At 43.3% G+C, this 116462-nt stretch overlaps 4 protein-coding genes across 5 annotated transcripts; 3 read left to right on the top strand and 1 right to left on the bottom strand.

The window, feature by feature from the left end:
- Window positions 1–26070: 26070 nt before the first annotated feature.
- Window positions 26071–74615, bottom strand: LOC106586269 (ATP-binding cassette sub-family C member 4). The gene is made up of 31 exons (XM_014173388.3): window positions 72257–74615; window positions 71602–71712; window positions 71160–71280; window positions 70762–70986; window positions 70439–70528; window positions 70188–70351; window positions 69206–69331; window positions 67734–67983; window positions 67457–67567; window positions 67038–67127; window positions 66344–66535; window positions 66105–66199; window positions 65782–65868; window positions 65552–65648; window positions 64962–65186; window positions 61824–61955; window positions 61620–61657; window positions 61186–61286; window positions 60572–60718; window positions 52635–52714; window positions 44488–44638; window positions 43643–43762; window positions 43441–43551; window positions 41717–41817; window positions 37939–38130; window positions 36512–36667; window positions 33137–33226; window positions 32478–32650; window positions 32051–32156; window positions 29740–29874; window positions 26071–28239 (listed from the first exon to the last, which is right to left on the bottom strand). Exons 1-31 carry the CDS (start codon window positions 72328–72330, stop codon window positions 28144–28146), a joined length of 3987 nt encoding a protein of 1328 aa, XP_014028863.1. The 5' UTR covers window positions 72331–74615; the 3' UTR covers window positions 26071–28143.
- A 13938-nt stretch (window positions 74616–88553) lies between these two features.
- On the top strand, window positions 88554–93319 carry cldn10b (claudin 10b). Its single transcript, XM_045707821.1, has 5 exons — window positions 88554–88896; window positions 90226–90387; window positions 90474–90555; window positions 92205–92309; window positions 92399–93319. The coding sequence occupies exons 1-5, from the start codon at window positions 88677–88679 to the stop codon at window positions 92541–92543; spliced, it is 714 nt and encodes a 237-aa protein (XP_045563777.1). The 5' UTR covers window positions 88554–88676; the 3' UTR covers window positions 92544–93319.
- A 657-nt stretch (window positions 93320–93976) lies between these two features.
- Window positions 93977–98785, top strand: cldn10l2 (claudin 10-like 2). Its single transcript, XM_014172954.3, has 7 exons — window positions 93977–94376; window positions 94624–94785; window positions 94876–94960; window positions 95073–95183; window positions 95347–96823; window positions 97032–97178; window positions 97746–98785. Exons 1-5 carry the CDS (start codon window positions 94145–94147, stop codon window positions 95543–95545), a joined length of 789 nt encoding a protein of 262 aa, XP_014028429.1. The 5' UTR covers window positions 93977–94144; the 3' UTR covers window positions 95546–96823; window positions 97032–97178; window positions 97746–98785.
- Window positions 98786–100374: 1589 nt separating this feature from the next.
- Window positions 100375–115921, top strand: dnajc3a (DnaJ (Hsp40) homolog, subfamily C, member 3a). 2 transcript variants are annotated; one of them, XM_014172932.3, is made up of 12 exons: window positions 100375–100448; window positions 104412–104519; window positions 104684–104808; window positions 105004–105078; window positions 107049–107201; window positions 107369–107550; window positions 107677–107796; window positions 110041–110146; window positions 110279–110402; window positions 114453–114585; window positions 114700–114848; window positions 115399–115921. In XM_014172932.3, exons 2-12 carry the CDS (start codon window positions 104453–104455, stop codon window positions 115542–115544), a joined length of 1380 nt encoding a protein of 459 aa, XP_014028407.1. In that variant the 5' UTR covers window positions 100375–100448; window positions 104412–104452; the 3' UTR covers window positions 115545–115921. The 2 variants fall into 2 exon arrangements, with proteins under 2 accessions (XP_014028407.1, NP_001134029.1); NM_001140557.1 differs by having other exon boundaries at window positions 100424–100574.
- Window positions 115922–116462: the final 541 nt, after the last annotated feature.

The following is a 116462-nucleotide window of genomic DNA, read 5'->3' as shown; positions in this document are numbered from 1 at the left end:
TATTTTGCATGATGTGTTCTTAAAACATTCACTACGTGCCAAATGACTTCTCCAGTTCTGTAATTATTCTAATCATACAGTCTTTATTGCTCCTCAGGGCAGACTTTAGTGTCTTTGTTCTACTGTGAATTACTGTGGTAAAGAACCAACACATTTACCCCACCAAAACCTAAATATTATGCATATCAAGACGATTTAATGAATAAAAATGATCTTCTCATAAAGCGGAGCATTAATCAAAGCAACAGTAAAGAAAGTAAACCAAGTAAAGGGGCCTCTACCTTGAAGAATGCTGCATTCTACCGTATTGTAGACGCCGTTTGTCTAGCAGTGATACAGCAGTGGTACTGGATGTAATAGCAACTCACCTGCTTCACTCAGCAAGAAGCTGAATTGATGTGGGGTTGTTGGGGGCTGGGGAGGGGGAGGGGGGAGGAGGGGAGGAGGGGTGCTTGTCAATTCAATCTTTTTGGACCTGAGAATTGGCAGGTACAACAAATAATGCCAAAAGTTTGAAAGCACATTATGGAACAAGAAGAGCTGTAGAGGAGGGAGGACAAGGAAATCACAAGGTTGATAAGAACACCAAGTCGTGTCAGTGCATTACATATAATCTTCCATTGAGGGATATCGCCACACCTCGAGGCAAAACTAAATAACAGCGGCGGCTAAACAGACCTCCTGAATCATTATAGAGCGACCTTCAGAGCCTTTTGTCAAAAAGTCAGATTTTCTCAACGCAGATATCCCGGCAACCTCCCACAGGGCACACGTTTAGCTTAAAAAAAACAACATTTTCTCTCTTGCTGAGTCCTATGGTTTAAATCCCAAAGAAGACACTTGTATCCCTGCAGGCATCAAGATGACTTTTGCCATGATACACTATTTCCCACCATTTAGCGGGTGCATTATCGCTGCCCCCTTTTCCTCATTATTCCCTCCTTATCGAGCCCGGCATCGCTACACAGCCCAAATAGAGAGTTGTAATTACCCACCCTGCCACCTGATAGCACCCCCTCCATCAGCTTTATCACCAGGTCCTGCTAACTCATCACAGGCACACAGGGAAGAAAGCAGCTGCGCCATAGATAGATAGCTCATCTCTCAGATACATTTATAGTTCCAGTTGGGATCAGAGGGAAACTGATTCACCCAGGCAATTTTTCATCCACCCTCTCCCTTAGCCCCCACAAAGGCTCTTCTTTCTCAGTCCTCTTTGAGTCTCTCTCCCCTTTTCTGTGGAGGCAGAATTGAGGCCGTTTGGCACACAAAAAGTGATCCTATCTCCTTGAACCTGTAGCAGCGCACTGACATGCTATTTGGTCCTTCATATTGTGCCATCGTCCTTCTGCGAAAGAGAGTGAATGCCTTGTTCATCTGTGACATTGTACGCAAGCTCAAAGGCAAGCAGAGACAACGTTGGCACTTCTATGTAAAGGTTGAAAGTACATCTATCTTGTTCAACCTTTCACTTTTATTAATACTTTTTACTGATGTTACTGTGGGCCTGAAAATAGAGCCTTGAAGGGATGTGAATACCTGTGTCACAATAGCGCCACAGTTAAAGCCTTACTGTTCTGACTTTAGATGTGTGGATGTGACTCAGGGTGTTGGAAGCAATGGGGACCATTACATAAATGGTATACAACTGTACATGCATGGATCACAAGTTTAGGCCTATAAATTCATTATTAATGATTAGTCAAAATACTCAGGGCACATTTCAAGAGCTATTTTACAACATGTATAACTTTACATGTAATGGATTTGCAAATGGGTTATGTCCTGCTAGTGTCACTTGGCAAACGCTGAATGAAATGTGAATGAAAGGAAGAACAAAAACAGCTCCTATGTATGGTCACCTCCATTGTGTGTAAAACAATAACATCACAGAACTAGACCAAGGTCATCTCTTTACAGTCATCCATATGTCTATCAAGATGCACCAGATTGTCCTACATAAAGAGAATTTGCATTTATATGACACCCACAAAACCATATATTTTCCAGGCATGAATTGTGGAGGTATTTCTGCTCTTCTCAACCAGTTCTAACAATGAAGGGGCCTTTGTATGTTCGGCCATCAGTATGTCAAGGGAGCAACCATGGTAGCTGTGACCTCTAGCAAATGAAGGAATTGTGAGACTGCATTGGAACCTTGATTATGGTTCCCATGGCCTGGATCTTTCCAACAGAGCCACTCTAATACTGCTTGAAAAGGGAAATCAATCTTATTTGAGGAGATTAAGTGACCAGGATAATAACCATGTCATTGAAAGAAAGAAAAAAACCTCTCTCTTTTCAATAGACTAAAATAACAGTGTTCCTGCAGATGGCTCATTGTTGCAGCTGAATGTCACATCTCTCAAGGTAAACCTATTATAGCCATGGTATCTGACATGCCAAAGTGACAAAACAAGTGGCCATTCCTGAGCCTGGGATATGTTTTCAAAAGGTTTTGGGTTATAACATGGAGGTCAACACATTTAAAAAAAATGTTTTCATCAACAGCACAGCATCTACGTGCTGCGTTATGAATATATTTCTGATACATATGGACTGTAGGTATTTGTTTGTGATCACACTGTCATTCAAGCTGCCATGCTCTGCTTAAATACACACGCAAGCTCACACACACACACACACACACCTGGGAGTGCACACAGTGTGTGAGCATATGTGTGTGTTTAAGCAGAGCGTGGCAGCTTGAAGGACAGTGTGATCAATGGGAGGGCATGTGTCCTGTCAGCGCGTCCTGTTTGAGGGGGCTGCGACAGGGGCTGTCTCAGGTGATCTCATGATTTGATGGCCACCGCAAGTGGAGAGGCTCCATTCACACAGGGCCCTCACATGTTGCTTATTCAGCCTGTTCTTAATGCAGAGCACATGAGACATTTATGTGGATTATTGATCACATTTTGACAAAGTAGACTCTCCTCTCCATAATCAGCAATACATTACTGCCATGCGGCTGGAGCTGTTACTGTGCAGACAGCAGCACACGCTGCTGCAGTGTTATTCGATGCTACTGCAAAAGGGGATATACTTATCAGTATTCTACGGCAAGTAGTCTGTATTTGGGCGTTGAGATAATGTTTGCTTAATGAGTTAAATAATCTGTTAATCTACGGAGCCCGAGAGGGAGGGGTAGTAATACGGTGGAACAGGGGCCTTCACAAATCAAAGACTTCAAAGCTCTAAACGGTTGCGTCAGGATTAATGCTGGGTCATTATGAACGCTCCTTTTGGTTTCCACCGCCGTTGCTTTTTATGGGAGGCAAAAGTCGATACCCGTGCAGAGCACCACCCCAACCGACTGGCCACACCAAAGGGTAAGGGTTAGCTGCACCCTCGCACAGCACATTGAGTGATCCGGTGGGACGTCCTTAGCTAAAGACGCCGGTGACAGCCACGTCCATAGAGCTCAGCTTCCCTACAGTCCCACAGAGCTGTTATAAGGCATCAGACAGCCCAGAGTGTCTGCCTGAGCACTCCAAATTAAGCGCTCTCTGCCGAGGGTCAAGTCAAATCAATAATGAGATCCATAAATTGTGCCCAGTGATAATTACTACGAGGACAGTAATTACAAGACCATTCATTTACTGCCTAGATTTTGTGCCAGTGGTTGGTTTCACATGCTCCCGATTCAACTGCAGGCAGACAATGTGAAGAGGAAGCTTCTCTTTTTAAGCAGCCAGGTTGATTCTTCGAAGGAACAGTAGGCACACACAGGCTCAGGGTCAAAGCAGATTTGGGTTCGCCCCGGGATCGTAAGCAGGTTTGTGAACCCCTGTGTAGTCCACTCCAGGGTTCTTACATTGATCAGTCACTGGCAATGTAGTGATGACAAAGGTTCCCCATAATACACACTTTTGTTTTGCTTCCGACATTGTGTCCTGGGCATTTGCATCATAAAACCAAAAAGTCCACAGGGACTATTTGGGGCTAAAACCTTGATGTCCTTAGCTCCACTGAAGGCACAAAGGGCCCCCATCCAAATGCCATATTGCTTTAGATGAGAGACAACCTGTATACATCTTGGTCTTTTTCTTCCCAGCCACTTTGAGGCATGGCACAAACGTTGTACAGGCATTCTATTCTAAGCCGCAGGTTGCAGCTGGTCTGCCACTTGCTGTGCACTGCCAAGTGCAAGGAATGGTCTCTTTTATCAGAATGGAGCAAATCTGGGCTAATGTGTCTGCTAGAAAGAGTCCCAGGGAGCCTCAGTCCTCCATTCTTCTGCCATTCTTTCCACTTTTCTCCTCTCTTCCACTTGGGATAATTGCAGTTTAATTGGGTGACAAGAAATAAAAACTGTATCCACATTATCTAGGATTATCTCTTTTTCCTCCAGCCTGCCATCAATTCAAAGAAGCCCATTTATCAGTGCAGGGAGGCTGATGCTTGGTCAGCGACGGGGAAGCTTTGAGCACCAGTTAGCAGAATGAAGTGAGAAGGGGGCCGTGAGCTATGGGAGAGGGGCTGACAGCTAAGAAAAATGCTCTTTGTATCTTATCGTAAATGTACATTCATCTTCAAGATTCATATCTTTTCAAAGCTTCCAAATCAATAGAAATACTGCAATAATATGCTGGAGAAATATCTCCCTCCAAAAAATTGTTATGGAAAAATAGTCTTTCATTGTCAGCCCACAGACAGAATTCAACAGCAATAATGTCTGTGTCTTTCTCAAGTGACAGCAAAGCTTGAACTCTACTCTTGTAATCTTAAAATATTTCACAATTTCTACAACACTGGTGATACATCACTTCCCCTTTGTTCTTCTTCCATCTAAATCTGTCTTTGAATACAGAGTGAGCTACAGGTATTGTGGTTTGGTTACTATACGCGCTGGACCCAGTTTCATTCATTGGTGGAGAGTATTCATCCATTTCTTAGGGGTCTTGAATCTTACATGGTGAGGTTATACACATTGAGTCATTCTCAGGCCAGCGCTAGCCTACCTTCCCCTTTGTCAGAGCTGTACTCAACTTTAAAAGCCCCTTTCAGGCAGGCTGAATGCACTTCATTTTCTCTCAAAGAACTTCGCATTGATAGCTGGAAAAGGGAAGGTTGTTTAGAAAAGGAAGGAGAGACAATGAGAACAAAAATGAAAGCTTTCAGATTCCATTATGAACATTACCATCCATTCTTCTCAGCTGTTATACATTTTCCGTAATGTTTCCCCATCTTTCAGAGGCTTTTCTAAATGGACCTTGCATCAGGGCTAGGGTAATAAATACTTGAGAAATGATGGAGAAATGCTGTTGCTTGGCATTATGGGGGAAGATCAAGGTACAGATGTAGGATCTTAATTTGAGCCAGTATCCTACAGCAGGAAAATAATACTGCAGCAACAGGACATGTGAATTATTATGTGGATTATAATTAATGGACATTTTTGAAGGTGATGTAAAAAAAAAATGTAAGGGAAAATCAAGTCTGAAATTTCAAAGTGGAAATTACAAACTTCAGAAGCCTTTTTGAACATAAAACACACTACAACAGGGTGATCAAATTAAGGTCCTACATCTGCAAAGCTAGCAGATCAGAAAACTGCTTCATTAATACTTCTCTAGGCAGGTGAAAGAAAAGAGACCTTGCCAGGGCACTATATACAGTACCTATTCAGACACGGGGGCATTGTGTAAATATTTAAGACGGCCTGATCGTTGGGTAGAAAGAGGCAGGCTTTGTGTGCCTTTGAAGCACTGAAATCTGCTGTACAATGTCTTTGCAGGAGTGCTTTCTGTTCAGAATGCAGTAAGTGACCTTAGTCCTTTAAGCACAATGCACATGAAGGTTACATGAGATATTGTTTGCTTTGAGATGATGTGTGTGTTTTTGTGTGTATGTGTGTGTGCGTGAAAGTGTGCAAGCGCTTGAAGAGGGCCATCGAGCCTCGGTTTTATGCAATGCAACATTCTATGCGAAATCAGTTGCTTAAATCATAACCTAATTTATTTTGAATACTCATATCATTAATAAGGTCTAGCCTTCGTGTGATGGCAGACATACAGTGAGGGAAAAAAGTATTTGATCCCCTGCTGATTTTGTACGTTTGCCCACTGACAAAGAAATGATCAGTCTATAATTTTAATGGTAGGTTTCTTTGAACAGTGAGAGACAGAATAACAACAAAAAAATCCAGAAAAACCCATGTCAAAAATGTTAGAATTGATTTGCATTTTAATGAGGGAAATAAGTATTTGACCCCCATGCAAAACATGACTTAGTACTTGCTGGCAAAACCCTTGTTGGCAATCACAGAGGTCAGACGTTTCTTGTAGTCGGCCACTAGGTTTGCACACATCTCAGGAGGGATTTTGTCCCACTCCTCTTTGCACATCTTCTCCAAGTCTTTAAGGTTTCGAGGCTGACGTTTGGCAACTCGAACCTTCAGCTCCCTCCACAGATTTTCTATGGGATTAAGGTCTGGAGACTCGCTAGGCCACTCCAGGACCTTAATGTGCTTCTTCTTGAGCCACTCCTTTGTTGCCTTGGCCGTGTGTTTTGGGTCATTGTCATGCTGGAATACCCATCCACGACCCATTTTCAATGCCCTGGCTGAGGGAAGGAGGTTCTCACCCAAGATTTGACAGTACATGGCCCCGTCCATCGTCCCTTTGATGTGGTGAAGTTGTCCTGTCCCCTTAGCAGAAAAACACCCCCAAAGCATAATGTTTCACCCTCCATGCTTGACGGTGGGGATGGTATTCTTGGGGTCATAGGCAGCATTCCTCCTCCTCCAAACACGGCGAGTTGAGTTGATGCCAAAGAGCTCCATTTTGGTCTCATCTGACCACAACACTTTCACCCAGTTGTCCTCTGAATCATTCAGATGTTCATTGGCAAACTTCAGACGGGCATGTATATGTGCTTTCTTGAGCAGGGGGACCTTGCGGGCGCTGCAGGATTTCAGTCCTTCACGGCGTAGTGTGTTACCAATTGTTTTCTTGGTGACTATGGTCCCAGCTGCCTTGAGATCATTGACAAGATCCTCCCGTGTAGTTCTGGGCTGATTCCTCACCGTTTTCATGATCATTGCAACTCCACGAGGTGAGATCTTGCATGGAGCCCCAGGCCAAGGGAGATTGACAGTTCTTTTGTGTTTCTTCCATTTGCGAATAATCGCACCAACTGTTGTCACCTTCTCACCAAGCTGCTTGGCGATGGTCTTGTAGCCCATTCCAGCCTTGTGTAGGTCTACAATCTTGTCCCTGACATCCTTGGAGAGCTCTTTGGTCTTGGCCATGGTGGAGAGTTTGGAATCTGATTGATTGATTGCTTCTGTGGACAGGTGTCTTTTATACAGGTAACATTCTGAGATTAGGAGCACTCCCTTTAAGAGTGTGCTCCTAATCTCAGCTCGTTACCTGTATAAAAGACACCTGGGAGCCAGACATTTTTCTGATTGAGAGGGGGTCAAATACTTATTTCCCTCATTAAAATGCAAATCAATTTATAACATTTTTGACATGCGTTTTTCTGGATTTTTTTGTTGTTATTCTGTCTCTCACTGTTCAAATAAACCTACCATTAAAATTATAGACTGATCATTTCTTTGTCTGTGGGCAAACGTACAAAATCAGCAGGGGATCAAATACTTTTTTCCCTCACTGTACAGTGCCTTCGGAAAGTATTCAGACCCCAACCCTTTTTCCGTATTTTGTTATGTTACAGCCTTATTCTAAAATGGATTATATCAAATGTTTTCCTCATTAATCTACACACAATATCCCATAATGACGAAGTGAAAACAGGTTGTTAGAAATGTTTGCACGTTTATTAAACTTCTAAAACAGAAATACCTTATCTATATAAGAATTCAGACCCTTTGCTATGAGACTTGAAATTGAGCTCAGGTATATCCTGTTTCCATTGATCATCCTTGAGATGTTTCTACAACTTGATTGGAGTCCACCTGTGGGAAATTAAATTAATTGGACATGATTTGGAAAGGCACACACCTGTCTATATCAGCTGACAGTGCATGTCAGAGCAAAAACCAAGCCATGAGGTCGAAGGAATTGTCCGTAGAGCTCCGAGACAGGATTGTGTCGAGGCACAGATCTGGGGAAGGGTACCAAACCAATTCTGCAGCATTGGAGGTCCCCAAAAACACATTGGCCTCCATCATTCTTAAAATGGAAGAAGTTTGGAACCACCAAGACTCTTCCTAGAGTTGGCCACCTGGCCAAACCGAGCAATCGGGGGGGAAAGGCCTTGTCCAGGGAGGTGACCAAGAACCCAACGGTCACTTTGACAGAGCTCCAGAGTTGTGGAGGACAACCATCTCTGCAGCACTCCACCAACCAGACCTTTATGGTAGAGAGGCCAGACGGAAGCCACTCCTCAGTAAAAGGCACATGACAGCCCGCTTGGAGTTTGCCAAAAGGCACCTAAAAAACTCTCAGACCATGAGAAACAAGATTCTCAGGTCTGATGAAACCAAGATTGAACTCTTTGGCCTGAATGCAAAGCGTCACGTCTGGAGGAAACCTGGCATCATCCCTACGGTGAAGCATGGTGGTGACAGCATGGGGTTGTTTTTCAGCGGCAGGGACAAGGAGACTAGCGAGGATCGAGGGAAAGATGAACGTAGCAAAGTACAGAGAGATATTTGATGAAAACCTGCTCCAGAGCACTCAGGACCTCAGACTGGGGTGAAGGTTCACCTTCCAACAGGACAACCACCCTAAGCACACAGACAAGACAAAGCAGGAGCGGCTTCGAGATAAGTCTCTGAGCTTGAGAGGATCTGCAGAAAAGAATAGGAGAAACTCCCCGAATACAGGTGTGCCAAGCTTGTAGAGTCATTCCTAAGAAGACTCAAGGCTGTAATCACTGCCAAATGTCATATCAGTTTTTTTATTTGATACATTTGCCAAGATTTCTAAAAACCTGTTTTTGCTTTGTCATTATGGGGTATTGTGTCTAGATTGATGAGGGAAAAAACTATTTCATCAATTTTTAATAAGGCTGTAACGTAACAATATGTGGAAAAAGTCAAGGGGTATGAATACATTCCGAATGCACTGTACCAACATGAAGGGCAGTTTTCAGTATTCTCACTATGGGCCAGTTATCATAACATGTACTAAATGGAATTCATTCATTTAGGACCCAGAGTTGTTCCTTGTCAGGCCACGTTGTCCGGAAGAACTCCTGCAAAGCAGGTTTGAGTGTTTTTAAACCGGAAAGGCCCACTAAGTTTGCCTTTGTTGGGCCTAGGGAGTGTGATAAGATCAGTGAAAGGGACCAGTGTCCTGCTGACTCAGCCAGTCCCTGTGTGTCATTGTTTCTCTTACACATACAGACTGGGTGGCCCACCCAAAACCTACCATACAGGCCAAACCGTGCCTGCTCAACACTGTAGCCTACTATATCCACAGACTACCACATGAAGACAGTGTTCTGATGAGGGATTAGTTTGCGTGACTCCAAACCACCAATACGCAACAACAACAAAAAAACAAATAGGCCTATAGGTCTAGAAATGTATAATAATACACAGTTATAGCATCAGACGTCTGAATGATGATAAAAATTATCCATGCACTGAAGATGAATTGAGTTATGTTTATCTATACACAGTGTGTCCATAAAAAGTGAATAAATGGTGTGATCAGAGAGAGTGAGGCTGCTCCCAGGACCCAGGCAGTGCTGCTAGGATATTGCTGCGGAGAGGTGAACGACCGGCTGCCACGTTCAGTCAGTCACTGTTAATCATTTTTACCACGGCCAGCCGTATAACATTACTAAAGGGGAATTGCTTCAGTCTGGTCAGTGCAGGGAGCAGTTTGTCTAATCACAGTGCAAATAAGGTTTGATCACTGTCCAGCGTAATCTAGTCCACACGCTGCGTTCACAGCCCTAAATCACGGAGCAGGGAGGCTGCAGGTGCTGCCTCACAGACAGTCCTCCCCCTGGGGGCTGTAGACTGGGGAATAAACAGCAAATAAATGGGAGTGCTAGGGAGAGGGATGAGCTGATTAACTCGCTGCAGGGCAGTTTCTCATTATCCCTGTACCTGCCTCAGACCCACCCAGGCCCTGAGTCTTTAGCCCGTCTGTCTCTCACTCTCACTGGGTGCTGCTGGCTCACTCCAGGCATACCAGTGATACCTGGGCTGTAGCCACCGGTCTAATAGTATTTGTACACTGGGTATGGAGGGGGTAGCTTTGTGTGTGTGTGTGTGTGTGTGTGTGTGTGTGTGTGTGTGTGTGTGTGTGTGTGTGTGTGTGTGTGTGTGTGCTGTAGCCGAGGCCCGTGCCATCCAGTCTTCCCATGCAGTCTCTTGGGAAAGTGCTAATGTGTCAGTTCCATGGCTCATTTCTTTCAATTACACTGGCTGGTCCACGAGAGCCTAACAGAGGGCCACAGACAGCTCCATATGCACACAGCCATCACTGCTTATCACGGGCCACTCAGGGGCTATTCATATAGCCTTCATTGGAGATGACAAATGGGTGCACATCCTGTCTGTAAACAAGAGTTGTTAGTTATATTTATCTCAGGATTAACATTCTATTAATTCAGGTCATGTTTTCTCCGAGGCATTTTAGATAGCAGTCACATATGATCATGTGATAACAGTCAAATCTGTGGTCATTTACCACTATAAGATATTCTGATAAAAGTCCTCTCCTTCTCACATGTTATCACCCAACAATATGTATTTGCAAATAGAATATCCAGTCAAGTTAGACATTGGATTGAATAAATAATACCCATTATAAAACATACACAAAACAAACAAAAGAGTAAGCTGTAAATGTGGGCATATTTCATAAATGTGATAATTATTGGCCTCCAAGTCCAAAGCTCACATTACCAACATAGCAATTATAGACTGAAAAATAGCAACAGCATTTAAATGCTACCTTATTCTGCCACTGGTAGAGTGTTATCTGCGCTCCAGAGAAATAGAGAGAATATTCTATTGTACATTGTTGATTTAGCACATCATCTGAATATAAAGCATTATCCAACATACTTTCAATGAGCTACTCTGTTTTTCATTGTGCTTTTCCCTATGGTTTTTAAGCAAATTAATTAACATGATACAAAAAAAAGGTAGAATGCAAATGTTGGAGGCCTCACTTTAGGCCTGCATATCCTTTTGTTCAACTTTATTGGACCAAATTATTTAATTGGGTCTCTCTGATTGTGTGCAGACACAGGAAGGAACACAGGCCATTGTGAGCATCCATACAAGCCACAATGCAGAATCAAATTCAATTCCCATCAAAACTGCTGGTTGCCACAGAGGCCACAGTGGCCCAGGAGATTAATGAAGATCTGCATTAAGGCAAAGCGCGGGTCTGAGATGGGAGATTTCTCCCAAATAAAAAGGGCCCTTCACCAAGAACAAAGGGGGCCCTGAAAAGCAATGGGACGTTTGGTGAGGATGAAATAAATCAAGATGAAAAGAAAGGAGTTGGGGAGCGAAGGGAAACGGTCTGAAACAAACCAATTTCTTTCCCTGTGGTTCGATGTACTTTTCTAAATCTACAAGTTGAAAGGTATCATTTGGACGCCTGATGTTTTTGATATATGGCACATACTTGTTTTGGGTCAAGAGCTGGGTATCAGTCCAGAAGTAAGAAAAGTGTGATTTTTTGGGGGGGATAAACCTTTTACAAGATAACAGGTTATTTAAAATGTTTAAATACGAGATAAACATGTTAACGATAGCATTATGAACTACAGTATCGATCCACAAAAACCTGTCTCACATGAAGACAAACAAAGAGTTATTCATCTGTTTATAATAGTTGTATTACATGTATCAACGCATTATGAGGATCCGGTATGAAATGTGACATGCTGTACAGAAGGGCACACAATGACTGACAGTGTCTGAATTAAAATCTTTGTCTGCTTTGTTCCTTATTATAACAATTATCTGCAGGGTGACATACAGATGTAAGACCTTAATTTGATCATTCTGTTGCTAAGCTTTCTCCTACACAGCTGGAAATGCAAACTTGTAGTGTATTTGAGTTTTAAAAAGGCTTCTAAAGTTTGGAAATTCCACATTGAAATTTCAGACTTGATTTGCCCTAATAAAAACGTATCGACCCCTACAAAAAATGTCCATTAATTATAATCCACATAAATCACATTTCCTGTTGCTAAAGGATTATTTTCCTGCTGTAGCTCAAATTAAGATCCTACATCTGTACTTCAACTGGATTCAAAAGGTGTGTGAAGTGATTTCGATTCTTCATTTGTTGTGATGTGTTTGGTATAACTTCAGTGATTTGTTCTCTGAATACAGCTTGTGTTGAAAGGTGGCCTGTCAACTTAGAGTTAGAGCAACACCATCTGTTTGGTCTGATACATTTGAATCTCTATGTCCCTTTGATCATGTTGTGAGCGATTAACACTTTCTGACAGAAGCTTCAACATTTCTCAATTTTCTAATTTTAACACTAAGATTGAGGCATTTCAAGTCTAAAGTATTGTATGATATAAAAATTTAAAAAATCATCATTCTCAATCCTAAGTATCGTTTCAAAAGTAGTATTCGGCACAACAATGTCGTTTTTTTCCAGGTTTTGACCTTGATTTCGGGTGAATTATGATAATGGTTCATTGTTAATGCATGGTCTGAATGTCGCTAGTTTCTTCCATTCTGAAAAAAGAGATTAAACCGAGATCACAAAGCAATATTCCATTCCAAACTTTTTGGGCGGATGCCACCCAAAACAGTGCACTCCACTCTTTCACATTCTCTGCATGGTGTGTCCCGGCCCGCCATATTTACTTCATTTCCCCGGATTCATAGATGCTGCTCGCTGGAGCAGAACATTCCAGCTGCCACCTGAACATCTCATTATTTTTTGAAATATCAAGCTTGTATCTTCTTGATAAATAATTCGCAATAGTATAATGTATCAGACTAAAACATATTTGCAGGGGGCCATGGAGGTTAAAGTGCCAATCTCACCTTTTTAATTTTTTTTCGCCCTGAAGACAGTGATTTCCATATATAGAGTGACCAGGGTTTGTGTTGAACATGAGCAATCGGGATGAAGCGTGCGGCGACACATATTGCTGTCAGAGATTGGAAATGAGGCCTGCTAACCTGTAGGCAGCCTCACCGGACCAATCAGCTTTGCGCATTGCCAATGCGTTAGCCGCAACTAAAAAGAATTGTGACTGTGAAGTTTTTATCGGAGTCGTTGACAAACATTACTCTTTAATGCAGTTTTGTAGAAATGCATTCTTATCCCTCTTGGAAGGCATTTATCTACTTGAAACCTGCAAAATGGTTGCCACAGGGAAGGATTTCTTTTAATAGACCACAATAAGCTCAGTATAGGACACATTCTGATTTGGGTGAGAGATAGGGCCCCTGCCTTATATTCATGGAAAATTGTTTATCTTCAAGCAGGAGGAGAGAAAAGGCAATTTTACAATAACATTTTAACTTTCATCTGAAATGATTCTTTTCACTCATAAATTGTTCTTTAGAATTTTGAGGCAGGTGCTTTTCAAAGTGAATATTAATCTGCAAGAGGAGACATCATCGAATATGAATAGCAACCACCCAGGACAAATACAAATAATATATTGCTGCATGAAGGGTAAATATAAACAACATTGTTGCTGCATTTATCAATTCAAGAAATATATGTTTGTATTTTTACTAGAACTCAGCAACATTTTATACAAATAGCTGATGATAGATATCTTTATAGTATCTAGACACATTTTCTTTTTAAGAAATTCCAAAATGATTACATCCACATTTTGGAGGGAGCAATTAAATGAATCCCATCCCCCAAAAAGGAAGTGTTCTGTGGGAAGCAAACGATCCATGGACACTATTCAGATTTGGCTACTTTATGCACGAGCACCTTCTCTTAGGCCTATAGCTTGGGGTCCTTTTTCTTGTGGGGTCCCTGTGATATTTGGGCAGGGCCTATCTCTGAGACAGAGCCCAGTGAGCAGGGGACATGATGCAGGAGTGATGCAGAGCAGGGCCGGGAGACGGATGGCCTTGTGCACTCTTAACACCACTCTCAGGAAGCAGGCACAATAAATCAATAGACTGTCCCTCTCCGGCAGGGGCCAAATGTAAATAAATCGAAAAGAATCCAGAATAAAACAGACTGGTAACTGAAACACGCAGACTCAATAGGGGGACTCCTACAATTGAAATGCCTTTGTGGCGCTTCCCTTACAGCTTGCACCCTGAATCGCTCCACTCACACCAGCATGGCAGGTCATTTTTTTGTTTTGTCTGTGCTTCAAACCTGAAACTTTAGACTACAAACCAACAGGTACGATGCCACACGCTCAGTATCTAAAGTAGTTAGATTGTGCAACAAATGTCAGTCCTGCTATATGATAAACAGACGTGCCACAATACAATAGGATCCAATGCATCACCAGCAGTGTTGAGGCTGTAGATTCTGAGTCCACTGCTGCTTTCCCGATCCTCTTCAGATGAACCACAGCATCCTCCTAACAGTATCAACCTACACTGTATAGAGCCCAAAGGCACAGGCAGAGAGCTCTCTGCATGTCAGTGCTGCACGCCACAAGTTCAATTAATGAATGCATAAAAGGTTTAGGTTTTTTTAATGAGAGAATCTGTTGTAGCTCTTTATCGAAGCACTTCATATTTCAGTGAGGTGGAATGTAGCACATTTGCGAGGCAGAACTAATGCTATATAAATCTCAAGTAATAAGCAGGTCCCGGGGACATCATCTAAACGAAGATTTTGTAGCAATTTGAACCTGCCTGCAATTTGATTCCAGCCTTAAGTGCATTTGTTTAACAGGTGCTTGAGATGCAAGCGTTTCCCCTCCAAAGTGTTGCTATGTCTCCTTTATTAATTTCTGGAATGGTTGTGGGCGGGAGAGTGTGAAGAAAAAGGGGCGTTTACAAACACTAATCAAAGGTTCAGAGGGGGCTGACTCTTACATTCACCTTGTCTACTTTTTGCTTCATTTGCAAACTAATGATTTAAACCCCCACAATCTGTTTGGGGTCAGCTCTTGTGTATTTTGGATACGCTTGGCTATTAGCATCACTGAAAGCTTCAGATATGTCAAGGCTGCTCCCCCTCCAGTGGTAGTCACCTACTTTAATTTCCCTGCAGGCCTCAGAGGGGGATGGATTCAACTAAAATCACAAGCTGTTTTGTTGGCAATCCTTTGTGGCCTATAATGAATCTAATGAATATAAAGAGAGAGAGAGAGAGAGAGAGGAGGGAGGGAGAGAGGGATGGAGGCGAATACATTTTGACCACGCTGTGTGGCTTTTACTCGACGATTTGTGACCCACAACAATGGGACAATGGCGAGTGTTTTTGTACCCTTAATTTCTCTTTGTGTTTCAGCTTCATCACTTTCACAGCACCGCATTCAAAGTCGTCAGTTAGAGAATAACTGCTGACTACACCGTCCGTCGGACAAAAGGAGGCTTTAAGATGAATCCCTGTCATGGAGCCGGTAGAGCAGAAATTGGGAAAAGAAAACAGACAAATCAAAATTAGTATTTACCAGGGGTTCCTTAATAGAGCCCTGAGGCACTCCGCTTCTTGTCTAACTCCACCAAACCGTGTTAGCAGCTCCTCCAGTCACCTTTTAAACCTGCACTACGTTTACTCAGCCACCTCGGAGAGGACTTGTAGCAGGAGTTTGGCACGTTAATTAAAGTGGTACATCTGATAGGAGTGTGACTGTGTGCAGGTGGAACCCCAGTGGAGGAGTCGTGGTGTAGTTGTCAGAGAAGAGCACTGATTTCACAGGCCCCTCAGGTGGCAGGATCGAATTAACAGCTCTATTGTTCACCTCTCAAACCCAAATTCAGGTCAGGTCTTAAACTCCAAAGAAAATAGAAACTTTTAAGAAACTCTCCTAAACACGTGTCTAGTCTACAAATAAAAAGAAAAAAGAATGCACCAAAGTCAGACACGCAAATATCATACCCCCAAGGGTCTGTAACTTTCTCACTCATCATTATTCACGATTCATTCAGCACTATGCGTAATCATGGTAGCATCCACATCAATGTAGAAGTGTTAAGAAACATTCTATTCTCCACGGAAAGAATGACTTTTGGTCCCCTAAAAATGGGGGGACTATGTACAAAAAGTGCTAAACGATTCACCCGATATGAATAAAAATACCCTCAAATTAAAGCTGACAGTCATTGTGTCATTTAAAAAAATGTGTCATTGTCCCAATACTTTTGGAGCTCATAATGGAATCCTGCATATCAAAACGTGTATGCATTGTAACCATAAATATAGCTTTTTTGATACTTTGAGGGTTCTCTTGTGGACGCATATGCACATTTACAGGGTTGTTGATAAAAAAAAAGGTGGTGTGTCACTGCTTTGTGTGAGTATGTTTCCCGGTCCCTATAATCATTTGTATTCATAAGCTACCCTCCACTTAGCAGCTGCCTCTGTGCATTGGAGATTACCATTATGCATCTACAGTGCCAGGGATAAACATCTTTCCCCACTTTTAAAGTTTGCAAGCATGAGGCATATTTAATACCATATGACTTAAGCATCCCTTCAGGTATCACTTGCAATCTTTTTTTAATTCTATATACATTGTTCAACTTTAATGGGTATCTAATTTGTGTTATCAGCTTACAGGGCAGTAAGTAATAATTTGCATGACTGCCCTAAGTAAATATGCTTCCATAAGAAACCCATAGAATAGACTCTGGAATGGATTATACTCCATATTGGCTATGCCCCGATGATCAATGCTTTTAGAAATAGAGAGAACAGATAGTTTGGTCTGCTGGCAAAATCTTTAAGTCGAAATTGCAGCATTTCCCAGGAAACCTCTCTACTTTTAGATGTTCGTGATAAGACCCTTCAGCCCCATGCTAGTTTTGCCTCCTACCAGAGTGTGATCTGATAGGCCTGTTTCCTCCATAAGGTCAATACCAGGTAAAGTACACCAAGCTGAACAAACACATCATATGGATTTGTACTTGAATTATTCCATCCTCTCTGTGGTAATACAACAACAGCGCTAAAATGAAGGAAGTGCTGTCACTATTAGCTTCTCGCGCTCTAAATTGTCCTGCCCTGTTCTGTGGCCCTGTTATGTACACGACTGTGTGTATTCCTATGTGAGTGTGTAGACAGACTACTATACAAACTGTATCTCTGAGTGTATAAGTATTCAGGCAGCAGTCATCTTTTTCATTTTTCCCCATAGAAACCATTCCGGTCTGACCAATGATAACAAGACTGAGCAGACTGAAGGTCAGTGTGATTACTTGAACTGGTTGGCTTTACACATAAGGGGCTAACGCTACTGATAACCTTCTGCCACTCGCAACACAACTAATACTCCTTAAGACACTGAGAAAGCCTCTGGCACCATTTGATTATCTGAAACCACTTTGCCTCTGACAGCTCTGATAGTCTACCCAGTACACTCTACCATATGGAGGAACGCTTTTCCTTTCGATTACTGTAAAGGATTACTGTAAAGGATCAAATCAGGTGTAGTCACTGGCGTACTGCACACCCCCGCAAGGCGGGGGGGCCCTCTCTCTGCCCAAAGGCAATATGTGTAGAATTGCAGGAAATGAGCTTTAAAACGGCACATTTTCGCTTTGCCCCATGGCAAAATGTGTAGAATTGTAGGAAATTAGCTGCCCCCCCCCCCCCCCCCAAAAAAAGAACTAAAAGACTAAATAAATAAACAGACGTATGCCTTGGTGTTAAAAGAGTCTGACATTGGGCGGAAACTGAATATACACTGAAGTTAAAGCCATTACTTAAGGAGTAAGAACATATCCAGTGTAAGTAACAATACAAGTCTTGACATATAGGCCTTGATGGAAAATAGCAGGGTGTTCCATTGTGTGGGGTACATCTCAGAAGAAAACAGGTTGGCATTGTACTGGGTTGCATCAGGCTTGTGGTGTGTTCATGTGTTTTGGTTGTTAGCTTACCAGACAGCTAATCACCATGGTGGTTGGTGGGAGTGCCACTGTAGGAGGCTGATTTTAGGAACATGTCAGAATTATCAATCAGACACGCAAATGCAAATAGCAACAGACAGGCTGTGACGAACATTAGAACACCATCTAAAGACTACCATCGGTTTTTGTTAGCTATTTCCCTCACAGCCCACAGATAGTATTATGGTGTATGTACGTGGTATACCGGTTTGTGCATTATTACTGCCAAGTTGTTTTCAGTATACTATATCCCATTATACCTGCATCAATCAAACCTTCAACCAACTGACTACCGTTGTTAGGCAACCTAAGCTGTAGGTAGTACAGCCTGCATAGCAAAGTGATCACTTGGCCATGCGACCTCATTGCCATGCCTACAATGATTTGCGATTTGCTAAACTATTAGCAAACCCCTGACAGTGTGGTACTGCCTCTTTAAAACCACGCTGGTCAAATATACATACGGCTAAAAGGTCTGCCCACAAAGATTGATTCAAATGCTAAAGATTTTGGATCAAAAGTGACTCTGATTAAAGCTATCGGTTTTAGCGCCATAGAGGTGACGCTATTTTGCATGTGTCTAGTAATTTCTCCCACTTGGTGGAATTGTTGTTAACGTGGATATAATATCAATGCAAACAATATTAATAACCATGACTTGAGGAGCTGGGGAAATGACACTTAATCAATGAAAACAAATCATGTAGACAGTCCTATGATTATCTGGAGGTGTGTGAATATTAATGCTACTGTCCAAATCAATGGAGGGGTTGCATACATTGTCTCCTCAGTATAGCCACGGTAAAGAGATTTCTTCCTATTATACCCCTGTTGCATCGCTAAGAACGATCCATTTGGGAGATGCTAAATGGCCATAAGCTAACAGATCATAGTTGAACAACAAAACATTAGTGATTTTACACTTTTCCGCAATCAAATTGGGATGCTCACATTTCAATTAACGTTGGTTTATTTCGGTTGAGTGTAATTAAGAGGGTTTTGAGGGGGACATAAGAGAGACAGGTTCATTGTCTCGGATTATTCCGATGTACATAGCATTAGTATGTAGCGCAGCGCTCTTCAATTAACTGGTATGAGAAACAAGACATTACTGTGGAAACTGGGCAGGTGACAGATTCTTTCATTAATTGATAAGATGGCTGTTAATGAAAATATCAGCCAGGAGCGATACAAGTCAACACTCCTACTTCAGACCGCGGAACACACTTCCAGGGTTCTAGCAGGAGACAAGGAATCACCACAACACCCGAGTTCATTAAATAAAAGTGGAAAACACTTGACTTGATAAAGGATGTTATGTGGCTTAGCGACACCATAAGCAATAGCATGAAAAACAAACTCAAAACAATCCACAGGAATACAACACTTTGTTACAGCACATTCATACTGTAAATAAACACAACTTCCACAGAGATTCTCCTGCACTGTCCTACAATATCTATCAGCACACCTTCTCATGACTACCCAGGGTGAGCAACCTAACTAGGTATATAGCGTGACATTATTGTATCAGTGTCCATTAAGTCACTGAGAGCAATCATAACATTCCTTTCCTCAGGGTCTGGCTGGGCCAGATTAGGTTGTAAAGGATGCTGCAGGGGGTCAAACATACCACATCTCACTACAATAATGGCCCTGAATATCAGTTCCATCTCTCACCTGTAATCATTGGCCGGCATTAAAAGCGTTTTTCAATGGAGGGGGACTTCTGCATACTTTTCCAGCGAATGCTTTTGAACTGGGTATAATGTCATCCGTGCTGCAGATATCTTCTGCTTTTGTGCATCTATCCACGGAGAGAATGGCTAGGCCTATCGGTTACACACTGGGGGTGATGCAGATGCTCTCTAGAACAATGTCACAAACAGATTAAGACCGTGATGCACTGTCCATTCTTGTTCCATGTCCTTTTTCAAAAGTTTTTTTTTTTTGTCTTCAAAAGAATTGTTCTCCTTACAGATAATAACTGGATCTAACTTTCTCCGCAGGACCACAAAAACACAAGCTTATCTTTCCATCCAAATTGACTCAACTTAAAAAAATAATGTCTCCCAAGTGTCGCGCACAAACCTCCACATAAACAGGCCGCTTTAGATGTCGCGAGCTCACCAAACAAAGTTAGCCAAGGACAGGGCTAGTTCAGTTCACTGTGTCAAATTCAGGGGACTTGGGAGAAGGGGGTCGTTCAACTGGTAATAATAGCACACACTGACATCAACACAAGACCGGGGCTCAGAGAAGTTGTTCCCTTTACTTCGTTTTCTCCGTTTCAAACTTTCAGTTTCTAACTTTCACTTCCAAACAGATGTAGCGTCGATTGAGCAAGAAAGTTGTGTACATGCAACAGATACCCTTTCTTGGCATTAAAGACTAATATTTTGACATTATCAGGTAATATAAGCTCATTGGGGGGCGGAGATCTAAGGTTTTTGACTGTTTCTTTTCATCCTATGACTGTAATACGTGTCAGATTATCTAGTTTGCCAGTCCATCTGTATTACTGTTTCAGACTCACTCAGACGCATTATAAAGACATAAGGCTTATATCAAACCATCCTGTGTGTGAGCATTCTGTGACAGTCGTTTCAGCAGATAGTGTCACGATAATCTAAGAATGTCACGGTATTAAATACATATCACATTTCCAGTGACAAAACTGCAAGATAAAAGCAAGTGACTAAATACCTTATGCAAAATAAACTTTTGTGAAAAGCACGACTGTTCATTGCATGAACAATGTGCGATTTCCTTTTTGGAAAAACAAATCGTGAAAATAAGTATATGAGAAATCCTATGAGAAGAGATACAAAACAACAGTTTAAAACAGTAATGAATGGACAAACGGAAGTTGTTTGAGCAATTGTAGAGCAACACGAAACAGCCCAGTTAGTATACTCTGTCCCACTTTATCAGGCATCTAGACCATTGTCCATGGGGAGTTAACTTTAGACTGACTGTTTACTGGCTGAAAGACTAGGCATGCATCTGAAGCCACACAGGCAAGATAATGTATCCCAGGCCACAAAAGCAGACGAATCACTGTGCATTAAGACTGACTATACAAAAGGCAACAATGGCTTGCATAAACACCATTTAGAACTGTTCACATGGCATTGAAGAGATGGGCGTCGACTCAGTATTGCAGCAAAGCCGGCGCATTGTGCTGAGGTGAAAAGAAGTCTAATGAACAGGAAGCCTTATTTGAGAGAGCTGACAGTAACCATACAACGGCGCCATTGTGGGCCTGCCACCAACCCTGTGGGTCTCTACATTAGGAAAAATGATGAGAAAGTAAGCCCAAAAGACACACTGGGCCCTTGGACTGACGTAAATGGAGGCCAACAATAACAGGGAACACAAGCTGTCTGCACCTTTACCCAATGCTGCACGTTTACATGCACAGAACATCACCACTCATGGTCCTGATTAAAAGGCCCTGGACAGATGGAACTTTGAAGTAAATTTGGAAAGATTTACCAGGAAATCCTTTAATTTTAAAAGCAAGTTAAAATACATTTCACACTTTTAAAGTAATATACAGTTTAACAGGGAAAACTTGTAGACTGCACACACACACACACACACACACACACACACACACACACACACACACACACACACACACACACACACACACACACACACACACACACACACACACACACACACACACACACCCTGCCTCAAGCTCCATCAATCTTCTACAAAGGGATGACATCACCAATAAGCATTCCCTCAAGCTTTAAGCAATAAGTAACCTTATTTACTGATGAGATAATCCCTCCCTATTGTCTAGCCCTCCACTTTGCTCTTCTCTCTCGCAGCGGAGGAATCAGACAGCATTTTGCTAAGGTGACGGAGCATGCACAGGATTCAGAGCTAAAGCATACAAAGGGTTTCCTATTTGGTGGCCTTTCACATGGCCGCAGGCTTAGCCAGTTCAAAGCAACAGGACCAGGTAGAGATCATTGCCACTCTAAAACCATTTGTTTTTCCAAAGTATCTTCCTCTTTTTTTTACACCGTATAATAAGGCTTACTTTGTATGTGATGTTTTAAATTCATAGTTGCTATTTCATGAAGCCAGTTTGGGGAAAAGTATGAAACTCACAATTTAGTGTGTATTGTGACCTCTCAAATTTTGTACAGATCACATCTTTTTTTTATAAATGATGCATTCCTGGAATTTCAGAACTATGCATTACAAAGTGGTATTGATTACAAAATGTGGTGGCTGCATCTGATTAATTTCCATGAAATTGCGATGAAAAATGACTAATCTTGATTTGACAGTTAGGCACTGTCCAAAGACAGTTTAAGGTAATAGAGCATACAGCAGCCAAGAGAGCCTACCTTTGCACTTCAGACAAGCACACATGCCACCTAGCTATATAATTGGAGGTGTAAGTAGTATCCCGGTCTTAGTAAGGTCAGGTAGGGGTGGGGAGAAAACTGCTGAGACAGCATGGTATGCCTAATAGAAAGGGAAGTGATGACAAAGTGGCATAAACAATAAATAGTCAGCGTTTGTGTTAATGGAAGCGTGTGCTAATGTCAAACCTTTCACGTTTTCAACCTTTTAGATTCTATTCCCTTACATACAAGACTAATACAAAACATGCTGATTAAAAGTGTGGGGTGAAGGCTAACCATTTTATTTACAAAGATTTTAGAGGAAATCGAGAAAGTTAAGTCACATAGTTCCCCCAGTTTTTCAGTGCCACTTGAGTTGAACTTTTACAGGGAAAATAAACAAGAATGTGTGGTAATAATTCTAGTCTAACAGACATGAATCAACACGGGGAAAAATAGAACATTTTTAACAAGATATAATGCCACTTCATATCATATTTCATCCAGTGTCAGAGCAAGTCTCTTAAAAGGTGCCATTTGTTGTTTGTTTTTCGGAGCGGTACATAGACAGTCATGAAAGGCCTTGGGAACTTATCAGATATTCAGTTTGCCGGCGCTTTAGAAAAGCTAAACACACAGTCTCAGGGGAATCCCTCAAGACTCCCAATCTCTCCCCCATGTCACCAGGGAAGAACAAAGCCCCCATAGTCATTTCTCCTAATTTCACTACAGCCTGTCAAAATCCTGTTTTCCTTTTCTCCCTCTCTTCAACAAGTACTTTATGCTGGGATCAGTCAAGTCTGAGCCGCCCACAAAAACCAGCGGCTCTCGCTACGTCGTCTTTCAGCACAAAGTTTGACACAACAACTCCCTGCCATTCACTTCCCTACACCATGCAATTTGCTTCCATTTGTCAAACAGCAGTATCCCTCACAAAAGAAAATGCTGGCACAATAAAAAGTTACAAAAACATTGTCCCATCAATCCAAAATGGCCACGTGACTAGCTCTTTATTAGCCCTAACAAAACAACTTCCCACAATTTGCAGTACTTTCTCTTGTTATGGATACTTCTTGTTACATTATGTTTTCACTCAATTGATAATGAAACACCTTTTCACAGAATAGAATGTCTTACACCTCTTTAAAATCAGCAACCACCATATCATATGTCTCTTAAAATGCAGACGGGCTGACTGACACAGTCTGAATTCATCCATCATGTCATTCATTGCCTCCTCATTGTGCTGACTCTGATTTTGTATTTGATTTCTTTGGGATTAACTTCATTGTGTGGCCGGATAGGTTTCTCTTTCTGTTGCTCAGAAGGCTATTATTTATTAGAGCTACATCAGCACTACGTTGACAGCATTGCTATTTCCCACCTATTCAGATATGTCTTAAAATTCCCCTATTATGTGAAACGTGGAAGGTATCAGGTTAATAATACTTATTGTGCCAACTTTGTTGTTGCCATTCTCGCGGCGAACGTTATCGAGGGGCGAGCATAGGGATATACGCTGACTGTAATTGTAGATTGTGCCCCGAGTATTCCTATTGTGGCGGGTGGCGTGCGCTGCAGTCCCAGATAGGTTGTGAATGCTGTCAACGCTGTGTCAGGTGTATTAGCACCTCGGAGAGCCAGGCTGCTCCAGCTGCTGTGCGCCGAAGCCCTCCCAGGGCCCTGGCCACCAGCCTGACACCCGACACAAAGTAATCACAGATCACAGCGTTTAATCACTGAAACAAGCACTCCAGAGGATCGCAGTGTCAATATCCCACTCTCTCATTATCTGTTTGGATTGCACATCCACACTGTCAGATAAACAGAGTGGAAAATTAAGATTAAAAATATGGAAATTTCATTTCAGGCAGCCGGCTCCTCTCACTGGCCCATTATGCTATTGATTACCTCGGAATTCAATTTCTGTTTCAATGTAAACTTTAATCTATTCGCAACTCAACAATTCAACTCCCCTGGGTCTATTTGAGAGTAAGTAACCATTTAATATGACGGAGGCTAAAAATTCACTGCCGTTAATGAATTGTGTAAATCAGTCAGCTTTAAAAGCACCTAATGGCTTGCAGTTCACGAACCCACATGTCGGCTCCATTTTAGATCCTACTTAACCAAGGCTAAATACTGCCATTTAGACATATCTATTTACTGACACCCCTCTCCAAATCTGGGATGATTACTGCTCTCAGTTTGAGGGGAGTCAAGTACCTCTCCTAATTTGAAGAGATAACAGCATATTTAAATTATAACATATTTGGTTACGTTCCTTGATGATTCAAATAAAAGGTAAGAACTAAGAATGTTTCATTGTGAAAATGTTGTTCAGCTATTGTGTATGGTTTGACCTTGTACCACTTACAGCCTGTTGTGTTGGGGGCGTCAGGGCTAAGGCCGCTCGACACAGCTGCTAACTAAGGGTAAGGTACCTGAGGTGAAACGACAGTCACACAACTTAAGATATGGATTTAACTAAAGAAAATGATAAGACACTAATGATAAGGTTATGACAGGTTGTACACTGAACAAAAATAAACACAACATGCAACAATTTTAACGATTTTACTGAGTTACAGTTCATATATGGAAATCAGTCAATTGAAATGAATTCATCAGGCCCTAATCTATGGATTTCACGACTGGGAATACAGATATGCATCTGTAGGTGGGGGCGTGGATCAGAAAACCAGGCAATATCTGGTGACCACCATTTGCCTCATGAAGCGCGACACATCTCCTTCGCATAGAGTTGATCAGGCTGTTGATTGTGGCCTGTGGAATGTTGTCCCACTGCTCTTAAAATGGCTGTGCCAAGTTGCTGGAACTGGAACACGCTTTCGAACACGTCGATCCAGAGCATCCCAAACATGCTAAATAGGTGGTGACATGTCTGGTGAGTATGCAGGCCATGGGAAGAACTGGGACATTTTCAGCTTCCAGGAATGGTGTACAGATCCTTGCGACATTGGACCGTGCATTACCATGCGGAAACATGAGATGACATGACAATGGGCCTCAGGGATCTTGTCATGGTATCTCTGCGCATTCAAATTGTCATTGATGAAATATAATTGTGTTTGTTGTCTGTAGCTTATGCCTGCCCTTACCATAACCCCACCGCTGCCATGGGACATTCTGTTTACAACGTTGAAATCAGCAAACTGCTCGCCCACACAATGCCATACACGTGGTCTGCGGTTGTGAGGCCGGTTGGACGTACTGCCAAATTCTCTAAAACATTGGAGGCGGCTTATGGTAGAGAAAAATTACGTTCACTTGCAACAGCTCTGGTGGACATTCCTGCAGTCAGCTTGCCAATTGCACACTCCCTCAAAACTTGAGGCATCTGTGGCATTGTGTTGTGCGACTTAACTGCACATTTTAGATTGGCCTTGTATTGCCCCCAGCACAAGGTGCACCTGTGTAATGATCATGCTGTTTAATCAGCTTCTTGATATGCCACAACTATCAGGTGGATGGATTATCTTGGCAAAGGCGATATGCTCACTAAGAGGAATATAAACAAATTGGTGCACCAAAATTTGGAGAAATAAGCTTTTTGTGCGTATGGGAAATTTCTGGGATTTTTTATTTCAGCTCATTAAAACATGGGACCAAGACTGTACATGTTGCGTTTATATTTTTGTTCAGTATATTTACTCATGGCAAGATCATAAAAAAGCTAAGCAAAAAATACAACAAATCATTGTCTAAGTATTCAACTAATACAGTTTTTATTCATTGGATTACATTCATATTGCATCTTTAACGGTCATATGGTGTCTTGATTTTTTGCATGGCTTATTGATAAAGTTTAAAGAGTCAATCATCTGATGGTAGTAGTCCCACAAACTGAAACAGTGAATCAATGGTTACAGTTCCATAACCGCATACATATAACACAAGCAGCATATGTAGCTCAGATGATCAGAGTGGGGAAAAACATGTTGATAGTACACACAACGATTCTCTTCTAAAGCATTCATGCCTTTCGCATCATTTCATAAGCTCTGAGTGGTCATCTAGTATACATGCTAACACACAATCCATCTACTTCTGACCTGCTTGTCATCCACAGCTTTGTTCCAAAAACAGAGGTAGCAATAGTCATTCTACTCAGAGTGCAAGAAGACCAAATCTGGTCTTAAAAAGACAATCAATGAATACAGTGCAATTACGAAGGATCGATATTCTGATCAAGGCACAATGATTACTGGAAACAATAAGACATGTGTATGCTCTTTTTTTAAACAAGTACAAAATCTAAATTTGACTTAAAACTATTCACTCACTGGTCAAACCCACTGTCAGCTAGGTAGGTTTTACTCGGAATAACCTAAAATGTGTATCCAACCAGTATAAACTACTTTTTTATTGCACCAGTAAACACTCCACACCCCTAAATCTTTACATGCAACCAAATGCAGAATTGTAAATAATCCTACCCCAGGGGCCATGCAACACACATACAAAAAACAAATATCGCAAAACAATCAATACAACACAACCAGTCATTTGTTTCAATAAAGGCACACATTGCTTCAAACAATTGCTCCTGGGCAGTTATGGACCCATAGCCTACGTATGCTGATCACGTGACACACCGAGGTGGCACCACAGCTCCCAGAGTGCTGGGGAATTTTTTTTCTTCTCCTGATGGTAACCAAGTAAAACTAAAGAACCTAGTTATAGCAGGGACCTTAAGGGTTGCCCTATTGCCTGGGGCAAGTGAACTGAGCATTCGGGCAAGTTGAGCTTGTTCTAAAGTCGCCCCAGGTGATTTTGTTTTACTGAAAACAACAAGAATGTAAGGAATTCCAGTACGCTAAGCTTAAAACTAATATTTCTTGTTTATCCCTATTGTTTAAGTGAAAGGCAGACGATATGGCATTTATGGCAGTTAGGAAAATTGAGCCTTCTCTTTGGCTGTTCCATTAGGCAGGGGATTTTGGATTTGAAAACAACCAAACTTATCTCGTGTCGTGATACGATTTGCCCAACTTTAGTCCCGCCCTGTTCAGCTCCCGTCACCCCCAAACGTTCCCCTGCCGACAGCTTCTCACCGCTCTCCTTCCATTGGAAATGTTGTAGGGCAGGCCCAGGGATTGAAATGGCCACTCCCCCCCAAAAAAAAGTTCCATCCCAAATTTGATCATATTCACAATTTCTCTTAACACAAATACATTTCCCCTAGGCAGATGGGACAGGTCGCATAGAGGCTAGGCCTACAGTTGTTCAGACTGATACAGCAGGTCAGATCACTAATGTTTAGGTGTAGGCTGCTACAACGTTTCTGTAGAGGTTTTGTTTGGGTCTGTCGAGAGTGAGTTCTTACCCTGTTTGCTAAAATAATATCCGAGTCTATGGACGTGCGTCATGCCCGATTCGCGTGATCTGTGGTTTTCATGAATCTGACAGGTCAACACCCACACAGCACTCTGATGAGAAGGACATAGTGCGCAAATTGACAGATTAGGAGGCAAGGCAGGTGAGTCAAAAAAAAAACAAAAAAAAACAGTAGGCCTACTTTGTCCCCGTTTCAACACTTTTGCATATTTAAAGAAAATTATTAACCCAAATTATAACGGGTGGGGCACTGCCCCATATAATTGAAAAGTGCAAACGCAAAACGCCTGATCGCCACACCTTTGCCAGCGGTGTTGAAGAAGGCATTGTGAAATCAAGAGCTGGATAATATTTGGTCACCTCTGGTACAGTGTGTGAGGCATCCTCATGGTGTGGCCAGCACAGAGGGCCACATTACAGGGGTGAAAAGGTCAGACAACGGTGTCACAGGGCCGTCTCAAAGATGACACAGCTCCCCTCGGACGGGCTCAGGTCTGTCAGTCCGTTGATCACATTGGGATGGCTTTTGTTCATATGAACCTGAAAGGGTATAAGGAGAGCAGAGTCACACATAGATTCTACTGTAGCTTGTCGTTTGAGGTAGAATCTGTGAATGGCTGATTTAGGATGGATCTCAGACTGGATTGAGGAATTTGGTCTCCCACAGGAGCATGCAAAGTGGCTATTTTGGTCTCGTAAGAACTTTGAAATTCTTCGGCGATAATCACAACAATAATGTAGACTTCAACACACTTGTTTCTGACGGACTATGCTGTTTAACATGACAATTTATCACAGACACAAGATCTAAAGCAAAATGATCTTGATACATACAAAACACTCATTCAAAATGGCTATTGAAATACTGTTGTTTTCCACAGAGAGCCAAAAGGTGTCCTTTTATCTAGTTCCAGCCGGCACAAAGAGGCTATGACAAACCAAGTATTTTGGCAACACGAATGCACACGGAGAGGGGAAAACAGGTGAAAACGGTTAGCCACAATATCAGATATACTCCCAACTCAGGGATTCTCATTCTGCTCAGACAAAAGGAACGAGAGGTTGGTATCAGATGATTTAATGTATTTAAACCTTGACTGACAACTATAGAAAGTTCCCACTCGGTTTGTGAGACGTCTCAGTATTTAATAAGTGGTGCTAGAGAGCGGTTCTGGGAGTTGGAGTAATCTGATCTGGAGAGAGCAGCCCACAATAAAGAAAGGAGACGTAAGGGCCTGAACAATGTCTCTACCAATCCGCCACTGTGCAGGAGAAGACGATACCAAATAATACGACAGTGTGCTGAGTCTTTGAAATCAGTATTTTACCCATTTCAGTCTGTGGCTGGGGAGATACAGTTCTCCTGATAAATTTGTACCAGGGACAGAGAGAAAATGAAATGATGCCTACTTTTTCTTATTTCACAAAGACCTGTTTGAAGTTGCAATATCGTATCTGTAGTCCCTGACAGATGCACATAAAAATGGAATTGAACGATGAATAGCTACCCAGCCCTTATCTGGAGAGTGGCTGAAGGGGAAATACATCACAAATGAATTTCAAAGCAAAAAATATATATAAGGATGTGCTCTATTACAGTAATCCCCATAGGAAGTTTATCCCAAATCGAGACAAAGTTAAAACCCAATATTTCAAAATAGATAAAGAGCAAAGAAAGCTGCTTTTCTAGAATGATCTCTGAAATGATTTCAAAATTACATTTTTGGAAATAGATTACACGGACGATTCATTTGATAATATCAGAGTCATGTAAAATGACAAAAGGGACATTTTTCGCATTGAAATTAAAACTTATGGTATAGTATATAGAAATGCAGCTACATAAATAGCATTACACACTTTCAGTACAAATATTCACAGAACTCCCTTGTGTGTACAACTGACTGTTGTTTTGGGCAAAGGGACGCCAGTTGTTATAAGGCGTGTGCTATAAGGATTAGGGTGAGTGTAGCTGTGTGCACTAAGAGTGCTGACTGAGTTAGGACAAAGGAGGAGGGCGGGGTTGGTTGGGTCGGTTACCTGTTTGGCTGCATGGAGCAGGGATGCTGCCTCTGCCTTGCCTGTCTGCTGGACCGTCTGGTAGAACACTCCTTCCTGGTTCTGAAGCAGAACATAGGGCTCATCATATTCCTGGATCCTCCCAGCATCTAGAACCTGCAATCAGACACAGGAGAGAGTAGTAGGGCGAGGGCCACACAGCCTATATACTTTACTGCTTAAAAACTAGCCTTTCAGCTGTTTCACTGGTGAGTGATCCACACAAGACAATAGAGGTCGAGTGAGAAACAGTAGTTCTCTGCTGTCTCGGAACCATCCATTTCATGTGACTCACGCCAACAACAAAAACCAGGGCTTGTTTCTGCCTGACGGGGCTGTGGACATTCCCTGTAGCTGCTGTGAAAGTGTGCGCTGACAGTGTCAGACAGAAGATCAGGCCTAAGCAAGGTTATCCATGCATTTATCCATGCATGCATTTCAGCACCGCAAGGGTGGTCCTCAACTGTGTCAAAGGCAACAATCACACCTTCAGCACGCTTCAGAAAATTACCATCATGTCTGTGTCATCACATGCAATGTAAAACAGGCAAAGAATATCTCTTATTCAAGGAGCTCCATAAAGGCCTAGCATTACATTCGGTCTCCCTTTAAAAGGAGCGAGATCTCCTGAAAATAGGCAAAGCCCACTCTGTTACATCTTAAGCCTCATTTTGGAACAGTAACACATAGCATTGTGTGAACAACAACAACACTGCATTTCTCTACCGTTGCTAGCTCCGTAGAACATATGCAGGCCAAAGAGTTTCCTACTCAAGAAAACTCTCTCATTCATCAGGGGTGTCGCTTAATCATTTGGACGAGGCAATTCCGGTGGGTCCCAAGTCTGTTCTATCAAACAGCGTGACAATCTGGGGGCGTTTGACACGGGGACAGGTGTGGAAACGTTCCCGCTGTGTGACATTTGGCTTTTCCTCTTGCCCATCTCAACAGCCATTTACCGGGTCAGCCAGTGTCCTGGAGGACAGGAAACAAATGCTGCCACAAATGGCACTAATTGGCACCTCTGCAGGCAGTGGGCTAGAAGAGGCCAAAGATCAACTGGCACGAGGGCATGGGGGGCACGGGCTGGCCTGGTCACTGCCCACCTGGCCCCACTAAGAGGGGGTGAGATTAGGGAGTAATGGGGCCGGCTGTTACTTAGAGCTAAACTCTTAGTACTTCACTGACTGGGCTGGTTGTAAAGTCTGACCCTGAGCTATTCTTAGATACTGTACTTTAGAGGCCTTGACAGGTCTAAAAAGTTGGACCTGTTCCAAAATGGACCTGGGGCTTTCCCATCCGGACTCGGTATGCATAAATGAATTAATATAGAGCCCCGTTCCCGAACAGACCCGAGGACAACTAGACCCATTCCGTAAAGATCTGGTCAGATCCAGACCCGTTCCGATCCGAGTGAGGGAGCAACAGAAAAGTCCAATTGTAAGCTACTATATTAACCAGAGCTAAGAAAGCGCGAGGGAGATGAGGTAAAGAGAGGTGATGCTCTACCAGGGGCTGTGCTGTGTGTGTAGGCTACTGTGAGTGACACAGGGAGGAGGGAGAGTGACGGCAACCAACCAAGCTGACTTGCGCTATAGTAGACTAATAGCTAGGTTATTTATCATCCAATATGATTACGTAGTACCCGTCTTGACTGCATCAAACCGCGAGAAGCTAGTTAAGCTAATTGAGGCTGCATACACGCTCTCGTCCTACACAGTTGCAAACAACTCCATTCAGAATATAAAGTAGCAGCCTACTTTTTGGCTCTAGGTCGTTGTAGCCTACCCTTCAACTTTTAATTCCATCACTTTAAATCCATCTTCCATTGATTATATATATATCTCTATTGATTATAATCCATTGATTAAATATCTCAAACCTTTTTCCCCACACGGAGGTTCTATGACTGTAGATAATTGTCGCTTTGATGACTTATGATTGGCCAACAACAAGTTACATGTAAAAAGAGTCTCTCCCCCTCCATCGCGGTCGGATCTGCATGGGTCTCTCCGGACATGTCAGTTAAAATTACACATACCCAAGACCCATAACAATCATATCAGATCTGACCCAGAACAGTGAAATGATTTAGAATTCTGGATCCGGACCTACTCGGTTCCCGGATCGGGTCTCGGGTACAGGTGGATCCGTGAAGACCTCTACTGTATAGTAGAAAGCAGAAATATGCGCAAGCTTTTTCATATTGAGTGTACTGTGAATGGCTCAGTGAAGAAAATGTACACACACAGTGCTAGCCATATAGTTACTTAACACTGGAGGGAGGCCTCACCAGGATCCGGTCACAGTCGATGATAGTGTTGAGTCGGTGGGCGATGGTGAGCACAGTACACTCCCTGAACTTCTCCCGGATGGTCTGCTGGATAAGGCCGTCGGTTCTAAAGGAGCAGGGGAAGAGAATACCTCGGCATCCATGCAGAAACAATATGTTCTTCCTACATACCCCTGGGCAGGGATTTTACTTTACACATCAAAACAATGGCTAATCCTTAGCCAGGTATGTGCAGCTGTACTAAAGGAAAATGGGATAGAGTTACAGTGTCAGAGAACCAGGGGCCATACCTTTATTCATCAAGGTGTTAAACCTTGATATTTTTACCTCTATATTATGTGTTTGTCCTAAAATGGAATATACTGATGTACGAGTTACAACACTACAATGACAACGAGCACAAATATGTGGGTCAAAGTGTTCTCACCTGGGGTCCACGTTAGCGGTGGCCTCGTCGATGATGAGGATTTTGTTCCGTCTGAGGATGGCCCTGGCCAGACAGACTAGCTGCCTCTGACCCACGCTGAAGTTGGAGCCCGACTCAGCCAGCACGGTCTCCAGCCTCCCAGGCAGCTCCTCCACCACGGTCCTCAGCTGCACCTGCAGGGAGAGGAGAGGAAGCAGGGACCCTCCATTACCCCTGTAAAAAGGCCTCCCGGGGGGGGTATCTTTAAAAAAACATCCAACACACACCCATTAACTGGCTGGCACAATGCAGGGCCAGGTCCACTGATGACCTTGGCCACCACTCCCTTGTGACCAGCCTCTTGCTTTAATCCAGGCCAGTAAACCCATTGAGGAGCGGGGAGACTGGGGACCAGGAGCCGGAGCCCTTCACTGTGGGGGAACCCTGCCTTCATCCTCTAGTGCCTAACTGGCAAACGCAGCACAACACATCTCCCCAGCACTTTGAATGGCTCCCAGTTACAAGCCGCACATTGAGCTGGGCCCCACGGCCCTAATGGGATTTCCCCCCCCATGACTTGTGGCGAGCAGGGAGGCTGAATGGCAGCATTGTGGAGGGGGACAGAGGGATCCCCCCATGGGCCTCTGAGGGGGAAGCATTCAGAGCCCACGCTGGAGTACCTCTCCCAGTGCATTCCACAGGTCCTCGTCTGTGTGCTGGCTGAAAGGGTCCAGATTCTTCCTCATGGTGCCCGTGAAGAGGACCGGGTCCTGCATGGGGATGGATGGATATAGAAAGAGAAGGCCATGGCCAGTTAGGATAATGACGAGGGGGAGACGTTTGAAGAGGGTTAAGACAGGCTGTATAGAGCGGCGCTACGTGTGAGGGAGAGGTGTTCACAATGGGGCCTGCAATGCCACACTCAGGAGCCCGATTCAATACTCGGCTCCGGCCCACTAGCCAACGCTAAGTTGATCTTTTTACTTTGGAAACCGTAGCTTGTGCTGTGGTCTTGTTTGAGAGCAGAGGAACTGTATAGAGGTTGTCTGGACATAGAAAAGGTGCATGTAAATCAGAAAACATTTCTCAAATGACCTAAAAGGTCAACTATAGTCATGTTTAAAATCTCTCAAAAAGCTGTTATAAAAAATACAATTATATATATATATATATATATATAAAGAAATATAAAGAAAATTCACAATGTTCATTCAAATTCATGAAGTTAGATGTGCCCTCTCTAAATTACAGTTGAAAAAGTTTATATCAACATCCCTAGTTTTTAGTTGACAAATGTGTGCATGAGTAAAAAGGAGTTATCCTTCAGCTGGCTGACTTTTCTCCATGCTATTATTTGTTTTATTTTTTTTTAACAGCTTGGAGCAGTTCTGTGGGAGCTCTGTGTATTTACAGTGAGCTACACACCTGTATCAAGGTTCAGGCATACAACCACCCTTAAGAGAGCAAATACAGCTCTTTATTATAGTGCAGTCAAAATAGCTCTCCACTCCAAAGGCACTGTTCCAGCATGCCCTTGTGTTTGCTGTAAACCTGGCAAACAGGAGCACAGCTACACGTCCTCATGCCAAGTCTCTTTAGAAGATATTTATTCAGAAATCCTAGACCAATGTAAAAGCGATTAAAAAAATTAAAAAATTAAAAGGGGACTCTCCTTTCGAGCGATAAACAAAACGTCACAGCATTCACAGAACAATATAAAGCTAGATTACATTTCCACAGGATCATTTCCTCATTGTTTTATCACTAAGTAAATAGTTGAGGGCTTTTCTTCTGCGACACACCACAGAGTTTATGAGGCTTTAAAATGACATAATGACCATTTAAAAAAACATTAACGAGTCTGCATAGGCCTGTGTAGTAGCAATAGAGATAAAGGAGGATATGGAGAAACGGTCAATCCACAATGCAGTGGAGGGAAGACGATAATAAATCAAGTTAACTCAAGACGCTAATCTGACCTATCAAGAGAAAAACGTTCACCTGGCAACTGCAAGACGCAGCCAGGCACAGGAGTAAAGCACACAGTGACTGGAAAGACTCACTAGGTGTTTACTGCTGTTGTTATCCTCATAATCATGCCTCGTGGTTAGAAGAATACTGTTGTGTGAGAGTGACTCATTTCACCCATGCCCCGTTGGCTGCTTTGATGCAGGTCATAGGCTCTGAGCCAACACTGTGACAGCACCACTAACATGAGGTTGAGAAGACAACGCACACACAGACTTGTGTGTCAGTCTCCAAACCCATGGCAAGTGTTTAACTTTGAGCAGATTCCTTGAAAACATAGCTGTGAATTTTAAGCATTCAGGAGTTCATCCCTTTCTCTCTACAGCCTAAAAACTGTTCCACCTCTCTACTCCCAATGAGCTTTACCCCTGCCACCAGCAGACTGCCTTGTCATTAAGCCAGCTCAAGTCCCAATTCAAACTAGTTTTGTGACTCACTTTAATTGAGGATTCAATGTTAAGTTGGAAAAACTGCTTTCAAGCACAGCTTTCCAAAGACCGATTATGTGCTCCAACAATTCTAAGCCCTCTGTTTGCCGCCGAATTCATTTTTTACTGTGAAGTCATTCCTGAGATTTCAATAGAACCTGAAATGGATTCTTTTTTAATGCCATATACTAATAAAAGTTTATCATAATCAAATCTGGGGGAAGCTGTAGAATAAAAGTTCACACCGGCAATGTATAGAATACATATCAGAATCGGAGAATTCCAAATCACAAGGTAGGGCAACAAGCATCTTATATCAAGTCATTTTCCATTTAAAAGGCTGAGTGAATATCACTTACACGGGGGGGGGGGGGGGGGGGGTGCTCAAATGACCTTTTCCGTTTCTAAGGGAAGTTTTGAAAAATGGGAATATAAGCAGAAGAAATCCAATCCTTGTAATATTAGTAATAGCAAATCATACTCGGCGTCTTTCATGCTTGAATTTATTACAGCGGAAAAATAGGACAATAATCAAACCTGATAGATCATCTCTATTCGGTTTGTGTACAGATACAGTGCTGTTCCTCTTAGATAAGCCAACGTTTCAGTTATGAGTTCAGAACAAAAAGTCATGTAAATATGCCCCCTCTTTCCCCACCCCGTTTGCTGCTTTACCCCATGATGCAACATTCTGTCCCTCTGTCAGAACGAGCAGCGTCCAATAGGAAAACATCCCCTTGACATAACTCAGGTAGTGGGAAAACATAACCAGCTGCAATACAGAAGTGAAAGTTAATCTGGTAAACTATTGATCATAGAAACCCATCAAAGCCACACCAAAAACCTTTAAATGAACTTGTTTTGGGAAAACCTTGGCTGCAGTGTGTGAAATGTTCAACACTTGGGCTAAATGATGTTGGTAGGCCTATGTGAGACTGTGAGGATGGGGACGGGTAGAGAAGTCTCCTAAGCAGCTTTGCTGATGTTTCGGGGGTAGAGGGCTAATCTCCTGTCACTGACGGGTAGAGAGCTACTCTGCTCTGCTCTCCTCTCAGAGCTGGGCTGTGGGAGTCTTCACCGCCGCAGAGCGCTGACTCACCCAGGGGGTGGCATTTTCCTAATGCCGTATCATTTTCAACAAGCGGAAATAAAAGTTAAACTGTCTCAAGGCATCCGTTTGTGTCACTTTCCAAAATGACGACTGTAATGCTCCTCAGCCTGTTGTTGATTTGAAACCAACAGGGACGTAAAAAGCAGGCCAGACCTCAAAGGGGGGAGAGTTTGGGTTACCAATGGAAGTTCACCTAGCCCACTGAATGTGCATCATGTCTGGGGAATGCTAAAGATATATAATAGATCATGTCAGAGAACCCTGAAACTCCCAAATTCAGGCTTTAACGTTTTTACTCAACGCTCTACAAATGACTGAGGTAATGTTCTTTGGCCATTCTAAAGCTTCCATAGTCATGTCATGTGTACTATAAAAATGTCCTATCGAAGGACTTCCAGGATTATGCTGAAGAAACCAGAGATGTGCTATACAATGCAGCCTAGCCAATAGACCACAACAGGCAGTGGGTGGGCAGAGAACGTACATACCTGGGGGATGATGGAGATTCTCTGGCGCAGGGTATGCAGGCCGATCTCGGCGGTGAGAACGCCGTCGATGGAAATCCTGCCATCAGGTTCAGCCAGGCGGAACAGAGCAGAGATCAGGGAGCTTTTACCAGCGCCAGTCCGCCCCACAATGCCAACCTAGAGTTCAATATACGGAGAAAGTGTTTTAGTTCGTTTTTCTCTGAACACATTTTCTCTACTATAAAATCTGATGTCAAGACTTCCTTGTATAAAGTTGACTTCCAAGTGCTAAATTCAAGGTCTACTTCCCTTCCCATTGCGCCATTGTAAACTGAATCATCTATGTCCTTTATGATGGAACCTTTACCTTTCATGGCCAGTTCTCCAACAGAATGAGAGATTCTTTTTGTTGAGATGTTCCTTCCTGTTTGATATCAGCACATCAGTTGTTAAGGTGACAGCCCCACAAGCCGTGTGACATTAAAACAGCAGAATACCGCTGAAGTTGATATGATAGTATAAGATGCTATCATAACGCATTTATTTCAGTGTCTTTTCTGTAGGTGCTATCAGCCATGTTCCGCATGGATCAATCACATATCCCTTCCTACTGTAGACTATAAGCTCGGATTCCGATTCCCAAAGATGCGCTTCTCACTAAAATCACCAATATTACAATGCCGCTTGGATTCAAACAAAGAATGCAACGGCTATCTAAAGTAAATGTATAAATCACCTTGTGGAATCACTACACTGGAAGTATGGAAATGTATAGTAAGACATGTAAGAAAATTCATAGTTAACAGTTAACAGTAAATGTACCAAATCACGTGTGTGTGTGTGTGTGTGAGAGAGAGAGAGAGGAGTGTTCAGAGTGCTAGATAGGTGCTCGTTCCCCTGTGAAAGCGTCGTCTCAGGGGGACTGTCAGGATGCACACAAAGCCTGTTCAGGCCCACGGCATCGGGTGAAGATCCCTCCCATGGGCTGTCAGAGCCCAGGCCTCTTCACTTATCAACCCATCCATTGTGAAATCAGCCGCCCTGGCGAACCGTGGCCATGCAAAATACACCCCCTGCATTAAAAACGCTGGGTTTCAATCACCCTCAACCATCTCTACCTCTCTCTCTCTCCCTCATCTTCTCTCCTCTCTCTCATATAGTGAATAAACAGTTGTCACCGTCAGGTCTCCTAGAATGCAAATGGGAACAAATGGATCCACTTGACTAGTCTTAATTGCATGATATGTATTCCATGAATCACAAATGGTATATTCCTTGGGAATCAGCGGCACAATAAGGTGTCCCCTAAATAATTGATTTGAAAAATAATGACAGAGAAGAACAGCACCGCACTTATTACACTGGCTGCATATCAACTGAATTGTGTTGGGGTGTGTTGTGCATTGTCATAAACATGGACACATATCAGAAGAATATGTAGTGGGCACCTTTTCTCTGGATCTGAAGACTGCAGTAATGTTCTTTAGGACCAGAGGACTGTCCGCATAGTAGGAGAAGTTGACCTGGTCGAAGGTGATGAAACCATGCCTGGGCCAATCAGGCGGAGGCCGTATGTCTGTCTCCCAAGGTGCTTCGCTCTCCAGTTCGGTGTACTCCACCACTCTTTCCACAGAAGTCATCTGGGAGTGTCAGAACATCATTACAAAATCGTTGTTATTCTATGGTCATTAACGTCAAGATCATATTAACTATGAGGGAATATTCTGTTCCATTTCATTCTGTGGAACAGAATCACCCACAGTGCCGATCATCATATCACTCACAGCCATTGTATATTTTCACATTTTGTTGGGTTACAAAGTGGAATTGAAATGGATTTAAATTGTGCTTTTCTGTCACTTTGTTATGGCAAGCCTAAATAGGTTCAGTAGTTAAAATGTGCTTAACAAATCACATAAAAAGTTACATGGACTCACTGTGTGCAATAATGGTGGTTAACATTATTTTATAATGACTACCCCATCTCTGTATCCCACACACAATTATATGTAAGGTCCCTCAGTCGAGTAGTGAATTTCAAGCACAGATTCAAGCACAAAGGCCATTGTGCTTTTCCCAATGCATCGCAAAGAAGAGCATCGATTGGAAGATGGTAAAGATGATTTCACCATGAGGCCAATGCTAATTTTAAAACAGTTACATAGGTTAATGGCTGTGAAAGGAGAAAACTTAGGATGGATCAACAACATTGTAGTTACTCCACAATACTAATATAAAAGAGTGAAAAGAAAAAATCCTTTACAAAATAAAAATAAGAAAATATTCAATAAAATGCATCCTGTTTGCAAAGACACTAAAGTATTTTCCTTGTTGTGCTGAATACAAAGAGGTATCTTTGGAACAAATCCATCATCGAGTACCACGCTCCATATTTTCAAGCATGGTGGTGGCTGCATCATGTTATGGGTATGCTTGTCATTGGCAAGGACTGGGGAGGTTTTCAGGATAAAAAACAGAAAACCTTGTTTAGTCTGCTTTCCACCAGACACTGGGAGATGAATGTACCTTTCGGCAAGACAACCTAAAACAAGGCCAAATGTACATTTATGTTGCTTACCAAGAAGACAGAGTGTTCCTGAGGCCTAGTTAGGTTTTTCAGGCAGATTTAAGTAAAAACTATGGCAAGACTTAAAAATGGCTGCCAAACAATGATCAACAACCAACTTGACAGAGCTTAAAGAATTCAGAAAATAATACAAATGTGCAAAGCTCTTAAGAGACTTGCCTAACAAGACTCACAGCGGTAATTGCTGCCAAAAGGTGTTTCTAACATGCATTGAGTCAGGGAAGTAGATGATGATCTAATCAATATACTGAATATTTGGTTTTTATTTTCATTAAAAGAAACATGGAATTTTCTTCCATTTTGAAATAAGAGTAGTTTGTTGACAAAAAAAACAGACAAGTCCATTTTAATCCCACTTTATAACAATAAAATGTGAAGAAATCCAGTTTACATACACCTTAGCCAAATACATTTAAACTCCGTTTCGCAATTCCTGACATTTAATACTAGTAAAAATTCCCTGTCTTAGGTCAGTTAGGATCACCACTTTATTTTAAGAATGTAAAATGTCCAAATAATAGCAGAGAGAACGATTTATTTCAGCTTTTATTTCTTTCATCACATTCCCAGTGGGTCAGAAGTTTACATACACTCAATTAGTATTTGGTAGCATTGCCCTTCAATTGTTTAACTTGGTTCAAACGTTTTGGGTAGCCTTCCACAAGCGTCCCACAATAAGCTGGGTGAATTTTGGCCCATTCCTACTGACAGAGCTGGTGTAACTGAGTCAGGTTTGTAGGCCTCCTTGCTCACACACACTTTTCAGTTATGCCCACAAATTCTCTATAGGATTGAAGGCAGGGATTTGTGATGGCCACTCCAATACCTTGACTTTGTTGTCCTTAAGCTATTTTGCCACAACTTTGGAAGTATGCTTGGGGTCATTGTCCATTTGGAAGACCCATTTGCAACCAAGCTTTAACTTAGCAAGACTGATGTCTTGAGATGTTGCTTCAATATAACCACATAATGTTCCTTCCACATGATGCCATCTATTTTGTGAAGTGCACCAGTCCCTCCTACAGCAAAGCACGCCCACAACATGATGCTGCCAACGCCGTGCTTCACGGTTGGGATGGTGTTCTTCGGCTTGCTAGCATCCCCCTTTTTCCTCCAAACATAACGATGGTCATTATGGCTAAACAGTTCTATTTTTGTTTCATCAGACCAGAGGACATTTCTCCAAAAAGTATGATCTTTGTCCCCACGTGCAGTTGCAAACCGTAGTCTGGCTTTTTTACGGCGGTTTTGGAGCAGTGTCTTCTTCCTTGCTGAATGGCCTTTCAGGTTATGTCGATATAGGACTCGTTTTACTGTGGATATAGATACTTTTGTACCCGTTTCCTCCAGCATCTTCACAAGGTCCTTTGCTGTTGTTCTGGGATTGATTTGCACTTTTCGCACCAAAGTACATTCATCTCTAGGAGACAGAACGCGTCCCCTTCCAGAATGGTATGACGGCTGCGTGATCCCATGGTGTTTAAATTGCTCCTAAGGATGAACCAGACTTGTGGAGGTCTACCATCAGTGCAATAAATTGCAATGTCTGTACTGTGAGACGCCTAAGACAGCGCTACAGGGAGACAGGACGGACAGCTGATCGTCCTCACAGTGACAGACCACATGTAACACCTACACAGGATCGGTACATCCGAACATCACACCTGCGGGACAGGTATAGGATGGCAACAACAACTGCCCGAGTTACACCAGGAACGCACAATCCCTCCCTCAGACTGTCCACAATAGGCTGAGAGGCTGGACTGGGGGCTTGTAGGCCTGTTGTAAGGAAGGTCCTCACCAGACATCACCGGCAACAACGTCACCTATGGGCACAAACCCACCGTCGCTGGACCAGACAGGACTGGCAAAAAGTGCTCTTCACTGAGGAGTCACGGTTTTGTCTCACCAGGTGTGAGTGTTACACCGAGGCCTGTACTCTGGAGCGGGATCAATTTGGAGGTGGAGGGTCTGTCATGGTCTGGGGCGGTGTGTCACAGCATCATCGGACTGAGCTTGTCGTCATTGCACACAATCTCAACACTGTGCGTTACATGGAAGACAATCCTGCCTCACGTGGTACCCTTACTGTAGGTTCATCCTGACACGACCCTCCAGCATGACAATGCCACCAGCCATACTGCTCGTTCTGTGCGTGATTTCCTGCAAGACAGGAATGTCAGTGTTCTGCCATGGCCAGCGAAGAGCCCGGATCTCAATCCCATTGAACATGTCTGGGACCTGTTGGATCGGAGGGTGAGGGCTAGGGCCATTCCCCCCAAAAATGTCAGGGAACTTGCAGGTGCCTTGGTGGAAGAGTGGGGTAACATCTCACAGCAAGAACTGGAAAATCTGGTACAGTCCATGAGGAGGAGATGCACTGCAGTAGTTAATGCAGCTGGTGGCCACACCAGATACTACCTGTTACTTTTGACATACGCTTTGTTCAGGGACACATTATTCCATTTCTGTTAGTCACATGTCTGTGGAACTTGTTCAGTTTATGTCTCAGTTGTTGAATCTTATGTTCATACAAATATTTACACGTTAAGTTTGCTGAAAATAAATGCAGTTGACCGTGAGAGGACGTTTCTTTTTTTGCTGAGTTTTGGTCTAAATCAATAAAAAAAGGTTTTTACCATGTTCTCCACCTCTGCACTCTGTCTGACTCCCCACTGAAACATGCCGATGAGGGTTACTGCATAGGACAGAGCCAAGCCCACAGCACCTGCCTTCAAGTCTGTCACACCAGGAAAGAGAGAAACCAACTCACTGTACTCCATGTTCACCTAAGTACTGCAGAGCCTGTGGTGTATATTGTTGATTATACAGTACCAGTCAAAAGTTTGGTCACACCTACTCAGTCATGGGTTTTTCTTTATGTTTATTATTTTCTACATTGTAGAATAATAGTGAAGACATCAAAATTATGAAAACACATATGGAATCATGTAGTAACCAAAGAGTGTTAAAAAAAATCAAGGCAACGCTGCCTTGATGACAGCTTTGCACACTCTTGGCATTCTCTCAACCAGCTTCATGAGGAATGGTTTTCCAACAGTCTTGAAGGAGTTCCCACATATACAGAGCACTTGTTGGCTGCTTTTCCTTCACTCTGCGGTCCCACTCATCCCAAACCATCTCAATTGGGTTGAGGTCGGGTGATTGTGGAGTCCAGGTCATCTGATGCAGCACTCCTTCACTCTCCTTCTTGGTCAAATAGCCCTTACACAATCTGGATGATAGTCCCACTAAGCGCAAACCAGATGGGATGGCGTATCGCAGCAGAATACTGCGGTATCGATGCTGGTTAAGTGTGCCTTGAATTCTAAATAAATCACAGACAGTGTCACCAGCAATGCACCCCCACACCATCCTCCTCCATGCTTCACGGTGGGAACCACACATGCGGAGATCATCCGTTCACCTACTCTGGGTCTCACAAAGACATGGAGGCGGGAACCCAAAAAAAAATGATCACAAATATGGACTCATCAGACCAAAGGAAAGATTTCCCTATGTCCATTGATCGTGTTTCTTGGCCCAAGCAAGTCTCTTCTTCTTATTGGTGTCCTTTAGCAGTGGTTTCTTTGCAGCAATTCGACCATGAAGGCCTGATTCACGCAGTCTCCTCTGACCAGTTGATGTTGAGATGTGTCTGTTACTTGAACTCTGTGAAGCATTTATTTGGGCTGCAATCTGAGGTGCAGTTAACACTAATTAACTTATCCTCTGCAGCAGATGTAACTCTGGGTCTTCCTTTCCTGTGGCGGTCCTCATGAGAGCCAGTTTCATCATCGTGTTTGATGGTTTCTTCGAATGCACTCGAAGAAACTTAAAAAGTTCTTGAAATTTTCCGGATTGACTGACCTTGTCTTAAAGTAATAATGGACTCTCGTTTCTCTTTGCTTATTTGAGCTGTTCTTGCCATAATATGGACTTAGTATTTTACCAAATACCACCCCTACCTTGTCACAACACAACTGATTGGCTCAAACGCATTAAGGAAAGGAATTCCACAAATTAACAAGGCACACCAGTTAATTGAAATGCAATCCAGGTGACTAACTCATGAAGCTGGTTGAGAGAATGCCAATAGTGTGCAAAGCTGTCATCAAGGCAAAGGGTGGCTACTTTGAACAATCTCAAATATATTTTGTTTTTGGTTACTACATGATTCCATAAGTGTTATTTCATACTATAGTTTTGATGTCTTCACTATTATTCTACAATGTAGAAAATAGTAAACAAAGAAAAACCCTGGAATGAGTAGGTGTCAAAACTTTTGACTGGTACTGTTTGTATGGTTATATGTATGGCCCGGGTAATCAACATTATGGTTGATATAGGACCCATACGGTACCATCCCTGAGGAACAGGCAGCCAAAGGTAGTGATGGTGACAAATATGGAGCAGATGCCATCCAGACGCAGAGCGAACCATCGGGATGTGGTCAGGAATAGGAACCAGGCCTCTGCAAAGGAACAGCATGGTTACAGGTTGTATACTATAGTTATTACACCAAATTATAACATGCATGGTTAGATGTCAGTTCTGGTTCTGACCGGAGTGGAGGTCTTGATGTGCGTCAAATGCCTGCTGGAACCTCTGCTGGGCTTTAAAGGCACGGATGGTCCACAGACCTTGGAGGGATGAGGACAGGTGGGAGAAAACTGGGCTCCGGGCTGTAGAGGATAACAAACAAATACTGAATGAAGACGTGAATATTTAAAAACACCACTAGTATACACAGTGTTTATTCATTCCTTTCAAAAGAACACACCATTTTTCTAGACTGTACAAAGTTGGTTACATCCGGCTTCAATACAGATGAATGAAAACATTCAATTGTCTGTTTTGCTATAAAGCTCAGCTGACGTGACAGTTAACGTGATAACCCCTCATGCACGTCTCCCATACATTTTCATGTACACCTTGCTACCAAAAGCAGTGCTGCTGAAATAAATGGTTTAAAAAAGGGAAAATTACTAATATTAGCATTCCTGTTGTCCAGATATATTAACGTTAGGCTTCATTAAAAACAGACAAAGCCTGAATGTTCCATTGGAACTTCTTAACAGTCACTTTTGTTCCTTAAGATCAGCAGACCTGTCCTTCTGTGTGCCTTTGGGCTATCAGCCCAGAATACAGAGGATGAATACAGACGATGAACTAGTGCCTGCCACGGGCCCACTTGGCATTTCCTCCATTGTATCTGATGCCATGAACTCCCAGCGCTTAAGGAAACTGTGTGTGGGCAACCCATGGGCCACAGCCACCTTTATCCTTTTATGCTAATGCCCAAGGCCTTCTTCAAATGCTATTCAATGGTCTATTAGCATTCCCGTGCAAGCGCTCCCTTTGTCTCCCACCATTAAACAGACGGGTCCCTAAAGACAGTGAAGCCTACTAGTGGACTCCAGGCGCTTGATGTCCCTGGAGGTCTGCAGGAAGTAGCGTCGCAGGAACAGGAAGACGACGAGTAGAGGGACGACGGGGATGAGGATCCAGGGGATGACGGCGGCCGCCACGATGATCACCCCCAGGATCTGCAGGAACACCTGGGAGAGAGAACACGGAGGGAGAGAACAGAGCGATGTGGTGAGAGCAACATCAGCTCAGTAAATGGACTCCTGCTGACTTGCGGGCTACCGCTGAAGTTTGAGGCCTGTCGTTACACTAGGGATGATGTAAGAAACACACTTGTTTTCTGTCACAGCGCCAAAGGCAGAAGGTGACAGCAACATTAGGAGAGTGTGTGTGTCAAATCCAAATTGTATGTGTCACATGCGCCAAATACAACAGTTGTAGACTTTACCATGAAATGCTTACTTACGAGCCCTTTCCCAACAAGGCAGAGTTAAAAAGTAAGAAAAATGTGCATAAAAAATAAATAATAACACAAAAAAGAATAATAACGAGGCTATGTACAGGGACTACCGGCACAGAGGCAATGTGCAGGGGTACGAGGTAGTTGAGGTAATATGTACATGTAGGTAGGGGTAAAAGTCACTAGGCAATCAGGATAGACAAACAGAGTAGCAGCAGCATATTTGGGAAGAGTGTGTGTGGGTGTGTGTGTGTGTGTGTGTCACAGTGGTGAGAGGACGATGGCACTTAGTGGCAGGTGACAATTTGCCTTTCTTCCTCTGTGGCTCGCCTCCCTAACCCTAACCCCCATGGGCTTTGCCTTCAACACCTGAGGTTTAAACCTCCCTCGCCAAGTCGCTGTGGCCCCAGCCAGTAGGCATTGTATAGTCACTGTGACTGGCTGAGAGTTGTGGGAACCACACTGTGGGTGTCTGATACTACAGTACACACAGAATGCATAGCCCTCCCATAGGCCTCAATAACACAATGACTCATCACTCTTGTTAATGGCCACCTGACCTGACACAGGTAGACCACTAGCCACATGCAATCTGATGCCTGAACGGGAGGGGCTGCAGGCAAGTGACACAGCAGCACCGGAAACCCTGGTGGTTGCAGACACCCGTTTCCTGCCCGACGACAGATTGAGGACCTTGCAGTGCATTATTTCATGCACTGTTGTATATCAGACAACTCTCATTAGTTTAACTCGGTGGAAAGAGTAGATAGTGAAGAGACTCTCTTTTCACAAATATGATCTTTGTATGTAGTATTCTTTTAGTACAAACAATACTCCTAAAACCTGAAAACTAGTTTTATTTAACTAAAAACAGTTTAACTTGGTAGATTGCATTATGATCAACCGGGATGAGACCGAGTCCTTCAATACAGCTTCTACCTTAAAGATATACTTCCGCGGCATATTTGATATTCACTAGATAGCTGATAAAAATTGAAACCTCACACCCTGAAATTAGAAACAAACTCAGAAGACTTCTAAGAGGAACAGATTAGGATCAGTATGTTACCTTCAATGGTCTCAGACTAGCCCTCCGAGATGAACATTTAATTTAGCACCTTAATTATGGATGTTATCGGGCGCTTAAGAGCACGTTTAAGCATGATCACTTTCAATGTCGTTTTATGATGAAAAGCCACTCAATTCCGTTTACAGTGCAGATAAGAGGGTATTACCAGCCCCACCACTGCCGCGCTGCAGCACACACAATCAAGCAGCGAGTGGAAACTAGTGAGCACAACTGATCCCGAGAATTTCACAGTACATAAGTTTCAATCTGGGCTATGATGGAAGGCTACCGGACTGCAAAGTGAGATGGGAGCGACGCACACTATTACTGCATGTTATCCAAGCTCACACTGAGTGACTGGCACAACTATTTACACGTTTCAGCAAAATGTGTTGGTCTATTTTATTTTCTGTCAATAGTTGAAATGACACTATATTTTACAACAACAAAGATATTTTGGAGCTTTGCTACAGTGATGTGTCATGATGTGCAGTACGTAAAACATCCCTGAGATGGGCCCAAACAGGCTTTACACTACACCACCACCAGGCCAATCTAATTCTGGTGTACAGCTGCTGGGCCCAACAGCAGTACAGTCTACTGTGAGCGTCTGAGAGGGTCATCTGAGAGGAAGGAAGGAGTCTAGGAAGCAGGAGGATCCATTAGAGAGAGGAGTCCTGCCGCAGCCTCTCCTGCTCCCCTGGGCAACACTGTCGCCAAGGCCTTAGCCGTTTCATCTCAGGCATTTGCCTGGTCTGCCGCTTATCATGTCAGCATCGGAGAAAACCACAACCCCCACCCACACTACACACAGATGAGCCCCGATAAGCACTGACCTACCTCACCCACCAACCCCCTGTCCTCATCCACATCACATAGACCCTGACCCCAGCCCCCACACAGGAACAACAGGACAACTCCCTGTCCGAGGCGAGCTATAGCCAGCTGCACATAAATGTGGATAAAAGCTTTTGTATATAAACAGTTTAAATAAAGCATTACCTCTAATTGCCCTTTAGCCAGAGAAGAAAGCTACTGTAGGTATGCGATGCCATGCAGCCCATTCATGCCAACAGGGCACACTGCTGGGCCCAAAGACCATTCACATCTCCACTGAACCCTAATTGCTTTATTTTGGGAGGTGATACCATCAGGTCTTTGATGTCCAAATAAATGTAGAAAATTGAAGTTAATTGCTATATTTGTGCTGGGCGCTGATAGCGACTGTTGTTCCAGAGCGGAGCATAAACACTTCCCGACAATTAAACATCCCTCCGGACATGAGGACTCGGTACGCTTCTTTACAACTCTTTTTTCATCCTCCCTTTCTTTAGTGACAGCGTGCAGTGTTTGAGAGCGAGAGAGAGACGGCTGCTGGGGGGAGAAAAAATTTATATTTTTAAAAATACATAACGGGAAATGGAGGGAGAAAAAGGGTAAAGAAATCCTCCGCCGTCGCTGGAATTTCTTCAACACACACACACTTTGCCTGAGAGTAGGGTTTCCCTGACAGAGTAGGCACAATAAAATGTAGGGGTCAGTGGTACTGAAACAAAGCAAGGCCGTTCCACTTGGGCTCTGGGACAATAGGAGTGACCCAATCCATTCTGCTCTGCTTTGAGCTTTATTTTACCCCTAAATGCCCAGATGCTGGGCCTTTCTTTGGGAGAAATTACTGTGGACACCTCCTTCACATTTTCCCTTTCTGTGCCATTTTCACTTCATAAAGCTGCAGTCAATGTGTTGTGTGGTGAGGAGGGCCCGACACATACTGCGGTGGTCTCGGTCGCCGTCTACATTGGCGGCTCAAGTAGTCCCAGGATTAGGCCTTTGTGTGCTGTGAAAAGGTAAGATAAGTCACTTATTTGAGCTCAGTCAAGCTGCTGATTTCCACACCCATTTTGGAAATAAGAGAAAGCTTTGAAATGCTCCCTCTCTCATATAAATCACTAGCATCCACCGAAAAGCAGCTGCCCTGCACTCTGCATGCCCTCACATACAGAATATACAAATCAGCCATTTTTCTCTCTCTCTCTCTCACACACACACACACACACACACACACACACCCACCCACCAATACATGAGCATTTTCGTAGAAACAGGAAGGAAACCGCAATGCATGTTCCACAATAACAAAATAGCAACCGCATCGTCAAAGCCATCATTTGGTATCATCCTCCTCCTGATCAGAGTTGTTGGTGCGGTCTCAGGGCAAAGCCTAGTAGACTAGGGTGTGTGTGTGCGCGCGCTACAGGTTCCCAGGCTCATAGCAGTGGTTGTCCAGCTTGGCTGAGTCAGGAGAGAGGCCAGACCACAGTGCCATGGGAGACCAGACCACACAGAGACTGGGATCTTTTCACAGGTGGCCAGTGTCTACCCGCCATCACATGACCAAGAGTGGTACTGCTAGGTGTCAAAGTCACAACTACCCTTCCTAATGCACAGAAAAGACAGACACAGAGAGAGAGAGAGAGAGAGAGAGAGAGAGAGGAGAGACACACACACACGCTCTAAATTAAAGTGTAGTTTACAACCCAAGTTAGTTTCCTGAATATTTTCAGCCTCTCACCTTTGTCACTCATGTTTTTCCACCATATGCAGCAAGACAATAGTCCTGTCAGATAATGTTTAATAGGAATTTATGATTATGATATAATAGGAATTTATGATATATATCATAAATTCCTATTAAAGATCCACACACACACACACACACACACACACACACACACACACACACACACACACACACACACACACACACACACACACACACACACACACACCTCTAGTGTTTCTCTGACTAACCAGGTATGTCTGGTGCCTGGAGCCAGTGCATTCTTCACTTCCTCTGTCACCCGGCTGGTAAAGGCACCAGAGAAAGCCAGTGAAACCCCATCCCACACAGCACTCACGGCTATGTCAGCAGTTCTCATATCCCACAAAACCAGAGAAGAGGCCCACCACACAATGTGCCACAATATACAGTGATCACTGATCCACCCGTCAGTGTTTTCAAACAATGGCCATCCTCCTCTGCCCTGTGTGCGTTCAAAGTGTTTCTGGTACACCCAGACTGTTCTCCTCCCTCCTCCAGACCACCGATGTTTTACTGCTGTAATTTATGACTGGTGGCTGCATTGGCCACTGCTTGTTACTAACTGGTGAGACCAGGGTCAGCCCAACTCAAACTAAAGGTCACCAGAAAACTAATTGGAATATTTAGCTCAAAATCCCCCAAAGCACTGCAAAATGTAGGGATAGGTCCAAACAGACTTGGTCTCGTACCCAGATTCTACTGACAAACTACATTTTAACTGATGGCCAATGAATGTAGGCAGGGACCCCACAGTTAGTGTGACTTGGGCAAGAGCCTTCACAAGGGAAGGGTCCATTCAGAGCCTCCTGTATTGTCCTGCTACCCTCTCCTGCCCCCTCCCTCAAAGCACAGGCAACCCAGGATTTAAAGGTCAAGTCCACACAAAGGCCGGCCGTCTACACTGCCTGAGGTGCTTTTAATTGACATTTCTGCCTTTGTCCAAATAACATAGAGGGAAGAGAAAATTACACTTTCTTCAATATACTAAATTGCGGCTAAATGAGACCCGTGAAAGAAATATGGCTTTGGAATGGAACTGGGTTCCCCAAGTTGAGGGAATCCCCTTGTTAGGAAATGTATGGGGGAGTGTTGATGGCTGTGAAGTGCTCACTCCACCATAAAGGGCCCAGCTCTGATGCAAATCCCCACACAGAGGCAGCTTCTCCCCAAAGAGGGAGATAAACCACTTAGGCCATTGTTTATGGAGTTTACCTTTATTACCCCTGACAACCATTTAAACAATGACTGTGGGGAAATGTCCCTCCGAGAATGAGCAACAATGGTCAGGATCAGCAGCTTTTCTGTCCGGGTAATACTTTGATAAAATCTTCCTTCCTGAAAGCATTAAAGAGTGCTCCATAAAAAGGCACCTGCAAACAAGAGCAGGAAGAGCTGGCTAACAAAAGCACTTGTCCAACATTACAAAAAATAAAATCACGTGTAAAAACATGGTTCAGACACATGTATTACATAATTCCGTGCAAACAAATCACTTGAAACATTTCACAAGTTAAAAAAAAAAATATATATATTTTTATATTTGAAATGTTCATGAGTCAGACATGGTTTTTGGACACGTGAGATGTTTCACATGAATTTTTCACATGAGAAAAATGTCACATGGGAAAACCATGAAAAACTCATTTGAAACGTCACACGTGTCCGAAAACCGCCTGTCTGACTCATGAAAAATGACGCAGACATTTCACATGTGTGATTTTGTAACTGGCGGGATTCAAACCTGGGTTTCCCACGGGAGATGCTGACGTCTTGACCACTGAACCAAGAGGTCCAACACTAATGTTGAAGTCACATGCGGGGCTACCTCATCATGTGACCATGAGCAACCATGACCTACTCATGTCCACTACCCTTTCACATGTGCATTTTCATATCAGAATGTCAACTAGGGCTGTCAAATGATTTATAAAAAATGCAATAAAGTTTATTGCAGGATTTGCTGTGATTAAATCGCAAATTCATAATTTGCTCAAATTGAGCTGTAATTTAAGATTTGTTTTTATATATATACAAAAAGCATTGCAAGAATATTGCTGCCTAGATTTTGTCCAAAGTATCTGTTTGCAAAATCAGGTAAATTGATAAAACACACCTCGAAGTAAACTTATTTTGACATCACATTTTTGTTTTTACCAGTATAGATGACATATTTTGGATGTTTGTTTTTTAACTCTGACAGTGCTAAATTCTAAAACGGAGACAAGGAGCAATAGTTTGTTCTTTTCACTGGGCTTCTTCCAACGGTCACTGACCAATGTATGAAGACAACAGTAACACTCTGAATTGATAGCTCAGACATCAGAAATAATACTTTTAACACACTTTTATTATTAGGCTAAGTTAACTTTATACAGAATTTGCAATTCCATACTGTATGTGGACACATTGCTTCTTCAACACGTTAACGCCATCATTTCACATGTAAGGAGAAAACTATTTCACCGCCACATGTGAACTTGCAATTCCACATTTGAAAGTTAGATTTTCATATGAAATTTTTTTCCCCCACATGTAAAGCTGCATATGTGATTTTCACTGAACGTTAAAATGCGAAACCATTCATTTTGCATGTGCAACTCACGTAAAAAAGTGGTGTTAACAGTTGAACTCTAAATTTAATACATATGAAAATATGGTTTCATGTGAAATATAAGGTCAACATGTGAAAACAGCTATTTCACATGTAAAACAGATACAAAATAAAAACACATGCCAAATTTTTTGCAAGGGAAATTATGCCATCTTTGTCACTCACACAACGAGCCCCTATTTATCTTGCAGTATAAGATCCCATAGTGTATGCATAGTACCAGCAAGGTATCTGGCTAGGCTCCAATATTACATTGACCAGCTAGTTCAAATCAACAAAAGCCTAGTTCTAACATGGGTTGCCTAGGCTACACATTCTCACAGCAAACCAAAGAACAAATTACAATAATTAAAAGATAGTGTATGTTATTTGCGCATTGTTAAACTTCTGTTGTGTTTCTACAATAAGAGATGGCTAAACATGAAGATATAGTGTGTATGTGCAACACAAACACAAGCCTCTGTTCTGTCATGACCTAGTCTATCTTTAACAGTTTAACGTTGCGGAAGGCCAGTAGCACTAACTGATATTCTTTTACCCTGCCCATTATCCACCTTATTATTAAAAACGGGGGAACTATGGTGGACAAAAAGCCTTTGTGCTTATGATCTTTTGTGCTTTCACCATTTAAGATGGCTTTTGTCTCCTGTGAGATGGGTATCTGCCACAAACATCACTCATGCATTGTGGAGGAGGGATTCATTTTCAGCCCAGCTTTGTTCCTTTCTTTGGCCCTAACCAAGGAGCCATGCCTGCTGCTCTACATTGGATTGTGCGGCGAACATTCCCTCTTTTGTGGTGCTAGGTGCATGAGCTGGCTCATCTTCACGGGCCTTTCTTTCCTGGGAGAAGATTATTGCGCTGCTGTGTGGTGGCGTTGGGTAACTTTACCTGGCTGTGCGTCAGGGTGGGCCGCGGCTACCAGGCCTGCAGTGGACTAGCAGCCAGGAGAAGATGCAGAGGATAGTCTCCTTTTCAACTGACCTGTCTCATTCCTCGTCCACTGTTCCCTTCCAGCACCTCTCGGTCCACCCGTCCACATATTACATGGCTGCTACTCACACTCCCTCTCTTTGTCACTCCAGAGATCCTCCTACCTTCTCCTTCCTACTCTCCCACCGCCTCCACATCTTCCTGTTGTAGCCACTATTTCCTCTGTGGCACCTTTCTTTCTCTCAATCACTCTGCTAGTCTCCTGACACGTTCCCTGGCGACGCGGCCTGTGTTGTGGCACCGCCAGGCGGCCGCGGCCACACCCTCTGCCTATGTGCAGACACTTTTATTAAATCTGTGCGGGCGCTGGGCCGCACTGGCGGGTAATCCTACAGTAATTGTTTCCAGATTAGGGGACCCGGACCACAAAGCAGGACTAGCCAGGCATGAAATGGCCTCCCCATGCAGTAGTAGAGAGGCAGGCAGTAGGAACCTAGTGAGGTGAGACTCACCTGGATAAAGTCCACAAAGGTCCAGGGCAGCAGAGAGTCCAGGTAACCGATGTCCTTAGAGAACCTGTTGAGGATTCTTCCTGGGTCACAACAGGTGATGGAGCACAGAGGTTATGTATTAGACATGTGGACCAAAGAGTATTCTGCCAAGTAGTAGCATCTAGTTTCACTAGGTTGTGTGATGTTGATTAGCATTAGCTTAAAAAAAATAAAAATAAAAAAAAGACAAATTGGTGTGATTATTTGAGTTGTCAGTTAAACCTTAGGAAAGCTTGATGTGACATTGTCTAATACTTACAGGAGTAGGAATTCTATTCACAGGGAGGTGGGCAAACACATGACTCATTTCGACTTCTGTTGAAATCACACCACTAAGTCAGCTTGTCGTACATTGGGAGGAACAAAACGACATTATATTTCTAATCCGCTGACTAATTTGTTCGCAGACTTTGCACACAACGTAAAGACGTTACTCAATGTTTTAGATTCCTTTTGCAACAGTCTGTCGCTGCTTCTATGGAAATGAAATCGGTTACCTAGGTGGCCTCTATATTAATATAATGATGTATACACCTTGAGAGGGCGATATCAGATAGACAAATAGAGAGGCTTATCTAAATTAAACAATGAATCATTATTTGGTCTGGGTTGCATAAAGCCTGCCCTACTCTAAACTGAACACGTTGGGGACCCTTTTGTTTGGGAACAAAGGGGAGACAGAACCGCCGTACCTGCCTTTCTGTCCTGACTGCCAGAGTCAATGACGTTAATTGAGTTGCGTCCAATCTGCTCAGGTGTTCATTATTCTTGAGGGGGAGGGAGCGGGGCTCTGCAGGTGTTTCCTGCCGCCCTTCATTATGCGTCCTTTACAAACTTTGCTCCCCAGCCTGATCCCCGAGCACATAAGATTACACTCCAGCTGCATTCACACAAACACGCACACAAACACACACAGTTTACTGTAAGGCCCAGTCATAGCTAATCCCAAAGCCATGGGCAGAGAGGCTGGAAGGACAGAAAGGAGAGCTTCTCATATCTCTTGGCTCGGAGGAAGGAGACTTCAGATTGGACCGTGTGGCTGGATGCTGTTCAGCACCATGTAGGGTCACTTAAATAGGCTGAAGGACACAAACAGACTGCACGTTGATCGTCATCCCTTTTACTTCAACATAAGAGTCAGAATGACTCACCTTAACAACACACTCACAATATGTCAGGCCACCACTGGGGCTGTGGCGGTCACAACATTTCGTCAGCCCGTGATCGTCAAGCAAATAACTGTCGGTCTCACGGTAATTGACCGTAATTAACATAAACGCATGTAGCATCTCCTGGCTTCCACACATAGCCTACAAGCCATTTTAAGAAAGTCTAATAAATCCATGTAATATAGCCTCTACATTCACAAATCCATTATTTTAGACTGGTCTAAAGAAGCATGATATGAAGAACCTTTTCAGAAGTAGTCTATTTCAGAAGAACAGAATAGTATACTCTGAGTTGCCCTTATGTTAGGTCCTGATGTGGCTATGCCAAATGGCTAGTTCATTTGGCAGACAAGATTAGCTTCTAATTCCGTGGCATTATTTTATAGTATGAAGAACACAATTGAACAAAGCTGAATAAAATCGAAATATTTTCTCCAAATGATTTGAGCGAGTGCGCATGTGGCTATTCTGTGTCGAGCGGTTAACAAAGAAATAGGTACTCCTATACGCTGAATTGTTGTTGGCTCTATGTTTATTTTTAATACATCGTAAGGCTGCATGATGAGACTAACGATGATTTGAATAAAGTAGTTTGAAAGTCATGAGCTCTGCTTTGTTTTGTTTTTTGCGCAGGCTGTACACACGCCAATGGTGTCTCATTCACAATTTGACAAGCCCATAATGCCTCAAATTTCATGGTAGCATCCCCTTTGTGACCGTAATGCATCCCCCCCAAAAAAATCCATGCCTTTTGCGTCCCAGAATGCTGTGTTGTGCCCTTCTCCTGGAGTGTGCTGCGCAATCCAAAGCGTCTCTCTCACACGGCTCTCTGTCAGGTGATTGGTTCTCTCACAGGCTACAAGTGAAGACCGACACGTCGGGGACACAACTGCACACGTCCTTATCCAATTCCCAGGTGAATATTGAAGAAATTGGAAGAACTGTCCACATTTACTTTGTCAGCCAATAAGATGAGTAGGCCTAACGAACAGCAAAAGCTCTATCCCATGTCAATCTACTATCCCCATAGTACAAAAGTCAACCTATTCTGTGCAAGAAATAAATATTCCAAACATAGTCTGGGACAGTTGTGGGATGCGATAGATCCTAAATTAATACAACCACTTGTATCAAAACAGTTTTTATGCAGTGTGGCTGACGCAAAAGATCATAATGTTTAGCTTAAAATGTTGATAAGCTATTAGGCTATTTCTTCACATTATAAGCGCAGCAATGCACACATTGTAGTAGGATATAAGCACAAATGTTCCATTAGCGGAAAACACCATTATCAAAAGTGAACGCAAATGCAATTACGCATGTAATGCTTTTACTATAAAAAAGGTGAATTTGTATGGTGAAAATTACCTTCCCCAAACTTGAAATTCACCCGCTGCTTATATATACACACACACACACACACACACACACACACTCACACACACACACACACACACACACACACACACACACACACACACACACACACCACACACACACACACACACACACACACACACACACACACACACACACCCCCCGTTAGCCTCTACACCCCTTGTAAAGCGGAGTAATGTGCTTAATTTTAAAGGAGTTATTTGGGCACTTTAGTTGTGATATAAACCTTATTAAAACATATAGGCCTATGGGCTAGGCTACATGAGGTGTGCGACTATGATTCGAACAAGTCGCAATAAAACAAAAGGCATTGTTTCTTATGCTGGGCACCATTCACAAGTGATAGGCTAATATTGTCAACCATCAGACTATTCTTGATTTAATCTTTACATATACTAAATAATATATGTGTGACATTTGTTTTGATTTAGAATGGACCATTACCATGCACCTGTATCGAAACAGGGGCAGCTGGAAAAAATACATGTCGTCTATGCACTTAAATAGCGAATGGGGGATGCTTTTCCCCCTGGCATATTTTCATGCCAGCCAGGTAGGCTATACTCCAGTTTGGTAGGCCACTAATGACCAGCAGCAGCATCAGAGCTTGGAGATGCCTAATTACCGTGACTAAATGGTCATGTGGAATTTGACTGCCGTCATGACTCGTGACCGCCGGTGTGGCGGTAATACGGTCACCGCAACAGCCCGTGTAGTAGTATCTGGTTCATAAATGGAGTACGCAAGGCTGGCCTCAGCTCCCTGTAGTGAGCTTCATTCTCTAACAACACACTGCCATCTCAGTTAGAGCAGCCAGGAGGGAACTAGCTGACTATAGGAAGGCAGGGAGAATGGAGGGGAGGTTTGGCGGGATGTGGAGGTGACCTAAAAGTTGTCTCGGCGGTTCCCAGAGGGTCCCATGGTGGTGGGCCTGTAATCACTACTCTCCACGGACGTAAGCAGCTTACAGCTTTATCCAAAACCACCGCTGCCGCTCCCCGCTCCCGCCTAAAAACATGCATGCAGACGAGGCCAGGGCTTTTCATAACAGCCATTGCATAAACTCAGCCGGAGCATTATTCCCCCTTACAACCCAGCAATGCTTCCAAATCAGCGCTGATTCAAAGTCAAGTGGCGTAAGCATGTTGTACACTTGGAGGCAGACTAATCTTATTCACAGTGTGAGTGGCCCTTTAGCATGCAGACTTCCTGAGGGGAGGGCTCAAGCCAAGGGGGAAGTAACGCGGCTGACTGTTATTTTCCTAGTCTCTCCGCTTTCTTCTGGAAACAGGAAGGGGGGGGGTGAATTATTTGTCAAACTGTGTTTGTGGAAGAGCCTATAATGCATGTATAATGTTACTGTCTAAGCCATAGATGACCTAAATCCATGTGAATCCAGCAAACAAAGCGTACAGAAAAATGATACATTACCCCGAGTTACATCATACCATGGTTTCAGGGGGTACACGCCAGAGAGCATCACAGAGCAAATCAGCTGTTTTACTAGCATCTCGCCTTTTCAACTGTGATACAGTTGACATCCCTCCACAAACTATAGGTAAGATCCATTTCAGGGATACAGTTACACAAAGACATTCAGTGCATGGAAATGCCTATGAGGTAAGACAGGTCCGGAACAATAGCGTCAATCACGACTGGTTGCTGTCAACAATATCACCTATTGTGTGGTGGAGGGGGATAGACATTTCAGGATATCAGCAGCATTAATATCAAACCATTTCTCATGGCGTTAGTCTCCAGGGGTGATTTGCACCCCTTTTTTGGGGAGGGGCTGGCGAAATGTCAGGCCTTTCCGACCGAGGTAGCGGCCCCTTGGGTGGAGACATTAGGCGGGCAGGGCTCTCCGATCAGAGTTGAAGCAGTGGAACAGTGGGGTCTGGAGCTGGAGCAGGGTGTGTGGCAAATCGCTGTTCCCTGTAAACATCTAGATAAGGGGGCCACTACGAGCCACTCCATGTGTGGGCCCCGCTGCTGTTGGGCCGGCCTTTCACTGAGGCGGAAGCGATAATGCAGGGGAATTGGGGAGCGGGCTGACTGCTGCTGGGGCTGGAGGCTGCTGAGGTGGTGGGCTACAACTCACCTGAACTCTTGCGAAGGCCCAGAGGCCTGGGGGCCGGGGCCGCCTCCCCACCCCACCGCCGGCACCTTGCTGCCAATACTAATACATTCTAAATCCATTCTCTCCGCTCACACCGCCAGGGTCCTGCAATCTCCTCCACTTCCCTTTCATGCAATTAAATAGTGGAAGTGGTGAGCGAAGGGGAGCTATATCAGCCACAGTGCACACACACACACGGCTCCATCTCCACATTCAATTTGCACACTCCGATATCATCGTACTCTCTGCAGCACTTTCACCACTTCTCTCATACACCGATACCGGAGCCACAAATATAGACATTAAAAACATTGCCTCCGTAGACAATTAGATTGTCCCGTCGTTACATAGACATTGTATTGACGTTTCCCTGTGTCAACAGACACTGACACCTGGTGCTGAGGTGAACTATCTTGGCTGATAAGTGAGGGTAGAGGTTAAAGGGGGGAGTGTGTGTGTGTGTGTGTATTTACATGAGTGTGTGTGTTGCCTGAATGCATGTACGTGTGAGTGATGACCGTTGGTACCTCACTATGGGACTGTGCTGATCGGCCTGGGCGGGGGGGCTGGGGGGGGGCCCACTCAACGACACTAAATTAAAGGGATCAACATCAGCTCAACACGTCCACTGCTCTATGATGCTGCTTTCAATGGAACAGACACGTTCATAAGTATCATATTGAAAAAAAAAATATCTAGCGTGTTATATCTGGAACGTTCGGTGAAAGTTCAAATGTCGTTTTATGCATCATAACCGACTAAATCTGTCGAGGCATCATAAAATTGTCAAACAATCCAATAACTTTGTATAATATGAAAAAAAAAAGCCTAGCAAGTCATTTAGCCAAACAGTATTGCGGAGCTACAACGGCTATCTACAATAGCTATCCATCAATCATAATCCGCCATCGATTAGTTAAATTGTTATACAAACCACATCTATCGCAAGACAGACTTCTGTGCAGTGGTAATGTTTAACTCCCAGTCAGACTGTATGGCAGCCAATAACGTATCAAACACAGGGCCTGTTCAGCAGCAGCACACATCACTTACAAGTGTAAACAGTTGTCAAATCCTTAACAACGCATGCATCACTCACACTTTGTTGGCAACACAAGGGAAAGTCACACAGACCAAGTCTGGGAGAAAAAAACAACAGCGAGAGAGACAGTAATACCAGCGCTGACAATACCCCTGATGACAATAGCTCTGTCTATTGTCTGTTCTATTAATTCAAGGGGAGTACCTGCTTCAGAATTACAGCATGATTCAGAAGACTTCATAACAGATAAAGACAAACTGTAGAAATGACATTCAAAAAGGCAGAGATATGTTATGTTGTGGTGGTTTGATAGGTTGTCAATAGCATTTTATTTTAGGGGGGGGGGGCAAGCCCACAGGAGAACCTATATTCTAATAGAAAAAGGTTGTGTCTGATCTGAATCCAGTCAGACATACTGGAGTGTTTTCCAGTCTAGGGCTGAAGCTGGAAGGATTGGACCGGTCCATCAATGGTTACTGATAGCAACACAACAGTAATCAGATAGCAGCATCTGTTAAGCCTCTCCTTTACTGCGCTATTAAACAGATGATTACATTATTCAAACTGTTTGTGCTCCTCCTATGTGTAGATTACCAGGGAGGTACACGCCCAGATAAGCCGTCAGGTAGACGAGCACACAACAGAACGGCAGCAGCAAAAACAAAACCCAAAAGATTAAGACCCCACACTGTTTGCTCCAAACGCAACGTCCTAAAGAAACCTGCATCACACACTTCTAATGCCGAAACCACAACGCTACCAAAAAGCACCCTCAAATCATACTTGTAGTTTTGCTACCATCTTATTATGACTCATTATACTGCCATGTTTCCTTCGTGCTGAAAATGCTCAACCGTGCTGATTGTGCTGTACATGCATGTCACTATGGAGAGATTAGCCTGAGTAATTATGTGCCGACAGGTGAACAATGGCATAGAAAAAGAGTAGTTATCAAAGTGGCCCATGACATTTGATCTGGGTTATGAACGAAAAAGGGCAATGAGAAAATACATAAAACGTACATTTACCACAGAAACATCAACAACTTTCAGATGAATTGTCAAATTGAAAAAGAAAAAAAAAAAATGGGGGAAAAAAATCAATTTCCACAATTTTAGGTAGACTTGTTGAAACGGTCTTTTTTTATGGAGCCGTATTGTGAAGCAGCCTTGTTACGTGAAGATAAGGAAGAAGTGTCCTTCAGAGCGGGTCATCTTAGTTCTAGTGTTGACTCAGTTTTAAACTCATGTCCATCTGCCCACTCCACTCTGTCCAAACAGCTCCAGCCTACAAAGCTAATTAAATAAACAAAGATTTCTGATACAGTTCAATTGGCCTTGTATTTGCTCAGCTCTGTCGTTCAAATACCACACTCTGTCCAAGACCTAGAGCAAACAGTATTCATTCAATATCACTGTTTGCTTTTTGGTTCGCGCTCACGGTTAATAGATAACCCTCTTCTCAATCATTTCAAAAGACGTCACACCTAAACACAGACTTATTTCACATGCATTTTGACTCACAATTGAACTCTTGGGTGATTGGTTTTATGATTACAGTTTATATGAAGCAGTTCTTTGAAACAAAAATCAACTCTGGGATGTCCCAAATAGACAGCATTGTCCTTAACCCCTAAACACTGCCCATATAACTAACAAGTGACAATCAGCTCTTTAAAGTCAAGATAAGCCCGTGATAGTCACCCAGGAATTGGAACCATATCTAGCAGGTATACGTGAACGATTTCTTTAGATTGATTAATAACACAATATTACTAAAGAATAGTGCATGTATTTGATTTCTGAATCAAATCAAACATTTTGAATTTTAAACAGATATAAATCAATTGTCTAAAAGCGTTTTTTTTTGTGTTTACCTCAGTGGAGAGCAGTTGTAAAGTGGGGACAGACATAGGTGTGCATCTAGCCTACTGTATATGTAAGCCAATGGAGAAGCTGGTATGTCCCAGGAATAGTCTGCACTCTAGTGGGCAGAATGGTTATTTAAGAGGACTCAGAATGTAAGCAAACCTACTGTACTTTTAAAACTAAATAGGTAAGGATGGCATCTCGCCTTGAAACATGAACTGGCCCGTTGTGGTTTTAACAGATGTGGTTATACTGTGTGTCCTTGAAGAAATGTATAACATTGAGATGGCCGGGTCCCTTACCAATGGGATTGACGTCAAAGAAGCGGACAGGGGTGCGGAGGATGGCGGTGAACATGCGGTTGTGGAGGGTCTGGGCTGAGTTCACCAGGACGTTGAAGAACACAAGACTACGCAGGAAGCCAAATATGATGGTGGCCCCTGTTAAACCTACACACAAACAGAACAGGGTACAAAAAGATACAAATACATCAGGAGAGTACATTAGTACTTTTCCCCTCTCCAAGTAGGTCAACTGTTCACTTCACTGCACCATTGTTGGGACTGAAAACTCCAAATGGGGCTATATTCCACTACAATCTCTCCCTCAGTGATTCACTTTTCATTCTTGAAGGCTGAGCTGCCAATAGCGATTGCAAACACAGGCTGAGGGGAAAACTGAAGAGGTGAGGAGTCATGGGAAGACAATCACATCAGACCTAAGAGCAATCCAACTCTTGAAGACAAGAAAAACACTCCTATCTTCCCTAGCAGCTGAGGCCCGTACACACAGAGTACAGACACTGGGCCTTGAAGGCCTTGGGCTCCAGCCAAAGCCCGGGGATGTGCTCAGTGAATGGCTGGGTTGTGCGGAGCCTCAGTGGCAGACAAAGGGAGCTGAGCTCACTGTGCCTCACCTGCGTAAACACCCAAGTAAAGGTCAAGGTCCAGCTGCTGAGTGGCACTGCTGCCATTGTGGATGGGCTCCGTCACATTGAGATGCTCCTGTTCAGAGGCCCTGCCCGGCACAGAGGAATCAAAGCCACAAAGTCATCAATAGAAGAAAGCAGAAATCTGGAGGCAGGGTACAAAGCAATATGTTCCTAACCTGGGATAAAAAGGTCAGCCTGAACGGCAACACATCAAAGTCCACAAAAAACGCCATCGATCGGGATCATAAAAACAATGGTATTTCATAAGACCAATCAACCATGAGCGCTCAAATGGTTCTGACCAATTATTTCATTCATTTGTAAGCAAACAGGTTATGGTGTTAACTCAATATCATTTTTGGGACAAATTCAGCAACTGAACTTAGGTATTAACGGAATCAAAACATTGAATTTCTCACCAGTAAGCAAGCCACCAATCCTGTAGAATATATGTGATCTTGAAAATATATATGAAAAAGCACATTAGTTCTACCTTCCACATTATTCCTTACATTCACACAGATCTCCTACTGTACGTTAGAAAATGTTCAATAGCCAACTTGTGATTTTTGTTTTATTGCTACATTAAAATACCTTCACTGTGTAGTGTAAAAGCCACTCACATGTGCCAGCAGGTTAAGGAAAACTAGGGCCAGGAGAACCAGGACATTAGCACCTGCTCTGAAGTACTTCAGATAAAGATGGAGACCGATGGATCCCTCTGAACGACTCTCCTCCAACATGTGTTGCACTGGCTAAAAAAAAAACACACAAATAGTAATGGAAATGATTGTTACTCTGTACATGTAGACCAGGAATAATCAAAAAGACTCAGCCGCGTGACAATTTTGTTCTTGAGCAGATGATCAGGGGACCAGAACATAATTGGAAATAATTTGTAGACTGCAAATCGACCGCAAGAAGATTGACAAGCTATAATATTTGACTAAAACAATTTCAAACCTTGCTTAGCTTACAAATGTATCACATAGATCTCTATTATGCGTGGGAATACTTTGGAACGGATATCCAAAACTGAAATCACTTGGAGCTGATTTGCTAGTGTTTTTACAGCCTGCTATGTCCAGCAGGGGCCAAATCTGCCGGCCAGTTGGGGAACCCTGATGAAGGCCCACTGTGATGGTAGATCAAGTGAGACCATCTACTGCTCTCTAGTGGGAGAAAAGAGGAAGCAGCAGACAAATGTTTTAACTACAGCAGATTAGATGAGTTTTAGTCACAGGCTATCAGATGTAGTCGCAGGGTACAGTGAAATTCTTACGCTCCGAGCTCCAACAGTTCAGGTAAAAGAAAAGAGAAGTGAATGAGGGGTAGGAGGTCCGGGGGGGGGGAAGAAGGGGGAAAGGAAGCAGGTAGCTGTCTCGTGGCTATTCAGCAGCCTGATGGTCTGGGGGTAGAAGCTATTGGCCAGTCTGACAGTTTTTGCCATGATACTCTTATACTGCCTGCGTCTGAGTGATTGAAGCAGAGAGAACAGGCCGTGGCTCGGGTGGCTGAGGTCCTTGATGATCTTCTTGGCCTTCCTGTGAAAGGTGTGTTCGGCTGAGCATACCACACTCTATAGAGCCTTGCGGTCAGTGGCAGTGGAGTTGCCGTACCAGGCCGTGATGCAGCCCGACAGTATGTTCTCGATGGTGCTCCTGTTGAACACTTTGAGCCCTCGAGGACAGGCCGAATTTCAGCCTCCTGAGGCTGAAGAGTCACTGCCGTGCCTTCTTCACCACGTTGTTTTGACCATTTCAGCTCACCAGAGATGGGTACGGAGAGGAACTTGAAGGTTTTTGACCGTCTCCACAGTGGCCCCATTGATGAGGATGGGGGCATGTCCAACCTGGTTCCTCCTGATGTCCACAATCAGCTCCTTTGTATTGCTGATGTTGAGGGAGAGGTTGTTTACCTGGCACCATGTCGTCAGAGTGCCTACCTCCTCTGTAGCCTTCTAGTTGTTGTTGGTGATCAGGCCTACTACCGTTGTGTCGTCAGCGAACTTGGAGTTGGAACTATGTGAGGCCACGCAGTCTTGGGTATACAGGGAGTATAGGAGGGGACTGAGGACGCACCCTTGTGGGGCCCCCGTGTTGAGGATCAGTGTGGAGGAGGTAATGTTGCCAACCTTCACTGCCTGGGGGCGGCCCATCAGGAAGTCCAGGACCCAGTTGCATAGGAAGGAGTTCAGTCCCAGGGTTGTGAGCTTAGTGAGGAGCTTAGAGGGCACTATTGTATTGAAGGCCGAGGTGTAGTCGATGAAAAGCGTCCTCACACATCCATTCCTTTTGTCCAGGTGGGTAAAGGCAGTGTGCAGTGCAATGGCGATTGTCTGTGGATCTGTCAGAGAGAGGGTCGAGTGTGTCTGGGAGGGAGGAGATGATGTGGTCTTTGACTAGCCTCTCAAAGCACTTCATGGCGACGGAAATGATTTCTACGGGTCAGTAGTAATTCAGTTCAGTTATTTTCCCTTTCTTGGGCATTGGGATGATAGTGGACATCTTGAAGAAGGTGAGGATAATAGCCTGAACTACAGAGAGAAGTTTTCAGAAAACACAACAGCTAGCTGGTCTGCACATACTCTGAGGCTGCAGCTAGGAATACCATTTAGGCTGGCAGCCTTGCGAGGGTTAACACTTCCATACATCCTCTGTGGAGACCGTGAGGACGTAGCCCTCGTTGTCCTCAGGGGCTCTCCTCGGCAGTTCAGAACCGTTATGCTCGACGCGGGAGGCGTTTAGTTCATCCGGTAGGGCGCCGTTCATGATCGTTAGAAGCTCCTACCACATACGCCTCATGTCCGACCCACTGAATTGCTCCTCCACATTGTCCCTATACTTGTGTCTCTCCATCTTGATCGATCTGCATAGGGCATATTTGTACTGTTTAACCATGCAATGGTCCCCGGTCTCCTTGCCGTGTTCATAAGCAGCATTGCTCTCCTTTTTCCCTACAAGGTTGCCATCAAGCCACGGTTTTTGAAAGAAACAATCGGTATCATATCGATGCATTTTTTTGAATGAATCCGGTGACTGTGTATTCATTGATTTAGCCCCCAGAGGCACCCCGGAACATATTCCAGTCCATGTGATCAAAACAGTCATGGAGCATGGATTCTGACTGGTCAGACCAGCATTTAAAAACAGACACGACCAGCAGAACTTCCCTCAAGTCTTTGTTTGTAGGCGTGATTGAATATACAAAACCGTGGAGAAGCTTGCAAGTTCCTGTATGTTTTCCCATCACACCACTTGTTATTGGTAATAAAGCAGACACCACCACCTATGTTCTTGCCAGAGTGTCAGCTTCCTAATTCGCTCAATGAACTGTAAACCCCGCTGGTTGTATATAATCCATTTGGATGTAGGAGGAAGGCCAAATCGGATGTCCCTCTGGAAGGAGATCCTCGCTCTCAATTCGTTCAATGATTGAACATTTTTCGAGTAGCATGCTGGGTAATGGAGGCGTCTCAATCTCACTAAGATGCTTCCACGTCTGCCTCTCCATCAGGTTCTTTGTTTCCTTCTTCTCCGACAGGACTCCCAGGCGCCTCACCGAAGAGGCTGGACAAAAGTATTGGCTTTGGTCAAAAGTAGTGCACTAAATAGGGAATAGGTTGCCATTTGGGATGCTGCCTCAGGTATGATCCCCTGTCATTCTTCTGACAAACAAGACAGAACAGGAAGGTGAGTGCTCTCCCAGGGGATCAGACAGAAATGTGTGGGGGGGGATGGTGTTACTACACTGTTACCCACCTCTGGTTGGTCCACTCCCTCAATCACAGAATGCATGGAGGAGGAAGAGAGAGAGGGCATAGAGCTCTGGGATAGGGTGTGTGGGGAGCCGGTGAGTGTGCCTGGGGCAGGCTCTGTGCCCCCCTTCCCCTCCACCTCGTCCTCCTCATCCTTTTTCAGCAGCGAGGTGAAGTCCAATCCAGAGCCCTGGAGTTCCGTGAACGTACCCCGCGCCACCATGTGACCCTAGAAAGAAAGAAGATTCTTAGTCAGCCCTCTGAGGTGTGTTCACCAAGTTGTGCTATTCATGGTTTGCACCTCCGCCACGTCGTTGCCATTGTTATGAATGTTCTACAGACACCGCAGCCATATTGGTGCCCAAAAGTCCAGAGATGCCCAGCCATTCTGAACAGGGGCCTATGACCGTTTCGTCTAAATTACACTAGTGGCCTGAAAATACGATGACATTGCTATGCATCGAGTAGAACGTTCAGCCAGGCGTCATCCTTAAACAAAATGTTTAAAAAAACAATAGTGACGAAATGTGCAACCCATGAATAGAGATGGTAGGGTACAGCATTTGAGCCTCATACGCATATACACACACTCACTTCCTTCAGAACTAGGATCTGGTCTGCAGCCTTCAGGTACTGCAGCTGGTGGGTGACAAGGATGCGCGGCTTCTTCCGCAACAGGCCACAGATACACCTAGGCAAATAGACAGATAGCAGCACAACAAACCATGTTAGAAATATGCTTACTGGTTTTGTCAAAGTATTCCAAATGAATGTGGGAGAGATGCTGTGCTAGTGGGAATGTTTGCAGCTGCTCAAGGACTTACTGCTCAAAGAGGTGTTTCCCCACCTCAGCATCCACAGCACTGAGAGGGTCATCCAGCAGGTAGATATCAGCATCCTGGTACACCGCTCTGGGATGGAAGGACACGCACACATATATACACAGCTTCATTCACTTTAACCAATGACACAACAGCTATAATACAAGTTTAACTTAAAACAATACATCATATATATTATAATTACAGCAAAAATCGGTTTTCCTGACCATATGACCTGGCTAGGGAAAACGCTTGACCCCATTTGTAATGTAAAGAGGATGTGTTCCACTTCCGCTGTTGGATATAAAGGACAGAGAGAGACGTACCTGGCCAGGCTGACCCGGGCCTTCTGTCCCCCGCTGAGGGTGGCTCCTCTGTCCCCTATCACCTCCAGGTCCCCATCAGGCAGCAGCTCCATGTCCTACACATACAGACAGTAACAGACTACGACACTTATCATGGGGAATCAATCACATTCACACAGTGCACAGAACGTTTATAGTGATATATTGCATCTAGAAAGGCAAGGATTCAGACGATAGATATTTGTCAATGAGAGTCTTACTCTCTTGAGGGCGCAGGCTCGGAGGACCCTCTCATACTTCTGAGGGTGGAGCGCTTTGCCAAACAGGATGTTACTCCTGATGGTCCCTGGGAAAATCCAGGGCTGCTGGGATGAATAGGTCAGTTCACCTTTGAACTTGACCACGCCCTTATCCGGGGTCAGCTCCCCCAGGATGGTGCTGAGTAGAGAGGACTAAGATATGAGATAAGTTATTAAAGACATGAAGAAAAAGACGGTGATATGCACAGCCCACAATTGAGATAACCGGGCAAAAATAATATTTGGATAAAGAAATGAGAGGCTCGCACACAGAATATTGTTACTCCTCAATTGCCTTTTATTCCTGCAGCAGTGGAGAGCAGCAACATTCTGAGTGGGCCTTTCAGAAGTTAAGACATGGCATTAAGCAGCACAACTACCAGGTGTGAAGTAAGACTAGAAAGTAAATTGTAATTCGATTAAGGAATGCAGTGGCATACTGCCCATTTAAGGGTTTAATGAGGATTAAGGTCAAGCTTTCAGCATAGCCAGCTGTCAAGAACAAAAACACAGGCAAGGTAATACCCTCGCTCTTATAATCATTGATATATTCTCAGGTTTTTGAGTAATACTACCCCATATGCCCTGTAACACATACTGTATGCATCTTCATCTCTAACTTGTAGTGAGCTTTTCACAGTACAAAAAGTCAGACCTTTCCAGCCCCGACTGGTCCAATGACAGCCAGGAGTTGCTCTGACCTCAAAGTGAAAGACAGGTTCTGCAGCGTCGGAGAGTCTAGTGCCTGTAGGGACCACAGAGGAACATGAGCGGGTGAACAACATCCTTACAGTACATAGGCTACTGTACACGTACAGCTTCAAGGTTAGGCCTATGTACAACAGAGCAAGGCAGACACTGCTTGGTAATTTGCGTCATGACATCACCTTCCTGAGATCTAAGGTCAACTCTCCTTACTGAAGAGGGTTGTATGTGTAAATAACGGATGTGTAAATAACGGATGGGAGCATGCTATCAAATCCCAGTGCAGGCTTGTACATGCACTATTTTCTAGTGATGCCGAAACAGCTCGAGTCTTGGTCAAAACAACCATACTGAAATAGGCTTCCCCACCTTATCCCAGTAGCAGATTAAATCCTTTATTTCCACCATACAATCCTTCTTCTCTGCCACAGGGAGTCCAAGATCCTGCGCCGACCCAACTTCCTCCAACACAAGGAAATTCTGTGAGAAAAAAGAAAAAAAAAGAAAAACGGAATGATCCGATTGGCCACACACACATTTTAAGCACATAATAAACCTTACACCGCTGCATGAATGGAATATTGGGGGAAGAGGAAGCTGATCACTAGATCTGCAGCTAGGAGAAATATAATCCAAGAGCGTTTACCTTGATCCTGCGGATGCTGATTAAAGCCTCAGAGACCTTCTCTATGGCATTGGGGAAGAAGAGGGTGACGGTGAGTCTCACAGCCCCGTACAGAGAAACGGCCACAAACACCCGGCTGGCAGAGATCCTGTTCCCCATCAACACATAGACAGTGAAGGTGATGAAGACGATGATCTTGCTGGCCACAAAGAAGGAGGCCATGTTGAGGCCTCTCAGGTAAGAGCTCTTCATGATCTTGGAGATCTCCTTCCTGAAAGTACAAGGAGAGGGAGAGGTTTTCAGATGTTTGTTTTGCTGCAAAGATATTACAGTTCTATGAGTTCCATGCCTAAGGAGCAGAAGGCTGCTAGGCCACAAATCTGATGTTGACCTCTTGAGTTTAGCCTACAGTATTAATATTAGAACAAACGTGTTGATCCTGTCTAAAGTGCCCTCTTAGAATAGGGGGACTAAGGTTGGCAGTAGATTACATTCTGTTGAATGAAGAGTGTACTTGTGTGTCGTATAAGAGGTCTTTAATTTTTTTTTTTTTTTTAATCCTGGTCCTAGGGACCTTTTTTTTCTCCCCTAGCATTACACACCTGATCCCAGTAATAAACTCATCATCAAACCCTTGATTTGTAGAATCACGTGTGTAGTTCTACAGCAAAAACAAAGGTTGTGTTCCTCTGCTCAGACGTTTCTGACGCATGACAGAATAGGTATTTTACGTATCAGCTAACATGTCTTCTAGCAATCTGGTGCCCGACGGCACTGTCGATGAGTGGCACGCAACCATTGGTTTATGCGTGCAACGTCTCAGCGGGGAAAAGACCCCCAAAAAATGTGCGTTCCTTTGGGTCTCCAGGACCAGGATTGAGAAACACTAACCGAACACATTTCAAGTCAAACTCAGGACACTGTCAGGTTGTGACTAGCTCAGGTCCTCACGCCTGGCCAGGCTAACGATGATGACTGACTTAAGGGTAGACTCAGCGAAATGACGATGCCAAAAGCAGCACCGCAAGATAATGAGATAAGCGAGATGCAAGACTTCGCTCTCACACAGTATCTGCACATGCGTACAGATTCGTTTCTTGCTGTTAGAGCGTAGTAGCCGCGGGACTAAAACAGCAAAGAAGTTGGGCCTCGTGCTTCGACGCTCTTAGTTGTTGTGGAATTTTACCCACTATGCTGTTTACTTTCTGCATCTACGTCATATGGCTGAGTCTACCTTTAATTCATGTATACAAGTTGAGAGGCATAAGGACACCCATTCCCACAAACTTCAACATGTGAAATACTGTGCATTGGGATAGTATCCACTTTGTAATGCATATTGCAAAATAGGGTTGATTAGGCACGGGGAAATGGTAGAACTGTTCTGATAGAGTTTGAATAGTTCAAATATGACTTCAAGCTACACAATTCAGACTCAATCGTCGTAAACCATGTAAATCAAACACAAAATAAGTCAATCAAATAGAATTGACCTTCTGACTTCATCTACCAGAGCTGCAAAAGGCTTCTCCCAGGCATACATCTTGATGATCCGGATCCCAGAGACCACTTCATTCATTGTGCGTATTCTGTTGTCTGTCAAGGCTGCAGTTGTACCCCTAAACATTGTGAGAGACAAATCACTTTTTTTTAACTAGGCATTCGGGTCAGTGCAATGTTTGCCATTCAGCAGATGACAGGAGAAATCTTTTTTCCCATTTCACACTGATGTTTCATTCATCACTTTGACTTTCATTTTAGAGTTTCAACTGATATTTAAACTAAAGCTTGGTAAAACTGGGCCATAATTATGAATCAACCTTGTAGATTGGTAAGGAGGTATGGCTATGTCGCAGCCTAGAGGAACCATCTGGGGTCAAAAGCTCAATTGATCTACACTTAAATGAAGAGACCTGGACATACAGTAATAACCGATCTGGAACAAGTAGCAGACTAACTGGACACAGCACCCATGGATAAAGTAAGAAACCAGACAAGTTTGTAAAACCCATGGCATGAAAGTAAAAAGGCATCAAAGTCTCCTCCACCACTATTATTTCACAGTGTCAAGGTATCCACACATGAAATGCGTAGCTACTTACAACGCAAAACTGGTTCAGACACCCCCCCCCCCCCCTCCATTTGTTTTTACACTGCTGCTACTCGCTGTTTATTATCTATGCATAATCATTTCACCCCTACCTACATGTACAAATTACCTCGACTATAACCTGTACCCCCGCACACCGACTTAGTACCTGTACCCCCGTTATATAGCTTCGTTATTGTTATTGTGTAACTTTTTATTATTTTTTACTTTAGTTTATTTGGTAAATATTTTCTTAACTCTTCTTGAACTGCACTGTTGGTTAAGGGCTTGTAAGTAAACATTTCACAGTAAGGTCTACACTTGTTGTATTCAGTGCATGTGACAAATAAAGTTTGAATTGATACATTATGGTACATGTACAGTACCTGAAAGAGGAGAACAGGCGACCGAACAGAGTCTGTATAGGCATCAGGAAGACCAGGACGGCCATTCCTGCAAGGCATGATGGGCCGATCTCATACCATAACAACACCATCACAGCTGCTGCTTGTAGAGGACCCACCCAGAGGAAGTGCAAAAAGATAGTGACCTGTGGAAGGATGGGAGAAGAGCTGTATGTTATTGAGCAGTGTCATTTGATATGCAAATATCTTGAATGTGTCTTTTCAGCACATACCTCATCAAACTTGTTGACGTCGTTGGATAAGAGGTTGACGATTTGTCCAGTGGTGGTTTTTCCCAGAGCTGTGCTGTTAAGACAGAGGGCCTTTGGAGATATCAAAGGACCGTGTGTATTTAGATTCATGCAACAGTCAATTTGTATGCCTCGTGATAAACATGCACTGTAAAGATATTTAAAGGATTGCTGATGACTAGCTGAATGACCTGTCATAATAGCCAAGAGTGTTTCCGTAGTGACTAGACAAGAAAGAAGAAGAAAAAAAACAACTCAGGGCCCTGTTTAAATAGGCTTTAATCTGAGAGCTGGAGGTTACTGACCTTCCGATAGATCATGTGACACATGGCCACCCGGATCTTCATGCCGGCTCGCTGCACGTGGTAGAAGTAGAGGTGGTGCAGAGCAGCCAGACCCAGGGTGGACAGGGAGACGCCTGCAGCATAGCCACAGGCCTCATACAGAGCATCCATGTTGTCAGGGTCATAGCTCTCAAAATACTGGATGAGCTTCCCAAGAAGTACTGGCTGAATCACTTTGATAATTTCCTGATGAGAGGAAAAACAACTACTTCAAGGTCTCAGAGAGAGTGACGTCACCGATTGAAATGCTACTAGCACACACCACTAACTAGCTAGCCATTTCACACCAGTTACATATTCATGGGTAAGCTACTCTGTGAAAATTGTAAGTATATGCCTGCAGACAGTGTTTGTGGTACCTCAATGAGAGTAAATATTCCTATGACAGAATAGGACCTCCAATAGCACGCGATGAGGACTTTGGTTAGTTTGGGTGTGCGCAGGTCCTTAGCAGCCCTCTGTACTTCTTGATCCCAGTACCTAGAGATAATAGCAATGTAACACTCAAACAACAGCATCCAACTCACTGCGCTCGTCAAACTCTCAGAATGTGTCTGGTTGCATTTTTTTAATTTAACTAGGCAAGTGAGTTAAGAACAAACTCTTATTACAATGACGGCCTACCCCGCTCAAACCCGGACGACGCTGGGGCCAATTGTGCGCCGCCCTATGGGACTCCAAATCATGGCCAGATGTGATACAGCCTGGAATAGAACCAGGGACTGTAGTGACGCCTCTTGCACTGAGATGCGGTGGCCTAGACCGCTGCGCCACTCGGGAATGCATTAAGGTGTGACTTACCACTGTAAATCTTCTCCTAGTCTCTCAGATCCATCCTCTGGGAGAACTTTGTACATGTCATGTTCCTCTAGCCTCCGCTTATAGCCAATACGGAATAAAGGATTCAGCCAGCTGGTGATAAGGAACAAGTATGTGTTCATGTACAGTACATGTATACAGTAAATAATGAATGTAAAGTTCAGTGTTAAATAATGAATAATTAATGTAAAGTTATACTGTTAGAGGATAACAAACAGTATGTTGGATTTTTTTGTTATTCACACAAGCATAAAGAGGGCCTACACTTAAAACACATTTGAATGCATGTTCTGTCCATTCGTTTTAGAGTAATAAACAAAGTACCATAATCCATTCAAATGTAAATGTTTACTTTAGGCACACTCGCAGCAATCAACCCAAACAGCCCTGTGGACAGACAGTTGTTATGTTTTAAACTTTCATAGAAGTAGTGATGAGGCCATTGTCTGAGCACCTTATCTACCGGTAGTCGTCCGTGTCCTTGCGCTCTAGAAGGCTATGGCAACAGAGCTGGTAGGATACTCGTAGGGATACTGCAAGCGTCATTCACACTTCAACATTCATAGCAACTGTCAAAACCTAGTCGGCTTTGTCGGTCAGTAGCTGTCAAACATTGCTGCTACTGTACTTTCCTTACCAGAAGAAAATCTTGGACAGAAGATTAGCTGTAGCCGATGGATTATCCTTCGCCTCTTTCCGCAAAGGTTCCATGCTCTGACAGTGACTGTAAACTGAAAACAACCTCTGTATGTCGCTGAAAAGATATCATTAAATACAGAAGGCAACTTAATAGAAAATATAGATTATTCTCTCACCGGCAGCACATAGCCTACAATCGACACAGATAATAAGACCCGTGTGAAGCTAGATAATGAACTGTGCATAAGAGCCGCGGCTCGGTTTTCATCGCGCACCCCGCCATTGAGGGGATTCGATTAATGCCCCTGGTGAACCGGGTTAACGTTGATTGCATTCAATTTGGAGCAGAGTGCCCTGTTCTGGACGACGGCGAAGTCGGCTCAAAACAAAAGCGACATAGATTAATAACGTGTAGTAATGAGTAGGATTCCGTGTTTTTACATGTGAAAGTAATAGCTTTTGATAAAAAACGCTTTACCTGACTTCCCAATGCTAACGCATGCCAGAACTTCTTCTATGGTATATTGCGATTACAAGATTTAATGTACATCCCGCCACCTACTGTGCGGGATGGAAACAGGATTTCCCCCAAAACGAAAGAAAATAAACCTACCAAAAAATAAATCAAACGACGTTTGATTAAGTTAAAAAATAAAAACCGATCTGATCCCTACACAGACTCAAGGGGAACCTGGGAGGGCGGGTCTTCTGTCGCCAGTACCCTTTGCAAGTCTTCAGATGTAAAATCCTTAAAAAGTCTCCAAAACTTTTCTGCTGCAGCCACAATGTCCAGTTTCTTAGACTTCTTTGAGACTTGTGGTGTACCGTTTATAACTATAGCAATGAACGCAACAAAATCCACCTTTTAACACACCTGGGATATTTTGTCTGTAAGCAAACATTTACTACAGGCTGTGGTGCATCCAGTACCATATCTTCACTAGCATCACTTGTTTTCTCAGTTCTTTTAATCACCTCCACAGGAGATTCAATTGACCGCCCTAACTTTTGCCACCTCAATCTCCTTCACCCTTACAGGGCACTCCAGGAACTCAGGATCATGATCCCCACCACAATTGCAACCCTGTCGTCCTTCTACACATCGTTCTTCAGTATACTCTGTCCATCTGCACACACTTCAAACATGGACAAATCATTTACAATTCGTACACTTCAAAATGTATTAGTCACATGCGCCGTATACAACATGTGTAGTAGACCTTACAGTGAAACGCTTACTTACGAGCCTCTAACCAACTATGCAGTTTTAAATACGGATAAGAATAAGAAATTAAAGTAACAAGTAATTAAAGAGCAGCAGTAAAATAACAATCGCCAGACTATATACAGGGGGGTACCGGTACAGAGTCAATGTGCGGGGGCACCGGTTAGTTGAGGTAATATGTACATGTAGGTAGATTTAAAGTGACTACGCATAGATAATAACAACAGAGAGTAGCAGCAGTGTAAAGGGGGGGGGGCAATGCAAATAGTCTGGGTAGCCATTTAATTAGGTGTTCAGGAGTCTTGTGGTTTGGGGGTAGAAGTGCTCTTACAGCTTGTCTTACATAACCAAGCTTCACATGCATAGATATTTGCTCTTTATCAAAAAAACTACAGGACCGACAGACTTTCTTCTTTTTCTCCGTTCACCCAGCGGGTCAGACGCTGGGCACCAACTACACCTGGAATTCTCTTCAGCTATTCAACCGGAATATCTGTCATCACGCCTAAGATGACTCCTTTGACGGGTGCTCTACTCCAAAGTTCGAAACACAACATTTATGTTGGCCCACTGCAATCTTCCTCTGTTCTTTAGAAATACAATTAATCAAAATAAGATCACTCTGACAGACTCCACTTTTCCAAGCACATAGTTCATCATTTTCAACACCTCAAACCGGTCTCCCACATATGCATCCTTACTCAACAAACGCATCTCAGCAAGAAGCGATTCATTTTCATCCATACACGTATCCTCCACTCCAATTTAAAGACAATTTCCTTTTTGTTTCAGTTTTCGATACTACTGTTGTCCATTCAGAACATTTGTCTTCGCCTACTTTGCTAGACGCACTGCTTGATTCGAATTTAGCATCCACTTCCGCCATCTTCTCCGCAGAGACCGTCCAGACACACTGACATAACCGGAAATTCCTAACGCATTCCAGATTTTACAATGCCTGGATAGTTTATGTATCAGCTAACCACGTGGTGGTGCTTTCATGACAACTGGGAACAAAACAAAAAAACAAGGTCAAATCATGACGTCAGTGATCTTCAGGTCAGAAAGTTGGAGCTTGAGAAAGAGGCCCGTTCCCGACTTGGAATTCCGAGTTGGATAACCATTCAAAGCTATTTTCCTCAGTCTGAGCTCTTTTTTTCCAGAGTTCCCAGTTGGCTTGAATGCATTGAATTCGGAAGTTGGAGATTTCCCAGTTCCCAGTTGTTTTGAACGCGGCATAGAAATCTGTTGCCTGACGGCACAGTCGATGAAGTGGCATGCAACCATTGGTTGATGCATGCAATATTTGAGCAGAGGAACGTGACCAATATGACAGCGGTATGGAACGCCGTTTGGGTCTTTGCGTGTCAAAAAAGATACACGTCAAATAACACTATTTGACATGTCAAATAAGCTTGTTGACCAATCAGGACCTGAATATGACTGCACGTCACATAATAATTTAATGCGTTCATACATTTTTTACGTAGTTATTACACATTGATTACACTATCACTCGTATTTTATGTCACAACCTTGTTTAACATTATCTAATGGCAAGATTCCACCAATTGTAACCTTCTGCATAACTTTCAAATAGGTACTTGTATTTTGAAGGCAAACCGCAAATTACACTATTGTGTCTATTCCTTATTGTGTCTATTTTCACAACACATAACCCGGTCTGGTCGAGCCTCACTAGCCTGATAAAGCTAGCTGGCTGCTTATAACGTTATAGCTTTGGGCAACACGGTTAAGTAGCTGGCTAGTTATTTATTTTCATGAACCGAAGTTCAATTTCAATAGGCGAACAACAGGTGGCTACCTAGCTAATACTTACTCACAATGATTCCTAAATCATTGCTAAGAATAATGAAAATGACTGCAGTTTCTACTGGTCATTGTTTTCAGGCTGGTTGTATTGGTGATAGCTTGGTACCAAGCTAAAGCTAGCTACCCCAGAAGTTGCAGTCGAACAAATAATACTTTATTACCAACGCGGTATTGTAAATACATCGTTCGTGGCCGGTGTTTACTTGTTTGCAGACTTTTTTTGTACAGCTTTGGCAGTGCTACTGATAGTAGTGGTGGCGTTTGGCTTGGTGACGTGTCAAATTAAAAGCTTATTTAACGCGTCAAATAGTGTTAATTGACATGGATCCTTTTTGACACGCAAAGACCCAAACGACGTCCCATACAGAGCGGAGCAGAATACAGTATGATTTGAACATGGCGCGCCTCCCTCACCGACTCCGGGCTGTCTAGATCCCACCTATCCTTTCTTTGGATTGGTGGATTTATCTCATTATTGTCATATTTTTTGGAATAATCGATGAGGGTTGTTGACGTCAACCGCCGGTATTCATTTGAGAGAGATGCTGTGCTATTTGCCTCATTGACATTGATATAATGAATAGCCATCTCGATATATAAAAAAAAAATCTCAAAGTTGCCGGGATGTCACATGTCCTATTTATATCAGTACACTTGTAACAGCTTAAGCATTTTGAAACGTATATTTGTTCACATAGACCTCACGTTGCAAATTAGCCATTACATTTTTTGTCGACCAAATTCGACACTCATTGACCGCCATACAAAAACTCCTTGCTTGGTGAGCGAAACAATGAAAAAACGCCACCTGCTGGAGGGAGACAGATGATCCGCCGAGTTGGGTCTCTCTCGTCCTCATCTTCTCTGGCCGGGTTCAACCCGGGCAGTTTAATCTAATCCCCTCCTTCTTGCTAGCTAGCCTCGAGCCACAGCCGAAGATAGTGGAAAAAATGAAGATGTCCCAATGTGGACCGTTAACCATTGAAAAAGTTGTCAGGTCCGGTCTGCTTAATGTGGTGGCTCCAATGATGTATATAAACCCTGGCCATTTATTTGTTATATATATATTTTTTATTTAACCTTTATTTAACTAGGGAAGTCAGTTAAGAACAAATTCTCATTGAGTGGCTTTGAAGCCACCGGTCGGCCATATTGGCACTCCCCAGAAGGTGCAGTCCTCCATAGGAATGAATGGAATTCTACAGTATTTCAATGAAATGTTTCAAGGGCAGAATTACATGTATTTAAGTATGTTTTTGTTGTAGTGTGGACAATAACATTAGTAATCTCCAAAATGTATACTTTAAGGGAAAAAATGCATATTACGTTTTTTTGTTTGTTTAGCTCACATAATATAATTTAAAAGTATGCATTATGGTGTCTGTAATAAAATACATGTGGCAAAAAATGAATGTAGACATTAATAATATGCATTTCTACAGCATAGAAAATATTTTTCACAACAGTGGGGGAGTGACAAGATGGAGGCACGCCTTGTCCTAGAGAGATTTACAAGGTTATCAAAACGTCACGCCAGGGAAAGCCCACACGAAACACAGCTCTTATTTTAAGTGTTTCTAAAATCCGCTTTGGGAAAAATGAACAGTGGAAAAATTTTTGGAACCATTTCCCTGTTTGACCGCTAGGTTTTATGGGTATTATGACTCACACTGTGGTACTCTGCATAGCAGCTGGGTCTGGTCTGCTTAGTTCATTGACTGTATGAACCAGAAAAAAATGGGTAGTGGGATGTCTCACTTCCTCTTCCTTCTCTGCCATAGCCCATAGGGGTATACTTATTTCAAGAGATGACACTGGCTGGACTGTCCTGCTTTACCCGGCATCCTTTTTTATTGTTGATTGTGCCATATGTACCAAATCCGTTATAAGATTTTGGTGGGGTTTGTTTTAAACAACATTTGAAGTATATTAAAAACACTGTACTTCAAACTCAATGCAGACAAAAAAATATACTCAACAAAAAATATAAACGCAATATAAACGCAATTTCAAAGATTTTACTGAGTTACAGTTCATATAAGGAAATCAGTCAAATGGAAATAAATTAATTAGGCCTTATGGATTTCACATGACCGGGCAGGGGCACAGCCATGGGTGGGCAATGAAGGGCATAGGCCCACCCACTTGGGAGCCAGGCCCACCCAATGGGAAGCCTAGCCCAGCCAATCAGAAGGAGTTTTTCCCCACAAAAGGCTTTATTACGGACAGAAATACTCCTCAGCAAAATGGTCATGTTTTATTTCAGCTCATTAAACATGGGACCAACACTTAACATCTTGTGTTTATATTCTTGTTCAGTATATTTTGCAATTATATAGATTTATTATTCATAATATGTCTCCAGTATTCTTGGCTCCCTAATACTGTCTACCTCGATTACTAACCTATTCCTTGCATGCATTGTGCTTTGCATGTGCAAAAGATCAGCCAAATTGCCAAAAGTTCTCTTATGACCAGGGGCGCAACTTTGATTTTAGAAGTGGGGGGACATTATTTTATACATTTTTTAATCCAGTCGGATGAACACTCCAAACAGCCTACCTGACCGCTCTGAGGAGTCCGCATGCTCCTAAAGCACACCGCTGCCTGGAGCAGCCTATCATCACCTTCTAGTACTTGTTTGTCTATACTGCCCTCTGCTGTTTGACAGCAGTTTTCACCAAAGTAATCCTCCCTGTCTGTGTTCTGACATTTCAACTGAACTCACCTTATCAAGATGTTGACCTTTCACCTAAAGTGCTTCACCCCAATACTATTGAGTGCAGTGAGAATGTTTTCAGTTGACACTTCAATATAGCCATATCTGGCTACCAGACCACAAAAAATGCATGAAATTAAAATTAAATGTATGCATTCACTACTGTAAGTCGCTCTGGATAAGAGCGTCTGCTAAATGACTAAAATGTAAGATGGTACCTGAAAGATCAAAACAAAGCTAATCATGTACACAATTAAATGTTGGATGTAAATATCTTATCTAAATGCAGATATGTGGAAGGTGACCAGGTTGAGAATTTCAAGTTCCTTGGTGTCCACATCACCAACAAACTAACATGGTCCAAGCACACCAAGGCAGTCATGAAGAGGGCACAACAAAACCTTTTCCCCCTCAGGAGACTGAAAAGATTTGGCATGGGTCCTCAGATCCTCAAAAGGTTCTACAGCTTCCCCATCGAGAGCATCCTGACTGGTTGCATCACTGCCTGGTATGGCAACTGCTCAGCCTCCGACCGCAAGGCACTACAAAGGGTAGTGCGTATGGCCTAGTACATCACTGGTGCCATACCAGGCAGGCCCTAAAAATTGTCAATGACTCCAGCCACCCCAGTCATAGACTGTTCTCTCTGCTACCGCACAGCACGGGGTACCGGAGCGCCAAGTCTAGGTCCAAGAGGCTTCTAAACAGCTCCAAGCCATCAGACTCCTGAACATCTAATAAAATGGCTACCCAGCATTACCCCCCCCCCCCCCCCCCCCATTTTTTACACTGCTGCTACTCTCTGTTTATTATCTATGCATATTCACTTTAATAACTCTACCTACATGTACATATTACCTCAATTACCTCGACTAACCGGTGCCCCCGCACATTGACCTTGTACATAGCCACACTATTGTTATTTTACTGCTGCTATTTAACCTCTACAGGATCAGTGTCCCCCCGAGGGATGGTTGAGCTAACGTAGGCTAACGTGATTAGCATGAGATTGTAAGTAACAAGAACATTTCCCAGGACATAGACATATCTGATATGGGCAGAAAGCTTAAATTCTTGTTAATCTAACAACACTGTCCAATTTACAGTAGCTATTACAGTGAAAAAATACCATGCTATTGTTTGAGGAGAGTGCACAGTTATGAACTAGAAAATGTATCAATAAACCAATTAGACACATTCGGGCAGACTTGATCCAACATTTTGAACAGAAATGCAATGGTTCATTGGATCAGTCTTTCGTGCACCCGAGTGGCGCAGCGGTCTAAGGCACTGCATCTCAGTGCTTGAGGCGTCACTACTGACACCCTGGTTTGAATCCAGACTGTATCACAACCGGCCGTAATTGGGAGTCCCAGATGGCGGCACACAATTGGCCCAGCATCATCTGAGTTTGGCCGGTGTAGGCCATCATTGTAAATAAGAATTTGTTCTTAACTGACTTGCCTAGTTAAATTAAGGTTAAATTAAATAAGTCCAAATGCACTGTTGTCATCTAGTGGCCAAAATCGAAATTGCACCTAACCTGGATTAATACATTGTGACCTTGCTCTTGCATTTCAAAGATTATGAAAAATATATATTTTACCAGATCTTATCTTTTACCAGATTCCCATCCCCCAAACATAACACTTTGTATTCAGGACAGAAAGTGAATTACTTTGCCACATTTTTTGCAGTATTACTTTAGTGCCTTGTAACAAACAGGATGCATGTTTTGGAATATTTTTATTCTGTATTGGCTTCCTTCTTTTCACTCTGTTAGATAATACATTAGTGTTGTGGAGTAACTACAATGTTGTTGATCCATCCTCAGTTATCTCCTATCACAGACATTAAACTCTAACTGTATTAAAGTCACAATTGGTCTCAAGGTGAAATCCCTAAGCGGTTTCCTTCCTCTCCGGCAACTGAGTTGGGAAGGACGCCTGTATCTTTGTAGTGACAGGGTGTACTGATACACTATCCAGTTGTATTAATAACTTCACCATGCTCAAATGGATATTCAATGTCTCCTATCAATTGGTGCCTTCTTTGCGAAGCATTGGAAAACTTCCCTGGTCTTTGTGGTTGAATCTGTTTGAAATTCACTGCTCGACTGAGGGACCTTACAGATAATTGTATGCATGGGCTACAGAGATGAGGTAGTCATTCAAATAACTAATCAAATCAAATGTTATTTGTCACAAGCACCGAGTAGACCTTACAGTGAAATGCTTACTTACCAGCCCGTAACCAACAATGTAGTTAAGAAAAATAAATAAATAAAAGTAACAAATAATTAATAAGTACCACTCTCCATATTTTCAAATCTGCTTGAAAACAGTTGTTTAGAAATGAACCACCAATTTGACAGAGCTCGTAGAATTTTTTAAAGAATAAAATGGGCAAATTTGGCACAATCCAGCTGTGAAAAGCTCTTAGAGTTACTCAGAAAGAGTCACTGCCAAGGGTGCTTCTACAAAGTATTGACTCAGGAGTGTGAATACTTACGCATTTCATTTTCAATAAATGTGTAAAAATGTCAAAAACATGCTTCACTTTGTCATTATGGGGTATTGTGTGATGGGTGAGAAAAGAAAATACATTTCATCAATTTTAAATTCAGGCTATAACACAAAATTTGGAATAAGTCAAGGGGTATGAATACTTTCTGAAGGCACTGTAGGTAGGGATAAAGTGGTTAAGCAACAGGATAATAAACAGTAACAGCAGCGTTAAGTTTGAGCCTATTCCTGGAAACATTGAACCACTGTAGTTTACATCAATTATAATTTCTAAAGTGGAAGTTGGAAAAGTTATATTTGAGTGTTTCAGTGAATGGTTTAGTTAATTTTCATTCCAATCTCCTTTGCATTAGCGTAGCCTCTCCTGTAGCTTGTCAACTATGTGTCTGTCTATCCCTGTTCTCTCCTCTCTGCACAGGCCACACAAACGCTTCACACCGCGTGGCCGCTGCCACTCTAACGTGGTGGTCCCAGCGTGCACGACCCACGTGGAGTTCCAGGTCTCCGGCAGCCTCTGGAACTGCCGGTCTGCGGCCAACAAGGCAGAGTTCATCTCAGCCTATGCTACCCTCCAGTCCCTCGACTTCTTGGCGCTGACGGAAACATGGATTACCACAGAAAACACTGCTACTCCTACTGCTCTCTCCTCGTCTGACCACGTGTTCTCGCATACCCCGAGAGCATCTGGTCAGTGGGGTGGTGGCACTGGAATCCTCATCTCTCCCAAGTGGACATTCTCTCTTTCTCCCCTGACCCATCTGTCTATCTCCTCCTTTGAATTCCATGCTGTCAGTCACTAGCCCATTCAAGCTTAACATCCTTATCATTTATCGCCCTCCAGATTCACTTGGGAGAGTTCATCAATGAGCTTGACACCTTGATAAGTTCCTTTCCTGAGGATGACTAACCCCTCACAATTCTGGGTGACTTTATCCTCCCTACGTCTACCTTTGACTAATTTCTCTCTGCCTCCTTCTTTCCACTCCTCTCCTCTTTTGACCTCACCCTCTCACCGTCCCCCCCCCCCCCACTCACAAGGCAGGCAATACGCTTGACCTCATCTTTACTAGATGCTGTTCTTCTACTAATCTCACTGCAACTCCCTTCCAAGTCTCCAACCACTACCTTGTATCCTTTTCCCTCTCGCTCTCCTCCAACACTACTCACTCTGCCCCTACTCAGATGGTATTGCGCCGTCGCAACCTTCGCTCTCTCTCTCCTGCTCCTCTCTCCTCTTCCATCCTATCATCTCTTCCCTCTGCTCAATCCTTCTCCAACCAATCTCCTGATTCTGCCTCCTCAACCCTCCTCTCCTCCCTTTCTGCATCCTTTGACTCTCTATCCTCCCGGCCGGCTGGTCCTCCCCTCCTGCTCCGTGGCTTGACGACTCATTGCGAGCTCACAGAACAGGGCTCCGGGCAGCCGAGCGGAAATGGAGGAAAACTAGCCTCCCTGCGGACCTGGCATCTTTTCACTCCCTCCTCTACATTGTCTTCCTCTGTTTCTGCTGCTAAAGCCACTTTCTACCACTCTAAATTCCAAGCATCTGCCTCTAACCCTAGGAAGCTCTTTGCCACCTTCTCCTCCCTCCTGAATCCTCCTCCTCCTCCTCCCCCTCCCCCTCTGCAGATGACTTTGTCAACCATTTTGAAAAGAAGGTTGCGACATCCGATCCTCGTTTGTTAAGTCAAACGACACCGCTGGTCCTGCTCACATTGCCCTACCCTATGCTTTGACCTCTTTCTCCCCTCTCTCTCCAGATGAAATCTTGCGACTTGTGACGGCCGGCCGCCCAACAACCTGCCCGCTTGACCCTATCCCCTCTCTTCTCCAGACCATTTCCGGAGACCTTCTCCCTTACCTCACCTCGCTCATCAACTCATCCTTGACCGCTGGCTACGTCCCTTCCGCCTTCAAGAGAGCGAGAGTTGCACCCCTTCTCAAAAAACCTACAATCCATCCCTCCGATGTCAACAACTACAGACCAGTATCCCTTCCTTTTCTCTCCAAAACTCTTGAGCGTGCCGTCCTTGGCCAGCTTTCTTGCCATCTCTCTCAGAATGACCTTCTTGATCCAAATCAGTCAGGTTTCAAGACTGGTCATTCAACTGAGACTGCTCTTCTCTGTGTCACGGAGGCTCTCCGCACTGCTAAAGCTAACTCTCTCTCCTCTGCTCTCATCCTTCTAGACTTATCTGCTGCCTTTGATACTGTGAACCATCAGATCCTCCTCTCCACCCTCTCCGAGTTGGGCATCTCCGGCGCGGCTCACTCTTGGATTGCGTCCTACCTGACAGGTCGCTCCTACCAGGTGGCGTGTCGAGAATCCGTCTCCGCACCACGTGCTCTCACCACTGGTGTCCCCCAGGGCTCAGTTCTAGGCCCTCTCCTATTCTTGCTATACACCAAGTCACTTGGCTCTGTCATATCCTCACATGGTCTCTCCTATCATTGCTACGCAGACGACACACAATTAATCTTCTCCTTTCCCCCTTCTGATAACCAGGTGGCGAATCGCATCTCTGCATGTCTGGCAGACATATCAGTGTGCATGACCGATCACCACCTCAAGCTGAACCTCGGAAAGACGGAGCTGCTCTTCCTCCCGGGGAAGGACTGCCCGTTCCATGATCTCGCCATCACGGTTGACAACTCCATTGTGTCCTCCCCCCAGAGTGCTAAGAGCCTTGGCGTGACCCTGGACAACACCCTGTCGTTCTCCGCTAACATCAAGGCGGTGACCCGATCCTGTAGGTTCATGCTCTACAACATTCGCAGAGTACGACCCTGCCTTACACAGGAAGCGGCGCAGGTCCTAATCCAGGCACTTGTCATCTCCCGTCTGGATTACTGCAACTCGCTGCTGGCGGGGCTCCCTGCCTGTGCCATTAAACCCCTAGAACTCATCCAGAACGCCGCAGTCCGGCTGGTGTTCAACCTTCCCAAGTTCTCTCACGTCACCCCGCTCCTCCGCACACTCCACTGGCTTCCAGTTGAAGCTCGCATCTGCTACAAGACCATGGTGCTTGCCTACGGAGCTGTGAAGGGAACGGCACCTCCGTACCTTCAGGCTCAGATCAGTCCCTACACCCGAAGAAGGGCACTGCGTTCATCCACCTCTGGCCTGCTCGCCTCCCTACCTCTGCAGAAGCACAGTTCCCGCTCAGCCCAGTCAAAACTGTTCACTGCTCTGGCACCCCAATGGTGGAACAAGCTCCCTCACGACGCCAGGACAGCGGAGTCAATCACCACCTTCCGTAGACACCTGAAACCCCACCTCTTTAAGGAATACCTGGGATAGGATAAAGTAATCCTTCTAAACCCCCCCCCCAAAAAAAGATATAGATGTACTATTGTAAAGTGGTTGTTCCACTGGATATCATAAGGTGAATGCACCAATTTATAAGTCGCTCTGGATACGAGCGTCTGCTAAATGACGTAAATGTAAATGTATGTGATGAGTCAAACGAGTTAGTCTAAAAACGGTTAATGCAAATAATCAATAGCTACCCGGATGAACTATTTAGCAGTCTTATGGCTTGGCGGTAGAAGCTGTTCAGGTTCTTGTTGGTTCCAGACTTAGTGCATTGATACCGCTTGCCATGCGGTAGCACAGAAAACAGTCCGACTTGGGTGGCTGGAGATTGACAATTTCTAGAGCCTTCCTTCAGCCTTTTGCAGGGGATGAGGTGTTGTCATTCCCTTTTCACGACTGTGTTGGTGGTTGTGGACCATGATAATTCTTTAGTGACGTGGACACTGAGGAACTTGACACTGTCAACCTGCTCCATTACAGACCCTTTGATGTGGATGGGGGTGTGCTCAGCCCTCTGTTTCCTGTAGTCCAAGATGAGCTCCTTTGTCTTTCTGATGTTGAGGGAGAGGTTGTTGTCCTGGCACCACACTGCAAGGTCTGACCTCCCTGTAGGCCATCTCATCGTCGTCTGTGTACAGGCCTATCACCGTCGTGTCGTCGGCAAACTTGGTGTTGGAGTTAAGCGTGGCCACGCAGTTGTGGGTGAACAGGGAGTACAGGTGGGGACTGAGGGTCATTGTGGCGGATGTGTTGTTGCCTACCCTCACCACATGGGGGTGGCCAGTCAGGAAGTCCAGGATCCAGTTGCAGAGGGAGGTGTTTAATCCCAAGGTCTTTACCTTAGTGACAAGCACTATGGTGTTGAACGCTGAGTTGTAGTCAATGAACAGCATTCTCACAGCTGTTCATTTTGTCCAGGTGGAAGTATAATATAGATTGTCTCATCTATGGATCTATTGGGGTGCTATGCAAATTGGAGAGGGTCCAGGGTGTCTGGGATGATGGTGTTGATGTGAGCCATGACCAGCCTTCCGAAGCATTTCATGGCTACAGATGTGAGTGCTACGGAGCAATAGTCATTTAGAGACTGGTTACCTTGATGTTCTTGGGCACAAGGACTATGGTGGTCTGCTTGAAACATGTAGGTATTACAGACTGGGTAAGAGAGAGGTTGAAAATGTCAGTGAAGACACTTACCAGTTGGTCAGTGCATGCTCTGAGTACGTAATCCTGGTAATCCGTCTGGCCCTGCGGCCTTGTGAATGTTAACCTGTTTTAAAGATTTTACTCACGTTGGCTACGGAGAGCGTGATCACAGTCATCCAGTACAGCTGGTGTTCTCATGCATGGTTCAGGGATGGAAGAAAGCAGCCTCGAGGAAAGCATAAACGGTATTTAGCTCATCTTGTAAACTCACATCACTGGACAGCTCGCTGCTGGGTGTCCCTTTATAATCCATGATAGTTTGAAAGCCCTGCCACATCCGACACGCATCAGAGCTAGTGTAGTATGAGTCTCTGTGTCTGGATTAGTGTCTGGATTAGTGTCCCGCTCCTTGAAAGTGGCAGCTCTATTCTTTAGTTCATTGTGGATGTTACCTGTAATCCAAAACTTCTGGTTGGGATATGTTTGTAATGCATGGTCACTGTGGGGACGACGTCGTCGTTGCACTTATTAATTAAGCCTGTGACTGATGTGGTAAACTTCTCAATGCCGTCAGATGAATCCCAGAACATATTCCAGTCTGTGCTAGCAAAACAGTCCTGTAGCTTAGCATCCGCTTCATTGGACCACTTCCGTATCAAACGAGTCACTGGTACGTCACAAATGAATCCCTTATCTGTATCAGGCCTGGTGTGCCTGTATATCACAGGTGAGTTACTACTCTCCCATCAGCAGCAGAGACTCTCCAGCAACCCAAACAGACAAAGATGATCTACACACAAACTGTGCATCTGTATTAGGCTTGCAGCAACATTCAAATGAAAGGCTCTAAACCCTTACCAACCTGAAATCCCCTTTTAAATAGAAAGGCCTATCCAATCAGATTCCTAACTCAGATTGCGCCCAGGTGTGATGAATTACTGACATAATTAGTATGCCCTTATATGGAGTTCCTGCTAGGCCCATATCTGGAGTTCCTGATAGGGCCCCAATTCAACACACATTTTCCAGGAGCCAGCTATGCCCAGATATGGAGTTTCTGTCAGGGGCCCCATTTCAACATGAATTTGACCCAATTAAGACAGTCAGCTCCTGACATTTGCATTTGGCTTAATTGAATTAATGTGATGCGTAATGTATTTTCATGATATAGCTTCCTGTTTCCTGTTCCAGACATACATTTTGGGGGGTTATTTCTGTAACACATATACATTGTATAATAGTGAGTTTATAGCCTATAATGTTTCTTTAAGGTCAAACGAAAGGTAGTTTTACCCTAATGCTGCATTCGTAAACAAGTGGGAAGTGGGAATTTACCACATACAAATGGGAGAAAATCACTTGAATGCCCTTCGAACAATACTATCTGTTGCATCTTAGCCTATGTTGCTCTGACATTGCTCATCCATATATTTATATTTATATATTCTTATTCCATTCCTTTACTTAGATTTGTGTGTATTAGGTTGTGGAATTGTTAGATATTACTTGTTAGATATTGCTGCACTGTCAGAACTAAAAGCACAAGCATTTCGCTACACGCACAATAACATCTGCTAACCATGTGTATGTGACCAATACAATTTGATTTGATTTGAACTGATAATTAATAGTGGAAAACTCGTATATCATTCCTGAGCTCCAACTTCTCCCACATGCTGACTTCTGACATCGCCTACTAAGTAAATTACCTTGTTAACAGAATTTTCGACAGTTAAATGTAACAAGAAAACATGATTTATAAAAAGCAATCTATTAATATGGTTTCTAAAATCTATCATTTGTTTACAAGCATTATAGCTGTACTTTTGGTTTATGGTTGACACAGCTTGTTAGCCATTAGCCAATCGGCATTTCTCAACGAGTTCAAAGCACGTCAGTGCATCCAACCGGTATTTACGACTTCACAACTGGTAAATTCCCACCTCCCACTTGGTTATGAACGCAGCAAGTTTATCTTTCTCTAAGCAGCAATCGTTTACTAGTAACTGGACTTTGTCACATTACTGGTTGTCTTATGGCTTACTGATTGTCCTATATATTTTTTATGTTAATATGATACTTCACTTCACTCAAAGACCAAATCTGGAGAGCACAAAAAAGACTAAAAATAAGAAAAAAGAAGCACCTTTCAAAAATGTGGCTTTTTTTTAATACATAATCATCAGTTGACTTTATTCTTTCACTATGGGCCATGTCTCTTCATCTCTTCTCAGTAAATGGTATGAGGCAAGATGTCCTTAGTGTAAATCATTTCTGTGGAACACATGTCCCCTGTGTAATTTGCTTGCTTGGGGCATTTTATTTCTTCTCATTTTTTTTATCTGCTGAACCCTTTGAAGAACCCTTTTGGGCTCCAGGTAGAGCCTTTTGGGTTCGATGTAGAACCCTTTCCACAGAGGGTTTTACATGGAACCCAAAAGGGTTCTCCTATGGGGACAGCCGAAGAACCCTTTTGTAACCCTTTTTTCTAAGAGTGTTCTAATCATAAACTCGAATGTATAGCTGACAATTAAATGAAGCATATTTGGCATATGATTTATCTGGACAGTTGATGGTGTCTACAACACTCTTAGCTATGCATGACAGAGTTCTATGTGCAGAACTGATGTATTGAAGCATGATCATCTTTATAAGTCATCCATTTGTTAAATACAGGAACTAAACTAAAACTGCAATATTTAAAACACACAACTGAAACATTTGGATATCCAAGAATAATAGGCATTGTACTGTACAGTATATCATAAGTATTCACGCCCCTTAGATTTCTTCACATTTTATTGTGTTACAAAGTGGGATTAAAATTGATTTAATTGTACTTTTTTGTCGACAATCTACACAAAATAAGATTTTTTTATGTTAATGAATCCGGCCTCTTTCTAGAGCTAAGACCTGAAGATCAATGACGTCATCATGATTCGACCTTGTTTTTCTCCGAGTTCCCGGTTGTTTTGAAAGCACCATAAATCCAGAGAATGCCAGACTTTGATGACAAAATTTGCCCATGAAGGACCGCCGTGCCACCTTCCTGTTCAAGTGAGCACAACAAGGTGAGTCCAAAAATGTATTGTATGCACAGGTTGTTGTGACAGAGTCAAAAGTGGCTGTATGATGTTCTCCATGCTATATGTGATGATCCCCCTTTGAGATGCACAGGGGCTTTCAGGCTGGTTGTGCCTGTTTATGTGCCTTCATTAAGTTCTCGGACTATAAGTTCTAAATGTTCTGAATCATGTATATTCATCCTCTTGTTATGTGAGGCATCATGAAGTCATCATGAGACATTTTGACACATCAAGACTCTGTATCCACCATCTTTGACCATTTGGCACAGTTAGCTGCCATCAACTCTATCACAGTGAGTGACGTGTGTGAGGTGAGGGGGTGGAGGAAGGTAGACACCATTGGTCAGTCGATAATGAGGGCTAAACCCCTCCCTACTGAATATGAAACAGTCCCAGGACATATTAACCATCAATCCCACCATGGCCATTTAACCTGGGTTACTACTCTAGAGCCCATGCCTGGGATTGTCTTCAACAATATTCATTGGCCAGTGGACCGTCAGTCACACCGTTACTCTTTTGTCTGAAGATCTCACCAACTTCAGTAGTAAGCACTCTATTGTACACAATGAGTAACATGGTGACAGAGATTTTGGCCTTTATTCTCACCACGTCTGGCTGGGTCCTGATCTCCTCCACCATACCCACGGATTACTGGAAGGTGTCCTCTCTGGATGGCACGGTCATCACCACAGCTACCTTCTGGTCCAACCTGTGGAAGACCTGTGTCACTGATTCAACAGGAGTCTCCAACTGCAAGGACTTTCCCTCCATGCTGGCACTGGACGGTCTGCTCAAAGTTTATTTCTTGTCATTGGGAAAGTGTCTTATAGCAGCTGCTTTGCAAGCTTAAGAGGGCCTACTTGCCTACGGTGATACAATACACAGCTTTTAAACTGTAAGAGCTCCTTATTATTGTGATTTCTAATGCCCTCATTGTGTAAATGTATAGTTATTCCCATTTTTTATCCAGTTGATCAAGTGATTACATCTCAATGCATTCATTATGCATGGACTAGTTGTAAAAGCCTGTTACATGGATTGTACTCAACTTCACGGGTGCTAATGAAAGTGTAGTCTGCAGGCTAGCAGTGTTTCAGCATCTGGTCAGCGTGTCTCAGATGAGGGTCAGTGGATCTGCCACCTCAGTGTAACTGTGCCACAGTTCAATTTCAAGCTCATTACTTGGAAAGAGAAGGGCTCATTACTTGGAAAGAGAAGTGCTCAGAGCTTGCCAGTGCTAATAGATTTTGGGGGAAGGTACAATGCAAGTTTTCTCCCAGGGACAACTCATCTACCTTCAGAGATGTCAATGTTTAGCCTAACTTCATGGGAGTTGAAGGCTATAAATTAGATTTACTGGGAGCTTGGGGCTTTCTCCCATGGTTGGCTAATTTCTGGGGTTAACCACCAAGCTAGTATTTCCCTGTTAATCACATCTCAAAGGCAGCTCCAATTTCAAGACTACAAAAAAAATATGCTTTATTGTCACATACACCGGATAGGTGCAGTGAAATGTGATGTTTTACAGGATCTGCCATAGTAGTACGGCACCGCTGGAGCAAATTAAGGTTGTGCCTTGCTCAAGGACACATTGGCAAATTAGCATATCTCTTTACTAAGAAACAATTACTGGTTATGCTTACAAATTATCGTTTATTCATACTGAACCAATTTGTTGCTTGCACAGTTAGCCGAGCAAATGAAAAGCGAAGTCTAAGCAAGCCTAAATATCTTACATTGAGTGATAATTCACTTAAAATGTTTTTTTTTTTTACTACCAAGCTACAATATTGGCAAGATATTTTACCTTAATAAGACAATTAAGGTAAAATATCTTGAAATAAGATAAATTAAATGAATTAAGCCTTTTATAGGTTAAAATAAGCACAATTATTAAAATTAGCAAAATGATCTGTCAATGATAATTTAGCTTTCACTTTTTGCTGTGTGGTAATCATGCATGGTATGTTGGTGTAATGTGGCTGGGGGACATTTAGCTATTGAGAACGCTTCAACTATGCTTATAACAACAGCTAACCATGCATCAAATCAAGAAGCATGGCCTAAAGGTATGTGTAACAGATGTCTGACGTGGTCCACGCTTGTTCTTCCAGGCTACATCCAGGCCTGCCGGGGTCTGATGATCACTGCTGTATGTTTGGGCTTCTTTGGTGCTGTCTTCGCCTTGGTCGGAATGAAGTGCACCAAGATTGGGGGATCAGACCAAAGCAAAGCCAGGACAGCTTGCATTGCCGGGGTCAATTTTATACTCAGCGGTAACTATCATGTCACAGCCATTGATGGACAATACTGGCGTAGTTTACCAAGTCTGCAGCGCTGAACGTTCTTTTCTTCTCTGCAGGTCTCTGCTCGTTGTCTGCATGCTCCCTGTATGCACACAGGATAACATCTGAGTTTTTTAACCCCATGTTTGTCGCTCAGAAGTGAGTAACTCATTTGATGTATAGGATCAGACATACAGTGCCTTGCAAAAGTATTCACCCCCTTGGCGTTTTTCCTATTTTGTTGCATTACAACCTGTAATTTAAATTGATTTTTATTTGGATTTCATGTAATGGATATACACAAAATAGTCCAAATTGGTGAAGTGAAATGGAAAAAAATAAATTATATGTAAAAAAAAAATGAAAAAGTGGTCCGTGCATATGAAGCCCCTAAATAAGATCTGGTACAACCAATTACCTTCAGAAGTCACATAATTAGTTAAATAAGTCCGCCTGTGTCCAATCTAAGTGTCACATGATCTGGCACATGATCTCAGTATATATACACCTGTTCTGAAAGACCCCAACGTCTGCAACACCACCAAGCAAGGGGCACCACCACACAAGGGGCACCACCAAGCAAGGGGCACCACCAAGCAAGGGGCACCATGAAGACCAAGGAGCTCTCCAAACAGGTCAGGGACAAAGATGTGGACAAGTACAGATCAGGGTTGGGTTATAAAAAAATATCCAAAATGTTGAACATCCCACGGAGCACCATTAAATCCATTATTAAAAATTGAAAGAATATGGCACCACAACAAACCTGCCAAGGAGGGCTGCTCATGGACCAGGCAAGGAGGGCATTAATCAGAGGCAACAAAGAGACCAAAGATAACCCTGAAGGAGCTGCAAAGCTCCACAGCGGAGATTGGAGTATCTGTCCATATGACCACTTTAAGCCGTACACTCCACAGAGCTGGGCTTTACGGAAGAGTGGCCAGATAAAAGCCATTGCTTAAAGAAAAAAAAATAAGCAAACATGTTTGGTGTTCGCTAAAAGGCATGTGGGAGACTCCCCAAACATATGGAAGAAGGTACTCTGGTCAGATGAGACTAAAATTGAGCTTTTTGGCCATCAAGGAAAACGCTATGTGGGGATGTTTTTCATCGGCAGGGACTGGGAAACTGGTCAGAATTGAAGGAATGATGGCTGGCGCTAAATACAGGGATATTCTTGCGGGAAACCTGTTTCAGTCTTCCAGAGATTTGAGACTGGGACGGAGGTTCACCTTCCAGCAGGACAATGACCCTAAGCATACTGCTGAAGCAACACTCGAGTGGTTTAAGGGGAAACATTTAAATGTCTTGGAATGGCCTAGTCAAAGCCCAGAACTCAATCCAATTGAGAATCTGTTGTATGACTTAAAGGGAACCCATCAAACTTGAAGGAGCTGGAGCAGTTTTGCCTTGAAGAATGGGCAAAAATCCCAGTGGCTAGACGTGCCAAGCTTATAGAGACATACCCCAAGAGACTTGCAGCTGTAATTGCTGCAAAAGGTGGCTATACAAAGTATTGACTTTTTTTGGGGGGGGGGGTGAATAGTTATGCACGCTCAAGTTCTGTTTTTTGTCTTATTTCTTGTTTGTTTCACCCCAAAAATATTTTGCATTTTCAAAGGCATGATACAACCCCCCCCCCCCCCAATTGTTTTTTATTAATTCCAGGTTGAAAGGCAACAAATAGGAAAAATGCCAAGGGGGGTGAATACTTTCGCAAGCTACTGTACAGCAGTGACCCACAGGATCATGGATGAAGTAATGCTGCTTGTTAATTAACTAGTCTCCTTTGTTCCCCTGTTTTCCAGGTATGAACTGGGGGTTGCCTTGTTCATTGGCTGGGCAGGATCTATCCTTTGTATTCTGGGAGGGGTGATACTCTGCTTCTCAATAGCAGATAGTTCCACTACAAGGTAAGTCATAAAGTTCAATAATATGTAATGATATTTGGTAAATTACATGATTGGTTTACTTAACCTTTTTCTCTCTCCTCTCCCTCTAGTCACACAGGCTATGCCTACAGAGGAGCTGAATCTAATGTTTCTTCTCACCCTAGAGGGCATACACAGCCCATGAGCCAGAGGCCTCCACCAGAGTACAGTAGCTCTTCTAGAGTACAGCACTTTGATAAGAATGCCTATGTATAAGGAATGATAGGACAAATGCAGAACCTGAACAGCGGCATGGTCTCAAGAGGCCGATTTACTGCCATACCAGTTAAAAGGAGGAGAAAGAATGTGCTAAATGACTGGCTGGCCCATTGTGTCACAAATGATGATAGATCAGAAAGAGATCACTTTATATTGGAGTTGATCCCCCTGTTCACCTATTTATGATAGCACTAATTTCTATGCTGAGCCCAATGGAAATCAGAGCCTTTTTGAGTTCATAAGAGATTGGCTGAGATTTTTGGCTTTGATATTTACTTTATAATAATATGTGAGCCTTCTGGTAGACCTATGCTGCGAATCGAAATAGTGTCAATAATAACCCCTTTTCTGTACAATTGTTGAGTTTTTAAAAAATGTTTTGATAATTGTTTGACATTAAAGCGAGGATGTGAACTGTTATATTTTGTCACGTCTTGACCAGTGAAAAGGGTCATTTTGCCATAGTAGTATGGTCAGGGCGTGGCAGGGGGGTTGTTTTGTGTGTTTTGGTGTTTGTTAGTTTCTAGGGGAATGTGTTCTAGTTTTCATTTTCTATGTTTCGTTTTCCAGGTTTGGCCGAGTATGGTTTCCAATCAGAGGCAGGTGTCTTTCGTTGTCTCTGATTGGAAGCCATACTTAGGCAGCCTGTTATCCTTTGGGTTTTGTGGGTGGTTATTTTCTGTTTAGTTGTTTTACCTGACGGAACTGTTGGTCGTTGTTATTTTGCTGTTTAAGTGCTTTCATTCATAAAATAAATTAAGATGAGCACTCAACACGCTGCGCATTGGTCTAATCCTTTCGACGCCTGTGACATATTGTCTTGTGTTGCCTGTCTCTTTAACTGTTAGACACACATTAAAATGCTGTTCATCTTTAATGACATTCAAAACTATGTTTAACATGGAAAACATCATGTTTCTAACCTACCATTGACATAACCATAAACTACAGCCTGTTCTACAATCAAAATATCTTTGCAGTTACTTTTGGAAAAGTGTTATCCATTTACAGTACCTCTTGTATATTTTAATAACTCATTATTTACAGTCCTATTTCAACTGGCATCTAGTTCAGAAAATCCTAAACAACTTGTATTTAGCCTATTATAAAATCATGTGTTTTGTGCTTGTTTCAAATATTCCTCTCTCCCTAAAATGTGTCATTACTATGCCATTACAATAGTTCAAAGTGAATTCCTACCACTAAATATAGAAAGTCTAAAATATAAGTTGTTTCAGAATGTTACATATTAAATAAACTGATTAAAACAAAGGGTTTACCAGCATGGCTCAAATGAAACACTTGCCCTTTGTGATGTGATTCATTTCAAGTTGGACCCACACTCCTTCTGTTTACAGTAAACAGCTTCCATCATGGCTTCGACAACAGAGTCCACATCAGCACTCTCTTATACACACACACCATGTCATCCAGTCCAGAGAGACGTGTTATCACCTACTGAAACAAGACAACAAGCACCAACATCCTGCAGCAGTCCCGGCATCACGTGTGTCCTGAGTCTCGATCCCTCACGCGCACCTCTTCACGAGTGCCTAGGAGCAGTAGGTTAGCACACCCATCCTTTCTCATCTGGAACCATGAGGAAAAGGCTGATCCAGGTTTCTGGTTTCCTGATCTCAACGCTGGGATGGCTTTTTGTACTTTGTACTATGGCGATGGATTACTGGAGGATCACCCAGATAGGTGGCCAGGGAGGTTCATTCATTATCAAGGTGGCCTGGTACTGGTCCAACCTGTGGCAGGACTGCTTCACAGACTCGACAGCAGTCACTAACTGCAGAGACTTCCCTGTGCTGTGGTCTGTCAAACGTAAGAATATTGTTCAAACATCTGACTTAAGGGTTTCTGGTATATTACATTGTAGGATCTCTGCAAATTGATCACCATCCTGTTGCATAATTTCATACTCAAACATCACTTTGAATTCTTGAGAGCTTGCAGTTCTTTTCTAATGGAAAGAGCAACAACAAAAACTTTGTGCTGATCGATGATATGTTGACTCATATCTTCTTCTCCTTTTAATTTTTTTAATATATATATATATATATTTTTACAGCTATCGTCCAGGGAGTGAGAGGCCTGCTGATGTGTGGACTAACCCTTGGGTTTTTTGGTGCAATATTTTGCTTTGTTGGCATGGAGTGCACTTATATTGGAGGAGGGGGAAAAAACAAGGATATGCTTTTGTTCGCTGGATCCGTATTTCACTTTGTCGGTGGTAAGTACTGTCCATGGTATGTTAATTTCTCCAGATGACTTATTTTTTCCCATCAACATTTCCTAGTATGACTGAAACCTCTTCACACAGGTGTGTCAGACTTAGCTGCATACTGCTTATACATCAACAAAGTCGCAAGGACAACTTTCACTCAATCTTCTCCAGGAATCCTAAAGTAAGATTAGTATTTCAAATGGCTACAATAATCTGTTTGAAATTAAAAATACAAATTAACAGCTGCACATGTTAGTAACTGTACTGATGTATGCTTTCTACTATTTTCTAAGGTATGACTTAGGACCTCCCATTTTTATTGGATTGGTTGGGTCTTTTTGCATCCTCTTAGGGGCCATTCTCTATGCTGTGACTGTGTACAAAGTCCTATTCCCTAAAGCAACGTAAGAAAAATGTTTTGAACAAGCCATTTCATCAGAATGATAGATATTCATTATATCTCTGAACAGTAAGATCCCATCATTCTAGTATGCCATCATTGTATTGCCTTCATTGAATAATGAGAACAATGAGAACTATGCTTTATTGTGTGTCTCATTATTTCAGAGTGGTGCTCGCCCATGGTGGTCCTGGAACACGAACATACATGGCCTCTCGGGCCGAAGACAGAACCCTCTACACTGGATACTACAGACCACCCAGACAGTACAGATCCTACGGCTCAGGGATATCCAGCAGCTCTAAACTCACTAGGATCTCCCAGATAACACCTGAGAAACTGTCAGACAGAGATGCTTTTGTGTAGTGGCATTGGCTACAGTACTAGTTCCAGACAATGTGTTTGTAAATACCATTAAGATGAAGTCTATTAAGGAAATTGTGAACATTGTTTTTTCCCAGCTACATTATTTGATCTAGTCTTTTCAGGTCAATTTTAATTTGATCACTCTGTTGTTGCAGATAATTTTCCTGCACAGAAGAAAATGCTAATTCGAGTGTATTTGAGGTTTTAAAAGGCTTCTAAAGTTTGTAATTTCCATGTTAAAATGTCAGATTTGCTTTATCATAACAAAAAAATGTATCAACACCGACAAAAAAGTCCATTAATTATAATCCACATAAAAATTCACATTTCCTGTCCCTGCAGGATTATTTTCCTGCTGTTTAACTGGTCAAATGAAGATAGTATTGCTATGTATTGTATTGCTATGCCATAGGTTTTAATTTACAAATCTGCCACATACTGTTACGCTTATCTGTTTTCTGTCGGTATGATTGATATACCCAGAAAAGATGAGATCCTGTGAAAGTATGACATGAGAAGGATCTTTGTACGCAATTATGATATGTATTGATATTTTTATGAATATAAATACAACTTTGGATATGCAATAGAAATAATGGAGTGATTATTGCAGATACAGCAGTCAACTTACTATTTCGTAAAACCTCTAGTGCAGACTTAAACCTATAAGGAAAATCATGGCAAAGTCATAACACGAACACGACTTGTGTTTTTAGGCCTACACGAAACTAACTTAATGTTGGTAGAATCCTGGATATTATACCAATAACAAACATGGCATGCCCTCATGGAGAGAAAAGTCAGCGGTCAGCATACACCTTGCCTCTTTTTCCATCAGTTTGGAGCAAGGAGGTGTGATGATATACACAAAGACACGCTCTCAATGCGTTGAGGAGGGGCGGGGGTGGTGGAAGAAGGTGAGCCTTCCTTCTCCCTATAGCTCACAGTTCTCCTCAGTTTGAGTTCTGAAAGGGACAGCAACAGCTCAACTGCCATTACTTGGCTTTCTCCCTCTGTCTGGTGTCTGGTGCATACAGAGAGGCCGCAATCAACTACAGGACAGTAGCAATGTACATGGAGATTGGCTGCTTAGTGCTCTGTGTGAGTGGATGGATCCTGGTCTGCTCTACAATGCCACTGAGATCTGGACCTGGTCTGAGGTAGACAGCATCGTTCTGACCACTTCAAATTACTTCTCCAATCTCTGGAAGGATTGCACTTCTGATTCAACAGGAGTATCCAACTGCAAGGGTATCCCATCAATGTTCGCATTGAACTGTAAGTGAACAATTAAAGTGGATGAAGGAGTCTTTTTTTTTTATTACAACAGCATGTCAAAATAATAAAACTGCATTAGGTTCTTTGAGAGGTAAGAGGAAAATGTACTCCGGTATCTTAATGCTGTACAACAATGGATGAGGTATTGTGCAGTAGGGAATTGAAAGGTTTGTGACTAAACCATGGTCTCTTTGTTCCTCCTGGACAGGGGGCATCCATATGCACCGGGCTCTGATCATCACCTCTATTATCTTGGGATTCTGAGATAGGAGGATCTTCTGCCCTAAGATAGGAGGATCTGAGGTTACAAACGCAAGTGGGACTTTTGATGGAGGGTTTAACTATCTTGTGTCTGGTAAACATTTTATTTTTGTTGATGTGGTTATTCTGATCATTGGGTTCCTGGGTGAACTTGAACAGTCGAGTTGTCTTGTTTCAGGGTTGTGTTCCATGACTACATTCTCTTATTATGGAAACAAAGTAAGAGCACAATTTCAGGATCTCAATTTCAGGGCACAAAAGTTAGTAAATATCTATCAATTCTATGTAGATCCAATACTTAAACAGGGGTTTAGATTTGAATTCAGTAATATATGAAAGCATGTCACAGCTATTATGGTATAAGGGAGGGACATGGAGCTGTAAACAATGAAAATGCATGACACACCTTCATGGTATTTTTTTAAATCAGATACTAATAGGTAAAGAAATCGAAGTAGTTTTTTCCATTGGATGTGGAGGCTTGAACCTACTGGTCGTTGGGGGCCTAATTTGCAGTTTCTTTGCACAGAAGGAAGGGTGTCAATCAAGGTGTGTTTTATATACATTAGATTTTTATTTGAAATTACATGCTCTAGATTTCAAATCATGTGCCTAATTAGGGTATCTAATGATGGTTCCATCTCCAATCCAACCTTCACAGATCAAAGAACAAACGCATGCCTGTCTACAAGTTCCCTGATAACTACATGGCACCTCCATCTAAACAGAGGTACCTACCAGTGTCAACAGAACTCACAGAGGGTGGAGAGAGCATAAGACCAAGACCAGCAGTTAGACTAGGAGCATTAGGAGCAGCAGCAAGACACCCTCCAGTTTGAACACGTATGTGTTGTGACCTGCTCTTGTGGCCTGCAGTTTGACATTTGTAAAAAAAAAAATACATTAAGCTCTTTCTATGAGACTGACCAGGTGAAAGCTAAGATCCCTTATTGATGTCACTTCTACACTTCAATCAGTGTAGATGAAGGGGAGGAGACAGGTTAAAGATGTTTTTTTAAGCCTTGAGACAATTGAGACATGGATTGTGTATGTGCCATTCAGAGGGTGAATGGACAAGACCAAAGATTTAAGTGCTTTTGAACTGGGTGTGGTAGTAGGTGCCAGGCACACTGGTTTGTGTGTGTCAAGAACTACAACGCTGCTGGGTTTGTCCACACTCAACAATTTCCTGTGTGTATCAAGAATGGTCCACCACCCAAAGGACATCCAGCCAACTTGACACAACTGTGTGAAGCATTGGAGTCAACATGGGCCAGCATTACATTTACATTTACATTTAAGTCATTTAGCAGACGCTCTTATCCAGAGCGACTTACAAAATGGTGCATTCACCTTATGATATCCAGTGGAACAACCACTTTACAATAGTGCATCTAAATATTTTAAGGGGGGGGGTTAGAAGGATTACTTTATCCTATCCTAGGTATTCCTTAAAGAGGTGGGGTTTCAGGTGTCTCCGGAAGGTGATGATTGACTCCGCTGTCCTGGTGTCGTGAGGGAGCTTGTTCCACCATTGGGGTGCCAGAGCAGCGAACAGTTTTGACTGGGCTGAGCGGGAACTGTGCTTCCTCAGAGGTAGGGGGGCCAGCAGGCCAGTGGTGGATGAACGCAGTGCCCTTGTTTGGGTGTAGGGCCTGATCAGAGCCTGAAGGTATGGAGGTGCCGTTCCCTTCACAGCTCCGTAGGCAATCACCATGGTCTTGTAGCGGATGCGAGCTTCAACTGGAAGCCAGTGGAGAGAGCGGAGGAGCGGGGTGACGTGAGAGAACTTGGGAAGGTTGAACACCAGACGGGCTGCGGCGTTCTGGATGAGTTGTAGGGGTTTAATGGCACAGGCAGGGAGCCCAGCCAACAGCGAGTTGCAGTAATCCAGACGGGAGATGACAAGTGCCTGGATTAGGACCTGCGCCGCTTCCTGTGTGAGGCAGGGTCGTACTCTGCGAATGTTGTAGAGCATGAACCTACAGGATCGGGTCACCGCCTTGATGTTAGTGGAGAACGACAGGGTGTTGTCCAGGATCACGCCAAGGTTCTTAGCACTCTGGGAGGAGGACACAAGGGAGTTGTCAACCGTGATGGCGAGATCATGGAACGGGCAGTCCTTCCCCGGGAGGAAGAGCAGCTCCGTCTTGCCGAGGTTCAGCTTGAGCTGGTGATCCGTCATCCACACTGATATGTCTGACAGACATGCAGAGATGCGATTCGCCGCCTGGTTATCAGAAGGGGGAAAGGAGAAGATTAATTGTGTGTCGTCTGCATAGCAATGATAGGAGAGACCATGTGAGGATATGACAGAGCCAAGTGACTTGGTGTATAGCGAGAATAGGAGAGGGCCTAGAACAGAGCCCTGGGGGACACCAGTGGTGAGAGCGCATGGTGCGGAGACAGATTCTCGCCACGCCACCTGGTAGGAGCGACCTGTCAGGTAGGACGCAATCCAAGCGTGGGCCGCGCCGGAGATGCCCAACTCGGAGAGGGTGGAGAGGAGGATCTGATGGTTCACAGTATCAAAGGCAGCAGATAGGTCTAGAAGTATGAGAGCAGAGGAGAGAGAGTTAGCTTTAGCAGTGCGGAGAGCCTCCGTGACACAGAGAAGAGCAGTCTCAGTTGAATGCCCAGTCTTGAAACCTGACTGATTAGGATCAAGAAGACAGCATCCCTGTGGAACGCTTTTGACAGCTTGTAGAGTCCATGCCCCGACTAATTCAGACTGTTCTGAGAAGGGAGTGCAAGTCATTATTAAGGTGTTCCTAATGTTTTGTACACTCATAAGATATTTGTATTGCTGTGAAGCCTTAAACTCTAAAATACACCGTGAAGGTATTAATCAATGGTCAACTGTTTTTCCAATGTACGCTTTGTATTGCATCCCATGTCCTGAAATGTTTTTTATATGTGAATAAAAGATCACAAACATTGATGATCATACGTTCCAATCATTCATAACCCTACCTAACCTAAATTGTACTTGATGTCCACTGAACCCCCATATCAATAAGCATCACCATCAGTTTAGGCTACAGCAGAGACAAATATTTAATTGTTGGCTGAGCCTTCTATTCAAAACCGTGACTGAACTTGCCTACAGCTAGATAACTGCATTTTCATACCAGCCTCTGGCCCTTCACTGAATGACACGCACCTACTGCTGACTTTTGTGCTGCCGTGGCTCGACTCTGTTGAACGAACATTGGGGGGCGGAGTTTTCCAACAAATGGCCCAATCAGAGCAACCCACGACCGGTGGACCCGCTGTATGTCTGGTTGGTTAACTGAGTAACGTTAGCTGTCATCTAGCTAATATGGGACTGTCAAGTGTTTCGTGAGAGTTTGAATTGTCGTAGGTAGTATTTTCCTTTATTTCTAAGAACTATAGACAGTTTACAGTATGGTTGCAGTAATCCCAGCTGTGCACAAAATTTTAAGTTATGTTCCTTTTCTTCTTGTTTTGATTGACCTGCGATACGAAGGTAAGCCTTCTCAGACAATGGATTTCAACCTCTGTTTTATTACAGTTATTCTACCAGGTCCAGTAACCTGCCCTACAGACAGCTACAAAAAGTATACTAGCTAGTAACTAGCTACAGTAGATAACTAGCTAGGTTGGCGGTTTGAGTTTCACGGGAGATAACCGTTAGCTAGTTTGTAAGGCTAACGTTAACTAACAACTGCATGTGCTTCATGCATTCCATCATTTGCGAACATACGATACGTTTGTTTGCTAGCTAGGTACCTGGCTTGCTAACGTTACACCACGGAGTTATATTTACATGGCAACAATGTTGCCACTTTCACAGCTGCCTTAAGGTGCTTTTAGCAACCTGGGTGTATTTACACAAACAGTCAAATCAAATTTTATGTCACATACACATGGTTAGCAGATGTTAATTCGAGTGTAGCGAAATGCTTGTGCTTCTAGTTCCGTCCATGCAGTAATGTCTAACAAGTAATCTAACTTAACAATTTCACAACAACTACCTTATACACACAAGTGTAAAGGAATTAATATGTACATACAAATATGAATGATGGCCGAACGGCATAGGCAAGATGCAGTAGATGGTATAGAGTACAGTATAAAGCTATGAGATGTGTAGTCAGTGGGAAGCCAGAAGTTGAAATACACTTATATTTAAACTTACTGTACTGGTGGGCAGGACTGTTGGTCATTATGACGGGGGGATTTGATACAAATGATCGTATTATCAAACATACTTTCCAAACGTGGGTCTGTTGTATACCCATGTCCTCTCTGCTTACCTCATGCCAAAATCAAAGTACTGCACATGCGCCATATGTGGACAGAAATACTTGACTTGTGGGGGACTTTTAGACTCAAATTCCCTCCGCATAAAAACCAAACGGAAATGGTTCAGACCCACGTTTGGAACGTGTTTTAATAATACGATCCTTAAGATATTGTCTCAAATAACCCCCTCATAATAACCAACCGTCCGGCCCACCGTCCAGTGAATTGAGATGGGATTGTTTTTAACTAGGGGAGAATGACTGCCCCCTCTCATTGAAGCCATGGTAGTTCTAGGCCGACTGCTGTACTGCAGGCATTGTCAGCAGAAAACAGGATTCCCATTATAGTGAAAGGAAAATTGCATTCTTAGTGGTCAGTCTTCCTGTAAATAAAACAAAAATGTTTCGGAGACAATCATGGTACCAATAATTGCTTCTAATACACAAGGTGTATGTCCTTGAACTGATTGTTTGAAAATAGCATACAGAAGTGTTAAGGATAATTTAGTTGCTAATGGCAGCCTGCAGTACCCCGATGGGCCTTCAACTTGAGTTACTTAATGAGAGGGGCAGCACTGAGCTAGCCTGCAACACCACTTCCTGGAGTAGCTCAAGTTGTGGATGTAAATTCTTCCATGAGATGCCTTCTCACAAATAAAACAATGAGACAGATATTTCACCGGCTGTATAAATGTGAAGCATCCGCTTACCGTTTCCACTCATATGGTAGTGAGAGGAAGCCCAGTGGCCGGCAGTGGGAGAAGATGGAAAGAGATGGATTTTGTCTGCCATTCTGCAAATTTTCTCATCATTGAAACATTTGATCTCAATACAGTTTTCTGTTCTCAAAACTAAAATCTGTTGTGAACTAAGCTTTGTAGACTTTACCATTTGCCAAAGTTTAAACAATGGTGGTGTTCAGGAGTGCAAAGGTGAATTGCTTTATTGCACACCTGCACTTGGCAGGGTGGGTGTTCCCTAATGGAAATATGCATATGCATGCTAGAACGCACCAATAGGATCTTGCTAGCTCATGCTTGGCTCTGCCCACCTCCTTGCTTGTTCTGCCCCCTGACTCATTTGTTTCCAATTGAAACGACACGCGGTGGTTTCTTTGTTATACAGTGAGGAGAAAAAAGTATTTGATCCCCTGCTGATTTTGTACATTTGCCCACTGACAAAGAAATGATCAGTCTATAATTTTAATGGTAGGTTTATTTGAACAGTGAGAGACAGAATAACAACCAAAAAATCCAGAAAAACACATGTCTAAAATGTTATAAATTGTTTTGCATTTTAATGAGGGAAATAAGTATTTGACCCCTCTGCAAAACATGACTTAGTACTTGGTGGCAAAACCCTTGTTGGCAATCAGAGGTCAGACGTTTCTTGTAGTTGGCCACAAGGTTTGCACACATCTCAGGAGGGATTTTGTCCCACTCCTCTTTGCAGATCTTCTCCAAGTCATTAAGGTTTCGAGGCTGACGTTTGTCAACTCGAACCTTAAGCTCCCTCCACAGATTTTCTATGGGATTACGGTCTGGAGACTGGCTAGGCCACTCCAGGACCTTAATGTGCTTCTTCTTGAGCCACTCCTATGTTGCCTTGGCCGTGTGTTTTGGGTAATTGTCATGCTGGAATACCCATCCATGACCCATTTTCAATGCCCTGGCTGATGGAAGGAGGTTCTCATCCAAGATTTGACGGTACATGGCCCCGTCCATCGTCCCTTTGATGCGGTGAAGTTGACCTGTCCCCTTAGCAGAAAAACACCCCCAAAGCATAATGTTTCCACCTCCATGTTTGACGGTGGGGATGGTGTTCTTGGGGTCATAGGCAGCATTCCTCCTCCTCCAAACACGGCGAGTTGAGTTGATGCCGAAGAGCTCCATTTTGGTCTCATCTGACCACAACACTTTCACCCAGTTGTCCTCTGAATCATTCAGATGTTCATTGGCAAACTTCAGACGGGCATGTATATGTGCTTTCTTGAGCAGGGGGACCTTGCAGGCGCTGCAGGATTTCAGTCCTTCACGGTGTAGTGTGTTACCAATTGTTTTCTTGGTGACTATGGTCCCAGCTGCCTTGATCATTGACAAGATCCTCCCGTGTAGTTCGGGCTGATTCCTCACCGTTCTCATGATCATTGCAACTCCACGAGGTGAGATCTTGCATGGAGCCCCAGGCCGAGGGAGATTGACAGTTCTTTTGTTTCTTCCATTTGCGAATAATCACACCAAATGTTGTCACCTTCTCACCAAGCTGCTTGCCGATGGTCTTGTAGCCCATTCCAGCCTTGTGTAGGTCTACAATCTTGTCCCTGACATCCTTGGAGAGCTCTTTGCTCTTGGCCATGGTGGAGAGTTTGGAATCTGATTGCTTCTGTGGACAGGTGTCTTTTTTATACAGGTAACAAGCTGAGATTAGGAGCACTCCCTTTAAGAGTGTGCTCCTAATCTCAGCTCGTTACCTGTATAAAAGACACCTGGGAGCAAGAAATCTTTCTGATTGAGAGCGGGGTCAAATACTTATTTCCCTCATTAAAATGCAAATCAATTTATAACATTTGTATGTGATTTTCTGGATTCTTTTGTTATTCTGTCTCTCACTGTTCAAATAAACCTACCATTAAAATTATAGACTGATCATTTCTTTGTCAGTGGGCAAACGTACAAAATCAGCAGGGGATCAAATACTTTTTTCCCTCACTGTAACTAAACCACCTTTGGCCATCTTAACCGACTTCATTTAGCTTCAATGCGCTATTGAGTCTTCACATAGGAATGCATGGTGTCACGTGATTGATGGCAGTCATTGTATTTAACATCTGGCTTCCAATGGACTGTTTTTGTGCAACCTAATACAATTGAAAACAACACGAGTGTATGTAAATACACCCGAGTTGCTAAAAGCACATACTTTAATCATTAGTGGAGTAGCTAGCTAGCTACTTTGTATCAAATCACAAGGCAATAGAAGACTAGCTACAAGGTGGAAATACTGTAATATGCACAAATTGTGGTTACTTACATTTTGGATGACATTCTCCTTGGTTTCAGGGGTATGTGGCAAGGATGAAAGTTTGGGGAACCATTTGGAGATGGGGAAGAAACTCCTTGCTGCTGGACAGCTGGCTGATGCACTCTCTCACTTCCATGCTGCTATTGGTCAGTACTGAAGGGTTTATATTGCTGACAGTAAAATCAAATGGAATTTTCATGTGTACTTTTTAGTAAAGTAGAAAGGGTTTTATGATTCATCATTTTGTTTAATATATAGTACAAATAATATATTTCTTGTTTTGCCATTGCCTGTGTTTGATCATGCTCAGATGGGGATCCAAAGAACTACATGGCCTACTACAGGAGAGCTACAGTCTACCTGGCCATGGGAAAATCTAAATCTGCTCTGCCGGATCTGAGCAAAGTCATTGAACTCAAACCAGACTTCACATCGGTGAGTCCACTGTCTACTTTAAGTAGCAGAAACATAAGAGGATGAGTGTTTCTTACAGTTTCAAGGTCAGTGTATGCTTGAAATGTTGATTAACAGTAGTTTAATGTCTTTTTAGACTAGAGGAAGACTAACTAAAGTTAATTTCATTAAGAACCACTGCAAACACGCTCTTATCGCCTCTCACTCTTCCAACAGGCAAGACTTCAGAGAGGCAATCTACTCCTGAAGCAGGGGAGACTAGATGAAGCAGAGAGCGACTTTAAGAAAGTTGTAAGTAATGCCAACATACAGTAACAATCTCACTGGAAGTGACTTGCAGTGGTGGAAAAAGTACCCAATTGTCATACTCGAGTAAAAAAGTATTTGGTTTTAAATATACTTAAGTATCAAAAATAAATGGAATTTCTAAAATGTACTTAAGTATAAACCATTTCAAATTCCTTATATTAAGCAAACCAGACGGCATAATATTATTTTTGTTATTTATTGGTGGATAGCCAGGGGCACACTCCAACATTCATTTCCAAATGAAGCATTTGTGTTTAGTGAGTCCTCCAGATCAGAGGCAGTAGGGATGACCAGGGATGTTCCCTTGATAAGTGTGTGAATTGGACCAGTTTCCTGTCAAAATGTAATGAACTTTTGGGTGTCAGGGGAAAATGTATGGTGTAAAAAGTGCATTATTTTCTTTAGGAATGTGGTGAAGTAAAAGTAGTCGAATATAAACAGTAAAGTACAGATACCCCCAAACTACTTAAGTTGTACTTTAAGGAATTTTTACTTAAGTACTTTACACCACTGGTGACTTGTTCAATGGCAGAATGTAAGGAGTAGCAGCCAGGAGATGTCAGTATTGACCAGTGGAAACAGCTCCATCTACAGAACATCCCACGGGAATTATTTTTCTTCTTCAGATCAACCTAATGCACTTGCACTAATGTAGATACTGGTGTTGTTGTTTGCCATATTCATTGGCAAAAAGCCTAAGGCTAAGATTTAACAATGCCTACCTGAACAGAAATAAGGATAATGAAATGCAGTTATGAAATTAGATGTCCTGGTATTTTTATAATTTATATTAGACATATTCAATAAGCCAAATTAACATTGGAAATGTGAAATTGTGTTTAGTAGGACAGACAATGTACAAACCAAGCTTAATTGGATGTCTAGTCATCTCTCCTCTTGCCCATTGGGGATAGTTTTCAGGTGCTCATTTTTAAGGATGAAGAGTGAAAATCACTGATAGATTTTCCATTAGTATTACCATTTATGCCCGGAGCCTCATAACATTGCCAGAAGACAGAAATGCCCTTGCAGTTGTATGTTTTTAATGATTTGACTCCATTAAGTGGTTAGGTATTCTAAGGTAGGTATACGCAGTGGAAATCTTGAAGTAGTCTAATTCCTCTAGCAGTAGAGTTTGAATGTCAGTCACTTGTCACCTTAGGTATTGTCCTGGGTCTGCAGCCCCTTGAGCCCTTGTCATTTACACATCCTTCTTCAGATACAGGGAGGGGAAGCAATAAGGAACCCTATGCAAAATAATGTGCTTTATTACAATGTAGAATAGCAGGATTGAGAGAGTCTGTGTTTTTTGGTTGGCTTAAAATGAAGTATTCAAGGACACTTCCCAGGTGGCTTCCCGGACAAAATGTAATGCTGCTTTTTAAAACGCTAGTAGATTTTAAGAGACCGCTCAAGGTGTGGAAAGTTCCATAATTGAAGTCAACTATCATGCTCCTGGTGTTGCGTGGCACTGAGTCATAGTTGGAGGGCAATATGCATTTTGACCTGTACAGTTTTATGTGTGCCATATTTTTGCCAGTATGTTGTCGACAACTCGGGCTAGAGGTGCACGCGCTCCTGCTGCTTCAGCAGTTTATTACACAGGCAAGGTGTAACGCATCACATTTATTCATCACTCCCCTGCTAGAGCTGAGCTAGCAGGAAATCCTAATAGGATAGCCAAGTCTATTTGTAAAGTGTGTCCCATTAACTAAGATTGCTATCATGGCGATGATGACCACTATGCTGGTGAATAATGGGTTCAGGGATCAGGACTGTAAGTACAGGGAGGAGTGATGGGTAAAGCTTTTAAGAATGAACGTTATTTGAAGTGTATTTTCAATAGAGGGTTCATTCTTTTCAAGGAATGTTACTTTTTTCTAGTAAATAGGCTGTAGTATCTGGTGTGCTTCCCTTTTCTGTTGGTTAAAAGGAATTGCTCTATCTTCCAGCTCAATTCGAACCCTAGTGACATAGATGAGAACGAGGCCCAAAGTCGGCTCATGAAATCTGATGAAATCCAGAGGTGGGTGACTCAGTCACGGGCTAACTTTGACCGCAAGGATTACATCACCGCTGTGGCCCACCTGGACCTAATTATTGAAGTGAGTGGCACACCTGACTCAACTCCTAATGTCAGAGATAAAGCACGTCTTGCTAATGCACTATGATCTGTGGCTGTTCTTCCTGAGACTAGATGTCACTGTCATCACTAACGGAACATTATACCAAATGTGTTGACACGTATTGAGCTGTCCTGTTTCCCTGCCAGACGTGTGTGTGGGACGTCAGCTCCAGAGAGCTGCGGGCAGAGTGCTTCATCCAGATGGGAGAGATGGGCAAGGCCATCAGTGACCTGACGGCTGCCTCCAAACTGAAGAGTGACAACACCCAGGCCTTCTACAAACTCAGCACCATCTACTACCACCTGGGAGACCACGAAATGTCCCTCAAGTAAGACTGTCCGTGAATGTGAGATTAACACACACGGTACTTTTGGACAAAGCTGCATCCCTAGATGTAATTCATTGAGAGGATACCTGACTGGTTCTTCTGGTTCTGTTTCCTCTCTGTCTCCAGTGAGGTTCGAGAATGTCTCAAGCTGGATCCAGACCATGAACAGTGTTACAGCCACTACAAACAAGTGAAGAAGCTCAACAAACAGATCCAGTCTGCAGAGGAGTTGATCCAGCAGCAGAGGTGCGTCCCTGTCTGTGCGTCCCTGTCTGTGCGTCCCTGTCTGTGCGTCCCTGTCTGTGCGCGCCCCCCCGTGTGTCTGCGGGCCCCCCCGTGTGCGCCTGTCCCTTTGTGTGTGCGTTTCCCTATGCGCCCGCCCGCGTTTCCCTGTGCGCCCGCCCGCGCGCGTTTCCCTGTGCGCCCGCCCGCGCACGTTTATCTGTGCGCCCGTCTGTCCCTGTCCCTGTGCGCGTCCGTCTGTCTGTGTGTGTGTGCGCGCGCGCGCATCTGTCCCTGTGTGCCCGTTTGTCCCTGTGTCCCTCTGTCCCTGTGTGTGTCTGTTCGTGTCCCTGTCTGTGTGTCCCTTGCCGCGCTCGTGTGTGTCTGTCCCTGTCTCTGTCACTGTGCGTACATGCGCCCCTGTGCGTGTCTGTATGTGTGTCTTTCCCTGTGTTTTGTCTGTCCCTGTCTGTGTGTGTGGGGGTCTGTCTGTCCCTGTGTGTGTATTTATAATATACCCTTGGATCAGCAGAGAACACATCCATTGTAGATACTGTGTGTATCCTATAAATTATTTATTTCTCCTCATACATATCCTCTCCCCCAATAAGCTATTAAAAGCAGACTGTCTCTCTAAATGGATCTGACATCACATTTAGCATCATCAGCTACTAGAAATGCAGATGGAGTCATACAGTACCAGTCAAAAATTTGAACACATTCATTCAAGGGTTTTTATAGATGTTTACTATTTTCTACATTGTAGATATCAAAACTATGAAATAACACATGGAATCATGTAGTAACCAAAAAAGTGTTAAGCAAATCAAAATGTTTTATATTTTCTATTCTTCTAAGTAGCCACCCTTTGCCTTGATGACAGTTTTCCACACTCTTGGTATTCTCTCAACCAGCTTTATGAGGATTGCTTTTCCAACAGTCTTGAAGGAGCTCCTACATATGCTGAGCACTTGTTGGCTGCTTTTCCTTCACTCTGCAGTCCAACTCATCCCAAACAATCTCAATTGGGTTATTGTTGAGGCCAGATCATCTGATGCAGCACTCTTCACACTCCTTCTTGGTCAAATAGCCCTTACACAGTCTGGCGGTGTGTTTTTGTTCATTGTCCTGTTGAAAAACAAATGATCGTCCCGCTAAGCGCAAACCAGATGGGATGGTGTATCACTGCAGAATACTGCGGTAGCCATGATGGTTAAGTGTGCCTTGAATTCTAAATGAATCACTGACAGTCACCAGCAAAGCAACATCACATCACGTCCATGCTTCATGGTGGGAACCACACATGCAGAGATCATCTGTTCACCTTATCTGTGTTTCACAAAGACATGGCGGTTGGAACCAAAAATCTCAAATTTGGACTCCAGACCAAAGGACAGATTTCCACCGGTCTAATGTCCATTGCTCGTGTTTCTTGGCCAAAACAAGTCTCTTGTTCTAATTGGTTTCTTTGCAGCAATTTGACCATGAAGGCCTGATTTACAGTCGATGTGTCTGTTACTTGAACTCTGAAGCATTTATTTTAGCTGCAGTCTGATATGCTGTTAATTCTAATTAACTTATCCTCTGCAGCAAAGGTAACTCTGGGTCTTCCTTTCCTGTGGCTAGTTGAGAGCCAGTTTCATCATAACACTTGGTTTTTGCGACTGCACTTGAAGAAACTTTCAAAGTTCTTAATGTTCTAGACTGACTGACCTTCATGTTTTATAAGTAATGATGGACTGTCGTTTCTCTTTGCTTATTTGAGCTGTTCTTGCCATAATATGGACTTGGTCTTTTATCAAACAGGGCTATCTTCTGTATACCCCCCTACCTTGTCACAACACAACTGATTGGCTCAAAAACATTAAGAAGGAAAGAAATTCCACAAATGAACTTAACAAGGCACACCTGTTAATTGAAATGCATTCCAGGTGACTACCTCATGAAGCCAGTTGAGAGAATGCCAAGTGTGCAAAGCTGTCATGAAGGCAAAGGGTGTCTATATAAAATGTTTTGTTTAACACTTTTTTGGTTACTACATGATTCCATATGTGTTATTTCATAGTATTGATGTCTTCACTATTATTCTACAATGTAGAAAATAGTAAAAATAAAGAATAACCCTTGAATGAGTAGGTGTGTCCAGACCTTTGACTGGGACTGTATGTCTGGGGGTGTGGTGATATTCTCGGAGTAGGTTGTATAAAAGTACAATTCTAGTGGCAAGACGTCACTAAGACTCCTATTTTACCCCAAACCCACGTGTAGGTATGGAGATGCAGTGAGTAAATACGAGTCCGTGATTAAGACTGAGCCAAATGTTCCCCAGTACTCGCACCATGCAAAGGAGCGCATCTGCCACTGTCTGGCACAGGTATGACTATCTGTCTAATGTAGATTTGACGGGACAATAAACCTTTTTTTGAATTACAAATGAAATGTAGATGTGTATTTTGACTGGGTTTGGTTTTGTAGTTTGAGCATGTCCCTTTGTGTCCTTGTTCAGGAGCAGCAGGATGTAAGCAGAGCCATCACAGTGTGCAGTGAGGTCCTTCAGTCTGACCCTCAGAATGTGAATGTGTTGAAAGACAGAGCAGAGGCCTACCTACTGGATGAACAGTACGAGGAAGGTAATATCTAATTCATTTGTAATAATTGAATGGCGTTACAGTGCATTCGGAAACTATTGAAACCCCTTGACTTTTTCCACATTTTGTTGCGTTACAGCCTTATTCTAAAATGGATGAATTCGTTTTCTTCCCTCTATCTACATACAATACCCATAATGACAAAGCAAAAACAGTTTTTTAGAAATGTGTGTATTCATGCAGTTGGAGTTTACATACACTTAGGTTGGAGTCATTTAAAACTTGTTTTTCAACCACTTCACAAATTTCTTAAAGTATAGTTTTGGCAAGTCGGTTAGAACATCTACTTTGCATGACAAGTAATTATTCCAACAATCGTTTGCAGACAGATTATTTCACTGTATCACAATTCCAGTGGGTCAGAAGTTTACATGCACTATGTTGACTGTGCCTTTTAAACAGCTTGGAAAATTCCTGAAAATGATGTCATGGCTTTAGAAGCTTCTGATAGGCTAATTGACGTAATTTGAGTCAATTGGAGGTGTACTTGTGGATGCATTTCAAGGCCTACCTTCAAACTCAGTGCCTCTTTGCTTGACATCATGGGAAAATCAAAAGAAATCAGCCAAGACCTCAGGGGAAATAAAATTGTAGACCTCCGCAAGTCTGGTTCATCCTTGGGAGCAATTTCCAAACACCTGAAGGTACCATGTTCATCTGTACAAACAATAGTCTAAACACCATGGGACCACGCAGCTGTCATACCGCTCAGGAAGGAGACGCGTTCTGTCTCCTAGAGATGAACGTACTTTGGTGCGAAAAGTGCAAATCAATCCCAGAACAACAGCAAAGGACCTTGTGAAGATGCTGGAGGAAAGGTACAAAAGTATCTATATCCACAGTAAAACGAGTCCCATATCGACATAACCTGAAAGGCCGCTCAGCAAGGAAGAAGCCACTGCTCCAAAACCGCCATAAAAAAAGCCAGACTACGGTTTGCAACTGCGTATGGGGACAAAGATTGTACTTTATGGAGAAATTTCCTCTGGTCTGATGAAACGACAAAAATAGAACTGTTTGGTCATAATGACCATCGTTATGTTTGGAGGAAAAGGGGGAGGCTTGCAAGCTGACAAACACCATCCCACCCATGAAGCACGGGGGTGGCAGTATTATATTGCGGGGTTGCTTTGCTGCAGAAGGGACTGGTGCACTTCACAAAATAGATGGCATCATGAGGGAGGAAAATTGTGGATATATTGAAGCTGATGTCTCAAGACATCAGTCGGGAAGTTAAAGCTTGGTCGCAAATGGGTCTTCCAAATGGACAATGACCCCAAGCATACTTCCAAAGTTGTGGCAAAATGGCTTAAGGACAAAGTCAAGGTATTGGAGTGGCCATCACAAAGCCCTGACCTCAATCCCATAGAAAATGTGTGGGCAGAACTGAAAAAGGGTGTGCAGAGCAAGGAGGCCTACAAACCTGACTCTGTTACACCAGCACTGTCAGGAGGAATTGGCCAAAATTCACCCAACCATTTGTGGGAAGCTTGTGGAAGGCTACGTGAAACGTTTGACCAAAGTTAAACAATTTAAAGGCAATGCTACCAAATACTAATTGAGTGTATAAACTTCTGAACCAATGGGAATGTGATGAAAGAAAAGCTGAAATAAATCATTCTTTCTACTATTATTCTGACATTTCACATTCTTAAAATAAATTGGTGATCCTAACTGACCTAAGACAGGGAATTTTTACTAGGATTAAATGTCAGGAATTGTTAAACACCTTAGCCAAATACATTTAAACTCAGTTTATGTAAACTTCTGACTTCAACCTGACCTTTACGTAAGTATTCAGACCTTTTACTCAGTACTTAGTTGAAGCACCTTTGGCAGCGATTACAGCCTAGAGTCTTCTTGGGTATGACGCTACAAGCTTGGCACACCTGTATTTGGGGAGTTTCTCCCATTCTTCTCTGAAGATCCTCTCAAGCTCTGTCAGGTTGGATGGGGAGCGTCGCTGCACAGCTATTTTCAGTCTCTTCAAAGATGTTAGATAGGGTTTATGTCTGGGCTCTGGCTTGGCCACTCAAGGACATCCAGAAATTCTTCCACTTAAGAATGATGGATGCCACTATGCTGCATAATTGTTGTTGGTACCCTTCCCCAGATCTGTGCCTTGACACAATCCTGTCTTGCGAGCTCTACGGACAATTCCATCGACCTCATGGCTTGGTTTTTGCTCTGACATGCACTGTCAATTATGGGACCTTATATAGACAGGTGTGTGTGTGTGTGCCTTTCCAAATAATGTCCAATCTTTTGAATATACCACAGGTGGACTCCAAGTTGTAGAAACATCTCATAGATGATCAATTGAAACCGAATGCACCTGAGCTCAATTTCCAGTCTCATAGCAAAAGGTCTGAATACTTGTAAGGTATCTGTTTTTTATTTTTAATACATTTGCCAACATTCCTAACCTGTTTTCGCTTCATCATTATTGGGTATTGTGTGTCGAAAAGGATTTAAAAAATATATACATTTTAGAGTAAGGCTGTAACTTAACAATGTGGGGAAGGGGTCTGAATACTTTCCGAATGCACAGTGTGTATATAGTGCTTTTTCAAGTGCTTAAAGCACTTTTACATAGTATGGGAGGAACGCACCTCTAAGTGCATCTGACCTTTTCCTGACATGGATGAGTCTCTGTCCATACGACATGCCGATCAGTGGAATCTTGTCAGGTTTGCTGTTCAACATTGTCTTGGCAGTTGTTTTTTTGGAGTGGTGTTGAGGCTTGTAGACTGAATTATTCTTAAGGATGAAAGTAGAGGGCACTGTTTTACTATTGGAGTAACATTCATCTGTAGTCTATGAAAAACAATTATTTGTTAGACACATTGCTACTACAATAAAAAAAAGATGGGAGGAAAAGATGGTACATAACTTTAAGTTTTCTGTTCAACAGTGATTTAGTCAGCTCAAAGTGATGCAATATTATTATAAATGCAGAGGGAGCAATTTCCCCTCTGATCTGGACCCTAGTAAGCAAAACCTGGAGTGATATACAGCTCTGCTGCCTCCCAGGCTGCACAGCCACTCGTTAATCAAGCCGCTAGCAATTCAGTGGTGGCAGAGCCAACACACTCAAACACAGGCTCAGTGGTGCCATCTGTACCGGTCCAAATGGAAGGGACCTTAACACTTTGCCAAGTCTTACCTGTGGTCTCTGGCTCTGGAGTAGTGTTGCTACAGTGTAGGTGTGTACTTCCAAATCCTACTGCTACGTTAGACCAACAATTCTAACTACAAATCGTTGAAAGGCTAGTCATGGATGTAGACTTGAAATAGTACATTTAGACAAGGGTGCTAACATTTTTAAAAGGAGGAAAGTGTGAATGGTATTGTTCCAAAACAATCAGGTGATTTAGAAAGCTCCCTCTTAGCCTCGGAGGAGGCATGTTTTTGTGGTGAGTCTTTGCGGTGTATAAATAGCGTGGATGTGTGGCTGCCTGCGATGTGGCTCAGGCAGCTTCCATGTAGCCACAGGCGATCTGGGCAGTCAGAACTGCGCGCTCTACCCGCACCAGGGCTCCATCTCCTAAACACCAGCCTAGCAACCGCAGGGGATGTTGACTGGGCAGCAGAGGAGGCGTAAATTGTCATTAAGGCACTTTATCTGCTTAGGCGTGAACTCCGAGAGCGGCGGGTGGGTGGTAGCATCACAGACTCAGTCATGTGGGCTTTTAAACTGTCAGGCTCCACAGGGCGCAGTAAACCGCAGCATCTCTTAAATCCTCCCTCCTCTCACCCAGCCGCCCGCCCGTCCGCCTCACAGAGTACGGCTGCCTTCAACCACCACACGCCACCTTCTAGTCCACACAGGCTGCTAGAATCGATGCACAGAACACTGAACTTAAGATGATTGGGTTTACTCCATGGCTAGACAGCGTATTATGTAGACCTGGTTAATCACCAGAACTAGACTTCGGTACTGCAAAAATAATGGAGGTATTGTACAGACCCCCCCCAATTTAATACACACGTATTACAGGTTATTTATGGGGGTTTACTCTCTCTCTGCAGCTATCAAGGACTATGAGACTGCCCGTGAGCACAGTGAGAATGACCGGCAGATCAAGGAAGGGCTTGAAAAAGCACAGCGCCTCCTCAAACAGTCCCAGAAGAGAGACTACTACAAGATCCTGGGAGTTAAGAGGTGCATTACAAACCGCTATGCTGGTCGGGACTGGGGTGCTCTGCTAGTCATAGCTCATGTAGAACACTGTATAGTAGAACGGAATTGTATTACCTCTGTTTGACCCTGTCGCAGGACTGCCCAGAAGAAGGAGATCGTAAAGGCCTACAGGAAACAGGCGCAGCAGTGGCACCCAGACAACTTCCAGGATCCTGTAGAGAAGAAGAAGGCAGAGAAGAAGTTCATTGACATTGCTCAGGCCAAGGAAGTGCTCACTGATCCAGGTAAATGTCCTATGGGCAGAGCTTACTCCCCCCTCAGCAGCTGTTCACTAACCAGATGTCAATGAAGGCTGAAGCAGACAGATGTATAGGGTCAGATAACCCAGAGTTCATTCACCACTCTGTACAGATCCAAGTTCTCTAGTGCATTTTCAACGCAGCAGAAATGTTTATCCTTCATCTACCAGTCAATACTTTCATGACATTCTATATAAAATGTCACTTAGTATACTTCTAGGATTTATTTTTGCATACTGTATGTGTCACCCTCTTTGTGCTAGATGGTCAAACCTTCAATTTGTGCTTTAGTTGTATTGATTTAGCAGTACACTGGTTGGGAGGACTCAGTGCTGTCTACCTACCTGTTCAATTAATATCAAATGGTGTCTCCTGTCATATGGATGAAAAACCAGCCACCTGTCAAATATGCATTGGGTTCTCAACTGCTCTCAATCTTGTTGTTTCAAAGTGGTCTTTCAGTTTCAAAACGCTGAATGCCTCCACTCAGCCTGTTGTTGCTCTGTTAACATGCTGTGTCTGTGTGCCTGTACAGAGATGAGGCAGAAGTTTGACAATGGCGAGGACCCCATGGACCCAGAGAGCCAGCAGGGTGGACACCATCACAACTTTCACAGCGGTTTCCAGGGCTTTAACCCCTTCAGCTCCGGACAGTTCAACTTCAAATTCAACTACCAGTGAGCCTTAAGAGAGGAGCTTCTGGGTATTCATCCAGTATGGTTGTAGCTTAACCTCTCTCTCGTTCAGGGAGAGCACAATTACCTTCATGATGACGTGTCTGAGACAACTTGATCAGATTAAAGATGTCTTTGCTGTTGAATGATACGTTTTTGGAGCTACATTCTCTGAATCAACTCTATGAATCATTTTTTAATCTTTGCAGCAACTCCCATCTTCAGGGATCTCACCATTTGAGTTCTGGGTTAATTCCAAAGCGACTACACATTTGTGGTGTACACTGAAAATTGGTATCCATTCCTGATGTGTACATAGATACTATTTTTATATGAATGGAGTCATTGCGAATTGTAAATAAAGATCTATTTATGCTTATATTATCATGGCATTCCTTGTAGAATTCAGTAATGTCCCATTTATACATTCACGGTGCCTTCAGAAAGTATTCAGACCCCTTGATATTTCCACATTTTGTTTCGTTATAGCCTTTATAAAAGGGATTAAATGCATGTTTTCCCTCAATCTACACACAATACCCAATAATGACAAAGCAAAACAGGATTTTAGAAATGTTTGCTAATTTATTAAAAATATAACACTTAAGTATTCAGCACCTTTTGGCAGCGACTACAGCCTCAAGTCTTTTTGCGTATGATGCTACAAGCTTGGCACACCTGTATTTGGGGAGTTTCTCCTTCCATCTGGCCACTCTACCATAAAGGTCTGATTGGTGGAGTGCTGCAGAGATGGTTGTCCTTCTGGAAGGTTCTCCCAGCTCCACATAGGAACTTTAGAGCTCTGTCAGACTGACCATTGGGTGCTTGGTCACCTCAATGACCAAGGCCCTTCTCCCCTGATGTGCTCAGTTTGGCCAGGTGGCCAGCTCTAGTAAGTCTTGGTTGTCCCAAGCGTATTCTTTTT

Source organism: Salmo salar, chromosome 25 (assembly GCF_965601325.2).
Source record: "Salmo salar chromosome 25, fSalSal1, whole genome shotgun sequence".
Taxonomy (NCBI): domain Eukaryota; kingdom Metazoa; phylum Chordata; class Actinopteri; order Salmoniformes; family Salmonidae; genus Salmo; species Salmo salar.
The sequence above is the reverse complement of the archived record's forward strand: the minus strand, read 5'-3'. Positions and strand labels throughout refer to the sequence as shown.

Excerpts from the sequence above, each read along its gene's own strand:
- cldn10b (XM_045707821.1), top strand. The coding sequence starts at position 88,677 with ATGAGTAACATGGTGACAGAGATTTTGGCCTTTATTCTCACCACGTCT. Across the intron at positions 88,897-90,225 it reads CTCCATGCTGGCACTGGACG|GCTACATCCAGGCCTGCCGG; the intron begins GTCTGCTCAAAG and ends TTGTTCTTCCAG. Across the intron at positions 90,388-90,473 it reads GGTCAATTTTATACTCAGCG|GTCTCTGCTCGTTGTCTGCA; the intron begins GTAACTATCATG and ends TCTTCTCTGCAG.
- LOC106586269 (XM_014173388.3), bottom strand. The coding sequence starts at position 72,330 with ATGGAACCTTTGCGGAAAGAGGCGAAGGATAATCCATCGGCTACAGCT. Across the intron at positions 43,763-44,487 it reads CAAGCGCCTGGAGTCCACTA|CCCGGAGCCCAGTTTTCTCC; the intron begins GTAGGCTTCACT and ends TATCCTCTACAG. Across the intron at positions 28,240-29,739 it reads TGCTCCATGCAGCCAAACAG|GTTCATATGAACAAAAGCCA; the intron begins GTAACCGACCCA and ends ATACCCTTTCAG.
- dnajc3a (NM_001140557.1), top strand. The coding sequence starts at position 100,493 with ATGGTTGCAGTAATCCCAGCTGTGCACAAAATTTTAAGTTATGTTCCT. Across the intron at positions 110,147-110,278 it reads TCTGCCACTGTCTGGCACAG|GAGCAGCAGGATGTAAGCAG; the intron begins GTATGACTATCT and ends GTCCTTGTTCAG. Across the intron at positions 114,849-115,398 it reads GGAAGTGCTCACTGATCCAG|AGATGAGGCAGAAGTTTGAC; the intron begins GTAAATGTCCTA and ends GTGCCTGTACAG.
- cldn10l2 (XM_014172954.3), top strand. The coding sequence starts at position 94,145 with ATGAGGAAAAGGCTGATCCAGGTTTCTGGTTTCCTGATCTCAACGCTG. Across the intron at positions 94,377-94,623 it reads TGTGCTGTGGTCTGTCAAAC|CTATCGTCCAGGGAGTGAGA; the intron begins GTAAGAATATTG and ends ATATTTTTACAG. Across the intron at positions 94,961-95,072 it reads TCTTCTCCAGGAATCCTAAA|GTATGACTTAGGACCTCCCA; the intron begins GTAAGATTAGTA and ends CTATTTTCTAAG.